This window comes from Globicephala melas, chromosome 1 (genome assembly GCF_963455315.2).
Source record: "Globicephala melas chromosome 1, mGloMel1.2, whole genome shotgun sequence".
NCBI lineage: Eukaryota > Metazoa > Chordata > Mammalia > Artiodactyla > Delphinidae > Globicephala > Globicephala melas.
The window spans coordinates 172,225,624-172,366,922 of NC_083314.1; the positions used below are offsets into that span (position 1 = coordinate 172,225,624).

Here is a 141,299-nt window from a genome sequence, read left to right on the forward strand (position 1 = left end):
AACACAAACAACCCCCGAAGTTTCCACTAATTGGAATGGAACCCAAAGCCTTCAGCGTGGCTAATGCAGCCCTGCCCACCTCTCTGGCCTCACGTCCTGTGAGTCTCCGTCACCCGCTAGCCACATTCAGCACACCAAGGACGTTCTCTTCATAGGATCTTTGCGCAGGTTGTTCTCTCTCCCGGATGTCTCTTCCCGAGGGGCCTTCAAATGGCATCTGCTTTGAGAGCCTTTCCTGACTGCATCTCCCCACCACTCTCTCCTGTTACCCCACTCACTTTCCTTCAGAGGGTGCCTCACTATCTGGTAACATTAGCTATGGGCTGACTGTCTGTCTAGAATGGCAGATGGATGTCTATCTTATCTCCTGGGCACCTATGGCCTGGCACACTGTAGAGGTTCAAAAACCATGTGAAAGGGAGGGAAGAAGCCCCCCAAAGTACAGTTCAGGGCAAACTCTGGGGTCCCAGAAGAGACCCAAGAGTCCACAGTAGATTTGTCCACCTTGGTTACTTAACCTTATATAACTGCCCATTGGGGCCACCTGGTCTCTGTCTGAAATTCCTTTCTCCCTGCATTCAAGAGTAGTCAGGTTAAAAAAAAAAAAAAAAGAGTAGTCAGGTTAAAAAAAAAAAAGAGGAGTCAGGTTAAAAAAAAAAAAGAGTAGTCAGGTTAAAAAAAAAAAGAGTAGTCAGGTTAAAAAAAAAAGAGTAGTCAGGTTAAAAAAAAAAAGAGTAGTCAGGTTAAAAAAAAAAAAAAAGAGTAGTCAGGTTAAAAAAAAAAAGAGTAGTCAGGTTAAAGTCCACCCAAGGCAGCCCTTAACCTCCTAATCTGCAGCCACCACAGGCAGATTTAAGGTGACCTCACAGAATTCTTCAATATCAATTCACCTTACACTGGGGTAACTAGAAAGGCCAACAGAGAGGGTCCCCAAAGCAAAGAAACTTGGCTTCATAATATGATAATAATAATGACTACACTTGACTGAGCTATTATTTCCTGCCAAACAAGATATAATGCTTTCCATACATTTTCTCATTTAATCCTCAGAGACACACCTTGAGGCTGTTGTATTCATTATCTACCGCTGTGTAACAAACCACCTTAATGTGGAGTGGTTTAAAGGAATGACCATTTTACTTGCTCACAATTCGGTAGGCCAGCAATTTGAACTGGACTCAGCTGGGCCGTTCTTTTGCTGGTCATGCCCGGGGTCACTCACGTGCAATCATCCAAGGGAACAAATGGGTTCAGGAGGTTTAACGTGGCTTTGCTCATATGTCTGGAGGTTGGTGCTGACTGTTGACCGGGTCAGGTGTCTCCAGCAGGCCAACTTGGGCTTCTTCCAGCGGATGGCAGAGTTCCAGGACAGCAAGCCCCAGTGTGCAGCATTTTTCAAGCCTTTGCCTGAGTCACGTTTGCTGATGTCCCATTGCCAGAGGAAGTCCCACAGCCAAGCCCAGAGTCAATGGGAGAGGGGACTTACACAAGGAGAGATAATTCATCAGAGGCCATTACTGAACAATCTATCATGGAAGTTAGTATGTTATTATCCATGTTTTATAAGTGAGGAAACGGGGAATCAGAAAACGTAAGAAACATGCTCCAGGTCACATGGCTACGAAGAGGCAGAGTGGAACGGAAATCCTTGGCCCACAAGCCTCAGGATCTCCACTGCTTTGCAAAGGCAATTAAGTCCCCACTGTGAGGAACCAAATTGCCACCAAGGGAAATGATATCAAGCTCATCTTCACCAGGCTCTCAGGTACACTCCTTTTATTACATCCAGTCAAAATCACATCAGCTGGGACTTTCCTGGTGGCGCAGTGGTTAAGAATCCGCCTGCCAATTCAGGGGACATGTGTTCAAGCCCTGGTTCGGGAAGATCCCACATGCCGTGGAGTAGCTAAGCCCGTGCGTCACAACTACTTAACCTGTGCTCTAGAGCTTGCGAGCCACAACTACTGAGCCCACGTGACACAACTACTGAAGCCGGCGTGCCTAGGGCCCATGCTCTGTCCACAATAAGAGAAGCCACCACAATGAGAAGCCCGCGGACTGCAACAAAGATTAGCCCCGGCTCACTGCAACTAGAGAAAGCCCATGAGCAGCAACGGAGACCCAACGCGGACAAAAAAATAAATAAATAAATAAGATAAATTTATAAGGACTTCCCTGGTTGTGCAGTGGTTAAGAATCTGCCTGCCAATGCAGAGGACCCAGGTTCGAGCCCTGGCCCAGGAAGATCCCACATGCAACGGAGCAACTAAGCCCGTGTGCCACAACTACTGAGCCTGTACTCTAGAGCCCACGAGCCACAACTACTGAGCCCACGTGCCACAACTACAGAAGCCCGTGTGCCTAGAGCCCGTGCTCCGCAACAAGAGAAGCCACAGCAATGAGAAGCCCGTGTGCTGTAATGAAGAGTAGACCCCGCTCACCGCAACTAGAGAAAGCCTGCGCACAACAATGAAGACCCAACACAGCCAAAAATAAATAAATAAAAATAAATGTAAAAAAATTTATAAAACAGAAATCGCATCAGCTTAAGTTACTTAACTTCTGCTTCTCAGGCTGCTCATCTGTAAAATGGGTCTAGTAACAGCTCTCTTTTCACTATTTTGTTTATTGTCTGTTCTCGCCCTGCTAGAATGGAAGCCCCTTGAGGGCTGGGATTTTTGTCTGTGCTGTTCACTGCTCTAACCCCAGTGCCTAGAACAGTGACTGGAATAGCGTAGCTTCTCAATAAATCTTTGTTGAGTGAATAAATGGATGGATGGATGAGTGGGGGATTAGTAGCAGGATAGGTGGGAGAAGATGAGGAAAGGATAGAGCCATGTCTTTGAGAAAGCTTAAAAAAAAAAATTGAAAAGCCGCTGGCTTCTCTTCTCTGCCTGGGATGGTTTGCAAACCACCTGCTTGGTCTTCAAGCCTGTGGTGAAGCCCCTCATCCCTCATGCAAAGTCTAATCACGTGGGGCAAGGGGGTCGCCTCTTTTCAAGGACGCCCACTGTTTTGGGCTCTGTCTCCCTTAGCGTTCAGTGTTCTCTCCATCCAGCTGGCAGATGAGGAAAGCAAAAACAAGGCTTGCTCGGGGCAGGAACGTGAAAGAGGCTCACATGCCATTGGCTGGAACGTAGTCACATGGCCACACCCGACAGCAAGGGAGGCTGGGAAATGTGTAATCACGCCTCTGCAGGGAGAGGTGACGGCTTTGGGGATCATCTCGCCAGTCTCTTCCACGACCATTTCTAGCCCAGAGATTTCGTAACCTTGGAATTTTCCATCTCGTAGCACCCGCTTTCCTTACGCCACTCTACTTTTTCTTTTCCATACATGTGACTCCTTCTAACAGAATGTATTCATTTACTGTGTTTCTTATTTATCATTGGCCTCTCCTCAATGCGGGCCCCACAAGGGTAAAGGTCTTTGGTGTTCTGTTCATCACCGTCTCCTCAGGACCCAGGACAGGGCCTGGCGTGCAGAAGGCACTCAGTATTTATCAAAAGAAAGTTGAATGGATGCGAGTGTGGCCCTCTGGCCTGCAGCCTGATCCTGAGAGCACAGTAAGCCCTAGAGAGATGGTAAGTCTCTCCTCTGCCTGCTGGGAAAGCCACAGTGGGGTCTGGAGAGTGTCCGGGCCTGGCTGAGAAAGGGCGCTGTGCCTGAGCCTTCCCAGGTGACTCGCCCTGTGCAGGTCAGCAACCCTCTTCTCGGGCACAGCTCCACACCCAGGATGCCCGGACCCCTGACTCCATTCAGGCCAAGAGGCTTACCTCTCTGGAGAAGCGGCCATTGCGGCCAAGTCACCTGTACTCCGTGCTGTCCTCATGCACAGGGCAGCCTATACCAGTCCATTTTCCCAGACAGAACCTGATTTTTTATGTTTGTTATTAAAAATATTTATTATTTTGTTTAAAATTTTTTATTGTTTTGGCCACACTGGGAGGCTTGTGGGATCTTAGTTCCTTGACCAGGGATTGAACCTGCACCCTCGGCAGTGAAAGTGTGTAGTTCCTGTGAATTCCCTGGAACCTGGTTTTTTAAATGTAAAACACAGAAGGGAGCTTGGTTCCTCTTTTCCAATTTTGGGGAACAAACACAATGGTCAGGTGGCAACTTCAGAGCATTTGAGCTATAGAGCCGTCCAGCTTCCATAGCCTTCCTGTGCCTCATTTTTGAGAGGAGGAGACAAAGCCCAGAGAGGTAAAGAGACTTGACCAAGGTTACCCAGGGTTCCGGTGACCAAGAACTCCCGGGCAGTGCCCACAGCATGCTCCCAGAGGACAGGTGTCTGCGTCCCCCTCTTGGCTGGTTTCCTTCTCTGGGCAAGTCACCAGTGATGGGAAGGGCACAAGGAGACAAGAAGAGATGGCTTGGGGCGGTGGTGGGGGGGGATGAGGAGAGACCACCCTGAGCTCCGCCTGGAAGCACACAGTGTGATCAGGGACCAAGCAGAGAGGAGGGTAGAGGCAGCAGAGAAGGGTGGTAGCCTGAGGGCTCCGAGAGAGGCTCTGGTCCTGGCTTTGAAGGTGAAGAAAGAACGTCATCCTGACTTGTTGCCTTTGAATCTTTGCAGGATCCCGACCCCCTCCCAACCTCTACGGAAGCTGGCAGCCAGCACTCTCTCCAGGAGCCAGGGCCACCAGCCTTCACAGCCCTGTTGTAGCACAGACACCTCTTGGTGCAGAGGAAGCACCACTGGACAAGCAATCAGGAGACTCGGGCTCTGTCAATTCAAATCATTACTAAGCACCTACGACTTGCCAGGCGCTGTCTTCAGCAGGCAAGGGCTCTGCCTCATGGGGCTTCTATTCTAATAGGGGAGACTGTTGATGAACAGACAAACACATGCCTGAGATCATTACAGATGATGACAGCAAGCAGGGTAATGGGACAGATGATGGCTGAACAGGTTAGTTTGAGTCGTGGGGAGGGTGGAACCAAGGAGGGCCTCTCTGAGGAGGTGACATTGGAGCTGTGATCTGTATGTGAGAAGGTGGCAGCCATGTAAAAATCTGAGAGAGGTGTGGTCCCTCCCTGGGAAGTGGCAAGTGCAAAGGTCCTGAGGCAGAAATGAGCTTGTGTTTGGAGCTTGTGTCCCGGTGAGAGGGACAAGAGGAAGAGTATAAAAAGAGGCTCCTTCCCTTTGTCATTATCTCTGTGGGATTTGAGTACATCTTATCTCCTTATTTGACCCCTAAATTTTGGGCATCTGTAAGTTTAAACAAACCTTTCTTGGTCCTATTGCCAAATTTTATTTTAACATCTTTTGTACAGAGGACAGGATATTATTAGTCTGAGAGTCAGAAGACCTAAATTATGGCCCCAGAGTTTCCAGTAGTGAGAAGTGTGACCTTGGACAAATCCCTTTTCTCATCTTTAAACCAGGAGATTGGACCACAAGCTCTAAAGGCCCTTCTGGCTGAGACACCCCAGCACCGGGAATTCATGTTAACTCTTCTTGATCCTGTTTATTTTCAGCCCACATGTGGAGCTGCTCAGCATACATCTGCTCCTTCTTCCAGGATCTGCACACATTTATCAGATGCTTTTAAAAACAAGAGACAACCTGTACAGACATTAGCAGGAGACGGTCGAATATATCATGCAGCTATTAAAAGAAGAATGAGTTACACTGAAATCCCCTGAGCTGGACGGAAGCGCATGATGTAAGTGATAAAACTAGCTGTGGGATGTTAGAGAAAGACTCCCGTTTTTGTGAAAACCAAACGACAAAATCTCTGTGTGTGTGTACGTGGGTTTGTTTATGCTCACAAGTCAGGAGAAAGGTGGGAGAGAATAAGCGGCAGTCTGCAACATTAGTTATCTAGGAGTGTGTGTGTGTGTGTGCGCGCGCGCGCGTGTGCACACACGTGCACGCTTCCTCTAAAGACAGCAGCACGCTTCCCAGAACCCATCCCACCCTCTGGGCCTGTTTATCAATGGGATTCTGGCAGAGGGTACGTGATGCCGGCCTCCGAGTTTGTGTCCTTTGGGGACTGAGGGAGGTAGAGAGGAATAGTTGTGGGCAGTGTCCACTTGGATCTTGGAATGTCCCTCTCACCTCCTGGCACCTGCGCCTCTACTTCAAAGGCTGCTGAATGATCACAATCTGAGGCTGGTTTTGGTGGCAGGAGATGCACCAGAGCTGTCCAGGGCCTGTGGGATCCAAGATCACAGGCACGATTACAACACGAGAGGCACACGCTCCAGCCTGCTGTTTCCGGCTCCTGCTTTAGGACTTCAGAGGCAGCTTGGGCTGCAAGGGTCTTCCGGGCCCTCCCTGGCCATCCCTCTGACTGCAGACGGATGAAACCAGCTATCCCTCCAGCCTACCCTGGGAGGCGGTGTGTGTGGGGAGCTTATTGTTTGAGCTGCTTCCTGGTCATGTAACTCTCCCCTCCAGGGAATCCCTGCAGATGTCTATTTTAAACCTCCCTTGCGGCGGTCCCTGTTCATTTCCTTTGCCTGGGCTCCTCCCCCCAAATAGGAACCCTTCAGCCTGGATGTTGTGGAGCGGCTTCGCTCCGGCTTTCTTGTCGTAAGGAAGTCGGTAAGGAAGCGCCCTGCCCCGCATACGGTGCTTGATGCTTTTCAAACCTCTCGTGTTGCATCCCACTTGAATGGCCCTTTACAAGAATCCTCTGAGGCAGAAATACCTAGGAGTATTGCCTCCATACTACAGAAGAAATGGGGATGCAGAGCGGTTAGGTGACTTGTCCATGTCCCAGAATGAATAACAGGCAGTTCTGGGTCTTTGACTCTTGAGAGCAGCCTGCTCAGATCCCGATCCCTCATCACAGGTGCCCCCTCCACATGGAAGGTGTCCTGGGAGATTGGCTTAGTGGCCACATTTACATCTGATGAGCCGACTCCCCAGCTGCGGGGGAGTGGACCAGGGTGGGTTCGTGATCTGGGGTGACCACCTAGAGCCTGGGCTGCACTGATCAGCCTTGTGCTCTAGCATTTGAACGAAGGCCAGAAACTGAGTGAAGAGGCACGTGGAGTCAGGGTCAGAGCCACGTGCTGATGGAAGGCATGGAGGGATGGGCACTGTGAGCTCCATCCATAGAGGGAAAACTGGGAAGGTGTGTGAGGGGCCGCCCGGGTGGAAGACCGGGTGACCTCGGAGAGGGACAGGACCTGGGGGCTTTTGGATCCCATGAGCTGCCTGGATGTCCCCAAATCAGGCAACCCTGGCAGACCCTGAAGCTTTTCAACAATCCCCCTTTTCCAGAGGTGGGGACCTGATGATAACAGAGACGGCAGGGCCAGGGCTCTCTTAGATGTAAGCGACAGAAGGCCCAACTCACACTGGCTTAAGCAAAAAGTACAGCTTATTGGCTCAAGGCGCTGAAAACTCCAGGGGCAGACCTGGGCAGGTCCAGTGAGATCCAGGGGCTCAAGTGATGCTTCGGGGCTTGTGGCCTGCTCTGCTTTTCCCTGCTGGCCTCTCTCCTCATGGTGGCAAGATAGCTGCCAGCAACACCAACACGACATACTCCCCACCTCTCAGCAACTCCAGCAGAAAGTGAGCATCTCTCTCCCCAAGAGTTTCAACAAAAGTCCCAGAACTAAGTTCCACTGGCTCTGACCATGTCACATGCCCGTTCCAGAACCAATCTCTGGGGCTAAGGATACAGGATATTCTGATTGGTCAGGCCTGGATCACACGTTCTCCTCTGGAGCCCACGTGTGTGAAGTCAGCTCTGCCCAAAGCCCAGGGACCAAGAGCAGAGAATGGTGGTTTTACCAGGAGCATCAGGGCAGTGGGTCTCAAGAAGAGTGCGTTAGTCAAGGTAAGCTACGTGCTGCAAAAAAACCCCCAACATGTCAGTGGCTAACACAGTACAATTTCATTTCTTGCTCCCATCGTTAGCAGGGCTGGGGCTCTACTTCCCATATCCATTCAGGGACCCAGGCTGGTGGAGGCTCTGTCATCTTCATCATATAGCTTCCAAGGACACCCTGGGTGATGACATCCAGCCGGCCAGCAGGAGAATAAAGCAAAGGTTACATTTTGTTTGGTCCAGGCCCTGGGAGTGACACTGAGCAATTGTATTGACCAGAACTCAGTCACATGACCACGTCTCAGTGCAGGGGAGAATGGGGAGGCAGTCTCTACCATAAAGGGGAGATGGATGAATGCTGGGCAGACAAAAACAAGATCCCCCTGAGCTTTCCAAGTCCTTTAGCCTTTGTCAAGGGTTCCCAGCATGCCACAGTACTGGCCCAATCTTCCCAGCTGAGGTCTCCTTTATGATGGCTTGAACTCCACCTTCCCCCTTAATGCCTCACCTGCCCATCCTCTTTCCCTCTCAAGTTGAGAGGTGAGGAGGCTCAGTTATTCTGGATCAGCTGACAAACCCATATGTGCTTTATGGACAGGAGGCAGTCGAGCAAAGGGAGAGAGAGGACAGCTTTGGCTCAGAGACTCGACAGATCTGCGTGTCAACCCCGCGATCCTTTTCGGCTGTCCTTTACTGGTCCTTAAGCCAGCAGCCCCTTCCTCTTCTCCAGAGCCTGTAGCTAAGGGCAGACAGGGACTGGAGGGAGGCTGACCCATCACTCACAAAGGACTGGCATCTCAGCTGGGAAGACTATGTGTCAACATTGCTGCCGGCAGCAGCTAAACATTCATTCATTCATTCATTCATTTACTTCTGAAGTGCTTACTGTTTGCCTGGCATTGCGCTGGGTGCTAAGGCGAAAAGGAGACACAAAAGCTTAAGATATTAGATCTAATCTAGTGTTAAGGCGATCAGGCTTATGTCGGTTGAACAACTGGAGATGAAAATAAGACAAGCTGAAGCTGAACCTTCTACCGTGATTTAGAGATGATGCCACCCCACGGCATGAACGAGCAGCATATTTAGTGTCTCAGGGACCAGGCACCTGATCCCCTCATCCCAGAGCTGTCAGTACGGGGAGCTCCAGGTAAAATGATAATAATCAACGTAATAGCAGCAGCTACAACTATTATGTACGTCGGGCGCTGTGCTAAATAAATTATCCAAGTGCAAAGCTTTCATTCTCCCAACAGCCATGTAAAATCTAGGCTCACCCACCCCTGTTTTCACAGATGGAAAATCAAGGCTCTAAAAGCCTTCAGAAACCTGCTCCAAGTTATAAAGGTGGCAGCCCATCAGGTGGCAGCCCTGGGAAGGGCAGTCGGGTCTATTTGCTGCTCAAGCCCAGGTCTGATCGCCTGTGTGTTAAATTAAAGATGGCATCTGCCTGGATGGTCCTCCCGCTGCCCAGACAGCGCACCTGGAGGTGGTTGGTCTCCGCCAGGAGCTGCTCTGTACTGTGAGCGGCAGCCCTTTTCTGGGGCTGGGCTAGACCAGAGAGTGTGAAGGCCCAGTCCTGGGGATTTGGAGCTCAGAGCAGACCCTGGGGACGGAGGCTTCAGTTTCTTCCACTGGCCTCATCTCTTGAGCTGCTGTTTTTCTCCCCGAGAATAGCCATCCATCTGAGCAGGGCGTCTGAGGATGGCTCTCCTTCAGCATCTCCAGGCAGAAGCCTGGCAGAAGGAACACTTCTCCACCCCCTTGGTTTCCTATCCCATGATGGCTCTTCCATCTGGCTCGTTCATTCATGTGTTCATTCAACAAGTTAATATTGAGCCTCAGGGTCTGCCCTGCCATGGTCAGGGTACTGAAGGGGGTGGGGAAATGAAGAAGGATCAGTATGAGAGACAAGACACTTCCATATAAACAGGAATCCCGGGGGTAACCTGAGGAGGACCACGAGAAAAGGATAGGCCACGTCCTGTGTGTTTGAGAGGAGAGATCACCCCCAGATTTGGCAGGAGTTGGGGACGGGTGTGCATTAAGGAAAGCTCTGAGGAGGTGGGATTTGTGCTGGGCCTTGAAGAGAGGGTAGGATTGGACACGTGCAGCGGAAGGAAAGGACATCTGCGGTAGTGAGAAGAGCAGGGACACGGCCTGGAGGTGGGAGCACCTGGCCATGCCTGGGGCCTGGGAGCATGTCCACGTGCAGAACAAGTGCACCAGGAATCAGGACGGCATCAGCGGGCCAGCTTTATCCTCTAAGCTGTGAGCCGTGGTGCAGTCACTGCAGTCACAAGCCAGCGCCTCCGGGGTGGGGTCAGGAGAGCAGGAAATAAGGCCCCAGAGGTCCCGGGAAGAGGCTGGCCCAGCTGAGACACACTGTCTGAGCTGTCCCCGGCTGTCTGTTGCTCTCGGAAAGCCCTCCATTGACACATTCACACTCCAGCGTTACTTCTCAGGCCTAGCTGACCCAGTGGACCTAAGACACACACAGCATGGGGGCTGGAAGGAAAGTTTAAAGGGTATCTCACCCAGTGTTTAAAATTCGAAAAAGAAAAACCTGTAGGGTCCCATTATTCAACTGGAATCCCATAAACCCCAAAGGGAAAACAGAGAAGATGCTCCAGTTAAAGCAGGTGGGGGGCGGCCTCCCCATTCTGTCTCCCCATCACTCCCCACAGCAGCTCCTGGGGCACCCCTGGGAAACCTAGGACTGGGAGAACTCGCCCATTTTTATTTTACAGGTGGGGAATCTGGTGCTGGAAAAGAGGCACAGGGACGCCAGATGGCTTCCCAATGCCTCAGGGATCTTCTTGAGCTTGTGTCGAAGATCGGGGGAGAAAGGCAGTCAGTGCATAGGTGGAGGGGGTCTGATTTTCCAGGATGCATCTTCCTCCTTTGGTAGCAACGATGCTTGGGGCCTGCTGGCTGGGGCTGCCCTCAACACCCAGTCTGTAGCCTGGTGGCAGTTGGCACTGTGCTGGCTCCCCTGTGGTTTACCTCATCCTCAACCCACTGTGGGAGGGAAGGTGGACCAGCTCCTTCCTCCATCACACACATCAAGAATAGAGATGTGGGAGTTAGGATTAGTGGTTAGGATTCCGGGCTTTCACTGCCATGGCCCTGGTCAGGGAGCTGAGATCCCGCAAGCTGCACAGCATGGCGAAGAGAGAGAGAGAGAGAGAGAGAGAGAGAGAGAGAAAACAACTTATAATCACCGTTGCCAGGGAGAGTGGAGTGGACGTGGGGGGAAGGCACACTAAAAATCCTAATGTAAAGAGAAGAATCCTATGGGTAAAATGGTTGTTCTTCACATGTGCTGGGCATTTTATTATCTGCCAAAGCTTTTTTACAGACATGATTCTATTTAATTCTTATAATCAGCCTGTCAGGTAGATATTAGCCCCCTCCCATTTTACCAGTGAGAAAGGTGAGGCTCAGAGAGGCTGAGCGAGTTGCCCAACATCATACAGCTGGTAAGGAGGCAGGGACAGTCCCTTCACTCTGGTCTTCTAACTCCAGGTCTGGCGAGCATACTGTGAGCAAGGAAAGGAAGGAGGCAGTTCTGTGTGTGTGTGTGTGTGTGTGTGTGTGTGTGTGTGTGTGTGTGTGTGTGTGTGTGTGTGTGTCTATGCTTTGCGAGGCTGCCAGAGAAGAGTGGAGGGGCAGAGGCTAAGGCTGGGAGCATGCTTGTGAATGATTATATTGCAAGTGTTCCTTTAATTATACGCATTTCACTTGAGAATATAAGAGCCACAGGGAAGGGACTCCTGGACCGCTAGGACCTAGCTTAGTGCCTGTCCCAAGGCAGGCATTTAGTAAATTTCTGCTGCAAGCATCTGATTAAAGAGGGTGTGCTTGTGACCTTGTTTCTGGGTGAGGTTGTCTCTAACCCCAGAGGCTGCCTTGCAGCCCATCCTCCTCTCCCGGGGCTGACATCTTCCCACTTCCTTCTCTCCTTCTGTATATGGGGAGAAACACCAACAAATCCCCTGGCAATGCATAAGAGGGAAGCAATGAACATGCAGGGCATCCCTGTCACCCCCAAAACATGTGAAGTCAAGCCCAGATTTCCCCTTCAGAGTCCCCCCCCCCCAATCCTGCCTGGGTTCCTCCAGGGTGAAGCGGCAGTGGTACCCTCTGTTCCAGCAGCTCCAGGAAACAGAACAATCCTGATTGCTGGCGATTGCAGAGGCCACTCGTCTGGGCTCTGGACAACTCTGGGATCAGTGCCCAGCTCAGCACAGAAATAAAGAAGATATCCAAGCTCAGGACTCCTGCTGTTATAATGGTCTGGACAGATCTCTTCAGCTTCTCTGAAAGCAAATTGGGTTGCCCACCCCTCTCCCTTACATCCTTGAGGAGACCCAGCAAATACCACCTGCTTTGACATACATACACATGAATCTTCTCAAAGATACATGGCTGATGAGAAGGCCCCAGCCCAGTGCCCCCTCCCTGCCAAATGTCCCAGAGACACTTGTGTTTGGTGCCCAGGCAGAGAGACATTCCGGGATGCTGAGAAAGACAGCTGACAACCCTTCCAGGCTTGGCACAGGTGACGTGCAGGCGAGGCACCTGCTACTGTCTCCTTTCCCGACATGAAGGGAACAGCTTCCTGGCAGCAGCCCCTTCGTCCCCCCCTATCCTGAGAGTTGGCTCCAGCTGCTAAAGGGGATACTTCCTGGGGTCTTCTCCTGCCCTTTAAGGTTCTGATGATAATCTTTTCACCCCCAGCAGGCCTGGCATCAAACACAACACAGGAGTGGTGTCAGGCTGAAAAAGCAGGAACACTTTATTTACAGTGATCATTTGGTGACACATAGATCTTTGGGCTTTTAGTGGCCTTGCTGAGAGACACGTGGGCAGGGGCCCGCTCTCTCTGTTGGGTTACCGCATCCTCCTGCCTCATCCTGCTATGAGAATCCAGCTGCTGTCAGGACCCTCGTGCTCTGACAAGCCTCAACTTGGGGGCATCCCTCCTGTGTCCATTTTCTGGGTAGTCAGTGCGCTCAAGCACTGCCAGAGGTCCTCCTTCCCTCCTCTGGAGGTCTCGTCTTGGTCCTGGTTGTGGGGCACCTAGGGGGGAACCACACACTTCGGTATGCAGAAAGATGGGGGGGTGAGGAGTCCTGTGGGGGGGTGGCAGGTGCCAGGGCACAGGCTTGGACAGCCGTCTGGTGCAGAGAGCTGTTACCTGGCCTAGCCTGTGGTTGGGGTTGGTGGGAACATCCCAGTCTTCTCCAGAGTCAGAGCAGTGAAGTCCCAGAAGTCCTCCAAGGGGTAGAGAGGCCAGGTATAGAGAACTCTTCCTTGTGTGTATGGCAGCAGACTCAGTTGCCACTTTGGGCCTGGCCTCAGTTCTCCAGGGCTACTTACTCTTCCCCCTACAAGAATGCCTCCCCAGGGTTGGTCTCATCCCAGGGAGGAAGGCTAGCTTGGTCAAGGGCAGGACCACTGCCTCCACCTGGCCAAGATCCAAGGCCACCCTCCTGGATTTCTGGAAACGTCTCCCCCCCTTCTCTTGAGAGGATGTTTGGGGAGGGAGGGCGTGGTCTATGGGTAAAGAGACTTGGTGGGAAGCGTAGGGGGCAAATCCACAGTGGAGGGCCCCGGGACACTCAGGTGGGGGGAGAGGTGAGCACTGAATTCTGCTGCTCCCCCATCTGGTTCCCCAACACAAGGGCGTGTCAGGGGTCACCGTGAGCCAGGATGAGGCTCGCGCCGACAACAGAGACCACGAGGGAGGCAAGGGCCGGGGTGCCAGGGGGAGCCGTAGCGGGCAGGGCCGGGGTTAGAGGCTGTAAGTCAGGCCGGCCGGGTCTGGGGCCGCAAGTCCTGTCCCTTCGGCTCTCAGCGCGCCTGGCCCGCCCGCTCCCGGTGGCCGGCCTTCCAGCGGCGAGGCTGCGAGGGCGGCGGAGGCGCCGGGGCGCCCCTCAGGCTGCACGTCCTCAGCTCCCGGGCCAGGCTGAGCACCTCCGGCCGCTCGCTCTGGGGTGCTCCTTCCTCGAGCTCCTCCGCCTCCTCGTCCTGGTCCTCGTCCTCCTCCTGGATGCTGCTGAGGCGCGGCGCCCCGCGGCCGCGCTCGGCGGCCGGCGGCCGGTAGGCGCACTTGGCGTTGAGCAGCCGGCGCAGCGGGGCGCGGGGCACCGAGGCGGCGGCGCCCCCAGCGAGGAGGTGCTGCTGGCGCACGTGGCGCGCGTCGCTCTGGCGCTGCAGGCGCTTGAAGTCGCTGAAAGCCGCCAGCGCGGTCTGGCGGAGCAGGCGGGCCAGGGCGCGCGCCTTGTGCGCCCGCGCCAGCAGCACGGCGTGGCAGCGCAGCACCACGGCCTTGTGGCGCGCCTGGTGGCGGTAGACCCAGGCGAAGACGCGCGGGTGGCGCCCGTCCGCCGTGCAGTAGGTGATGCGCGGCAGCAGGTAGGCGTGCGCCGGTCTGCGGCCCCCCGAGCCCGCTGAGCCGCTGCGCTCGCACGGCTGCATGCGGATGCCGTGCGGCCCTAGCGTCAGCTTCATCTTGGTGCCCCCGCCCGGCCCGCAGCGCGCCCAGATCTTGCCCACGGCGTCGTCGGTGCAGCCGTCGCCCTTGGCGTGCAGGGTGACGGCGTTGCCCAGGTACCACACGGTGTAGGTCGGGTCCTCCTTGTTGAGCTCCACTTTCTGGCGCCGGCTGCGGAACACGCGACCCAGGCGCTCCAGCGGCCAGTCGGGCAGCAGGTCCGGGCAGGAGCGCAGGAAGCTGGAGAGCAGCGACGTGTAGGCGAGCCCCGGGCTCAGGCTCTTCGCCTTGCACTTGGCCTCGCCCTCCACTAGCACGAATTTGTTACGTCTCCAGGGCAGCATCGCGGCGGCGGCCAGAGGGGCTGGGGACGCCGCGAGCTCACGGGCGTCCTGCCCGGCGGCCGGGGGGAAGGGAGGGCGCGCAGAAGCCCGCGGCCCCGGGCTTTCGAGAAGCTGGGCGGCGCCGGAGACAGTCGGTGCCCAGAGATGCCCAGTGCCAGGCAGGGCTAGCTAGCTTCGCAGATGCCCGGTGCCCAGCCGGGCTGGCAGCCGAGATGCCCGGGCGGCGGCCGAGCGTCCGGGAACAGCGTCCCCCGGGAGTCGCTCCAGCCGTCCGGGAAGCAAGGAGGGGCAGGGGCTGGGCGGGGAGGAGACGCCCCTCAGGCTCGAATAGGGGGAATCCCACGGCCCCCGCCGCCCAAATTGCGGCGGCAGGGAGGTCGCCGGAGCCGGGGCTGGCGGCTGGCTGCTCGGAGGGGTAGACCGAGAGAGCGCGACTGCGGTGGGGACTCCTTCACGCGTCGCGGCTCCACCTCCCCGGGCTGCCTACATCACCGGGCGGGACCGCTAGCTCTCTTGTCCCCTCCTCTCGCCCTCCTCTCTCTCCTCCCCCGCGCAGGCTAGCAGTGCTCTTCGCCCGAGACCCAGCACAGGCGCGGTGGATCGGGTTTAATCATTATCGTCGGAGGGGAAGGGGTGGAGGTAGGAATCTCCTGAAATCCACCGGAGGGCTTTGCCAACGCAAGTTTCTCAGGTCTCACTGGTGGTCTCTAAGCTCCTCCTGGAGCGTTCGGTATCCCCCTCCTCTTTCTAGGATTCCCATTGCCCCTCACATCCCTACCCGCATCTCTGAGGGTGAGTTCGGGTGGGTTCCTGATGGGCCGGCCTGGCTCACTTGGCCTCTTGTCTGCGCAGCAGAAAGCCAGATGAGGCGGCCGAGCAGTGCAATGGAAAAGTACTGTCGCTTGGTGAAGCGTTCTCCCAGATTCTTCCAAGGTCGTGGGCCAGGCTCCTGCGCCTGAGCTGGGAGACCAGTCACAGCTCCAGCAGCCGGTAGTGGCTCTCGCCTGGACTAAAGCCGGGAGGGTACTCTCGGAGGGTGGGGAACCTTCCAGAGTGGTCCTGGGTCTGTGGGAATTGCAGATCAAAAGCTCCTTTGGCCAAAGGGCAGCCTCTGACTCTCCCGGGATTAAATAGATCCCACTACTGTTTGTGATCACCTCTCCTCCTCCCGGCCGCCACCTCCGGGGGGTTTGCATTCATTATGTCATTATCGCAGGACTACCCAGGCTCTCAGTTAAGCAACTTGCCCAAGGTCACAAAGCTGACAGGAGGTGGAACTGGGGCGCCACTCAGGCTCGGGTGACCCACGACAGGACCCTCACTCTTCTGTGAGTCCACCGTATGCTGCATATGGATGGGGCGTTTTCCACCCTCCCCTGAGACCTTCCAGTGGGGCCTCTTACTAGGGAGCGGTCCTAGTGTACTGGCAAAGAGATACTTGTGCCTGGGTATGGGGACACATCTGCCCCTTTCAGGATCTGTTAAATCACAAGCTCCCTAGAATCTCAGGACTGCTCTGATTGGGGCCCAGGAGTCTCCTACAGAGCCAACACCCAAGCCCTTTCGGTGGCTTCAGAACAGGTCATTCGAGGAGGCTTCCAGGTCAGGAATGAGCCCAGAGGCTTGGGCTAGGCCAGGCCAAGCCAGGTGACCTCCCAGAGTGGGGACAGCCTGGCCACGTTCGCCCCAGGCCAGCCGGTTGGGCTCAGAATCCCTGGTGGGGGGATAAAAGCAACCCTCCCCCTCACAAGGCTGCCTCACTGAACGCTCCTAAAATGACATGCAAATAAAGACTAGGAAATGACTTGGAACTGCAGAATCTTAGCTTCAGTGGGGCCTCAGAGATTACCTGGTCCACTGCAGCCTCATTTTATTTTATTTTTAAGGTGGAAATGTCTTTATGGCTTGTTGCTGATTATAAAAGTAATACATGCTTGTGGTAAAAAAAAAATCACTCCAGAAGGACATGGAGGTCTCCTACTGTCCCCACGCCATAGCCATGGCCTTATTTCTCCATAAGAGGACAGGCCCTGAGAGGCACAAGGATCCACCCACTGGACCTCACTGCCTCGGGGTCCTCTTCCCCACAAGCATCAGGAGGCTGGTGGGAGCAGCCAGTAGCAAAGTTTCCGCTTGCAAGCCTGAGATATCTCCAAGCTTTTGGGAAGGCGTAGCCTCCTGGGGTTGCTAGAGTTAATGTATCAGGACACGGGAAGCCCAGTTAAGCTTGAATTTCAGCTAAATGACCATTTCTTTAGTATAAGCGTGTCCCAAGCATTGCCTGCATTCGACCCCGTAACTAAGCCTCCTGCCTCTCAGAGAACAGGAAGGGGTGGGGCGCTGCACTTGGGAGCCTAGTGTAGGCTCGCTCACCTAGTCCTGCTTCTGTTCTGTTCCCACTGCTTTGGGAATATCCTGGCGGGGGGTGGGTGTGGGGAGGGTTACCCGGGACTGCGTTGAGATCACAGTGTGCAAGGGTATGTTTTGTTTGTTTGTTTTTAATTTTTATTTTTGGCCACGCGGCATATGGGATCTTAGTTCCCTGACTAAGGGGTACCTGTACCCCTGCAGTGGAAGTGCAGAGTCTTAACCACCGGACCACCAGGGAAGTCCTGCAAGGGTGTGTTTATGTTAAGTCCTCTGGACCACAAAGCAGCATTTGACATTGTTAGCCATTTTGTTACCTTGTGGACAACTCACCTTGGCCTCCGTTGCAGGGACTTCCTCCCTCTGGCACCGGCTCTGGGCCACTCCTCCCTTCAGGGGCTCCTCCTGACACCCTCGGGCCTGGTGTCCTGCCTTCGGCTCCTCTTCCTCTAAACTTGTTCCTTGGAAGGGTTCAGCTGCCCTAGAGCTCCCACTGTCCTTTCTATTCAGAAGACTGGAGAGGCTGGCCTGGTCCCATTCATCCAGGCAGAGCTCAAGGCTGTCCCCTCCCTTAAGTCTTCCTTCCCTTCTCTCCCATCCATGGTAGGAGCTCCCGGCTTTGTACCAGAGCAGTATCATCACTGCTTCACAGACTGGCATGTAGTTGGACTTTTTATTTTCTTTTTTCAATTTAATTTTTAGCTCTAGCATATTTATACTGGTATTAGTTGAAAAAGTCATATAACTGCCTTATAGGAGACGTGTAATTAAAAAATCAGTCCCCTACTCCATCCTTTCCCCAGTCTCAAGTCTCACTTCCAAAGACAACCCCTCTTTCATGCATTTTAGATGGAACTTCTGTCATATGCCTCCTTATTTATTTATTTATTTTTCTGTACGCGGGCCTCTCACTGTTGTGGCCTCTCCCGTTGCAGAGCACAGGCTCCGGACGCGCAGGCTCAGCGGCCATGGCTCACGAGCACAGCCGCTCCGTGGCATGTGGGATCTTTCGAGACCGAGGCACGAACCCACTGCGCCACCAGGGAAGCCCCCTCCTTATTTTTAAATAACACACCTAATTCAGATTTCCCACTTTTTGAAACTTTATCTATTGCCTCTCTTCTATGGAAGGTGAAGATTTAATGCCCTTTCATCTACCCGCATCCCACACATTATTTTCTCTTCCTTCCTCTCAGTTTAGTTATATCATTTTGTTACTGTGGCATCAGTATTCAGTGTTCAAGTATTATGTCTATGTAACTATTGTTCATAGCTGAGCCTTGAAGTGTGTTATGATTTCATTTTTCCTTACTGGACAACATTTTTCTTTTCTAGAGGTATTTAATCACCTTATTAAAAAACAAAAACAAAACAAAACAAAAAAAACTTCCTTATGTACCCATCACTAATTCATCCCCCAACTGTCCAGCGGTACTGTAAAATGTCCCTCTACCTGGTTGAACACACCAGGTGGTCCTTAGAGACACCCCTCCTGAGGCGTCCTCCCTGGGCTCCAACCTGGACTGCTTACCCTACAGACCTGTAGAGCCATTGTCCTGGGACCTTGTTTTACTACCACCCTGGAAATTTCCTTTGATTCTTTCCTGTGTTGGATCCTGTTTTCTGGTTCCCTTGCTTTCTGCCTTCCCCCCCACCCCCGCTCCCAAACAGGGTTTATTTCCTTGCTTTGGTAGAGCATGTATTCCAGTAGCTTTGATTGCTGGTTCTCCTGGGTGTAGAGTTCTAGATTGGAAATAAATTTCCCTCAGCATTTTGAGGAGTTGACCCATGGTTGCTGTTGAAAAGTCAAGCGACATTCTGATACCCGATCCTGTGCGTGTGACTTGAGTTTTCTCTGAACGTTTTCAGGATCTCTCGGAGGTCTAAAGTTCCAAACGATGTGCATTCACTACGGGCACCTCTTGGTGAACCTTTCAATCTGGAAGTCAGTCTCCTAATCTGAAAATCAATTTTGGGGACACTTCTTTTTGCTGATTCCCTCCATTTCATTTCTGTTTTTGTTTTTTTCTAGTTTAGTTGGATGTTGGGCCTCTTGGATTGATTCTCTAATTTTTCAAAATGTTCTTTCCAATTTTCCATTTTAAAAAATGTTTGTTCTGTTTTCTGGGACATTACCTCAACTTTATCTTCCAACTTTTCTATTTGGATTTTTTTTGGTATGTCTCTTCTCATAATTTTTCACTTCTAAGAGTAATTTCTTGTTCTTTTTTATAGCATCCTATTCTTGTTCATGGACATATTATCTCCTGTTCCTCTCAAAATATTAATTATAGTTGCTTCAAATTTTTTTAAAATTTTAATTGTGGTGAAATACACATAACACTTAACGATCTTAACCATTCTTAAGCGTACAGTTCAGTATTGTTAAGTATATTCACATTGTTGGGCAACCGATCTTTAGAACTTTTCATCTTGCAAAATCAAAACTTTGTACTAACAAAACAACTCTCCATTTCTCCCCCGGTCCCCACCACCCCCACCCCCAGCCCCTGGCAACCATCATTCAACCCTCTGTCTCTATGAATCTGAGTACTCTAGGTACATTATATAAGTGGAATCTCACAGTATTTGTCTTTTTGTGACTGGTTTATTTCAGTTAGCGTAATGTCTTCAGTGTTCATCCATGTTGTAGCATGTGTCAGTATTTCCATCATTTTTAAGGCTGAACAATAATCCACTGTATGTATATAGCATATTTTGTTAGCCATTCAGCCACTGATGGACACTTGGGTTGCTTCCACCTTTTGGCTATTGTGAATAATGTTGCCATGGACATGGGTGTATAAGTATTTCTTGGAGACCCTGCTTTCAATTCTTTTGGGTGTATAACCAGAAGTGGAATTGCTGGATCATATGGTAATTCTACTTTTAAAAAAATAAATTTATTTATTTATTTATTTTGGGGTGGGTCTGCGTTGGGTCTTCGTTGCTGTGCGTGGGCTTTCTCCAGCTGTGGCAAGTGGGGGCTACTCTTCGTGGCGGTGTGGGGGGGGGCTTCTCATTGCAATGGCTTCTTATGTTGCGGAGCATGGGCTCTAGGCATGTGGGCTTCCGTAGTTGTGGCACGTGGGCTCAGTAGTTGTGGCTTGCAGGCTCTAGAGCACAGGCTCAGTAGTTGTGGCACGTGGGCTTAGTTGCTCTGCAGCATGTGGGATCTTCCCAGACCAGGGCTAGAACCCGTGTTCCCTGCATTGGCAGGCAGATTCTTAACCACTGTGCCACCAGGGAAGTCCCTCTCATTGTGGTTTTGATTTGCATTTCCCTAATTAGTGATGTTGAGTATTTCTTCATGTGCTTGTTGGCTATTTGTATATTTTCTTTAGAGAGATGGCTATCCAAATTTATTTTTTTGTTGTTGTATCGTAGGAGGTCTTTATAGATTCTGGATATTAACCCCTTATCAGATATATGATTTGCAGATATTTTGTCCTGTTCCTTAGGTTGCTTTTTAATTCTGTTGATCACGCTCTTTGATGCACAGAAATTTTAAATTCTGATGTAGTCCACTTTGTCTCTTTTTACTTTTGTTGCCCGTGTTGGTGTCATATCCAAGAAATCACTGCCAAATCCAATGTCATGCAGCTTTCCCTCATGTCTTCTTCTAAGAGTTTATAGTTTTAGGTCTTATTTTTAAGTCTTTGATCCATTTTTGAGTTAGTTTTGGTATATGATGTAAGGCAAGGGCCCAACATCATTCTTTTGCACGTTGATATCTAGTTTTCCTAACACCATTTGTTGAAACGACTGTTCTTTCCCCATTGATTGGTTTTGGCACCCTTGTTGAAAATCATTTGACCATATATGCAAGCATTTGCTTCCATCTCTATTCTAGTCCATTGGTCTATATGTCTGTCTTTATGCCAGTACCACACTGTTTTGATTACTATAGCTTTGTAATAAGTTTTGAAATCAGGAAGTGTGAGACCTCCAACTTTATTCTTTTTCAGGGTCCTCTGAGATTCCATATGAATTTTAGGATTGAGTTTTCTTTTTCTGAAAAAAAAATACCATTGGGATTTTGGTAGGGTTTGCATTAAATCTGTAAATTGCTTTGGGTAGCATTGGCATCTTAACAATATGAAGTCTTCCAATCCATGAACACGAATGTCTTGCCACTTATTTGTGTTGTCTTTAATTTTTGTCAGGAACATTTTGTAGTTTTCAGTGTTCAAGTCTTTCCCCTCCTTGGTGAAGTTTATTCCTAAGTATTTTATTCTTTTTGATGCTATTGTAAATGGAATTTTTTTCTTAATTTCCTTTTCAGAAATTGTTCATGCCTAGTCAATAAAATGCAACTGAGTTTTGTAGTTTTGTGCGTTGATTTTGTATCTGGTCATTTTGCTGAATTTACTTATTCTAAGGTTTTTGTGGAATCTTTAGGGTTTTCTAATGATAGTTGTTTTTATTTCTTTGGTGGTTTTTTTTTTTTTTTGCATTTGGTCTTGTTGCTGCGCGTGGGCTTTCGTTGTGGTGGGCGGGGGCTACCCTTCGCTGCAGTGTGTGGGCTTCTCACTGTGGTGGCCTCTCTTGTTGCAGAGCACGGGCTCTTGGCATGCGAGCTCAGTAGTTGTGGCTCACAGGCTCCAGAGCGCAGGCTCAGCAGCTGTGGCGCACGGGCCCATTTGCTCCATGGCATGTGGGATCTTCCAGGACCAGGGCTTGAACCCGTGTCCCCTGCATTGGCAGGCGGACTCTCAACCACTGCGCCACCAGAAAAGTCCATGACAGTTGTTTTTGAAAGTTTTTTTTTCAGTTTCATGCATTGCTCTTCTCCCTGAGTTCTTTCTCCCTGTTTAAAAACAAACAAAAAAAAAAAATTAAAAGATGTACATCTCTGACTGTCATGCTTACAGCTTTCCTCTAATGTCTGGTAATCACTATCGTCTAGCCCTATCTGAGAGGCACAAACACTGATTGGAAACTCTGTGTATGGGAGGTGCAGGGGGATGAACAGGACTTGTCATATATGGGCCTCCTTATCTGATGACACACACAGCCAGGTTACAAAGAAACCCTGGCAAAGACTCTCTCCTTGACCAAACTTGGCTCAGGCTCCTCTGAATCCTTTTCTCGACTAGGCTCCCTCCGGCATCACCCAGTTTTAGCAAGAATCTTGTTAAGTCAGTTTAGACAGAATCCCCCACCCTGGATATCTGATCACATTCCTCACCCTCCCATCATCCCCTCTGTTGATAGCTGGTCACCTGGGTCTGCCCTCAGCAAAGATCCTGTCAAGTGGGTTTAGGCAGAATCCCTTCTTAGCTCTGACTTTTCCTCTTAGTAATTTGCCCTCCACTGACCCTCCTCCCTGCTTCTTGGCTCTAAATACCGCCTTGTTCTTGTTGTATTTGGAATTGACCCCAGTTCCATCCTGAGGTTTCTCTATTGCAGTCGTTCCTGAATAAAATCTGTTTTTACCCACTTTTCTTCACCCCTCCCCCCCAAATCTGTTTTTACCACTTTAACCACCATCCAGCTCTGGTTTTTTTTTTTTTTTTTAACAGCCCTCCAATGTTGAGGTCTGTAGGTCTTTTCTTTTGGGCTGGCCAGGGTCCCCAGGGAGAACTCCTAGAGCCTCCTGGCCATGGGGGAGGGGATGTATAAACCCAGCTGCCAGCATTCTGGGGGTGGAGTAGAGACAGGGCCTCCTGGAGGTCTCACTGATCAGTAGGCGGGCTGCCACTTCATCCGTGTTCAGGATGGTGCCTCCCTGCCCTCGGCCACGCCTGGGGTCCTCAGTCCAGAGGCGCGTTGGGTCCGTCTCCCCAGAGAGGAAAGCCCCAGTCTTCTGGTGCAGGGGTGGGGTGGGATCTCCACGCTGCTCCGGAGAGGGGAAGGTACCTAGGGCTCTCACTGATCCTCGGTTGTTACATCTGACCTGCTGTCACCAGAGATGTCTGGTGCGTGGGGTTCCTGGGTTTCTGGGGCTCCTCAGCATGACACGACTTGATTCTTTCTGGGTTTCCATCCTTTGCGCTCCACTGAGCTTGCTATCCCTTGTCAACATCCTCCAACATGTTGTTAACGCCTCTCAGCGGCTGTCATCGCCTCCTTTTTCTTTGTCAGTTTATGCCACTTTTGTTCCTTTATTGTCATTTTAGTGAGGCTTGGGGAAGGAATGGGGACTTCATCTCAATGCTCCATGTCTAAGGAAAATCTCTCCTCAGTACTTTTCTGATGGTTCATTACTGTGCTCAAGATTCGTGTGTCGCATTCCCTTGGTCTCATTATCATTTGTCCCTGGCAATGTGAACGCACCTCAGTGCATACCAATCGATTAATTAATTCATATTTATTTATGCATTTATTCAGCAGCTTTGTTCTGACAAATGCGGAAGCTGGACTAATCGCCACAGTCCCTTCTGGTTTGGACATTCTGCCATCATAGGAGTCATTGTACTACGTGGGTGCTGAGTTCAAAACTGGACACCGTGGGGCACCTAGAGATAGGTGGAGATGTGTAAGACGTTCCTGTTGGAGCCAGCCTCCACGACGGCTCCCGGTGAGGCTCACCTCCTGGTATTCATGCCTGTGTGTGGCCCCCTCCACCCTGAATAGGGCTGACCTGAGTAATGAAAAAGATATTGTGGATATGACATTGGGTGATTTCTTTTTCTTCTTTTTTATTTTTTAAAAAAATATTTATTGGGCTTCCCTGGTGGCGCAGTGGTTGAGAGTCTGCCTGCCAATGCAGGGGACGCAGGTTCGTGCCCCAGTCCGGGAGGATCCCACATGCCGCGGAGCAGCTGGGCCCGTGAGCCATGGCCGCTGGGCCTGCGTGTCCGGAGCCTGTGCTCTGCAGCGGGAGAGGCCACAACAGTGAGAGGCCCGCGTACCAAAAAAAAAAAAAAAAAAAAAAAAAAAGGATTTATTTATTTATTTGGCTGTGCCGGGTCTTAGTTGTGGCGTGCGGGATCTTTTAGCTGCAGCATGCAGGCTCTAGCTCCCCAACCAGGGATGGAACCCGGTGGGACCCCGGTATTGGGAGTGTGGAGTCTTAGCCACTGGACCACCAGGGAAGTCCCCAGCACCCAGTGATTTCTGAGGCTAGAACTTGAAGGACATTGTGGCTACTGCCTTGTTCTCTCCTGGATCACTCTTGCTGGAAGGTACCAGCTGCCACGTCATGAGGACGCTCAAGCAGCCCTGCGGAGAAGTCCTCATGGCAAGGAACTAAGGCCTCCTGCCAGTTCACCACCCGTGTGAGGAAGCCATCTTGGAAGTGGACCCTCCACCCCAGTCAAGCCTTCAGATGACTGTAGCCCCAGCTGACATCTAGGCTGCGACCTCATGAGAGACCCTGAGCCAGAACCATGCAGCTCCCAAATTCCTGACCCACAGAAACTGTGAGATAATAAACAGTTATTCTTGTCTTAAATCACTAAGCTTTGGATTTGTTTTTTAGCAAAAGATAACGAACGTAATCCCCAGTCTGTCACACAGGCCCCCAAAGCTCTGATCGCATCCCCCTCTCCCTGCTGCCCAGCTTCCCTCTAAGACCCTCTTGCCTACATCTCTGTGTCTCAGCCATGCTTTACCAGCCTCCTCCCAGCGCCTCTAACCTCTGAGTACCATCTTGCCCCAGGTCCTTTACACATGCTGTTCCCTCTGGTCCTCAGCCTTCTTTCTCATCTCCTCTTCCAGCCTATCCATCTTTCAAGCCATTGCTTAAAAGTCACTGCTCTTAGGGAAGTAGTTCCCTGAACTGTCCTGACTTCCTTGGTTGTGTCCCTCAAAGTACCCTTCAAAGCATTTATCAGAATTGTTATCAATTCATTATTTGTTTTTTTTTTTGTTTTTTTTTTTGGCTGCGTTGAGTCTTTGTTTCTGCACACGGGCTTTCTCTAGTTGCGGCGAGCGGGGGCTACTCTTCATTGTGGTGCGTGGGCTTCTCATTGCGGTGGCTTCTCTTGTTGTGGAGCACGGGCTCTAGGTGTGCGGGCTTCAGTGACTGCAGCACGCGGGCTCAGTAGTTGTGGCACGTGGGCCCTAGAGTGCACGGGCTTCAGTAGTTGTGGCGCGTGGGCTCTGGGGCGCGCAGGCTTCAGTCGTTGTGGCTCACAGGCTCTAGAGTGCAGGCTCAGTAGTTGTGGCGCGCGGGCTTAGTTGCTCCGCGGCACGTGGGATCTTCCCAGACCAGGGCTCAAATCCGTGTCCCCTGCATTGGCAGGAGGATTCTTAACCACTGTGCCACCAGAAGTCCCTCAATTCATTATTTGTGTCATCATCTATTTAATGACTGCCTTCCTTTACTCCTAAGGCTGCAGGTACTCTGAGGGCAGGGAATGCATCTGTCTTTCCCACTGCTAACTTCACACTGCCCTGGATGGCATCAGGAACATAGTAGGTACTCAAAAGATAGTTGCTGAATAGCTGAGTGAGTTTGACTCAGTTTTCATTCTCTCCACTATGAGAAAAACAGCTTAGAGCAAATTCCTAGTTGATGGCAGGTCAGTACATTATTCTTTTTTTTTTTTTTGCGGTACACGGACCTCTCACTGCCGTGGCCTCTCCCGCTGCAGAGCCCAGGCTCTGTATACGCAGGCCCAGCAGCCATGGCTCACGGGCCCAGCCGCTCCGCGGCATGTGGGATCCTCCCGGACCAGGGCACGAACCCGTGTCCCCTGCATCGGCAGGCAGACTCTCAACCACTGTGCCACCAGGGAAGCCCAGTACATTATTCTTAAAGGACAGCACATACACTTTTATTTAAAAAAAAAAAAAGTCTCACTTCTGAAAATGACTCATTTTGTGACCTTGCGCTGCTTAACTTTCCTCCCTGAAAAAGGTAGATAGCAATTGGTAAAGTGCTTCTCTTGGAGGCCAGGAACTATTTCATTTAGAGAGATTTGGGCAAGGTTTTCAATGCTCTTAAAGTACAATTATCTTAATATCCAGGTGATTGTAAATGATTATATAAGTGATGAATATAAATGAACTATGATTTACCATGTGGATATATTTCAGTTATAAGGATGTATGTGTGTGTGTGTGTGTGTGTGTGTGTGTGTGTGTGTGTGTATGTGTGTGTATGCATGCCTTTTGGTGCTAAATTGGTAAACATCTGTGTGTGCATATTTCTTTTTAAAGAAGCGTTTGCTCTAGAATGCTCATGAACATCCAACTTCTGCTGCAGATTTATTGGAAGCTGTCACTGTTTGACTTTGCTCAAAGCTGTATTCATTTCTAACAGTAACAAACCAATATTTACTTATGTGTCCAGAATTACACAAAACCTTTTCCTTTATCAGAGCCAATCCTCATGATTACTTTTGCAAGATAGGAACTATTATAATTCCCATTTTACAGATGAGGGAACAGAGGCTCAGAGAGGTAAAATAACTTCCCTAAGGCCATACAGCTAGTAACTGACAGAGCAGTAACTAAAATCTGTTTGGCGTGTTCTTACCCTTTGGAAGGATCATGCATGTGTATTTGTTACTAAGAAATAAAGAAAAAGAGGAAGGTGACCAAAATTACTATTCGTTCTGAAGGATTTTAAGCATAAAGGAGCCTTCACAATAGCATTAGTCTGTAATCAGATGCCCCAGTACTGAGTGGTATGAATGTAGGAGGTGAGCAAAGGTGATGGATGAAAATGTTACCTTCAGCGCACCTGTATTCATGAGATAAGCTCGTGCATCCATCCAATTAGAGTCCAGTGCAAAGCAAAATCATGTTTGCATAACAAACAGAACAGCCTAAATAAAGGCTGGTATCTGAATACAGCTGGATCTCAGGAGTGCAGGCAAGAGGAGACTCCTGCAGCCCCACAGGCCCTGAGCTAGATGGGAGCAAAGACAGGGTCAGAGGAGGGGATTTAGAGGTCGGCTTCATTTTGTACTAATGCTGATCTCACTGTGAATCCCTCTACTTGACCCCCTCTTCTAACCACATATAGTCACTCTTTTTTAATTTTAAAATTTTTAAAAATTGAAGTATAGTTGATTTACAATGTTGTGTTAGTTTCAGGTGATTCAGATATATATATATATATATATATATATTTCAGATTCTTTTCCATTAGAGGTTGTTACAAGATACTGAATATAGTTTCCTGTGCTATACAGTAGGTCCTTGTTTATCTATGTTATATCTTCATTCACTCAATCAGCCATTCAACAAACGATTTCTGACCACTTGATATGTAGGCACAGGGTACAGAGGAGAGCAAGGAATACGTGGGCCCTCTCCTCTGGAGCTTACAGTCCTGCTTGGGAGAGGGCTGTGTGTCACAGGAATATACAGTATGAACTATTATGCAAATAATGATGTAGTTATGTGGCGAGAAGGATGGAGCGCTCTGAAAGGGGCTCCTAACTTAGTCAAGGGGATCAGAGGCCACTTACTTGAGGAAGTCATTTCTTCAGAAACAGAGGAGTTGTTGGGGGAGGGACTATTAAGTAATAAAGAATTAGTGTCTTCATTATCTATGGGTAATAAATCACCCCAAAAACATAGTGGCTTACAACAGTAAGAATCATTTCATTACCTCTCCCGGTTTCTGTGGCTCAGGAATTTGGGAGCAGCTCAGCAGGGCAGTTGTTGAGGTCTCTCATGAGGTTTCAGTCAGATGTTGGCTGGGGCTGTGGTCATCCAAAGGGTCGACCGGGGCTGGAGGGTCCTCTCAGACACGGCTCACCCGTGTGCCTGGCGAGATGCTGTTGGCCATTGGTTGAGGCCTCAGTTTCTCTTCATAGCTCTGCTTGTGTGCCCTCAAAGCCTGGTGGCTGATTTTCCCCGGAGTGAATGAGCCAGGAGGCCAAAATGGAAGCTGCAGAGTGTTTCTCTGCCATAGTCTATTGGTCACACAGGGCCAGCCCTGATCCAGTGGGGGAGGGGACTACATCAGGGCGAGTGCTGGGAAACTGGATCACTGGGAGGCATTTTGGAGGTGGGTTAAGAAGGACACATCAGTCGGGGTTAAATGATGGTGCTCCCATGCGATGCTTTCCTGCAGCCCCCTCCAGGAAGGGTGGCTTCTGTCCCACACCTCTAACCACTGGACCAGCAGTGGGACAGACGTCCTTGTTGCTCCCAAATCAAAATCCCCTTTTCCTCCCTAAAATCTCCCAGGTCACTAGACCATGCCCTCCAGTACTCCTCTTTGCTACAGTTATCTACCAGCCCGGGGGGCCTTCTTTCCTAACGTCTGAGCTCCTGGCTCAGTGTTCTCTGCTCTGCCGCTCCTGTTTAATCCTTAGTGACTTCAATATCCACAAAGTGATCCTCTAACATTCCCACCTCCCGGTCCCTCCTCTGAGGATCCTGTCTTCCCATCTTAGTACTCATCCCCACTGTCATACCCTTGACCTTTCCATTATCAAAAACTGCAACCCCTACATAATGTCAGTTTAAAGCATCCCACAGTGTAAGAACTTACCTTCTAGTGTCTCATCTCCAGCACTGCTTTGACCCCACCTGCGCCTCCAATCTTGCTACCTTTCCATCCTTCTCATAGCTCATTTCCCTCCTCCCTCAGCTTAAATCCCACAACTTCCTTGCCTATCCCTGTATTAGTTTCCTGTTGCTGCTGTAACAAGCTGTCACAAACTTAATGGCTTACAACAACAGAAATTTATTCTCTTATAGTTCTAGAGGTTAGAAGTCTGAAGTAGGTCTCAATGGGCTAACATCAGGGTGTCACTAGGGCCACGCTCCTTCTAGAGGCTCTAGGGAAGAATCTGCTTCCTTGCCTTTTCCAGCTCCTATAGGCCATGCGTATCCTTTGGTTCACTGCCCTTGCCTCAATTTTCAAAGCCAGCAACGTTGGGCTGAGTCCTTCTCATGCTGCCATTTCTCTGGTTCTCTCTTTCCTTCCTTCCTCTTCTGCTTATAAGGACCCCTGCGATTACTTTGGGCCTATCTGGACCACACAGGATAACCTCTGCATTTCATGGTCAACTGATCGGCAACCTTAGTTCTATCTGCAGCCTTATTTCTAATTCCCTTCTGCCATGTAGTCTGCTATATTCCGAGATTCCAAGGATGAGGATGTGGGCATTTGGGGGGGACCATTAATTTGCCTCCCACAAACCCCTCAAATGCTTTTCCCTTCCCCAGGGTTATTTTACTAACCTGAGCAAAATCCCAAATCTCGTTTCATCCAACTGTCTACTTATTCCATGTCTGTACCCATGCAGCTCAGCCTGGCTGGAGAAAGACAGAAACCACAGCTCGCTCCACATTCATGACCACTGGGCTTGGGTAGACTCTTAGACCACCAGGCAATTCTACTACATTTCCCTAGTCCATTCACTCTCCCTCTCCTGCATGATAATCTCATACCTCCTCCTCACTCTTCAAATCCCCACACTTCCTCCCTTGTCCCTACTCTCAGCTGAAGCTCTTGCTTCCCCGAGAAAATTGGGGCAATAAGAAGAAAACAGACTCAGCAGTGCATCCACCCGCCCACCTGCACCTGTACTCATATCCTGCCTCCCTCTCACCACTTTAGACCAACAGCCCAAAGCCAGCCCCTCCACTGGAGCTTGGAGGCTGTCCCTGCTCATGTCCTCAAGGTCGTCACTCCAGAGAGCCCCTGCACTTCCTTCTGTGGTATCAGTACCCACCCCCACTCTTTTGGATCATTTTCCCGTCAGCACACAAGCATGCTATCATTTCTCCCATCACACAAAACCAAACCGAAATAAAACCCTGTCTCGATCTGACATCCTCTCTCCAGCCAATGCCTATTTCTCTGCTTTTCTTTACAGCAAAACTAGAAAAAGTGCTCTCTTGCTTCTTGGGTCCAATTTCTTGCCTCTCACTTTCTTGGATCTGCTCACATCCAGCCTTGGCTGCCACTGAGCTTCTCAAGGTCACCAACAACTGCCAAGCTGCTAGATCCAGTGGTGGATTCTCCGTGCTGACCTTCCTGGGCTCTCAGCAGCGTTTGATACAGCTCACCCCTTCCTCCTGAACATACTGCCTTTGTGTCCTCACTTGGTGTCCTCTGCTCTCCATGGCCACTCGTCTCAGCCTCCTCTGCTGAGTTCTCCATATCTCCTTGACCTTGAGATGTTGGAGTGCCCCATGCTCCCTTGGTGATCTCATCCAGGCTCTTAGCTTGAAATACCATCTTACAAGCTAACCACCTCCAAATTCTATCTATAGCCTGGACCACTCCTGAATCCAGACTCTTTCCTTCCCTCCACTTGGAGGTCAAATAAACTTCTCAAAATTAAAATGACCAAAACCAGGGATGGCCATGCCAGCCTCTCAGTTAGTTACTCAGGCCAAGAATTTTAGCATCGATCTTGACTCTTTTCTTTCCCTCATACCCTCAACCAGTCTGAACCAGTTCATGTCAGGTCCACTCCCAGTACATCCAGGATGTGACCCCTTCCTGCCACCTCCACTCCTCCCAGCCGGGTCTACCCACTTTCACCTCCTGCCTGGAGAGAGATGCAGCAGCCTCGTCACGGCTGTCCTGCCTCTGCCCTGGGCCCTACTCAGTCTATGCTCAACGCAGGGACCCTTCTAGAAGGTAAATCCAATGAGGTCCCTCCCCTACTCAAAACCCTTCAGTGGCTCCCTGTCATAGTCTGTTTGGGCTGCTGTAACAAAATACCATAGATTGGGTGGCTTATGAATAACAGAAATTCCTTTCTCACAGTTCTGGAGGCTGGGAGGTCCAAGGTCGAGGCACGGGTAGATTTGACGCCTGGTGAGGGCCCACTTCCTCGTTCATAGACGTCATCTCGTTGTGTCCTCACGTGGTGGAAGGGGTGAGGGAGCTCTCTGGGGTCTCCTTCATAGGGGCACTGATCCCATCCATGAGGGCTCCACTCTCATGACCTAGCCACTTTCCAAAGGCTCCACCTCCTAATATCATCACATTGAAGAATACGTTTGAACGCATGAATTTTGGCGGGAGACAAATATTTGGTCTATAGCACTCCCCATGGGCTACCAGGCTTCAAATGAGCAGCCTAGCTGGACTTGTCCCCTGCTCTCCTTTTCCTTGATGTGATCACTCCCCACTGGCCTCCTTGCTGGTCCTCTAACAGGCCAGGCACACCTCCACCTGGGAGTTTTCAGACACCCACAGATCCCCTTATCTCTGCCTTCACATCTTTGCTCAAATGCCACCTTCTCAGACCAGCGTGCTGACCATTCCATTTAAAACTGTGACTCCCTGACCCTGACCCTTTGCCAGCACTCTCTGCCCTCATCCTCTGCTGTATTTTTCCCCACTGACCCTTGTCACCATCTGCGTTCGTTTCCTGTTGTCCCTGTAACAAATGACTGCAAGCTTAAAACAACACAAATTTACCCTCTTACACTTCTGGAGGTGAGAAGCCCAAGACAGGTCCACAGAGCTGTGTTCCTCTTGGAAGCTCTAGGGCAGAATCTATTTCTTTGCCTTTTCTACCTTCTAGAGCTGCCCACATTCCTAGGCTCGTGGCCCCCTCCTCCACCTTTAAAGCCAGCAGCATAGAATCTTCTCGCTCTGACCTCCTGCCTCCCTCCCACAAACACCCTTGTGATCACCTTGGGCCCACCTGGATACTCCAGGATAACACCCTCACCTCAGGATCCTTAGCTTGATCACATGCGCAAAATCCCTTTTGCCACGTAAGGTGACACATTCACAAATTCACAGAGATTAGGATGTGGGCATCTTTGGAGGGCAGTATTATTCCACCTACCCCACCTTCTGATAAACCATATGTTACTTCTTTGTTTATCATCTAGCTCCTCGAGGGTTTGGACTCCTCAAGGAGGATTTTGGTCTGTATCCCCAGTACCTAGGACTATCCATGGCTAGTAGTAAATGCTCAATAACTATATTTTGAATGAACATCTGTTGTTTTGGCCATGGCTGTGTTTGACTGTTCTTGAGATATGTACCACCAGCAACAGCGACTCTGTTTGAAAGCACGTACCCCCTATGTGCCAGGCGGCGTCAACAGTGCCTGGGGGAGCTTTGAGGAATGCGTTGGGCAGCCCCCCAATCCAGGCAGCCTGATGGGAGGCTGCATTTTCCTTCCCTCAGCCATTTTTTTTCAGGCTGCTTCAGTGCAATTTGATTGAATGCTTTGATGCTTATCAGAGTCCCGATGTGGAAGGCTTGGTCCCGCCCCACCACTCCAGGAGATGTCTAGAAAGAACCTCGTCTCTCTCAGATTTGAGCCAGAGATTCATCTTCAGTCTCGCAAATGGTATTTTGTTACCATGGCAACCAGACTTCTAAAAAAACGATGTCAAGGAACATGCGGATCCCAGTGCTCATGGCAACCACCATTCTGCATATTTTGGGGAGCAAATGTGTCTTGCCTTCTTCCTGCCTGAGTTGAGGAGGGGGAAGGTGAGCTTAGCAGCACAAGGTTTCCTTCCAGAATTGATGAGACGTTGAGGTTTGGGGCAATAGCAGGGTCAGAGGCTGGACACCTCCTCTAGTGTAAAAGCAGCTGTTTTCTACGAGGTCGCATAACCAGTGCCTTCCACCCCACCCCCCATGCTCGAAAGGAGATCTGTCTTCTGCCTCTCCTGTCTTTGATGTTCAAACCTCTGGAGGCTTGCTTGGGTTCTACCAGGGAGATACACGGTAACACACACACACACACGCACACACACACGCACAACCCTGTGGGCTGAGGATCTGAAAGGTGTAGGCATCACTCTTCCCTCATTCTCGCGTGTATTCGCTCATTGATTCATTCATGTGTTCCCTCAGTGAATATTCACTAAGAGCCCACTACGTGCCAGGCCCTGTGCTGGGGCCTCTGAGGCAAACAGGACGTGATTCAGGATGTGATCCTCATTCTCCAATCCAGAACCTTACAGAGGAGGTAAGTAAACACACAAATTACTCTGAAGCTTGAAAGAAAAAGGCGTACATAAGGCACAGAAAGGAAGGGAGCGATTAACTCTGGCGGAGATGTAGGTGGGAGTGGAAGACAAAGAACCCAGCCTTGTTTTAAGTTCTTTTACAGAAAAGATTGGCCAAACTATATACATTTGAGGAAGATGTAAGAAAAGATCTCTAACAGGTTTCTCAAAGGCATTTTTCACTACATACTCCATTGCCTCAACTGAAGACGCACGTTTTCCCCCATTATGTTTCTGAAATCAGCATGTGTTTTACGATCAAGTATATATTCAATGAAATGTTCCTTTCCCTCATCCCAATTAAATGGATGGTGTGCCTTAGAATCAAAGAAACATGAGATTTCCCTTTTCTTCATTCCCAATATTCATTAGTAACTGAGCCTGAGACCTCAGAGGATCTCCTTGGGCTTGGACTCTTCACGTTTCTTCTCTGAAGAAGTGCAGTCTTTCCCATTAGACACGGGGTGTGGTTCAAGTTAGGAGCATTTCGAGGGGTGTCTCTGCACTGGGCGGCACCTTAGCTAGTGTTTAAGAGGGTGGGTTCTGGAGCCACACGACCTGGGTTCACGTCACATCAAGGCTCCATCACTTTCTAGCTGTGTGGCCCCCTCGGAGCCTCGGCTCCCTCATCAGCAAGGCTGTCCTACTACACACTGTTAGGGCTGGTGACCCTTCGGTTTGTCCGTTCCGGACACACCAAACTCTGTACACTGAATACAACAAAGCAGAAAGATCAGTTTACTGCAAGGCTTTCAACCTGCGAGTTGGAAACTCAGGGCCACAGGAGCAGTGAGTTCCAAGTTGCTCACAGATTAAGGGATTTCTGGGGGGGCAAATGCTGAAGATACTTGGCTTTTTCAGCTGACTGGTTGCCTTAGTGGTCTGTTTTTCCTTGTCTCTCTCAGATTTGAGCCTGAAATTCATCTGCAGTCCTCTCTAGCACATGGGTTTGTTATCTCTCTTCCAGTCCTGACAGGTGATGGTCACACGGTTTGGGGACTTTTCAGCAGTTTCTTTTACTCTGACATGCCTCTGCTCAAAAGCTCCGTGCTGCTTACAGAAGAGAGTCCGGACTCCACAGTTCCTGGAACCTAAGTTTTTTGATACAAATTTATTGAAATATTGAAAGGACCGCCATGATCTTGCTCTAATGTGTCTTTTCAGCCTTTTTCCCCACTACCTCTCCCTGACCCTGGTGGAATCTATTTTTCTGTAACTCAACTGGTGCATTTTTTAGGAACCTCACGTTATCAAACTGTGTTGTTTAATAATAATTGTTTCAATAGAAAAATAATAAAGGCTAGAGTGTTTCAGTTTGGGGTTTTTTTTTTGTTAATTTATTAATTTATTGGCTGCTTTGGGTCTTCGTTGCTGTGCGCGGGCCTTCTCTAGTTGCAGCGAGTGAGGGCTACTCTTCATTGCGGTGTGCGGGCTTCTCATTGCAGTGGCTTCTCTTGTGGTGGATCACGGGCTCTAGGCGCGTGGGCTTCAGTAGTTGTGGTACGCGGGCTCAGTAGCTGTGGCTCACAGGCTGTAGAGCGCAGGCTCAGTAGTTGTGGTGCATGGGCTTAGTTGCTCCGCAGCATGTGGGATCTTCCTGGACCAGGGCTTGAACCAGTGTCCCCTGCATTGGCAGGTGGATTCTTAACCACTGTGCCACCAGGGAAGTCCCAAGAATGTTTCAGTTTTTAAACACTGAGAGTTGTCTTTGGCTGCTCATCAGACCCTCCTCTCTTCCAGTCCCAATCTCCAGCCTCTAGACCACAAGGGTGAGCACACGTCCCAGATTGGGCAACCATATTATCCTATCTCTTGGCCACAGTGATTGGTCCAGGCAAAGACATATGACCCAAGACAGCCAATGTGAGGTCTTCCCTGAGATTTTTCCCTTGTCGTCCACCTGCCTCCCCACCCTGCCCTAGTTCTTTTTGCACGATGAAGAGCTTAACCTGACTTCTTGCAACTATGATCTAATTGAAAGGAGAAAGACTAATGGTGCTAGGAGAGACTGAAGCAAACCGGCAGAGGAAAGCAAAGGAGGGGAGGAGGGAGAGGGGAAGGGGAGAAAAGAAGAGAATGAATAAATACTGATGAATTTGAGCCCTGGGTCCATGTGTCCTAGAGGCCAGCTTCACCACTATGCTTTTCCTACTTAGAATATTGGGTCTATAATTCTTCCATTTTGGCTTAAGCTAGTTTGCGTTGGGTCTGGCTAGGACTACAGCAAGGCAAGCTTGCTTGTATGCTCCAGAGAATGAGTGTCCTTAAATTTGTACCCTAGACGCCTCACTGCCTAGTCTTGGCCTGAGTTAAGTTTCAATGACTTGTAACTGAATGAATTCTTGGCTAATAAAAACTCTGCTTATATTTTGTAATTGCAAGTTAGAAACATATTAGTTTCTATTTGATCAACGTATGAGTTGATCAAATTAGCCAAATACATTTAAATATTAATGAGAATATCCTGAAGAACACAGACAACTGGGTCAAAGCCAGTGGATTTCTAGGCTAAGAAAGTAATCTGTAGCCCATTTCACAACTGCCAACCACTGGCTTGGTTATAACAGAAGCTGTGAATTAGAAAACATGATTGTATTGGTTATAACTCGGTCATATATCATTTGTAACCTTCTCAGAGCTCCTGTCACTCTGACTTGTCTTATGGCTGGTAGAATGGACGCTGAGAATTCATTCCTCATTCCTCGGGTAACAGTGCCTAGAACAGTGCTTGTTGCACGGAAGGCACTCAACTGGTATTTGTTGGATTGAACTGAACAGCACCTGATCTCTGGACACGTCTCTCCTCATACACGTCTAATAGCGGGTCACTTCTAGGCTAGTCAGTGTTTTTCCTCCCCTGGCTTCAGTGATTAGCTCAGGGATGGATACGTGACCCAAGGCAGTCCATGAGACTCAGATTCCTGGACTTTTCTTGAAACTAGTGGGAACGAAAAGTCCTCTTCCACTGGGGTTGCAAAGCTATGAGGATGTGGTTCTGGGGATCCCAGTGGCCATTTTATGACCTGGGGAATGACTGTCAAAGAATGGAACTAACAGAGGAATGAGACAGAGAAAGGTGAGTACTAATTACATTGATTTGAGTCCCTGTGGGATGGGGGGGGGCAGCTGTGGCTCACTCTGGGGACATAGACACTGGCAGCAGCCATATTTGAGAGCTTTGGTCACTGCTGCCCACATCTTAGGATCCTCCCTCTAGTTCTTTAGTGCCAAGACCTGACCCCACCCAACAGCCTGTGGGCACCAATGCTGAGGCTCCTCAGGCCAAACAACTAACTGGGCAGGGACACAGCCCCTCCCATCAGCAGACAGGCTGCCTAAAGACCTCCTGAGCCAACAGTCACCTCTAGACACCGCCCCCTAGACAGTCTGCCCGCCAGACACTCTGCCCCCCAGAGGGCCAAGACCCAGCTCCACCCACCAGTGGGCAGGCACAGGCCCTGCCCTCCAGGAAGCCTGCACTAGCCTCTAGACCAGCCTCACCCACCAGGGGGCAGACACTGGACAGTAGAAAACCATGATCCCACAGCCCGTGATACCTACCCTGGGACTAGTTGGGCCCCAGCCCTGCCCACCAGCAGGCCAACGCAAGCTTTGGGACAACCCGGAACCCATACTCAGTTGTGTCAGGAACTGGTCCCCCTCCCGCCAGTGATCTGACACAATCTCTGGGATCCCTGGGCCCTGCGGCCAGACTCCAGGACCCAGCTCTGCCTGCCAGTAGTTTAGCACTAACCCTGGGACCTGGCTTCACCCACCAGTGTGTGGGCAACAGCCCCGGAATCTTTGGAACCCTGACTCCACCCACCGGTGAGGCAGCACTAGCCCTGGGGTCCTCCAGGGTCCTGCAGCCAGGTTCCTCATGACCAGGCCCCACTAACCGGCAGCCAGCAGCATCTGTACAAGGCAGGGCTTGGCAACCAGCAGGGCTACGGGCCAACCAAGCCTACCAGACTGTCCACACAGTCAGCCCTCCACAAAAGAAGGACCCATGCAGCCCTCTCAGGGGGAACCCCTAGAGCATGTAGCTTGGGTGATGAGAGGGACACACAGGACATCTCCTACAAAGGGCCACTTCTCCAAAGTCGAGAGACATAACTAACCTACCACATACGTAAAAATACAAATAGCAACTTAGACAAAATGAGGTGACAGAGGAATATGTTCCAGACAAAGGAACAAGATAAAACCCCAGAAGAAGGACTAAGTGAAGTGGAGATAGGCAACCTACCTGAGAAAGAGTTCAGAGTAATGATCATAAAGATGGTCAAAGAACTTGGGAGGACAATGGATGCACAAAGCGAGAAGTTAGAAGTTTTAAACAAAGAGTTAGAAAATATACAGAACAACCAGAAATGAAGAATATAGTAACTGAAGATTACACTAGAAGGAATCGACAGACTAAATGATATAGAGGAACAGGTCAGTGAGCTGGAAGACAGAGTTGGGGAAATCACTGTCACTGAACAGAAAAAAGAAAAAAGAATGAAATGAGGACAGTTTAAGAGACCTCTGGGACATCAAATGCACTAATATTTGCATTATAGGGATCCCAGAAGGAGAAGAGAGAGAGAAAGGGCCTGAGAACATATTTGAAGATATAACAGTGGAAAACTTCCCTAACCTGGGAAAGGAAACAGTCACCCAAGTCCAGGAAGCACAGAGAGTTCCATACAGGATTAACCCCAAAAGGAGCACACACCAAGACACACTGTAATAAAAATGACAAAAGTTAAAGATAAAGAGAGACTATTAAAAGCAGCAAAGAAAAAGCAATGAATAACATACAAGGGAACTCCCATAAGACTATCAGCTGACTTTCAGAAATTCTGCAGGCCAGAGGGAGTGGGACAACATCTTTAAAGTGATTTGAGTCCCTGCATCCAGGCAACCCTGAGCTTTTCACTCATTTGAACAAACATATTCTATTTCTTCTTAACTGTATTAGATTTGGGTTTTTGCACTTGTCTCTGAAAGAGCCCTCATTAATGCAGTTAGTTTTTAAAATCTGTTCGTTTTTAAGATGCCCTTGGTGGTGGTACTTACCAATGCCAGTTCACTGGGATTACACAATGAGGTTTACTATCTCAGTGACAAGAAGTTCAGAGATGGAGTGCCTTCAGGCACAGTTTGATTAAAGCCCTGGCTTCACTTCTCTATGATTCTCTTAGCCTTGCCCTTCTCCACGTATTGGTCTTGGTGGCAGCAAGATGGCTTTGACAGTTGCATTACCTCCAGATGTATTTGTCAGAGGAAGAAAAGGGACCATGTCTTTGCTTCTTAAGAGAGGATTTCCCCGGGGGCTTCCCTGGTGGCGCAGTGGTTGAGAGTCCGCCTGCCAATGCAGGGCACACGGGTTCATGCCCCGGACCGGGAAGATCCCACATGCAGCGGAGCGGCTAGGCCCGTGAGCCATGGCCGCTGAGCCTGCGCATCCGGAGCCTGTGCTTCGCAACGGGAGAGGCCACAACAGTGAGAGGTCCGCGTACCGCAAAAAAAAAAAAGAAAAAAAAAAGAGAGGACTTCCCCGAAGTCCCTCAGCAGACCTTCCATCCAGCTCATTGGTCAGAACTGGATCACATGCTCATTCCCAAGCCAATCCCTGGCAAGGGCAATGGGACCACCATGATTGGCTGGGGCTGAGGCCAAAGGTTCGCCTCCCTGCAGCACAGGGTCCCACAGCAGGTCCTACATTTACCCCTTCCTCTCCAGCATCTACAGTCTGTTTTCTTTTCGAGTTCCACCCTATCTGTCCACACAGAGACAACTCCCTCCCATCTTAAGGAAAAGCTCTTCATTCGACCTTGCACCCTTTCTAGCCACCATGTTTCTCTCCTGACTTCCATGAAAATTAGGTGGGCTCATGGTTGACAGAACTCAAAGGAAGTTACTGAGGTGTACAGAAGGGCTCTATATTCAGCGTCTTCCTCAAAATGGACAGAGGCTCAAGAAGGTAGAACCAGGGCCGAGGAGGTGGAGTGTCAGAGATACAAGATGGCAGTAGACTCCCTGTGAGGTGATGACTTCTCCACCAGGGGAACTATTCAAGCAAAGGCTGGATGACCCTCTCTGGGTCAATGTAGAGAGCTTCTCCTATTGGGAGTGAGTTTGGATTGAGTCTGTTCATTCATTCATTTATTTATTTATTCAACAAATATTTATTGAGCACATACTGTATGCCAGGTACTGGGCTAAATACTGAGGATGCAGCAGTTAACAAGACAGAAACACTCCTGGGGTCACTGAGCTTAGGGGTTAGCAGGGGAGATGGACCTTAAGTGAATAATTATACACATAAAAATATAGTTACAGGTATTGTAGGATGACCCTCAAAGTCCCTTCGAATCAAAGATTTATGATTTTTACGTATAATGCTTAGCTCAGTGCCTGGCACATAGTAGGTGTTCAGTAAGTGTTAACTACTGTAGGTATTCCCTAACCTTGGAGCCTACGGCAATGTTTCCTCCTCTGAACCTCTGTATTATTTATGTCTGAGTGGTACTCATTTGCCATTCAGACATACTTTTATTATTAAACTTTGAATTTGTTTATCTGGTGACTACAGTAAACATTTTTTCCCCCAGAAACTATAATATTAACCTACTAAATGATGCTGAACAGATTCAACTGGTTAAAAAAGAATTGTTCACATTCATCCACTTCCTTGCCTATCTTTTGCAAGCCAAGAACACAAATAATAATTAAAAGGAGAAGAATTCCTAATATATCTACAGCACTTTCCGGCACATCAGCTTATCTGGGCCGACAGCAGTCCTGTGCAGAGCGCAGGAATATTATCCCCCCCTTCCAGCTGAGAAAACTAAGGCTTAGAATATCAGTTTTCCGGTACCTGGGGAGGAGAGTGCTGCTTCTTCCAGTTCTCAAGCAGCTTGAATAGAATCCCTGCTAAAAGACACCTGGGGAATCATCTACTTCTCTCTTCCCACTTTACAGATGAGAAACTGAGACTCAGGAAGGTGCTGGGACTTGACAGTAATCACGTGGCTAGTAAATGGCAGAGCTGATGTAGGACTCAGGACAGCTGACTGCCAAGCCTGTCCTAATTCACTCTTTCCTAATACACAGCGTGCTGGTCCTTCCCACTGACCAACAGGTGCTGTTAATAATTAAGGGTGGGGTGGGAGGGAGGGAGACGCAAGAGGGAACAGATATGGGAACATATGTGTATGTATAACTGATTCATTTTGTTATAAAGCAGAAACTAACACATCATTGTAAAGCAATTATACTCCAATAAAGATGTTAAAAAAATAATAATAATTAAGGGTGGGTGGGGGATGGGGGATGGGGGTGGGGAGAGGGGTGGGAGTGAGGGGAGGGGGAGGGAGGGGGTCCCGCATTTCCCAGGTGAGGCTGGAGGTAAAGGTAGTCACAGGGCTTGAGGCTTACCTGGGTCCCTGATACAGCTCAGTGTGGAGCCACAGTCAGCCTCAGGGCTCCGCTTACATCTCCAGCCCGCGCCGTTCCTTCATCTCCCTTTCCTAGGCCCTGGGCCCTTCTCCCTTGCTGTTTGCCTTCTACATCCTGTGCTCTTGGCGCCCCCTTGTGGCTAAAAGTATCCACTGCCGCCTTGACTGCACCTGTTCCCGGGAAAATCCGAGAGATCATGAAATGTGGAGATGAAGGGCCCTTAGAGATAATTTTACAAATTGTTTCCATTTTTCTTGGTGGAATCCTGCCTTCCAGACTAGTTTCCCAAATGTATTGTTATTGACTAACTCTCTGAATAGGAATAACGTGTGTGGTTCAGGGTAGGAAATGACTCCCATCAATCACCAAGTTGTTTGTAGCGCCAAACAACCTGAACGAGATAAAAGGCGGTAGTTTTAGTGCGTAAGCATGTAGCTCTGGAGAAAGATGAAGCTGGGTAAACTCTGCCACTTCACCTCACCGAACCTCAGTTTCCGCATCTGTAAAATGGGGATAAAAATAATACCTAACTACTTCGTAGGGAGATGGGAGAATGGCATGGAAAGCACAGTGCCTGGAACACCATATACAAAAATTAACTTGTGTGATATATAGGAAAGTGGTTAAGATACCAGATCCTAAGAGATCTCATCACATGGAGAATTTTTTTCTTCTATTTTTAGTATCTATATGAGATGATGGATGTTAACTAAACATATTGTGGTAATCATTTCACAATATATGTAAATAAAATCATCATGCTGTACATCTTAAACTTACACACTGATGGATGTCAATTATTTCTCAATAAAACTGAAAAAACTTAACTCAAAATGGACCACAGACCTAAATATAAAACATAAAACTATCAAACTTTTAGGAGAAAACATAGGTGAAAAATCATTGTGATTTTAGGTTAAGCAAAGATTTCTTAAATGCAACACCAAAAGCATGATCCATAAAAGAAAAACCCCGATAAACTGGACTTCATAAGAATCAATAACTTCTGCTATTCAAAAGACAATTAAAGAGAATGAGAAGTCAAGCCACGATATTGAAGAAAATATTTGCAAATCACATATTTTGTAAAGGACTTGTATCCAAAATATACAAAGAACCCTCAATAATTAGAAAACAACTCAATTAAAAAGTGGGGAGGGCTTCCCTGGTGGCGCAGTGGTTGAGAGTCCGCCTGCCGATGCAGGAGACACGGGTTCGTGCCCCGGTCCGGGAAGATCCCACGTGCCGCGGAGCGGCTGGGCCCGTGAGCCATGGCCGCTGAGCCTGCGCGTCCGGAGCCTGTACTCCGCGGTGGGAGAGGCCACAGTAGTGAGAGGCCCGTGTACGGCAAAAAAAAAAAAAAAAAAAAAAAAAAAAAAAATTCCTGGGAGATAAAAATAGAATCTGAGCAATGAAATAAAGTCTAACCTTTAAAAAAAAATAGTGGGAAAAAGATTTGAGCAGATACTTCACTCACAAAGATATGTGGGTGGCAAGTAAGCACATAAAAGATGTTTGACATCATTAGTCATTAGAGAAATGTTTAAAATCAAAAGAGTGATTATACCAAATGTTGCTGAGGATGTGAAGGGCTTGGGATTCTCATATACTGGTGGGAACGTAAAACAGTGCAACCATTTGGGGAACTTCTGGGCAGTTTCTTAAGAAGTTACACACCTGCCATATGGCCCAGCCATTCCTGTCCTAGGAATTTACCCAAGAGAAGTGAGAGCATTTGTCCATACAAAGACTTAAACATGCGTGTTCAAAGCAGCTTTATTTGTAATAGTTAAAACCTGGAAACAACCCAAATGTCCATTAACAGGTCAATGAATAAACAAATTGTGATGCATTCATATAATGGAAAATTACTCAGCAATAAAAAAGGAATGAACTATTAGTGATACACACAACTATATGGATAAATGTCAAAATAATTATTCTGAGTGAAAGAAGCCAGAGAAGAGAGAGTACATACCATGTGATTCTATTTATATGAACTTTTAGAAAATGAAAACTAACTTACAGTGATAGAAAGCAGATCTGTGGTCACCTGGGGATGAGGTGGAGTTTAAATCATTATAAAAAGAAAAAGGTCTCCCTGATACCCTGCATGATGTCAGGGGGCATGTCCAGCATAGTATCCCTGGGTCCTACCATATCTGGGAGAGTACATTGGATGGGTTAAATGCTCATTAAAAATATGCTGACATTCGATAATTCCTAATAATTATTATGTTAGGGGCTCTCCCAAGGGAAAGCTCTGTAAGGAAAGTGAGTGATAACCTGATGTGATTGTCAACACTTTTTCTATTTTTTATTTCCTTTGGCACACCTGTGTGACAACATCAGTGCAGGATGCCTGCTTTCATATTTATTCATTTTATTTATTTATTTTTGGCTGTGTTGAGTCTTAGTTGCGGCACGCGGGGTCTTCGTTGAGGCATGCGGGATCTTTCATTGCAGCTTGGGGGCTCTCTCGCGAGCTCAGTAGTTGCAGCGCACGGGCTTAGTTGCCCCCGGCATGTGGGATCTTAGTTCCGCGACCAGGGGTCGAACCCGCATCCCCTGCATTTGAAGGCGGATTCTTTACCACTGGACCACCAGGGAAGTCCCAGCCTGCTTTCAAATCTATCAGGTGCCTGGACCCTGCCAAGTGTCTCACTGGAATGGACAGCCTATGAGGGCATTTACCCAGTGACTCATAGGGAAACCAACAGCCTAAGTTTGGAACTCAGTGCTTCCAGTGGTGATGTCCTTAGTAACCCCATCTCTCCCAGGACTGCTCCCCCTAGATTCTCTGCCTGGTACCTTAGGAACTTACCTCACTTTCTCTAAGTCAGAGGCTTAACTTGTGATTAAGTGAGGAGAGCCATTCGGAGCTGAGAATGGTTCCCTAGGGATATCTGGCTGTGGCCGAAATTGCCCATCTTTCATCACTCCTACCAAGGTCCACGTGATGTAAATTTCAAAATATCCCAATAGGATCAAGCTCAGCCTGGCTGATGAAGGATTTCAGCCTTTGGCCAGGAAAAAAAAAAAAAAAAGGCAGGGTTATTTAAAACCAAACTGCTTTAAGAATGACAATCTTTTATGGAAAACAAACTTATGGTTAGCAAAGGGGAAAGGAGGGGGAGGGATAAATTAGGAATTTAGTATTAACAGATACACACTACTATATATAAAATAGATAAACAACGAGGACCTACTGCATAGCCCAGGGAACTACATTCAATATCTTGTAATAACCTATAATGGCAACGAATCTGAAAAAGTATCGATACATATGTAACTGAATAGATATAAGAATAGATATATATGTATAACTGAATCACTTTGCTGTACACCTGAAACATTGTAAACCAACTATAATTCAATTTAAAAAATCTGATGTTGGAAACCCCTCCCCCCAAAAAGAATGATGGTCTTTTTTTTTTGCGGTACGCGGGCCTCTCACTGCTGTGGCCTCTCCCACTGCGGAGCACAGGCTCCGGACGCGCAGGCTCAGCGGCCATGGCTCACGGGCCCAGCCGCTCTGTGGCATGTGGGATCTTCCCGGACCGGGGCACGAACCCATGTCCCCTGCATCGGCAGGCGGACTCTCAACCACTGCGCCACCAGGGAAGCCCGGTCTTTTTTTTTTTAAACATCTTTATTGGGGTGTAATTGCTTTATAATGTTGTGTTAGTTTTTGCTGTATAACAAAGTGAATCAGCTATACATATATATATATCCCCATATCAGAATGATGGTCTTTTAATGAGCTCCCAAGGAACTTGTAAAAGGGTCTGAAGAATAAAACAAGAAATACCACTGATACCACAGATATACAAAAAATCATAAGAGAATACTATGAACAGTTATATACCAACAAATTGGACAACCTAGAAGAAATGGAAAAATTTCTAGAAACATACAACCTGCCAAGACTGAGTCAAGAAGAAATAGACAACTGGACAGACTGATCACTAGAAGTGAAATTGAATTTGTAATTTTAATAACTCCCAGCAAACAAAAGTCCAGGACCAGATGGCTTCACAGGGGAATTCTACCAAACATATAAAGAACTAACATCTATCCTTTTTAAACTATTCCAAAAAACTGAAGAGAAGGGAACACTCTCAAATTCATTTTACAAGGCCACAATCACCCTGATACCAAAACCAGACAAAGACACCACCAAAAAAGAAAATTACAGGCCAATAACTTTGATGAATATAGATGCAGAAATCCTCAACAGAATCTTAGCAAAACAAATCCAACAATACTTAAAAAGGGTCATACACCATGATCAAGCTGGATTTATTCTAGGGTCACAAGGATGGTTCAACATTCGCAAATCAATCAATGTGATACACCACATTAACAAAAGGAAGGATAAAAATCACATGATCATCTCAATAGACGCAGAAAAAGCATCTGACAAAATTCAACGTTCATTCATGATAAAAACTCTCATCAAAGTGGGTACAGAGGGAACATATCTCAACATAATAAAAGCCATTTATGACAAACGCACAGCAACGCAATACTCAATGGGGAAAAGCTGAAAGCTTTCCTGCTAAATTCAGGAACAAGACAAGGATGCCTACTCTTGCCACTTCTATTTAACACAGTATTGGAAGTCCTAGCCACAGCAATCAGAGAAGGAAAAGAAATTAAAGGTATCCAAACTGGAGGGGAAGAGGTAAAACTGTCACTATTTGCAGATGACATGATACTTTATATAGATAAGTCTAAAGCCTTCACCCAAAAGCTATTAGAACTAATAAATGAAGCAAGGTTCAGGATACAAGATTAACGTACAGAAATATGTTTCATTTCTACACACTAATAAATAATGAAAATCAGAAGGAGAAAGTAAAAAAAAATTCTGTTTAAAATCACATGGAAAAGAATAAAATACCTAGGAATAAACTTAACAGAGGAGGTGAAAGACCTACACGCTGGAAACTATGAAACACTGATGAAGGAAATTGAAGATGATACAAAGACATGGAAAGATATCTGTGCTCTTGGATTGAAAGAATTAATATTGTTAAAATGGTCATACTGCTCGAAACAATCTATAGATTTAATGCAATCCCTATCAAAATACCCATGACATTTTTCACAGAACATATAATCCTAAAATTCATATAGAACCACAAAAGACCCCAAATTGCCAAAGCAATCTTTAGAAAAAAAAAAACAAAGTTGGAGTTATAGCCCTTACAGGCTTCAGACTATACTACAAAGCTACAGTAATCAAAACAGTGTGGCACTGGCACAAAAACAGACACATAGACCATTGGAACAGAATAGAGAGCCCAGAAATAAACCCATGCACCTATGGTCAATTAATCTACAACAAAGGAGGCAAGAATATACAATGAAGAATAGATGGTCTCTTTAACAAATGGGAAAACTGGACAGCCAAATATAAAACAATTACATTAGAACATTCCCCAATACCATATACAAAAATAAACTCAAAATGGTTTAAAGACCTAAATATAAGAACAAGAACCATAAAACCCTTAGAAGAGAACAAAGGCAGAACACTCTATGACATAAATTGTGGCAATATTTTCTTGGATCAGTCTCCTAAGGCAACAGAAATAAAAGCAAAAATTAACAGATGGGACCTAATTAAACTTAAAAGCTTTTGCACAACAAAGAAAATCACTGACAAAACGAAAAGACAAACTATGGAATAGGAAAAAATATTTTCAGATGATGTGACTGACAAGGGGCTAATATCCAAAATATACAAACAGCTCATACAACAATATCAAAATACAATATCAAAAAAACAAATAACCCAATCAAAAAAATGAGTAGAAGACCTGCATAGGCATTTTTCTGAAGAAGACATACAGATGGCTAACAGGCACAGGAAAAGATGCTTAACATCACTAATTATTAGAGAAATGCAACTCAAAACAACAATGAGATATCACCTCACACCTGTCAGAATGACTATCATTAAAAAGTCTACAAATAACAAATGTTGGAGAGGGTGTGGAGAAAAGGGAACTCTTGTACACTGTTGGTGGGAATGTAAACTGGTGCAGCCACTGTGGAAAACAATATGGAAATTCTTCAGAAAACTAAAAATAAACTTACCATATGATCCAGCAATTCCACTCCTGGGTATATATCCAGAAAAACAAAAACACTAATTTGAAAAGATACATGCACCTCAGTGTTCATAGCAGCACTATTTACAATGGCCAAGACATGGAAGCAACCCAAGTGCCTATCAACAGACAATTGGATTAAGAAGCTGAGATACATATATATATATATATATATATATATATATATATGAATATTATGCAGCCATAAAAAAGAATTAATACTGCCATTTGCAGCAAGGTGGATAGATCTAGAGAATATTACTCTTAGTGAAATAAGTCAGAGAAAGAAAAATACTGTATGATATCATTTATATGTGGAATCTAAAAAATAATACAAATTAATGTACATACAAAACAGAAACAGACTCACAGACATACAAAATAAACTTGTGGTTACCAAAGGGGAGAGGGAAGTCGGGAGGGACAAAATAGGGGTATGTGATTAACTGATACAAACCACTATGTATGAAATAGAAAAGCAACAAGGATATACTGTAAGCACAGGGAATTATAACCATTATCTTGCAATGGATATACTTAATCCCTAGCAATCCCTTGCAATAACCTATAATGGAGTAAAATCTGCAAAAATACTGAATCACTATACTGTACACCTGAAACTAACATAATATTGTAAATCAACCACACTTCAATTATTAAAAAAAAGAAACAATGTTTCATTTAAGAATGACTTTTAAAAAATGAGCTCCCAAGGAACCCCCTGGAGAATATAACAAAAGTCCCCAAATAGTCAGAAACCTGTAAACAAGGACCCCTAGCAGTGGAGACTCTCCATTGGTTTTCAATTTTACAGCCTTTTTTTGTGTGTGCGCTTTTCTTTGCTGTGATCTAAGAATACAAGAATTTCGAAGATTGGGACTGACATAGGTACACTAATATGTATAAAATGGATAACTAATAAGAACCTGTATATAAAAAAAAGAATTTCGATGATTAAAAAACAAACAAACAGGTTAGATCATGCCCTGCGGGTTCTCAAACAGCTTTACTAGATCCCATCCTCAAAATGATGAAGTTAAAATGGTTTGGCAATTAGCGACCTACAGGATGTGGTCCCAACTTCCTTTTCAATTACTTGCTCCATGCTCTCTGTCATATGCCCTTGGCTCAGACTGTATCAGCCAACTCTTGATAGCTTTGCACTTTGCTCATCTTGCTCCCTCTCCATGAAAAGTCTTTTCCACTCCCATCCTGTCACTCTACCCACCATTCTATTTACAGAACTCAAATTCCTTCCCTCATGAGGAGAGTAAGCTGCATCCCTCTACCGGAGGCCTTTGTTGCCCTAATTCCATTGGACCTGGGATAATAGATAACTCTGCCTGGGTCTGTTTCTCTACAGACCCTAAACAGCCAAGGGGCAGAGCCTGGCTGTATACGGTTGTGTCTCCTAGTGTCCAGCCCAGAGCCTTGGATGCAGGAGGTCGTTGATTATGGAGTGACTGGTGTGTTCATCTTCCTCTTTTTAAAATTCAAGTTTTATTAATTTGAAACATGCCATGCATTCACATTAAAAAAGTACAAAAGAGTGAAGAGTCACTCTGTTCTCTAGCCACCTAATTCCTTCTTATGGAAACAACCAATATTATTTTATTTGTACGTATATATTCTCCTTCCTTTCTGGAATCAATGAGATCACACTCAAACAGTTTACAGTTTGCTATTTCACTTTGCTATACTCATATACACATGTATTAAAATTTTGTTTAACCAACTGACTATTGAAAATATTTAGTTTGTTTTCATTCTGTTGTTATTAAGAACAGTGGCACAGTGGTTGAGAGTCCGCCTGCCGATGCAGGGGACACGGGTTCGTGCCCCGGTCCAGGAAGATCCCACATGCAGCAGAGCGGCTAGGCCCGTGAGCCATGGCCACTGAGCCTGCGCGTCCAGAGCCTGTGCTCCGTAAGGGAGAGGCCACAAGAGTGAGAGGCCCGCGTACCACAAAAAAAACAAAAACAAAAAAACCCACAACCCCCCCCCCCCAAACAATGCTGCAATTTATACTGTATATTTGTTATGTTCACATGTGTGAGTATTTACACAGGAAGAATTTCTAGAGTGGAAATGTTCAGTCAGTGGGTGTGGGCACTTTTAATCTTGATCAGCATTGCCTAATGGTTCTCCATAAAGGAGTCTCTGTCCCCACACCTTTGCCAACACAATGTGTTATCAAACTTTTGACAAATTTTATTAAAAAAAATAAAGTTAGATCTTATTGTAAGTGTGTGTGTGTGTAACAAATTCATGATCATCCCTTGGGTTGAAAATCATCAAAGGCATGTGGTGGTCTTGACAATCTGGAGATTCTAACCCTATGTTCATAGAGTGTAATTCTTATTTGACTCCTAGCATAATTAAGGAATGGGGTAGGAAAACGTCATGGATAGCCAGCTGCTTTAATAAAGAGATTTTACTTTTTTAGAGCAATTTACAGCTTTTAGACGCATTTTACATACATTGATTTTGGCCATTGGGTACATTCCTGTATTTTCAATTTAAAGCAGAACCTGGACACAGCTGAATGAACACATGCTTTGCAGGTTGATGTTTTGGATAAAATTTTGAAGTATCTCTTGATTATTTTATGAAGGAGATCAGAAAACAGTTTGAAATCTGCTCTATAGATGTGTTGTGAGGATTAAGTGGTATGATGTTCGTAAAACTTTTTGTCACAGTGCCTGACGCATAATAGGCACTCAAGAGCTGCCTCCCTCCCTCCCTGTTTTTTGGCTGCGCTGCGGCGCAGCATGCGGGACCAGAGATTGAACCCATGCCCCTTGCAATGGAAGCGAGGCGTCTTAACAACTGGACCGCCAGGGAAGTCCCTGTAGCTGTAATTATTAGTTAATAAAATATGTTGTTATGTTTTGACGGCAGATTAAGTAGTTGTCAATATCTTGGTGATATAACCTGCCTTCTTGGAGGTAATAAGCTCTGTTGTTTGGTAAATTCCTCTCCAGCACTCATTAGCAGTGTGACTTGGAGCACACCCCCTAACCTCTCCGGCCTCAGTTTTGTCACCTGTAAAAAGGAAGAATAAAAGCCAAGACTCAAGGTTTGCCCTGAAGCTTAAATGTGTAATACTCACAAGTGCTTACTAAACATTAATTCTCTTCTTTCCTCCCAATCCAATGGCGGAGTCATCAAACGACCCATCAAACAACGCGATAACCCCAGGAAACCTGAAGGACTGAGACCGTGGCGATGCGGGCGATACAGTTGCGGCCAATGCACCAAGTGTCGAAAGGGTCACGGAGCGCCTTCCGGTCTGCTCTGCCCTGCCCCACTTCTAGTTCCAGGTCTTGCGTCATCGCTGGGCGACCGGTTGCGCGTTTCCGGGAGAGACAGTGCTGGCGGTGCGATTCCGGGTGAAGGGAGGTGGCGCGAGGCGGAGGGCGGGGGTCGCGCGTCGTGGGGCCTGACCTCGGCGGCGTCCCAGTCCGCGCCCAGGGCTCGGCGCAGCCATGGAGAGCGGAGGGCGGCCCTCGCTGGGCCAGTTCATCCTCCTGGGCACCAGCTCTGTCGTCACCGCTGTCCTGTACTCTTTGTACCGGCAGAAGGCCCAGGTCGCCCAAGAGCTCAAGGTCAGTGCTGGCACCCGTCTGACCTCAGCCGGTCATCCTGCCCGGGGTAATGGTGAGCCCCCGATTCGCCGTGGGCCGTTCCACCCTCGGAAAAGATCCAAGAGAAGGAAACAGGTTCTGAGAGGGTGTCGCCCGGCCGGTAGACGAAGGAACTAGGATCAGAACTCCGGTCTTGTGATAACTGCTTTACCGCCCCCTTTCTCCTAAGTCCCTCTCATTATTCAGAATGAATCTTGACTTAATTATTTTATTCGACAAATATTTATTGAACACCTGCTATGCGCCAGGCGCTGAGGGTATCGCGTGGGTGGAACAGACAGAAGCCCCTGACCTCATAGAGATTCCATTCTAGTCCAACCAGACAGACAATAAACAAGTCAGTCAGATGGCGTGACACATGGGGATAAATACTACAGAGTAATGCAAGGAAGAGAGGAAATGGAGTGCTGGAGAAAGGGTGACATTTAAATAAAGTGACACTTAAATAGGGTGACATTTGAGCAGAGCCCAGGAAGACTTGAGGGGGGCAGTGCAGGTGCCTGGGGAAGAGTAATTCAGACAGAGGGAACTGCAAATACAGAAGCCCTAGATTTACCCACTACATAACCACTCAGCTCCTTGCTTCTAAAAGACTTCCTTTTTATATTAATAGCCCTTTAGAAAATGCCACTCCGTTTCCTGAGCTGCACTTTACAACTTACACAACACGTTTCCATCTTGGTTTTAGTTTCTCTTCACAGTAATTTCTTGGGGTAGTTAAAATGACCTCCGGATTGCAGATCAAGAAATCGAGACTCCGAGGAAAGGTCTATAGAGCTAGTCAGCTTGGAACTTAAACTTAGGTCTTTTGATTCCAAGTATAGGATTTTTTCTTGTTGACCACATTGCTCAGTTGTGAATGTGTGAGCAGCTCATGAGAGATGGACCTCATTAGGTCAGAGACAGGATCTTATTTACTCTTCTTTCCTTCTAGGTTCTAATCCAGTGCTTAACAAAGAGTAGATGCTCAGTAAATATTTGTGGATTTGTTTTAGCTGCAATTTCATAATACAACAGTTAGGGCTTAATTTGACATTTATTTGAAAGACGGATTCCTAGACCTAACTTCATTATCATCAGATTGTTTACATTAAGAGCTTAGAAACAAATGTGCGAAATCCCTGCCATGAAGGGAGTTTTGGAATCTGCCTGGAATGCACCTAGTTACCAAGGAATTGAATTTGTGGTGTGAATGACATCCTGGTGAGATGCCTTCTTGTTTGCTTAATTAAATAAGTCACTCCTGAAGTGATTGGCTGTGATTGTAACTGATACCTTACTTTCTGACTCCGAATCAGAAATCACATTGGTATCAAGTTGGTGGGAGGTGGGATGCTCTGAAGCAGTGACCCACCTTGGGTGACCTTAAAAGCTTTGCTGATTAGTTCCTAAATGAGGATGAAAGAAATAGCCCCTTCTTGGAAAAACAGTTGGGACTTCTTATATTTTAGGTTCTAATTTCTTGATCAGATCATAAAACTTATAGAGTAGGGCTTCTGTCTTATCCTTTTGCATCTCTCATAGTGACGGGAATGCATATTTATCGCATGCCTACTATGTGCCAGCCCCTGGTCTGGATTCTTTCACACTTAAGTTTCATTTAATCCACATGAAAATCCTGTGAGATTGTTTCCCCCACCTCTTACAGGTTTTGAAACTGAGACTCAGATGAATTAAGTTGCCCAAAGTCACAGTAGATGCATTGAAGCTTGATTCAATCCCAGGTCTTTCCGACTGAATTCCCCCTCCCTTTTTAAAAAAATTTAACCAACTATCCTATGGTGGATACTGTACTAGCTGTGTGACTTTGGGCAAATTATTTCACTTCTCTGAGCCTCAGTTTCCTTATCTGTAATTGGGGATAATAATGTCTGCCGTATAGGGATGGTATGAGCATTAAATGGGGTTATGCATTTAAAGTGCTTAGCAGAGTGCCTGGAATGTAGTATATCTAAGTGCTTATTTATTTGCTAATTTATTCATCAAATATGTATTTAGTGCCTGCTATGTGTCAGGCACTCTCTCAGCACTAGGGGGACAGCAGTGAACAAGACCAACAAGGTCCTAGCCCTCCTAAGTTCAATAGTCCAGTGGAGGGAGAGACAGATAATAAAGGAGTAAATAAACCGAGGGTTAGTTGTTGTTATTGCCATTGTTTTTGTTATCTTCCCAGTGTACATGGTTAATAAGTTTTTATTGACCTTGCTCCTGTGTTTTACTGCGTAGCAGCAGCTTAAACTTAGAGTGACCTTAGTATGTATCCAGTACCTCCTCACCTCTTTAGAGGTTACTCATCTGGCGTCCGTAAGATTTGTTGATGGAAATACCTGAAAGCAGGAACTGTCCTTCATTCATCCCTGAATCCCTAGCGCCCAGCACAGTGCCTGGCTCAGGAAATGTTCAGTGGTTTTATTAATTTTATCTTTCTTTTGGTGTAGCAGTAACAGGCTTGGTTGGTTCCCAAGCACGGCAGGTTGGAAACTGAATTGGAAGGGATGGAGGACTGGGGATTGTGAGAGGAGGGTAGCAGCAGAGGTAACTGTGCTTGCCTGATTATGAGGGAAGAGAGGCAAACGGAAAAGTAGAAGAATAGTGTTTGGCACCAGTTCTTGAAGCCTTGCCCTGTAATGCAAAGGCAGCCTTTTATTATAATGTCTCATGCAGAGCATGAACTGACAAGGGCCCGGTGATAATTGTACCTACCATGGCCCGAGCCCCGACCATGTACTGGTCACTACTTGAGGTGCTTTTACGCATAAGCCCTTTGGCTGCATGGTTCTGTGTTGTCAGGAAGAGATCAAATTACATTCAGATCTATGGGATGCAAATTGATTAGTATCTTTTATATTTTTGTCTTAAAAAGTTAAAATGAAAAGGAGTGAATGTTTGGTTAACTGGAGGAAGAGTGTAAGTGGCACCCCCATTCTGCAGATGGCAGAGATGAGGCGCTGCCCCAAGCCTGTTTATATGGTTCTGGGACACAGCTTCGGAATCAGATTCTCCGTAGTCTCCTTCCTGCCTGATGTCCTTAGTCTCTCAACGTGAAAAACGTAAATAGTCTTTTTTTCTTTTTTCACTTGTTTGAGCATATCAGTGTTCAGCAGTCAGTTCAATGTGTTGTTTCCATTTAGGGAGCTAAAAGAATCCACTTGGGTGAAGACTTAAAGAGCATTCTTTCAGAAGCTCCAGGAAAATGTGTGCCTTACGCTGTTATTGAAGGTATGTTTATTTATTGGTAAAATGAAGAATAACTCCCTCTTCTGAAAGTTTGGTAAAGATCTTCTTGGCTGACATTGAGGGCCTTTTGTAGCCTTGGGGCAGTGGTTCAGAACTTGGACTTTGGGGTCAGAAAGACCTGTGTTACTGCTGTGTGATCTTGGCAAAATTATGCAACCTTTTCAAACCATCATCGCTCCATCTCTAAAATATACGTTACAGGGTTGCTGTAAAACTGAAATGATGTGATCCGTGTAAACTGCTTAGCAGAGTGCCCCAAAGCATAACTTATGGTGATGATGTTTTCATCATGTTGATTAATTAAACTCACTCAAACGAAAGACAAAATTTAAATTACTTTAAAGGAAAGGGCGGAACAGTTCTTCAGAAATAAAATAATTTGTTTCCATTCAGGAGCCGTTCGGTCTGTTAAAGAAACGCTTAACAGCCAGTTTGTAGAAAATTGCAAGGGGGTGATCCAGCGGCTGACGCTTCAGGAGCACAAGATGGTGTGGAACCGGACAACTCGCCTCTGGTGCGTAGCCTTGCTCCACGGGCCCAAACCGCACAGGTGGTCGGTTCAGGTGTCGGTGTCCTGGCCCTGTTTCCATGTCTTCAAGCTTCTCCCGAGACAGGGCGGAGACCGGTCTCTCAGTGCTGCTTATATTCTTGTGCGTGGTCTGAGCACTTCTTCCACTGCCGTCACCTAGGCGTCCTGTCCAAATGCATATTCCTGGGCTCTGTTCCAGACCTACTGAGCCAGAATTTCCAGGATAGGGGACCTGGAGTCTGTGGATATGCATACTAAGGTTTGAGAAACACTGATTTATGGCATGGGTTAATGAAAGTACCTGTTAAGATAATTTCATGCTATTACATGGAGTTCCATTTTTCCAGCTGATCGTAGGAGGGTTTTGTTTTGGATTTCTATTTTATTTTAATTTTTATTGTGGTAAGAATACTTAACCTGAGATCTTCCCTTTTAACCAAATTTTAAGTACAACAGTACAGTCCTGTTAACTCCAGGCACAAGGTTGTACAGGGAATTTTGAACTACTCATCTTGTAGAAGTGAAACTTTACACCCGGTGAACAGCAACTCCCCATTTTCTTTTTCCCTCAGCCCCTGGCAACCACTGTTTTACTGTTTCCATGAGTTTGGCTACTTCAGATACCTCATGTAAATGGAATCGTGCAGTACCTGTTCTTCCTTCCGTCTGCCTCAGTTTGCTTTGCTTAATGTCCTCCAGGTTCATGCATGTTGTCACATGCGGCAGGATTTCTTTTTTTTTTTTAATTTTTATTTTTATAAAGGCTGAATAGTATTCCCTTGTTACGTATATACCACATTTTCTTTATTCATCTGTCGACAGACATTTAGGTTGTTTCCCTTTCTTGGCTGTTGTGAATAACCTTGCAGTGAACACGGGAGCACAGATGCCTCTTCTAGATCCTGATTTTAGTTCTTTTAGATATGTCCTCTGAAGTGGGATTGCTGGGTCGTGTGGTAGTTCTATTTTTAATTTTTTTGAGGCATTTATTTAAGATTAAAAAAATCAGTCTGTCTTACAGGGGCAAAGGGAAATAAAGATTAGCGGTGATCTGTGACAATATTTGTTGCCCACTGAGATCGCCTGAGAACCTAAAAAACCGAGCTTCCCTCTTCTGAGGCTCTGGACAATTGTGATTTCTGTTGTACTCTTCCACTTGCTTCAGACTTCAAACTGTCCTCCTGGCCTCGAGGTGCTCTCCACCCCTGCCCGGGTGCGAGGTATCTGCCATCCTTTGTTTTATCTTGAGTTCTCTTGTAGGAACGACTGTTCCAAGATCATTCACCAGAGGACCAACGTGGTGCCCTTTGACCTGGTGCCCCACGAGGATGGCATGGATGTGGCCGTGCGGGTGCTGAAGCCCCTGGACTCGCTGGATCTGGGCCTGGAGACGGTGTACGAGAAGTTCCACCCCTCCGTCCAGTCCTTCACGGACGTCATCGGCCACTACATCAGTGGGGAGCAGCCCAAGGGCGTCCAGGAGACCGAGGAGATGCTGAAGGTGGGGGCCGCCCTCACGGGGGTGGGCGAGCTGGTCCTGGACAGCAGCTCCATCCGTCTGCAGCCCCCCAAGCAGGGCATGCAGTACTACCTGAGCAGCCAGGACTTCGACAGCCTGCTGCAGAGGCAGGAGTCCAGCGTCAGGCTCTGGAAGGTCCTGACGCTGGTGTTCGGCTTTGCCACGTGCGCTACCCTCTTCTTCATCCTCCGGAAGCAGTATGTGCAGCGTCGAGAGCGACTGCGCCTCCAGCAGATGGAGGAGGCGTTCCGGGAGCACGAGGCCCAGCTGCTGAGCCGAGCCAACCCCGAGGACCGGGAGAGTCTGAAGAACGCCTGCGTCATGTGCCTGAGCAACTTCCGGTCTTGCGTCTTCCTGGAGTGCGGGCACGTGTGTTCCTGCGCCGAGTGCCACCAGGCCTTGCCGGAGCCCAAGAGGTGCCCCATCTGCAGGCAGGCGATCACCCGGGTGATTCCCTTGTACAACAGCTAATGGTCTCGAGGCCCCACAGTGAGACCCCCCGCCCCGCTTCAGGGCTGTTTATCTCCAGGCCTTTAGAAGAGCAGTGGTGGGCGGCTGTCATCTCACAGCCCCAGCAGCAGAGGGCGGCCTTTCCAACGTGCAGGGGACCTTTTCCGGCACTGAGCACAGACTCACAGCTGCATCCCGGGGCAGGCGCCGTGGCGCCGCGTCCCTTCCCTGGAGGCCCTGAGCGTGCGTGGCTGAGGACAGCTCACCGCTCAAGTGCCAAAGTCAGTGGCCTCCAGCTTTTCTGTTCTGGTGTCTTCTCGTCCTTTCTGGTGAGGTGTCGGTCCCTGTGGACTTGAGCCTTGAATGACTCGGCCAGAGGTGGGGCAAAGTTGCCTTGCGGAGCCGCTTCTGAAGAGACTGCGCAGTCTCCTTCCCCCTTGCTTACAGCCCGGAAAAAAGTTGTCAGGCTGGACGCGTCACTCGAGTCCCTTTCCCTCACGTGCTGGCCTCCTACACGTGCGCACACGTGTGTCAGGACAAAAGGAAGTGAAATCCTGCATCTGCCCCCTGCCTGACAGGGCGGGACTCTGGTCAGAGAATGCAGAGAGGTCATTTGCGGGGGCACTTGGACCGGTGCCCATTCAGTGATCCCCGTGGCAGTGAGGATGGGGCCGCTTAGCTGCAGCCCTGCTGGGGCCACTACGGACCTAACGAGAGGGCCACCGGAGCACGCGTCTGCCCTGGCTTGGAACTCCCGAGGCCTGAGCGGGCTGAGGGCTCTGCTTTTCCCAGAGGAAGCAGTAAGGGCACTGCTGCCCCAGCCTCGGGCTTTCCCAGCTCCACTCCAAGGCTGGCCCCACAGAAAAGAAGCAGCCGGCATCCTGAGCGCAGAGCCTCTCCCGGCCCCCCGGCCCATCCCTGGAAAGTTCACATCCCGTGGGTGTAATCACACCGCCCTTCTCACAGGCCTGCTCACCCCTCAGCTGTCCCGCTCGAGTTTGTGAGTGTGGAGAAGTGGGGAAGCCTCTCTCACCACCTCTGAGTGTCCAAGGCCACGTGCACGGCGCTTTCCTCTCTCGCTTCCCTGGCTTTGAATATCCATGCCTGATCCTCCTTTGTGCGGGGGAGATGGGGGTGCTCTCAGGGGGCTGACGTCGGTTCTCTGCGCGTCCAGCATGGACGGCACAAATAAAAGACGTTATAGCCACGTGTCAGCCTCTTGCTTGGAACGAGAGTTCAGCAGCTAGGCTGAAGCTGCCCCGGGATGGCATTGAATCCTGTTATGGTGGAATGAGCTGGGGACCTGGAGGCCTCTGTGCATCCTTCCTTGGCTGCAAGGTGGTGCAGCTCGGTGATGCTGAAGCGCGGGGGATGCTGGGGGGTGCTGGGGGGTCTCCGGTCAGCCTGAGAGAGGGCCACCCCGGAGACGTGCCCGCAGGTCACGCCTGGCCTCGCTGAGAGTCGTCTTTGAAGACATCTGTGCTGACGTCCTGAACACAGGCAGTGGGATTTCATCTGCTGGGAGAATGGGACGGGTGTTGGGGACAGCAGGGAGGACACTAACATATGTACCGGATGCTCTTTCAGACTTTAATTTCATTGTAAGTCGATGCTCACAAGACCCTGCAGGCTCTCATGGCATCTCATCCTACAGATGAGGAAGCAAGGTCCGAGGGGGGATGTTCACTGGCTCAAGGACACACAGCAAGTAAGGGTGGGGGTGGGGTGGGGTCCACATTTAAACTCCCAGCTGCTTCAGACCCCTGACCCTCCTCACGGCGGTGGGGCTAACGGGTCCCTCAGTGCTCACGGGAACGCCCCACAAGGTGCTGGTGCCCCACGTCAGTGGACGAGGCCACACTGGAGGAGGAGGCGGACGTGCGAACCCACTTGCCCATAGTGAGTCCTGTCCAGGGAGGCGGTAAGACCCTGGCTTTACACATAGGTGGCAGGGAGCAGGCAGGGAGAGGGGGGACTGATGGGGCTGACCTCTGAGCGTGTCAAAATGTCTGCCGTTTTCCTGTGTCCTTTCAGCAGACACTTTGAACGAGGGTCCAGGTTTTAGAGGATGAATGAGCTGCCTGTGTGTGGGGACGTGGGGGGCTTGTGTGCTAATCTGTCAGAGTTCAGCCCTTGGCATTAGATTCCATGAGTAGATCTGATCACGTGATGGAAAAGCAGCAAAGGCAGCCTGCCCTTACCCCGGTCTGACTCAAATCCTGGGCAGACCAATTCTGTGTGGAGTGTTCCTCCAAGTGGAGTTGAGTTACCCATCGTGGGAGACACAGGAGCAGCACACTGTCTCTGCCTCAGGAAGTGGCATCTGGTTGGGAACACGAACACACACGTACCCAGATTCCGGATCTGAGGTCCACACTCGGTCCTAGCCTGGCTGGACTGAGACTGCCCCATGCTCTCCATCACCCGTGCCAGTTCCCACCTTCCATTTAAGGAGCCTCATCACCAGCAGGGTTGAAGGGGCTTAAACCGATCCGTGGGACTGAGGCTGGGGGTTGGAGGTGACTTGGAGACAAGGAACTGACCGTGGGGTTGTTGTGAATTTTGACTCAACCCTTATGCTCAGCCTCTAATCGTAGGCAGACAGCATTAGGCAGGGATCGTCTTGAGTAATTGCTCCTGGTGTTTTGAAATTCTGTGCGAGGCACTTGATAAGCATGAATGCTTGCAGTCCTGCAAAGTGGGTATTGTTCCCCCTGTTTTACAAGTGAGAACAGCGAGGTCCAGCAGCGTTACGTTTTGCCTACAGCCATGCATAGTCATGAGCCTGGCAATGTTAGACTCTCCAGGTATCAAGTATGTTTCTAAGATTTAGGGCGAACCAGCAGGGGAGGCTATATCACCCCTTTTTACAGCTTATGTGATTTGCTCAAGGCTATCAAGGTCTGACTATAAAGCCCTTTGCCTTTAGTCACATTGAAGCTGAGAGGCTAAGAGGGGAAATTGTTCAAGCAACAACTGAAGCCAGTCAGCACCTTGACAGTCACGAGTCACATCCCCTGGTTCTGTAGACCGCAGGCTGAGGCTTATCCTGGTGGAGCAGAAGCCAGGAGGCAGCTCTCTGGAATCCTAAGTCATTCAGAACGGTGATGGGAAATTCAAACAGCAAACAACGTGACAAACCAGGCCAGTCTCTGACACCCTTTGCAGCCCTGGTCCTAGGCTGGGTGTGGACAGATCTGATGGGGATGGTCCCGCAGGGCCTCGTGAACGCTCAGAGGCAGCGGCTGTCAGGTTGGTATCCTTGCCGGGCATTTGTTCACCTCAGAGCCATTGGCTAACTGTGTGCTCTGTGCTTGGGGTGCGGAAACAAATGATGCAGTCCCTGCCCTCGCTCAGAATTTTTTTTTTTTTTTCGCGGTACGCGGGCCTCTCGCTGTTGTGGCCTCTCCCGTTGCGGAGCACAGGCTCTGGAAGCGCAGGCTCAGCGGCCATGGCTCAGGGGCCCAGCCACTCCGCGACATGTGGCATCTTCCCGGACCGGGGCACGAACCCGTGTCCCCTGCATCGGCAGGCGCACTCTCAACCACTGGGCCACCAGGGAAGCCCTGAGAATTGTCTTTTACTGTGTCCTTATTGTTTGAAAACGACTAAGCCCCACAGGTCGGATGGGTGCCTCTCGGCTGTTGGAGTGTTTGTGGTTCACAGAATGTCGCAGCTGGGATGGCCTTTGAGATTAGCCTGGTTAGAGCAGATTCCCTGACCATTCAAAATAAAGCAACCAAGGGCAGGGTATCCTTGCCGAAGGGGAGCCAAACAGAGAACACCTACCCCACAGAGCCTAGAATGATCTATTTAAAACACCAATGTGACCACGTCCCTCTTCTGCTTGAAGTCCTTCCCCTGGCTCCCTGTCACCTCCAGGGTCCAGCCCTGGTTCCTGCAAGGCGTATGAAGGCATGTGACCCAGCCCTTGGCCACCTCTCCAAGCCTCTCCACATCTGTCTCTCTCACACTTGTGGCTCCAGCCACACCGAGCCGATGAGCTTCCTTAAACACGTTGCTGTTCCTGCCTCCTAGCCTTTGCTATTGCCGAGTCCTGCCCCTGGCATTCTGGTCCTTTCTTGACCTTGCTAACATCTCCTCACCCTTCAAAACTCAGCTTTAGGTGTCCTCTCCAGAAAACCCTTCCCTGACTTTCCCCACGCAGGCGGGGTTAGGTGCCCCTCCCCTGAGATTCCATAATCCAGTCCTGTTCCTGCTCTGAACCCATGTCTCGGGCAGAAGCTGTATCTTATTTCTGCTCCAGCACAATTTTTTTTAGGTCATCACTCTATACTCGTTAGAGCTAACATTAGGGCTTGCTCTTTGCTAGGTACCGGCGAAAGACTGGACGCGATCAATGTCATTTAATCCTCACTGTGAGCTATGTGTTTGTATTATTCTTACTTTAAGGAAAAAGAAGTCAAGGCCCAGAGAGGTCAAGTTGCTCGAGCACCCAAGAAAGACAGGATTTAAGTCCAGGCAGTCTGACTCCAGAGCCCGAGCCCTTAACCACTGAAAGTACATGGAATGAATGAGAAAACCAACGAATGAGATAGTGGATGCGGGGCCAGCAATCCTGGGAGGCTGCCTGTGGGAGTTGGTTTTTGGACCGGAGATGAGGGCCATGGCTTGGTTGTAAGGAACAAGGGAAGGGCCTCTCTGAGGGCCCAGATCCAAGATGGATTGTGTAAGAGAAACATCACGTCCAATGACCTGCCCAGAGCTTTGAGGGCTCTACACAGGAAAGTCAGGACAACGTCATTGCGTGGTGGTAAATGGTCCGGACTGGGAGCCCAGAGGCTGCCTTTCTCTCGGGTCCTGGCTCTGTTGCTGTGTGATCTTAATGGAGTGATGTAACCACTCTAGGCTTCACTTCTGTTTGTGAAAGGAGCAGATTGGATTAGACGCTCCCCAAGGCTCCACTCAGCTCTGCCATTTTGCATGTCTGTGACACAGCGAGTGGATGAGGAAGGAGGGAGAGCAGTTTCGAAGCCCTGAGATGAAGACCCTCTTCAGGCGAGCTGCCTGCTGCAGACTCAGAGCCACGTTCCCGGAAAGCCCGGGAGATCAGCACATTTTCTCTCTAATTAGATAGTGTTAACTTATCAATTTTGAATGAGCTAAGTTTCCATGTACGATGTCCTGAATCGCTCCCCGGGGTGCTCATTAGTCATTTCTCTTGCAGCTGCTGCCTTATTGTTCTTCAGATGCCAGCCGAGGGACCTGGCATTTCCCTTCCCCTAGAATGGGGCACGTGAGGCCAAGCCAGGGACACTGGCACTGGTCAGAGGGGCTGCCCAGGCCTGGGGGAGGGCCCTCAGCTCTCGACCTTTACCCTGTGTCCCTGCCAGAGCCACTGCCTCACATTAGGTGCCTCAAATCCAGATTCCTCTAGGATTGGGCTGTGACCCTGGAGGGCCACAGCTGAACTCAACAAGCACTTATTAAGCACCTAGTGCACCAGGCACCTTGGGTCTTGAACCTGAGTGGTCTCTAGGCTGGGGAGAGCAGGGTACATATGAAGTCATACTAATATTAACGTCCAAATTGCCATAACTTCAGCCTCCCCCTTCCATGGTCTTCCCTGGTGTTTAAGGTGCTTCATAGGATGGGGCTTCATTCATGCTTGCAGTAAGTTGGCTCACAGTCTGCATTTCTTCCTGCCCTTCCCCACCCCAGGGCTTGTGATGGGAGCCCGCTCATGCTGCAATCTCTACCACGACCTCCAGGTGGCGCTGTACTCCTATGGTTGAGGCCGCTGGAGGCCTTGCGGGAGAAACTGAGGTGGCGCTTCCGAGGGCGGGTGCAATTTTCTCTCTCCTGAGGCATGGGGCACAGGCCTGAGAGAAGAGCCTGAGAAGGACCCTGGGCTGCTGATCCCAGGTTCCGCGCACAGGCTGGGAAGGGGAGAAGCAGGAACGTTCTCTCTGGTTCCTTCCTTTCTCTGCCCAACACACCAGGAAGCCAGGTGCAGATGTGAAAATTCTGAGAAACCCAGAAAACTCAGGGGAAAAGAATCCTGCATTTCTCTCCCTATAATTTTCCAGGCATTCACATCTTTAAATATACTAACCATGATTTCTTTCAACAAAAAATGAGACATGCATAATGCATCGCATGTTCTTAAAATACCCAGATGACTTCACACTGGTAAAGGAGGCTTAAAAAAATTGTACGGCATAGATTTTGATTTTCTCCCCAGAAGCTTTCTTAGTGGAGAAATCCTGCTTCTCCCAGCCCGGCCCGCTTCCCTTGCTGTCCTCTCCTCTGCCCTGTCTTTGCCTTCCTCCCTCCCTCCTATGTGTCAAGTTTCTCTGTCCCCTTCTCGGCAAGGAAAGAGAACCGGGAACTGCTTTGCTTGGCAGTTCTGCCTCTCATCTGCCGCTGTTTGCCTCTTGCCTTTGAGTGTGCGAAAGTTTCTTCCTCTGCGTGTGGATCTGTCTTCCTCTCTGAGGCTGTTTTAGCTTCTCTCCTTCTGTTGGATGCTGTCTGTGAGTCTGTCTCTCCTCACATCTGTCTCCCCTGCACCTGGCTCCTACCCTCCCAGACGGCTCTCTCCTCCTTCCGGATCCCCTGCTCAGCCCAGCTTCTGGCGGGGCAGGGCGCGGAGGGCCTCTGTGCCCTGCGGTGGCCGCTCCCCCAGCTTCTACCCTTCCTACTACATAGGAAGTTCCTCTTCTAGGAAGAGAAAGCCCTTCTCTCGGCCCCCGCAGGCCCTGGAGGGCTTTGGGCAGTGGGACTCACTGCATGAAGCTGTCCCTTCCTCTTATCCTAGTGACCCAATCAGCATCTCATCTGATCCTCCCAATCTCCCCTTGAGGCTGATCTGGTTACCCCCACTTTACAGCTGAGAGGAATTCTGGCTCAGACAGTGAAGTGACTGCCTGGAGGTCACACAGGTAAGAAGGGGTGGAGCTGGGATTGAACTTCTGCTTTACCCTCATCTCACTTGCTGTCACCAGGTGCAGCGCACAGAGCTCTGAGCTGGTCCTTGGGAGACCTGGGGTCTCGGTCCTGGCTCTGTTTCCGATCGGGCAGCTCATCTTTCTCGTTTGGGGTTGACTTCTCCCCACCATGCAGTGGGAAAATGCCCCTCTCTGCCCTGCCAACCTTACAGGTTATCACGGATATCAAATGATATTGCATCCGTGGTGGTGGTGGTGGGGGACGTGCTTGAATAACATCGTGTGGGAACCCAAGGGTCCAGAGCATGTCCAGTCCCCTCGCTGGGAACCTGAGCTCAGAGGTCAATGGCCACATCGTTCTGTCCAGGGTTGAGCCCACACAGGTCTGACCCCAGGTTTGGGGGAGAGTCAGGGTGAGGGCGCCTGGGTTTAAGGTGTAAAAATCTCTTCTGTTGTCACAGGATACTGGTGGGGAGTGTCGTTTACGGGATCCAGTCCTGCGTTCTTTATCTGAAGGGCCTTTGGGGTTCAGAGATCCGCTGGAAATTGCGCACACAATTTTCTGTATCTGGGAAAGAGAATCCATCTCTTCATTAGATTCCCAGAGAGGTCCTCAGCCTGCAAGAGGCTTGGGCAGTGATTTACATCTCCTCAGTTTGTGGGTAGGTGGAGGTGCAGAGACTAGAAGAGGCTTGTCTCTGCGCACCCGACTCCCAGGTATCCTCAGGAAAGTGGTGTCACCCAACAGTTGTGAGCTCGGCCTGGAGTCAGACCTGCTGCCTCTCCTGGGCTGTGCTGCTTTGGGCTCGTCACTCAACTTCTCTGGCCTCAGAGCCCCTAAGGAGGACATAGAGAGAGATGACAATCCCAGCCACCTTCTGCGGTTGTCAAGCGTGGAAATGTATTCCCGGGGCGTGGGAAGCGCTTCATAGAGATTGGGTGGGAGAGTGGCAGTCAGAGGGCTACCGTTTCTGAGCCTGATGGAGTCAGTTCCTCCTTAGTCCCCATTAGTGGTCGCGATTTGCTTAGCTCATTTTCTGGTGAGGTCAGGGGCTCTTCAGTCAGGGGACTTCAGGCCTCTCGGGAGCCTGGGTGGGAGAAACCTGGTATGCAGAGCCCAGGCTCTGGAGCCAGACCACGGTCCCCAGCCTCCTGAGCCTCCACCATTTGTCCATGAGGCTAGCATTGTACCTGCCCTCGTCTGCACCCCTGCCCCGCCGGAGTCGTGCCGACATGGCCATGGTGCCTGGCCTCTCGGCTCTCCTCTCCTCCTGGCCTGGGCCTGAGTGAGGCAACTGCTTCCCAGGGTGACACGGAGCCCCAGCACCTCCCACCTGCTCGTTCGGGGCTGGTCTCTCAGAGGTCCTAGGACCACACCCCACCGCCATCCTCTGTGTGAGGACATGCAGTGACTGGGGTGGGGGGAGGACAGTGCAGTTGGGACACTGGTGATCCCTTCTCACGTCCTGGTGAGATTAAGTTCCTCAGCTCCCCCCAGGTGTCCTCACTATTTCTGAAGTTTTCCTAAAGAGCTCATGGGACTCTCACTTTGTGGGTTATTGGTATAATAAAATCTTAAAAAAAATTACCCTCGGACCTCTTTAGTTTAAAGGAACCCAGCAGACTTCATCGTTGAAAAAAGCCATTTTATTTTGTGACTGACTGATTGTGTGTGCGTCTGGAGCTTCCCTCCAGATACAGTCCCGAGCTACAGTGAGAAGCAGGGGTGTGAGACCCTGAGCAGGAGACCTGGCTCCAGCCCGCCCCATGGGCACCCCTTTCCCCACCTGTGACGGGAGGAGGTGGGACTAGATGAACTCTAGGGCTGGTTTCATGCGGAGGCTTCTAGAACTCTGGGCGTTCTTTGGAGACCCTCTGGGGAGTATGAGGGGCCCGAAGGGGGGCGTCCTGAGCCCCTATCTCCCCAGCAGCTTGCCCTTTATCTACTTTTTATCTCTGGAGGTTCCTTGTAAGATTTTATTTGAAGAAAGGGTCTTGGTAATTAAATAAAAAAAGCAAACTTTTGGGGGGAAGGGCTCTGCCTGCCACAAAAGTCCTGCACAACTGTTTGCTGAATGTAGGGAAGGTGAGTGAACTATTCTTGGGTTGTTTCTTGATTCTAGGTCTGAGCTACCCCCAGTCGGCTAACATGCTTTTCTCTCACTGTGTGTGTTTGTGCATGTGTGTGTGCACGCACACAGGCGTGGTGCGGAGGTGGGCTGCAGAAGCCTTGCCTTTCAAGGCGGGTGGGGAACGGGCTGCACCCAGGTTCCAGTCCCCGAGGTGAGAGGCGTGGGGGTGATGTGGGTTTTTATCTGGCCTGGTTCAGAGTGGTAGTACCCTTCTGGAGGCCACTTAGACTCTCTGGAGGTGACCAGCTGGCCGTTGCCATGACACCGCATCCTGGCCTCCCCTGCTGGGCCATCGAGGGTCTGAGCCAGTCCTGGCAAGGCTCAGCATTCCCAGCACTCCGCCCCATGGGTTACTGGGCCTGAGCTGCCAGCAGATGCCCTGCACCCAGGGCTGAGACACCACCATCTTCTCTAAGTCTCGCCATTACCCTCTGATGCCATGGCCTGTGACTCAGTTTCCCCATCTGGGTAGGAGGGAGGGGAAGGGAATAAGGGGAGCAAATGCACGCAGAGCATCTGTTTTATGCGGAGACCCATCTGGGGCTGACTTTCCCTTTTTCCATCCCATCGACACTAGTGCAGGGTTCAGGGCACAGCAGGGCCTTGCAAATATGTATTTTTAACCCTGGAACATCTGTGCTGGAGTCCCAGGGTTTGGTAAAGGAGATTTCAGGTGAGGTTTGAAGGAGAAACCCCCCCACCTTTGCCTCAAACAGGTTTTATCTACTTTAGATTTGAGAGATCTGGTTGATTTTGTAGCTGAAAAAAATGTGATTTTTCTCCAAGTTTCCCATTTTGTGATGTAGAGTCAGAGGCCTAGAGGCGAGAATCAGCTCATTCAAGGTCACAAAGAGAGTCAACAGGTAATAATAAGAACTATGTTTACTGAGGACTTACTGTGTGCCAGGCATACGATACATGTATAATCTTCCCTAGAACGAACCACCGAGTAGAAATCATTATTACCCCCATTTGACAGATGAGGAAACTGAGGCACGATGAGGCGAAATAACCACAGAGTTGGGAAATGACAGAGTAGGAACTTGATCTTGGCTGCCCAGTGAAGGCCATCCCCGTCACCCTGGCCTACTTCACTAGACTGTGTACCGCCAGGTTTCCTTGATGTGTGGTGGGGAAAGTGGTCTCCACTCCTGCCTTACTTGGTCCGTTCCTCCATCTGGACCTGGCATCTTCAACACAGCCCTGGGCATCTGGCTCACAGCCAGCCTCTTGGCTTTGTGGGGCAAGGCAGGGATGGAGCCCCAGGGTACGTGAGTGCATCCAGGTCTAGGGCTCCAGAGTAAAGCATGGCCCACTGAAGGATGAACAAATGGAGGACCGAGTGAGGCATTTGAAATGGAGACAGTTGGGAGGGGTGGAGGTGGAGGAATACCATACTGATTCACACTTTCCCTCGCAGAGCTGCGTGCCCTTGGAGGCATCACTTACCCTTCAGGAACCTTGTCTGTAAAATGGGTCTGACTGTCCCAGTCCTGCCACTTCTGGAGGCTAAAGGGAGCCTCTAGGAAGGGAACAGTCATGGTAATGCCTTTCTGACAGTAAAATGCCATGTGCCTGAGAGGAATGTGTGGGTAAGGGGCTGGGTATTGAGTTAGGAAGGTGTGGTGCTGCCACCTTTAACCTTATTTGGAACAAGGAAAGGTAAACATGCAAACAGATGGGGTGTAAAACCCAGCTTCTCTTTTTGCTCTCAGTTGCTGTGTGTGCAGGGATTCGTCAGCCCTCTCTGTGCCTTTCTGCGGACCTTCAGTACAGGAGGACTGTGGTAGCTACTCAGCGTGAACACTGCTTTGTTACTCGGCAGTAAAGAAGGAGCCAGAGGAGTGTGAGATTAGTGGAGTGGTCTCAGCCCTGCAAGCTGTCACCACTGCGGGATGTCCCCTATAGGGGCCCGGAATCACAGCTGGGAAAAGTGGCTTCTCCTGGTTCCATCGGTAGCCTGTGACCTCGGCAAGTCACATACTCTTTCCGCTAACGGTTAAACAGGCATGCACTGTCTCCTCTTTCTACCTCAAAAGGTGTTTATTTTGAGAAGCAAGGTCGATAATGGATGTGAAGATGCTTTGGGGTGTGGTGGGGAGGAATAGAAAGACTGATACAAATGTAAGAGCTTCTTGTAACAATCATCCTGCTTGTTATGCTTTTGTTTTCTCTTCCAGCACTTGGCCTGGTGTTAACCTCAAAGCAAACACTTGGAAAAGCCTTAATGAATGGAGACAGGTTGCTTGTGGAGTGGAGCAAAGGAGGCCAGAGACCTGCTGCTTATGCCACTGACAAGCTGTGGGATTTGGAGAAAGCCCCTGACCCTCTCTGGGCTTCAGTTTCCCCATTTCTAAATGAAGGAGGCTGGACTGGGTCCTCCTTAAGGATCCTCCCAATTCTGACGGCTCTGAAATGGGAATGAATGAAGTGCTACTGTTCTTTCTCCCTCATTAAGTCATTTCGCAAATGTTTAGTGCACCTCCTTGCTCAGCCAGGCCCCGAGAGCCTGATGCTAGCTAGCCCCATGTCCCATTTTACAGCTGAGATCATGGAAGTTCAGAGAAGGGATGTGACTTGCCCAAAGTCACACAGCTAGCAAATGACAAGGCTGAGATTCAAACCCAGGCCTGAATCCAAAGGTCATGCCTAGTCCATCTGCATCCCGGTTTCTCAGCCCCTTCCTCGCCTCTCCCCAGGGTGCCTGGCCTCTGGAGGCCTGGGATCCCCTTTACACAGTTTGGGGGAGGGGCTGGGCTGGCTCCTCTCAGGCAGCCTCTCTACCATATGTTTTGTCACTAAAAAACACCTCCCCCCTTCCGTCCAGCCCACCACTCACCCAGAGTCCTAGATTTAAGGTGCGAGTGAACCTGAGGATGCTCTTTCGCTATTGGTGGGACCCCTTGCAGGGCAGCTGGTGGAGCCAGTTGAGACTCACCAGGGGACCAAGATGTGTTTCCTTGCCCTGCCTTCAGCAAACTGCATGACCTTGGGATGGCTGCCTCTTTCTGCGGTCAGGCTGGTCCTGCCGCGTGAAGGCGGTCTCCAGGGGGAGAGCAGGTGCTATCGGCGCTGGGCGGGGATAACGAGCCCTCCTCGCGCACCTTGCCCCCTCGGAGTTACCATCTGCTCGGCAGACGCGCCTCCCAGGACCCTGGGGTTGCCCCAGTCTCCCTCCCGGGATCCAGAGCCCGCTCCTCGGCTCAGAAGCCTCAGTCTCTCCCCAGGGCTCGTGGCAGTTGCTGGAAGGGAGGTCCCCAGGGGCAGAGAGCTGCAGGCCCGGGACGTCCCCGGCAGAGGCAGTGGACGCCAAGAGCCGGGCATCCCTGGTGAGGCCGGCGTAAGAAGGCGCTCCCCGCTCCTCGGGGAGGCTGGGCTGCCCTCCCCACCCCCCATCCGCCTCCACCCCGAGGCCCCGCGGGAGCCCGAGTCGAGAGACCTGGCTGGGAGCAGGGCCTTCCAGGGCGAACCGAGTGGGAGAGGGAGGGTGTGAGGCCCAAGGGGCCGGGCCCTGAGAGTCTAGAGTGGGGCGCAAATGTGATGGGGGCAAGGGGTTCCCCGGTTGGCGCCGGCGGGGGAGACCGTGTCCGAGGGTCGCCGAGTGCCCTCCGACCTCTACCCCAGCATCTGGCCTCCGGGGAGACCTGCATCCATCTGTCCTTCCCCACGTGTGCGTCGTAGGTTCCCCTTCCCGCTCCCGGAATCCCCACTCCCCCCAGCTCTCCGCGGGAGGCAGAGCCGGTGGCAGGTCCCGCGCGGAGCCGCCGCGCACCGGCTCGGGACCCGGTAAACACCCCGCGGGAGGAGGCGGCGCCCGGAGGCCGCCGGGCCGGGGCGGGGCTCACGGGGGGCCCCTCAGCGCGGGCGGGACGCGGGTGCTGGGGGCGGGGGCAGGAAGCTAGCCGAGGCCCGGGCCGGCCTGCGCTGCCCCGTGACGTCGCTCGGCTTCCAGGGATCTGTCCCCGCGGCCCGGGTCCCCTCCGCCCCGCCCTCCTCCTGCCCTCCCACCGCCCCCCGCGGCCTCGCCTCCGCGCCGCGGCCGGCATTTCTCGCTCGCAGCTCGCCCGCTGGCTGGCTCTCGGTCCCGGCCTCCTTCTCCTCGCTCTGACTCTCCTCCTTCCCTCTCCGACCCTCTTTCTCTTTCTCCCCTCTCCCTCTCCGATCCTGATCTAGTCGTTCCCTCCGCCCTTTCTTCTCCTCCCTCTTGCCTTCCTCTCTCTCTTTCGGTCGATTCCCCTGCCTCTCATTCTCTCTGTGTCTCTGCTTCTCTCCCCGTTTCCCTCTCGGTTTCTCTCTTCCCCCTCCCTCCCTCCGGGCTTCTCTCCCACCCCCCACCCGTGCCCTCCCTCCACCCTCGCTCCCCTCCCCCTCCACCCCTCGCAGCCCAGCCGCTCGCAGCTCCCCAGTCAGCCTCCCCGAACCAGCGCCGCCGCCGCCCGCACTCGCCGCAGGACCGGCCTGTCCGGCTTCCCGGGGTGCGCCCTCCTCGGCCCCGCGCCCTCGGGGCTCGCTGGCACAGCCTCCTCCCCCGGCTCACGGCCCCGCCCGGCCCGGCCCCAGCCCAGCGCCCGAGCGCGCCGAGGATGTGAGTCCTGCTAGCCTCTGCCGGAGCAGCAGCCACTCGCGCGCCGCCGAGCCGGAGCGCAGCGCAGCGCAGCCTCGGGCGCTCGCGGGGTCGCTCGGGCCGGCTGCGCGCTCCTGCCCCAGCGGCGCCCTCCGGCCTCTCGCCGGCGCCAGCGCCGCCGCAGCCCGCGGGCGGTCCTCGGCCGGCCGTCCCCGGCCCCAGCGCCGCTGACCCTGTCCGCCGCGGGCGGGGACGCGGGCGGAGGAGGTGCCGCCGCGGAGCCCCCGGACGCGACCATGTCGGAGGTGCTGCCCTACGGCGACGAGAAGCTGAGCCCCTACGGCGACGGCGGCGACGTGGGCCAGATCTTCTCCTGCCGCCTGCAGGACACCAACAACTTCTTCGGCACCGGGCAGAACAAGCGGCCGCCCAAGCTGGGCCAGATCGGCCGGAGCAAGCGGGGTGAGTTCGCGGCCACCTCCTCCGACACCCGTTTTCCGGGCACCCAGGCCTGGCGGAGGTTTGCGGGGTTTTCCCGCACCCGGGAGCCCGTTCCGACCCACTAACATCTCATCGCGCAGAATTGGACCGGGGGGGGGATCCCGCACTGCGGGTTCAGCTCCGGCTGGCCTCGGGAACCCCTCCCCCTCAGCTAGATCCTCGTTGGGGTCACCCAGGGGGCGTGGCTGCATCTCGCTGCAGCAGGGACTGAAAGGTTATATCCCGGTTCCCAAAGTTTGATTTTTTGATTTATACCCTGCCCCCGCCCCTTTTGCGCCCCTTTTGCGCAGTGTAGTAGCAGCTGAACTCGATCTACAACCCGGGGTGGGGGGAGTCCTAGGGCTCCCCGGGGACGGCGTGGGGAAGGGCTGGTTCCGGCGGGGAAGGCGAGGGGCTTTCGGATCACACCGGCTTTTCATTGTTCCTTGGCAGGGGGAGGGGGTTTGCCGAGCCTGGGCGCTCGGCGCAGGAGCTAGAAAAGCCCCGTAGAGACTGGGACGCGCGGGGGCTCTAAGAGGAGCTCCAGAGGCGCGGGGACAATGAGAAAGACCGATAGCTGCCGTGAGAGACTGAGACGCAGAGATAGGGAGGAAGGCGGAGGGGGGAAGTAGCGGGGAGGCCGAGATGGGCAGAGACCGAGACAAAGCTAAGGAGAGAGAGAGTCAGAGCCGGAAAGACAGCGAGCCAGGAACGCAAGTCTGGGGAGGACAGAAAAGCAGCTGAAACAATGAGGGCAACCGACACCCCGGACACAGAGAGAGGCCCAGAGACCTCGATAGGTGACCGTCGCGCCGGGAGACTGATGGAGGGACCGAGGAAGGCGAGGCTAGGTAGAGATAGTGAGAGAGGTGAAGGACGCAGAGAGGCAGATGCGGAGAGGCGGGCGAGCCGCCGGCGGGCAGCGAAGGGAGGCTCCGACCTCTGTAGCTGCGAGTGCGGAGAGGCCAAGTCAGCCCGCTGGCAGCGCGGAGGGGGGCTCCCGGCCCAAGCGAGGCCAGAATCCCCGACGGGCTGCGCGCTGTGCAACCGGCCCCTGGCGTCCCTCCTCGCTCAGCGCACCTCAGCACCCCGCCTCGGCTACCGGCGCTGCGCTCGGGGCACCCGGGAGGATCCCAGGCCCGGAGCCCGTGGCTCCTCCCTCCCCTCCCTCTCCCGCCCAGGAGCCTTTTTTCCAAATAAATGCGCCCTCCAGGGTGGGTGGGGGCCGGGGTGAGGACCAGGCCGGTGCGCGCCTAGGCTGCCACCAGGGCTGCGGGATTTGTGCTCTCTTCGCTTCCTCTTCTCAGGACCATGCTGGGACGCGGCCTGGGGGAGGGGGAGTGGTTGAGAGGAAAGCAGCAGAGGGACCCCTGGCCGAGCAGAAGAGGATGGGGGCTGTGTTAGCACGCGTGGAGACCCCTTCCCTCTCCTTTCCTCAGTCTACCCGCCCCTCCGACCCGGGCGTAAAGCGAAACTTAGGGACCCCTGGCTAGGCCCAAGAGCGCTCACCTCTCCTTTTCTCCCCCTTTTTTTGCAGTTGTTATTGAAGATGATAGGATTGATGACGTGCTGAAAAATATGACAGACAAGGCACCTCCTGGTGTCTAACTCCCCTAAAGACAATGAGTTAAGGGAGAGAATAAGAATGAGAACGGCGATATCAGTTATTGGCAAAAAGCATGAAAAGAGAAAGCACTTTGAAATTTATTACTAGCTTGCTACCCACGATGAAATCAGCAACCTGTATCTCGTGTCAGGCCGGGAGACAGATGAGGCGTGAGAAGAAGGCTCTGGGCTTCTTTGCAAAGATAAAAATTAAAAAGAAATTTTTAAAAATTAAAAAAATCACTATATATATATATACATAAAGAAATAAAAAGAGAAGTCTCAGTTGCAGCTATTTGTCAAAATTAATATCCATTTCTTTTTCTATACAGTGAATATTGCGCAATTATAGATCTGGTTTTTGAACCACTTAAATAATGAAGCAGCAACACCGGGTGTTTTGAGGTGTTGGCATTCTTCGCTGATTTGGCTGTTCCCAATGTTTACATTATTTAATCTTGCAAAAATGATTCTGTGCACTTGGATGTGAAATGCTGTCCAGTTTTATTTTTTTATGTTGTTATCCTTGGATGTACAAAAAAAAAATCAGAAAATGATCTCTATAGATATTGCATTCTATTTTGGTCATCTTTTGAAGTTATCAAGAATGTGTTTAAAACAAGACGAGAACTTTTCTAAGGAATCATACCTAGAAAATAATCATCGCTTTATTTTAAAATGAATTGTAAAGCTTGTGTTTCTTTGTTGCTGCGAGCTATTTGCCCAAGTTAATGCAAATGAACACATTTTATATGTCAGGAAAAAAAAACCACAAAAAAAACAAAGAAAAAAAAATGCTTGAGCTTTTTCTAACCTCTTCCTGCAGTCTGTTGTGTGAGCAGCCTGTTTTTTTCTCTAATATTGTGTCCGTTTATTCTCTTTAATGGACTGTAAAAAAATGTAATCACAAGAGTGCCAAATATCTTGAAATGCCAAAAGGCATTTTGGTTTCTTTTCTTTTCCCTGTGCTCTGAGTTCACGTAAAGGAATGCTTGGAGTGTCTTTTTCTGTTATTTATAGGGGTTCTCTTAGGGCACACCAGCTGCCTGTTTTGCATGGTATTTGCAAAAATGCCTCTTGCGTGAGGAATCTTTTCCCGTTTTTTTGTTTGCAACTTTGGACCTCAAGAGGTTTCTTCCTTTCCCTACCCTGTTGCCTCTTTTCTTAATTCAATATTCTGTATGTTGCACCTTTAACCAGCACACAGGGCTATTTCTTCAATGTACAATAAAAGAACTGTTCCTGTGTCTCACTCTCTTTTCTCGGCTTTGGTTCCAGGGAGCTTGCTTTTTGTCTGCTGGTTGCAGATGGGAAGGCGGGAACGGTAGCTTTGGTCTGTGAGGCGAAAAGGTGGTGTGGAGGCCACCGTGGGTTGGGCTCAGGTGATAGGAAAGAAGCTGGAGTGGCAAGGCCATCCCTGGAGGGCAAGTGCGTCCAGTTTGGATTTGCGTTGGGCTCTCCCAACTTCTGTTGGGTTTCTGCCATCCCTGGTGGGGTGTGGGGAGAAGGAGGCTGGTGTGCTGGTTGGCAGGGAGTCAGCCTCGTGAAAGGCAAAGTTTGGAGGCTGGCAGGCTTGGATTCAAATCCCAGCTCCTTCACTTCCTAGCTCTATGAATTTGAGCAAGTCCCTTCACTTCTTCAGGCCTCAGTTTCCAAATCTGTGAAGTGGGGTTAATGCAGCTCCTACCTCGAAGGTTGTTGGGAAGATTCACACAGCACCCAGCACATAGTAGCACTCAGCATCAGATGCCCAGGTAATCCTTCATCCTGGGCCACCCGTCCTCAAGGGCAGGGCTGAGGAGGACCTATACTCTTTGCCCTGCACCTTTGTCTTCCTGAGTTCACAGGTCCTTCCTGGAGGGATGAGCCTGGTCCTCTGGGGCCCACAGCCCGATTGGATTTGTCTCAGGCTTCCCCAATCACCGCTCAAAAAGTCTCGTTATGAAAAAAAATTTTCAGCCCCTTGTTGGGCTCAGGACAGTTAATGGCAGCGGAGCAGGCCCCTGGGGGAGGAGGGGTTGGGAGAAGGATTTTGGCTGAAGAAAGGCCGGGAGAGTTTTTTTTCTCCTGGGCCGCTTGGCATCCAGGAGTCCCGGTGCCGCCGGGAGCTTTTAATGTGTTTGTTGTAAAACTGTCAGTCGGGGAGTCACAACACAGCTCACAGTGACAGGAGCCTGAGTGTGACTCAGACATCAGGTAAGACAGGCCTGGGTGGGGAGAAGGAAGGGGGGCTCCAGAGGGCCTGTGGGGAGGGGGGTGATGTCTCAACCCCCTTCTCAGGGGTGGAGGCCCAGAGCCTCAGGGGGACCCAGTGGAGTCCCTATCAGGCATCATCGGGAAGGCAGGCAAGCTGGAGCTGGCGGTGTCTGCAGGACGATGGGGGTGGGGTGCCAGCTGGATTTTCCCAGGCGTGTGACCCTGTTCCCAAACCTGGCTCTCCTCCCCGCTGACCCCAGAGAGTCCCAGTGCTCGGAGCCGTTGGGCCTTTAGGTACCACGGAGCCCAGCTTTCCCCTGTGCTCTGTCCGCATGAAGGTTGAGGGGCCGCCTGGCAGAGCTAGGGGCCGGGCCCACCCTCTGTGCAGCGTCAATTTGCCAAGAGGAGAAGGAACCAAATGAAAAGATTCTTTCAGAAGACAGGTGTCTGTCCGCACCCAGGAGTCATTACCGCTTACCTGATCAAAGCGCCGTGCAATTACAAAGCGCTTTCCGTTCCAAGCCTCACATAATCAGCCCAGCAACCCTGGAAACCCACAGCCCCTACCTCTCTTTAGGAGGTGAGGAAATCGACACCCCAGAGGGGCTAAAAGGCCGGGCACAACAGCCATACTCACTGAGCTCTTACTGCAGGCCCGGCTCGAAACGGCTCTATGAAGCAGGTGTTACCTGTGTCCTGATGATACAGGAGAAACCAGGGCTTGGAGGCATTAGGTAACTTGTATGAGGTCACTCAGCTGGTAAGTCGGGAAGCACTCTTGAACCCAGAGTCCGGGCTCCAGGATGGGGCTGCAGAGTCACCTGTCCCCAGACCCAGGCTCAGTCCCAGCTGCAGCCATTGTCCTTCAGCTTTAAATATCCTTTTGTTGGTTTATTGTTCTGAGCCTGGGCTCTCCCGCTCTTCTGCCAACAGACAACTGACTGCATCAGGGGTCAGAGGGAGGCAGAGCATCTTAGCTGACCACTTGGATGTGGTCAGCTAAGACCTGGAGCTGCCCTCTGCTGGGAATGGGGGAGCACGGGAGCCCTTGGTGAGGCTCGGGTCCATTTTAATAAGTGATGTATTAAAAGGTTCCTGCTAAAAAAAAAAAAAAAAAAAGGTTCCTGCTGGAGGCCACCCCACCAGCCGAGGCAGGATTCTCTGGGAAGACAGAATCTGCCTTTCCCGCAGATTCCGATCAGCAACAGAAGAATATAAATCTTTTAAATATACTCGAACATCGGGATAAACATTTGTTGAGAAGGCACTTTAGGGACTGGGCAGATATCAAATTATACCAAGTACACGATATGTTTGAAGTATCTGGTTAGGTAGCAGTAAATACGGAAAAGGCCACTAGAAGTCCGATCTGGGGGAGGGTGTCTCGAAGCCTCCAGGCATCGATCGAGCATCCTGGGCTGCATTATTCAAACTTCATTAATCGAATGCTTGTAATAAGCATCCAGCTCCCCGGATTCTGCTTCCTTGGCCTTTCCAGGCTGACAGCCTGAAGGAATATCAAAAAGCACCTCTAAGGGGGAAATTGGCAAATTAAGTTTTAAAAGAAAGTGACTTGAAAATTACTGCTGTCTGGAGGCCACAGATGAAGGAGTGAGCACCGTTGCCTGTGCAGACAGCAGGCAGCTGGTTCTCGGCCCTCAGGGCCCAGCAGAGGGGGTGGATTTCAGGGTGGCTACTGAGCACATAGAAGGCATGAGTTTGGGACTTCGGTGACTTGGATTTGAAACCTCTCATATACTTTCTCGTTTGGACTTGGGGCCAGTTTCTCAAGCTCTTTGGGCCTCTGTTTCTTCTTCTGGAAAATGGGGATGGTGGCAATGCCAGTAGCACGAAGGATTAAACAGGAGCCCCCACTCCTCCCAGGTGCAGGGCCTGGTGCGTTATAAATGTCAGTCATCAAACATGAAGTGCCTACTGTGTGCCGGGTAATGGTCTTTCAAGACCTGGCAAACAGTTCGAGGTGTGTGAAGCTTCTTTGCAGATGGTTTTTGGCAGCCCAGAGCTGACACCCTGAGGGGACAGAGGGGCAGTGGAGGCATCCCCGCGGGGGTGGGGTGGGGTAGAGGAATCAGCTCACGTCTCATTATCCCCATCAGTTCCCCAAAGCACCCCAATCAATACAATCCTAAGTAAACCTGTGTGCTTGCTCTCCGAAGGCAGTTGAGAGGAGTTTCCTACCGGCTTCCAACCAGCCTGACGCAAGCCTTCCTCCTCTGGATGGAGACTAACAAATCCTGACTTCTTGCCCTGGGAAGGAAAGAGCTTGGCTTTCTGCTTGGATCCCCTCTGTCAACAGGTCCTCCATGATTTTCATTCATGTGACAAATATCAACTTAGCACCCACTTTGGGCCAGGTCCTGTGCTAGGCTAACTGAATATCCAATGATGAAGAAATGGGAGTTTTCCTTGGGCTTGAAAATGATAGTTGCCATGGCAATGAGGTTGGGAGCTAGGAGCTTGGAGACCCCCAAAGTCAGTAGCTCAGATCCTTCGTGCTGGTAAAAAGAGGAAACCAAAGAGAACTGGGTCTTGGGGACTGCCTGAAACGCAAACACATGACCCTCTTTTAAAAAATATAAACTTTTACTTTAGAATAGTTTTAGATTTACAGAGAGGTTGTGAAGGTATTACAGAGTTGCCACGTACCCCTGACCCAGTTTCTCCTATTGTTCACATCTGACATTTCCACAATATGCTTTTCACAACTAAGGAAACAACACAGGTACGGTACTATTAACTGAACTCCACCGGTTCCTTCAGTTTATACCTAATGTCCTTTGTCTGTTCCAGGATTCCATCCAGGATACCATGTTACATTTATTTATTTATTTTTAAAATTTATTTATTTATTTTAGGCTGCGCTGGGTCTTCGTTGCTGCACGTGGGTTTTCTCTAGTTGCGGGGCGAGCTTGCGGAGCACGGGCTCTAGTAGTTGTGGCACGCAGGCTCTAGAGCTCAGGCTCAGTAGTTGTGGCGCACGGGTGTAGTTGCTCCGCGGCAGGTGGGATCTTCCCGGACTAGGGCTTGAACCCATGTCCCCTGCATTGGTAGGCGGATTCTTAACCACTGTGCCACCAGGGAAGCCCCACATTACATTTAGTCATCCTGTCTCCTTAAGTTCCTCTTTGCTGTGATCATTTCTCAGATTCTTCCTGTTTTTGATGGAGTCCTGGTCAGGTATTTTGCAGGCTTTCCCTCCACTGGGGTTTGTCTGATGACTTTCTCATGCTTCAGCTGGGGTTATGGGTTTGGGAGGAAGACCATGGAGGTAAATAAAGTGTCATTCTCATCACATCCTATCAAGGGTACACACTTTCACCGTGACCGATCACTGTTGATGTTGACCTTGATCACTTGGTTGAGGTAGCATTTGTCAGGTTTCTCCAGGGCGAAGTTATGCGTTTCCTTCTGGTTTCCATACTGTCCTCCTTGGAAGGAACTCATTATAGCCCACTTAAGGGGTGGGAAGATATATTCCCCCTCCTCGAGGGGGGGAGTATCTCCATAAATTATTGGGGCTTTTCTGCCCAGGTGATGTGGGTGACCCACTTTTCAGCCGGTCAACTTTGCCCCTCTGTTGGGTAAGCCCACTGTGGTTTAGATGTAATCATGAGTTAGAGGCAAACCAGGGAAAAACAAAAATGCCCACAAGGCCCAGGGTGCTGCCTGATGACCGATAGATGGAGCCTTACAAAAAAAAAAAAAGATTAAACACAATTAATAAAAGCAACTTCCTGTGGAGGGGGAACTGTCACCCTGATTAGAAACTGTGCAGAATTTGCTCTTGGAAACCTTCAGGCAGCTGCTCTGGTTTATAAAATCTGCCTATTGGAGGGAAGGAGGAGGGGAAAAAAAAGGTTGTCATTATTCCAGAAACAGAGATTCTCCCAAACCATATGCAAAAATAAATCCTCCGCGACCGGGCTGTATCCAGGGAAACCTGGCAGCTGGGCTGGAGCTTGTGGGGTGGCCCCGGGGGGGATGGAGAGCCTGTGTCCACGGGCCCCACTCGCTTCTCCGGAGAAACCAAGAGTCCCAGAAAGACAGCCCCACCTTGCCGGCCCTGGGCCCCCATCCCCATCCCACCCTCCCCCTCTGAGATGAGGACTTGGTTGATCTTGTTACCTTTCACACTGGAAGTCTCGCCTTTAACCCGGGGCAGCACACACCCACTCGCTCGGAGGAAGGTCCTTGACCCAGAAACAGCTGTTTGAGGACAAAGGGTCACTAGAGGGGAAAGGAGGTTGGGGAGGCCAGGCTGGAGGGAGGAGGAGGACCTGGGAAATGGGCCATGGGAAATCCTAACAGAGTAGCGATGGGGGCTGGGCAGGCGGGGTCAGGCAGTGATGACACAAAGTTGTCAGGGAAAGGTATGTCTGGTAAGACAGAGGGCCAGTGGCTAAGGGCTTAAAACAGGGTGGGCTGGGAGGATGTTTGGGTAGAGGAAATTAACTGATTAAATCCCTATTCATTCAGGGATTCAACAGCCCCGTGTGGGGGTGGGCCGGGTATTATGCTTGGCACTGGGGAGACAGGGCTGGGGAAAGCAAGGCCTCCTCTGGCCTTCACAGGCCTCCCTGCCTGGTCAAAGACCATTCGATGACAGGGAAGAGGTTGAGAAGGCAGGGGTGGACCCACAGGAAGCTTAGGAAACACTTGGGGAACCCCAATAGCATGCTGCCAGCATCCACAGAGGGTGTCTTGGAAAAGATTGGTGACTGTTTTCCAATCCCCAGTGTGCCCGTAACACACTGTGGGGTGGTCGCTGTGCGCAGGTATTTTGCCTCTCTGGGGTTCCTTTTCCCAATTTGAAAAGTAATATTTACAAGGTGCTCGCTCGAGGCCAGTAACTGTTCTACACTCTCTGCATTTGATTCATTTAATTTTCACAGTAACTGGGAGGTAGTTACTGTTATTATTGTTCCCATTTTCCAGATGAGAGAAACCGAGGCACAGAGCAGTGAAGTCACCTGCCTAAGGTGGCACAGCTAGAAAGTCATGGAGCTGGGACTGACCCCAGGGAGGATGATCCCAAGAGTTCCTGGTTTCAACTGCGCCAATATAAGGAGAGGGTCGGGCAACGTGACTTCCTACCGCTTCTGGCAGCCCAAAGGGCGCAGGGTTCTGAGCCTAAACCGCCCATCCTCCTGTGGGGGAGGGGAGGCTGAGGATCCGGTTGGCCGGTAAACCCTGGACCAGGCCAGGCGGTTGCCATGGGGACGGCTGGGCGGAGGCGGCCAGCCGAGGCTGGTTGCCCCGAGGGGCAGTTCCGGGGGAGCTCCTCCACTGGCAGGGAGTGGCCCGAGCTAGCACCTGGGGCCGCGTTTTCCTGACAGATGGAGCCACAGTAATTCTCCCCTCTCGGGCAGGGGAGACCACAAGTCTCCTGCAGCCGTCTGAGCCTCCTCCGACCTGAACTCAATCCCCCACGAAGCCGCACTTATCTCCAGTTCATCTGCGTGAATTATTTACTGTGGCTGGCGGCCTCCCGCCTGCCTCCGCCCGCCCTGTCCGCGCGGCTTTTTCACATCCTGGTTTGCAGCAGCCCCTCTTCCTCCCGATCCAAGGAGCTCGACTGTCAGGCCTCAGGGGAACTTGGGGCAGGAGCTCCCCACCTCCTCAAGGCCTCACCTGGACATCCTTGTCTGTAAACCGGAGGGAGCACTGGATTGGGTCGGGAGTATTTGTTTAATTCTCCCAGCAATCCTACCAATCAGGGGCACCATATATTATCGCCATTCCACATATGAAGAGGCTGAGGCCAGTAGGATTTGAATAACCTGTCCACCATCAGGAAGGAGCCAGAAGTGGAAACAGCTCTCAACTCTTACCCACTCCTAAGCGGGATGCCGTGATGCCTCCTTAGCCTGAGGGCCAGTCTTGCGGGCCGGTCACATCTGTGACGTGCCCTACGCACAGGGCAATGAGCCAGCCTCGTGTGCCTGGCCCTGTGCTGGGGTTCTGGGGACACACAGATGAGTCAGGCACAGCCCCTGCCCTCCAGTTGCTTCTGTCTGGAGTCGGGTGGGGGTAGGGGACAGGTAGCAGGCAAGGACAGACACGTTCATGACTCCTTATGTGGGAGGAGTTGGAGGGCTGGGCACTGAACAGGGAGTTCTGGGGCGGTGAGAGACCCTTCAGTGAGCAGGTGGTTGGGGGTGGGGGGTGGGGGGTGGGGGGGGAGCTCTTGGTGTGGGGAAGACCATAGCAGCGGGACGGAGGCTGGCAGACTTGGGGTTTGCTTGAGAAAGGGCAGGTCCTCGGGGAGGGGGGTTGGAACAGGGCATTCGTGTTGGCGCCAGGGTTGGAGGAGGAGGGGGCTTTGGGCCAGATCCTGGGGGTTCTTGAAGTGCGAGCTCAAGGGTCTGTTTAGAGCAGTGCTTCTCACGGGGTAGGGGAGAAATTTGCCCCTCCAGGGGACATTTGGCAATGTCTGGAGACCTTTGTGATGGTGACAACATGGGGAGGAGGGTAGAGCTAGTGGCATCTCATCGGTAGGGGACGGGGATGCTGCTAAACGTCTTATGGTGCCCAGATTTATCCAGTCCCAAACGTGCCGGAGTTGAGACATCCTGGTTTAGAATGTGTTTAAGAGCCTTTACGACGAACCAAAGTAAGACTTTGGGCAGGACACCTATCTTCTCATGCCTCAGTTTCCTCCTCCCTAAAATGGGCTGAGTATATTGGGTAACGTTTGAGGTAATAGCTGTCATCTTTTTCACGCGTACTGTGTGCTGGTCACACCCTAAGCACGTTACAGATATAACAATAACATAATAACATCATCCAATCCTTATAACCCAGTGACGAGTAATACTACTACTAACAACGAGCTTTCCCAGGGCCGCTTGTTAAGTGCCAGGCCCTGTACTAAGGGCAGATATTCATTTATTTAATCCTCACAACACCTCCACGAGGTAGGCACTATTATAGCCTCCATTGAACAGCTGGGGAAACAGAGGCACCAGAGGATGGAAGGACATGTCTCTCTGAGGACAATGTCTGTCTTGTTTTCTGCTAGCTCTCCAGGATCTAGAACAGTGTCTGAATAAATGTTGAGCAGGAAATACATAAACCCTTCACGAACCTCCTGCAATTGTGAAGAAACTGGGGCACAGAAAGGTTGAGGGTCTTGTTTGGAGAAACACAGCAGGACCTTTACTCCCTTGCCTTCAGGCCGAGGCCTCGGGAAAGCCGCTGGGCAGCTTCTTCTCTGGGCCACTGGTGGCTGGCTCTTCCACTGGACCTTGGTTCTTCCGCTGGCAGGAAGGGAGCTTGTGTGGGGCACTTCTGAGATGCCCAGAGGGCGAGAGCATCGGGGTCTCCCTAGGGTCCCGGCTGAGCCGGAAAGGACTGGCATCTTGGATTTTGACCAGACCTGGAGCTCGGTCTGCATGAGAATGTGTCTAGTGCTTGGGATTGGATTTGTCCGCTCTCCTGGTGAATGTGGAGAGATTTCCAGTTTAATCTGACCCTAGTCCCGACCTCAGGAGGGTGAGTACCTGCAGGGCTCTGGGAGAGTCAGACACGGTGCTAGATGATCTCCGAGTGGCTGTGCCGTCTGCAGGCTCCTTGCTCAAGGTGCACATCTCGGCCGGGCCTCAGAGCAGCCCGCAGAGGTAGCTGCACTGTCCTCACCCGCGGACAGGTGCAGAGAAGTGGTAACTTACTTGTCCAGAGGCGACAGCAGAGAGGCTTTAAGCCCGCCTCTCTGATGCCTATATCAACTTGAACCCTAAACACACATTCATTCCACAAGGGGCCTCGGGCTTATTACTTTACTTTTCTGACCTTCATCTGTGAAACGGGACCATGAATCCAGGTCTCAGAGGATTGCTGGAAAGATGTAAAGGCGATAATAACAAGGAATACCCAGCACCTAGTAGGTTGTTTCCCTGAACTTCCTGGGGATCCATCGAGTTTGAGCTTTGGGGTAGACCTGGTGGGTGGAGTGGAGCCAGTAGTTGAGGAAGTGGGGGGCCAAGGGTGGGCAGAGTTTTGGGAGAAGGCCTCTAAACACTGCCCTGTACTGCTCCATGAAGAACGGTCCCTCCCAACTGTCTCCCTGGGTCCCATCCCCTGATTCTGTGCTGCCCTTAGGCTGTAAAGTGGGTGATGCTGCTTCCTGGGAGTGGGTTGTGCAGCCCCCTCCTCATTCCCTAAACAGTCAGTGGATCAATGGCTGTTAAAAGAGCAGATGGGGGTGTGGTCTACCCTGCAAGCCTCCTGTCCTTCCACTTCTTCATAAACCCGCTACGCCCTGGCCACGCTGTTCTTTCCAGAATGTCGTACTTTTTTGTCCCCGCGCTTTTGCATATGCTGTTCTCTCAGCCTCCCACCCCTTTTCATCTTGCCAAATCCTACTCATCCTCCAGGTTTCAGCTGAGTTGTGACCTCTTCCAGGAAGCCTTCCTGAGGCCCTCCCACCTGAATTAGTTCCCTGACTTAGGCTCCTGCAGCCCTGATGCTTTCTGTCTGTCCAAGCACTCACCCCACTGAGTGTCACAGCTGGTCAGTCCTCCTCCATCAGACTGTGTTTCCCTCTTGGGTGGCACTGGGGCTGTCTTGTTGGTCTCCATATCCCCAGGGCTTCACACAAATTCCTGGCACGTAGCAGCTCCTCAGGGAACATTGTCGAATTAATGCTGTAATAATAACCATCTCTTGCATATGTACAGCTCTTTTTCAGTTTCAAAAGGCTTTTTATGGCAATTATGTCATCTGATCTTCACAGAGAACTTGTCATTTACGGTAGGCAGGGTTAGCCCCGGAATTTCCGTTTTACAAGGGGGAAAACGAGGCTGGAAGAGATTAGGTGTGTTACACAGGTGGCTGGTGGGACAGGTACACTGCCCACACTGCCTTGCCCAAGGCAAGTGTGGAAATGTAATGTATTTGGTCCAGAGTTCTGATTCCAAGCTTTCCACCTCGGGAGGGGGTGGAGAGTTGGGGGCTAGAAGTTGTTGCTTTCAAGGGCTGGTGAGGAGCTGGGGCCAGCTTTGTGTGGTGGTGATGGGCTGGGTGGGTGTAAACTTATTCTCTGGAAGGGAAAGAGTAGGAGGCAGTGGCTTTCTTTTGCGAAAGATCGTTCACCACTGTGCTGGGGATGGTATAGAGCCCTGAAAATTCAGGAAAAAGGTATCCAAACTATGGGAATGACTGAGTAAACTGGAGTCCATCGACTTGGAATATTTAGCAACTATTAAAAATAATATTTCTGTGGTTCATGCCTTGACATGGGAAGGCACGTATGTCATAATGCTCAAGGCAAGAAGGAGAACATAAGTTGGACCTACGGTAGGAGAACAGTGTTGAGGAATGGTTTGAATCCCAGCTCTGCCCCTTTGTCCTGCAAACTCAGGCAACCTAACCTCTCTGTGCCTCAGTTTCCTCATCTGTAAAATAGGCATAATAATAGTCCTACCCCGTAGAGCTGTTGGGAGGATTAAATGAGTTAATAGATGTAAAGCACTTAAAACAATGCCTAGCATATATTGTGTTAAGATTTCGTTAGTCTCCTTTTAAATTTTTATTGGAGTATAGTCGATTTACAATGTTGTGTTAGTTTCAGGTGTACAGCAAAGTGAATCAGTTTTACATATACATATATCCACTCTTTGTTTTTTTTTTAGATTCTTTTCCCATATAGACCAAAACAGAGTATTGAGTAGAGTTCCCTATGAAGATTTAGTTATTCTTATTAATTATTATCATCTCAGCTATGGAAAATATATATAAGAAAAAATAAAAAGATGGAAGAAAAGGTCAATGGTGTTTTTTGCAGGGATGAGGTTACTGGATGATTTTTACTTTCTTTTTTGCCACTTCCCTAAGTATTCCCTTTATAAAATGTATTCTCTAAATATTTACAGTGGGGATGTATTACTTTTATTATCACGAGAGGATAAGCTATTTTCCCCCAAACCACAATAGTGGGGAGACAGACTCAGTAATACTTTCCTTTTGGAAAGGGGGGGCCACAGGGAGTCACCTCCATAACTAACACCCGGGGTGCCCTGAGAACACACACATGTCAACATTTTTCTTCTGCCTGGGTCAGCAGCTCCCAGGTAATCTTTCCCCAAACAGATTAGGCTGACCCTCTGTCTCTCATCTGCTTGTTTAATAATTTTATATGATGCCCATTGAAACAAAGAGCTGAGCTGTTTAAATACCCACAACCATAAGCTGTCACCACCTGATGACAATGAGAATTCCCCAGGCAGGGTGCATCAGAGATGAAATTAAATCACTCTGACCACCCCTGTCATCATCACACTCTCCCTCTATCCAGGGAGACAAGGGCATTCACAATGAAGGAAATGCCTACTGCTGTGTAAGCTGATCCCAGCTCTGTCAGTTGGCTGGCCAGGCCGGCAGCCTGCCGGGGGAAGGGCGGCCAGCTGGTCAGCATATGACTCTGCTGAGCACACAGTAGGTTTTCAATAATTACTCCTCATCAAATTCAACTGGAATTTTGTTAGGTCTGGCTGATGTGCGTGACTCTATCCTAGGCACTGCCGTGTGTCCTGGTGGGGAGAGGGGGTGCAAAAGGATGGTCTTCACCTTTGAGGAGTAAAGGCCCATAGGTCCTTTTAGTTTCTTCTACTAAGAATTGCATGAGTTCTAGGCTTTTGGGATGGTGGTCCCTGACCTAGGGGGTCTAGGCTAGACCTTGATTTAATTTTTCTCCTGAGCCTTCTTGGGATAAGTGTTTATGTGACCATGGTAAGCATCATTGCAACATCTTGCCAGCTCTCACATCCCCATCCCCCTATTTTTCACGCGTCCATCCATCCGTCTATCCAATATGCATCTATCCAACAGTCCATCTGTCCATCTATCTATCCATCCAACCATCCAACCATCCATACATCCATTGTGAAGCTATCTAACGGTGGATAAATAATTACATCCTAGTGTCAGGGTTTTAAATCTGCTTGTGGTCTGGGAGGCAGAGAGATGACCAGACCCTGAGGTGACAGGGCAAGTTCAAGGTTCTGTGAGTGCAGAGAGGAGAATTCTGACACCCAACTGGAGCCTTGGGGGGGGAGACTGTGCGTCGGGCACCATTGTTGCAGTTACCATCACCACTGGGATTCCTCTGACCGGTGGTGGAATCATTGGCGAAGGTGACCTGTAAACCTCGGCATGGTCCCTGGCATGCCTCCTCCTCCCTGGCACCCTGACCCTTGCCCCACCCCCTGGCCCCTATTACCTACTCTGCTGCCTTTCCTGGCCCTGTTCTCCACTCTCCCCTGACTCCTCTATCCCTACCCACTACCTGTCAAATGCACCTGTCCCCAGAGCCCTGAATCTTGCTGGATGACAACTAATTAGGTTGCTAAGCTTGTGTAAATGGGCCAATGGGTGTTACCATGTTCCAGCGACACCCTCCCTGGAACCATTTGTCATCACCACCGTGATCTAGTATGTGCATTTGCTGTGCACTATGAAACACCTATTGTAAACACTGTGCATTTTTCAGCACCAACTGTGTGTAATTATCATGTATTTTGAGCACTGAATGTGAGCATTGACTCCATGATTGAACATCTCATGTGGGCCTTTATTGTGAATTTCAACTGGGTTTAGATTTCAGCTTTCTCCAAAAAATAGCATGTTGGAGTAAGGAGGAGGAGATCCTAGTCAGACAGACCTGAGTTCAAATCTCATAAAACCTCTTGCTAGCTCTTGGGTAAGTCATCGGATATCTCTGAGCCTCAGTTTCCTTATCTGTTAAATGGAGACAGTAATACCTACCTGGACGATCGGGTGTTGCAAACCGTCAAGCACCTCGTAGTGTGAGAGTCATCCAGGAGCTTTTAGTGCCTTGCACGTGTCCGCCTGCAGAGGGGCTGGACGTGCAGGGAGCATTCCGAGTGGACCAGGATGTCGGGGGCTGCGTCCTGGGCTGACTGTGACGTGGTGTCCAGGGGGTGGTACCACCAGAGTGGAGTAAGACTGGTTGGTACCTTGTCATCCTCCCCTGGGTCTAATTACACAAGGTCTTGCAGGAAGTGTTACAAGCTGAGGGTGAAGATTTCACCCACTCAATATCCCCAGGGCCTCAGTCACCACTGCTGGGTGCCCTCCCTTACTTTCCCCCTTGGGGATTCATGTCATCCACCCCTGCATCTCTGTATTCCTTACTCTGGCCTCCCACAAAGTAGTCCAAGCCCATTCCTTATTTTTTTTTTAAAACAGAGGAAAACAAACAAGAGTTTAATAACATGTATACCTCCTGTATACATGGGAGATACCTAGGAAAACTGAGTGACTTCCTTTCCCTTGGGTTTTGTTTTTTTAAAAAAATAAATTTCTTTATTTATTTTTGTCTGCGCCGGGTCTTCACTGCTGCACGTGGGCTTTCTCTAGTTGAGGCAAGAGGGGGCTACTCTTCGTTGCAGTGCGGTGGGCTTCTCATTGCAGTGGCTTCTCTTGCTGCTGAGCACTGGCTCTTGGCGCGTGGGCTTCAGTAGTTGTGGCTCGCGGGCTCTAGAGCACAGGCTCAGTAGTTGTAGTGCACGGGCTTAGTTGCTCCGTGGCCTATGGGATCTTCCCGGACCAGGGCTCGAACCCGCATACCCTGCATTGGCAGGCAGATTCTTAACCACTGCGCCACCAGGGAAGTCCCCTTTCTTCGGCTTTTGCATCAGCAAAAAAGACAGTCCTCTTGGAGTGAGATCCCTTGTAGAGGCCTTGCCCCTCACGTGCTAATCCATCTGCACATTCGTTCAGTGCATGTCTATTAAGTCCTACTGTGTGCTGAGCCCCGCGCACGAGATAGGGTGTCATGGATGACAGGGATGGCAATGAGCTTGGATGCAACTGATGAGTGGTGCTAGACATTCCTCCCCCCTTCCTAAGGGTCTGTTCCCAAGACTCAGTAGGGTTAGGGTCAATGGTGTGGCTTGGGACTGATACTTGATAATACAATAAAAAGCATAAATTTGTACTTGGACACACCCACCTGATGCTTCTGGGTTCGAACACTGTGTCAATATGTCAGACCTTTGGCAGACCATTGGAAATGGGGTGATCGGAAGAGTCGTTGCAAATGGGAGATACTGCAGATGTGAGATTACGATCTTGGAGGCAATGGGTCAGATGACGGGGGTGGGTGTCACTGGGCTGGGTGCTGGGGGATGTATAGGGAGAAGGGTGGGGGAAGAAGAGAAGAGAGGAGGGAACAGAGGAGAGAGCCCTGGGAATAGTCCCTCGAAAAGACTGGGAGGCCAGAAGAGGCCTGTTCTGAGAGATGGGATGAGAGCTTGAGGAAAGGGCGGTGGTGATAGTGTCAGAGGAGATCCAGCGCCTGGTGGTACCTGGGCATTCATGACCTTGCGTATGGTCACCTGTGTGACCGCGAGGCAGGAAGCAGGATGTAGGAAGTCGGGAGCTAGAGGAGATGGGGCGGGGCCGTGGGGCACCTGGGCCATTCTTTGGAGGAGGTGGGCAGTGAGAGGGAGGGGGTGCTCTTGGGGTGGGGGACAGCTTTTGGTGGGATGCAGTTGGAGGCAGAGGGAGGGGTCTCCTTAGTGCTGTGCATATACTCGGTGTGGACACAGTGTTGGCCGGTCACCTTTTGATGTCAACGGTGCCTTTGTCTCATTCACCAAGTCCTGCCAGCTAATGGCAGCTACTCCATCCCTCAGGAACTACTAAGCACCTGTTATGGGCCAGATTCTGTTCCACAGAATGGAGGACAGCTGTGAGAAAGTGGACAGGCTCCTAGCCTTCAAGGCTCTTCCCCTCTGGGGTGGGTAACTCGACTAGCTTTCAGCGCTGATGAGATAAAATGGAGATAAGAGCCATCGGGCTTAAATCAGAGCAGCCGCATGTTACTAATGGTACAGAATAAGGCTTTATAAAAGGGGTGAGACCTCAGTCAAGTGGGAACGTGCGGGGCCATCTGTGTGGGCTGCTCCTCTGCTTCTGGGGTCCAGCCTGGGGGTCGGCCAGGCTGGCAGTCGGGAAGGAGAGCAAGGACAGACTGGAACCCACATCTGTCTCCCCCACCTCCCACCTTGATGCCGGGGACACCTCCCGGATGAGGCGGCCCCCTTCACCATGGAGCTGCACACATACTTGTTCCACGACTCGGAGAGGTTGAAGGCGGCGATCGGGGGAGCCAGAGGGGCTGCAGGATCAAGGGCGTCTCTTTGCCAACAAGGTGGGCTGTAGATGAGTGACAAGGGCGTACCGGGCCCCGACCTTCAGACCGTGATGGAAACATACAGCTGCTGGTGCTTCACTCTTGCCTTCCAAACCCCGTGCGGGATGCCTCTTGCTCCCCACATCACCCCAGCACCATCCAGGGGAGGGAATTTGGGGAGTTCCACGGACACAGCGCAAAGCTAGCCCAGAGATGAAGGGGGACGATGTGGTAGAGACGACAGGGGCGGGGTTTCTTCACTCCGGTGGGTGGGGAAAGCCCCTCTGAGGAGGTGGCATTTGTGACAGGACCTGGTGGAGAGAGCTTGGCACGTTCCAGGCGCAGGGAGAAGGACAGGGCAGCTGGGGCTGGAGATGAGGGAAGAGTCTGAGATGAGCCGAGAGGAGCCATAGCGGGCAGAGCCTTGCAGGCCATGGTGGATCCGATTCTGGTCTCTGTGGGAAGAGGTTTAAGCCGGGCAGTAATGTGGCATGGTTTCAGCCTTTGAACGCTCACTCATGCTGCTGGATGGAAGAGGGGCTTTGGGGGGTGGGGTGGGAAAGACTGGGAGTGGGGGGCAGTTGGGAGGTGATACTACAGTGCTCTAAAGAGGAGATGATGCATATATACACTACTATATATAAAATAGATAACTAATGAGAACCTGCTGTATAGCTCAGGGAACTCTACTCAAGGCTCTGTGGTGACCTAAATGGGAAGGAAATCCAAAAAAAGGGGATATATGTATATGTATAGCTGATTCACTTTGCTGTACAGTAGAAACTAACACAACATTGTAAAGCAACTATACTCCAATAAAAATTAATAAAAAGGAAATATTTAAGAAGAAAATATTTACACAAACTGTGAAAGAAAGAAAGAAAGGAAGGAAGGAAGGAAGGAGGGAGGGAGGGAGGGAGGGAGGGAAGGAAGGAAGGAAGAAGAAAGAAAGAAAAAGAAAGAAAGAAGGAAGGAAAAGAAAGAAAGAAGAAAGGAAGGAAGGAAGGAAGGAAGGAAGGAAGGAAGAAAGAAAGAAAAAGAAAGAAAGAAAGAAAGGAAGAAAGAAAGAAAGAGATGATGACAGCCGGAACCGGGGTGCTAGCTGTGAGAAGAGAGAGATGTAGTTAGATTTAGATTCTGGGTCTAATTTGGGGATGGAGGTAGGATGGAAGTGGGTTTTTGATGAAGGGTAGAGAGGCATTAACGTTCTCAAGAATAACAGAGTCATTATCCTGAGCTCCTTTGGTCTTTGCCTCTGAGAAAGGCTGTCCTTTCGCTAGTGGCTTCCTTGCTCGTGGCCCCTGCCCTCAGTGGCCATGAGAATCCATCCCCTGTTTCCCCTCCTCTCTCCTTCCCGCAACGTGCAGGGCTGCCCCCACCCCCATCTCATCCTCCCCCACCTTGGCGGGTCTCTGCCTTTGGGCTCCAGGCAGCTGTCAGCACCACAGCATCCTGTGCCTTTAAGATGGGGAGAGAAGGGCCAGATGAAATCTGTCTCATCAAAGTCCTGCCTTAATGAGAGGCAGAGAGAGAAGATAATAAAAGCAAGAACTAGCCTGGGGGGAAAAAGAAAAGATTTTTATCCTCCCAACCCTTCAAGTTCCCCTCTGGCTCTGAGAAGCCTCAAAAGATTTCTCCCCGAACATGAGTAATACCGGCAAAAACGCTGTCCTCGGAGCAGAGGGAGAAGATGGAATGATTCTGTGTTTGATTAGAATTTATTTCCAACCTGCAGCCTCCCTGGTGCCAACCTCCCACGCTTCCCTCCCCTGCAGAGCTTGGCGGCCAGAGAAACAAGGCAAGGAAGGAGAAGGGAGAGTGGGGAAGAATCTCTTGGCTCTGGAGAACTTCCCGGGATAGGGAGAAGAGAGGGGTCCTCCACTTGCTGCCTGTAGAGAGAGTGGCCAACGGGGCTGCTGGTCTAATAAGACTGAAAAAGAGCCACTTGGCCTTCCTGGGGTCCAGGGAGGGATGGTTGATTGGAGCAGCCAGTCAGGCTGGGCTACTAGCTTGCTGTGTGATCTTGGGGAGCTCATATACCCTCTCTGGTCTTTCCTAATCTGTCTTCAACAAGTTTTTAAGGACCTTAGTGGCTATGATTTTAGGACAATTGCAACATGCCTGTCTGGGAGCGAGTTTGGTTCTCACTGGGTTGGGTCCAGGGAGGTTCCCTAGATGACAGATTGGGGAGTGATATGGGGCAGGGAGGAGGGGCCAGGACAAGACTGGAGTATTGAGACTTTGGGACGAGGGCTCTCTCCTTTCTTGGGTCGTCTCTAGGGAACTAGGTAAATCTTACCGAGTGACTCTCTCTCCTTCCTCCATCATTCATTCATTCATCCATTCACCATTTATTCACCACAGGCTACATGCTCGATGTTGTGCTACATGCGGTTAACAAGACACAGTCCCCGACCTCACAAGGCTGTCAATGTGGTGGGGGAAGGGCAAGCACAAGGCGCTGGGGACACTGAGGAAAGTCCCCTGACCTGGGCTTTGGAGGTCACAGGCTTCCTGGGGAAGCTGACGTCTAAGCTGGGACCCAGAGAGGGAATGGGAGGAAGGCAGGAGAGGGAGCCTCAGGAAGAGGGAAGGGGTAGCAGAGGCACAGGGTGAGAACAAGCGATAGAAACAGGCTGGTGTGACGGGAAGGGGGACGGGGGTGGGGCAGCATGGGTTCGGATTTCACTCTGGGGGCCTTGGGGGCCGTGGGGGGCTCTCAGCAGCATGTCTCCAGGAAGGCATCCGGCCAAGCACATTTCATGTGCGCGTGAGAAGACACGGGGGTGGATTTATGACTCCCGGGTCTCTCAAAGCCCCACCCTCTGGGGCTCCCTTCTCTCACCCTGGAAGCGGACAGTTACGGTTGAAACACACGTGAGAGGGAACCAGGCTTCTTTAGCATGGGTCTAGCGCTTCAGTGGGTAAAGGCTCTGGAGAGACGGATTTTGGCTCCATCACGGAGTCTCAGTGCTGGATCTGGCAGCCCATGGCGCAGGTAGGTGGCTATCTGTCCAGCTCTGGAAGGAAGGGTGATTGGGATGGACAGACTTCATCTTGGAGTAGAGAGCCATGAGCCCTGGAATGAGCACAGGCAAATCTGGTTTCCCAATATTGGCTCTGCATGCACAAGCTGTGCATCCTTGAGTAAGTCACTATACTTCTCTGAGCCTCAGTTTCCTTATTTGTAAAATGATATTAATAGCATCCACTTCCCAGGGCGGTTTGGAGGGTTAAACAAGATGATGATGGTGGTGGCGGTCATAGTGACATTGATGGTGATGACAATGATATTAACGGATAATGTTTATTGAGTCCTAAAATCTTTTAGAGGATGTTGCAATGACAGTTGAGGTTTCCCCTTCAGGACCAAGATACTCATCTCCCAGTTTCCAGGAGTGTTGCCGGCCGAAAGCTCACTGCTGAGTGCCTCCTTGGAACTGCCCTCAGCCCAAGTCAAGGTCACACCTGTTCCCGGAGCACGGTGCCCTGGCCTCAGTGTGCGAGAACTCAAAGGGTGATCCCTGCCCCAGAGCTCCAGATTGCAGCAACTGCAGAGCGTGTCATCTTCTCCTTCTGCCCAGTCCTGCTTCCAGCACCCCCTCACAGGTGCTTTCCCTGACAAATCTCCTGCATCCGAATCTTCATCTTAGAGACAGTTTCTCAGGAGTCAGATGTGGGACAGCCCTTTGCCTGTACTGTCTCAGGTCATCCTGTCAATAGCGCTTTGCAGGAGATACCACGATTAAACTATTCGAACAAAGAAGGAAACTGGAGTAAAGAGATGAAATCTCTGCTTGCAGCCGCGTAGGTAGTGAGTGGCAGAATTTGCACTTGAACACAGGGTAGCTGACCCCTCAGCACAGCTTCTAACCGTCCTCTGGAGGCTTGCCCATCACAGGCGGCCAGCAAAGGGCAGTAAGTGGTTAACACCCGTTTCTGTGGGGTTGGCTCTGGACCTTTGGCACTTGCTTTAAGGACCGCCCCCAGCCCCTCCCCCCTCCCCATTTTGCCCACAGCCAAGATAGTAGCAGCAGCAGCCTTCATGAGCCGGCCTGCGTGCCTGTATCACGGTAGAAAACAGCACCTCTCTCGGCCACCCACTCCCTAGCTGCCGATATAACACCGTTGTTACCACCACCAGGGTGGGTGTCTTCACCTGCGCCGCCTCACATGAGGTTCATGCCTCTGGGGAAGCTGCTGGGAGGAGAGATGTGGAACCTGATCTTGCCTTACCCCGAGATCTGAGACCCCAGAGGACTGACCGCGCATGGACCTGTGAAGAGCAGTATACTGGTCGGGCGGAGACCTGGCTCTAGTCCCTGGACCCCCACTGACTCAGGAGGGGTCCTTGTGCTTTTTGGGCTTCGGGTCCCCACCCAAAGATGGGCAGTGGACTTCCAAGATGGGCAGTGGACCTCCAAGATGGGCAGTGGACCTCCAAGTGAACTGGTGTGACGCAACGGTCCTCCACGTGGATGCCTCACGACTTCTGCCTCTTCCTCCCTGCCTCCCTCTGAATGACCAGAAAGCCATCTCCTTATTCACCAGTGTAGAGCTTTACGGTTCAACACCTTCACAGAAACGGTCACACTGGAACCTCACAGCACCACCGAGAGGCTGGATGATGGCTTTCTCTTGTCAGATGATAAACAGGGGCTCAGAGAGGGGCAGCGACTTGCCTCAGGCCATTTGATCTTTTGAAATTTCTTGATATTCTCTCATTTTTAACCTACAAATAAAAGAAATATATGTTGCCTAATGTGAGACCTGAGAGCTTAGAAGTCATCCCGTCAGATCCTTTTGTTTGACAGATGGGGACCTGAGGTGCCCCTCCCCCCCCCCCCCCCCCCCCCGGGTTGCACAGTGACCAGTGGCAGAGCTTCAGCCAGGACCGAGTCTGGGGCTCGTTCCATAACCCTTAGTTGGGTATTTTTCAAATTTCCTGCCGTAAATTATTTCCCTTTTAAGCCTAAAACCTAAACCACTAATAGGAAAGCACACACCGCACAGACTTGTGGACTTTAGGCCCCTGTTTCTGATTGCCTGTTCGGGAGGGGTGGGTGCTGGGCAGCGCTCTCACTGCGATGACTGGGCCAGCTTCACCTTGTAACACGCAGCTGCGGGCGGGCACGGTGGAGGTGGCTTCGTGTGTTTACTTTCCTATCGTGGTGGCCCAGGTGGCCCCGGGAGGAGGTGAGGCCGAGCAGCAGGGACAAAGAAATGTGTGTGTTCGGGCAAATTTGGGGAATTAACTCTGAGGTTGCTCCCGGGAGAAGATGATGTTTTGAATTGGGAGTTATTATACATTTGAGCTCACTGCCTTTTAAGGAACACCTTTAACTGTCCTGTTTACAGATTTATTTATACCTCGCTCAGTTTGAAAAAGAATCTGAAGGGGCAAATTATTTAATAAGATTGTGAGTATCTTAAGGGCAGAAACTACCCCATTATCTCTCCTCTCCTGACAGGCTCAACTCCTGGTTTCCCCCACCCCTTGCCCTCCCCTGGCTGGATCTTCTGCCTCTCTCTGTTGTAATAATCTATTTCTGTGTCTTTGTTTTCCACTGAACTATGAGCTCAGTGAGGACAGAAAATATGTATTACACGTTTCAGTATCTCATCCAACTACCTATCCATCCATCCAATAAGCAAACAGGCATCCAACCATCCGTCCGTCACCCACCTGTCTATCCAACACCGATCCATCCATCCATCCACCCATCCAACAGGCAGACATCATCCATGCGTCCATGCATGTCTGTAATCACCCATTTGTGTAACGATCCATCTGTCCATCATCCATCCATTTATGTATCCATCCTTATATCCATGCAACTGTCCATCTATTCTTTCAAAACCCAAGAGAGTTGCACAAATGAAGCCAAACCGGATGAACTACAAACAATCATCCTCTACCCTATGCTCATTTGGTTCCAAGCACTGTGTTAAGCGTAGCACATATATTAACTAATTGAGTAAATGAAACTAAAATCTCCTCAAGACTCCATGAGGTAGTATTATTTTTTATAAAGTTATTTATTTATTTTTTGGCTGCGTTGGGTCTTCATGGCTGTGCGCTGGCTTTCTCTAGTTGAGGTGTATGGGCCTCTCATTGTGGTGGCTTCTTTTATCGCGGTGGCTTCTCTTGTTGCGGAGCACAGGCTCTAGTTGTACGGGCTTTGGTAGTTGTGGCTTGCAGGCTCAGTAGTTGTGGCTTGCGGGCTCTAGAGTGCAGGCTCAGTAGTTGTGGTGCATGGGTTTAGTTGCTCCGCGGCATGTGGGATCTTCCCGGACCAGGGCTCGAACCTGTATCCCCTACATTTGCAGGCGGATTCTTAACCACTGCACCACCAGGGAAGTCCTGAGGTAGTAGTATTATCACGGTATTTCAGATGAGGAAAGTAAGATGGAGAGAGTTTTAGTAACTTGCCCAAGGTCACATGGTTGGTCAGCGTCAGAGAGAGCCCATGATCTTTTTTTTTTTTTTTGCGGTACGCGGGCCTCTCACTGTTGTGGCCTCTCCCGTTGCAGAGCACAGGCTCCAGACGCGCAGGCCCAGCGGCCATGGCTCACGGGCCCAGCCGCTCTGCGGCATGTGGCATCTTCCCGGACCGGGGCACGAACCCGTGTCCCCTGCATCGGCAGGCGGACTCTCAACCACGGCGCCACCAGGGAAGCCCAGCCCATGAGCTTTTGCTTCACCATGGTGGGAAGTATTCCTGGGGGAATGATTTAAGCTGACTTGTACATCCTCCCCGAAACATCTTAACCTCTCTCGCCCCCAGTCTTCATCTTTACAAGCTCTGGCTATCTCCCCCTCCTTTCCCCCATTCCCTCCTAGTAAGGACAGAGGTTCCTGCTCTTAATCCCCGAGGAGAGAGAGAAAGAGTGAGAAAGGCCTGAGGGGCATTCTCTCTCTCAATCCGGAAATGACAGCGCCACCTAATCCTTTTGTCTGCCTGTTCCACTTTTCTTTCCCCATTTCCTTAGGTAACAGCGCCCCTTTCTTGGGATAATATTTCCTCTCCCATTTTAGTTCTAAGGGGGCCAGCCCATCAGCGTTCTACCCATTCTTGCTGTGGGGACAGGAAACATCCTGATTAGGCCAGTCATATTCGCCCAGACCTCAGGCCACAACACCAAGGGTAGAGATGGACATGTGACCAAGTCTGACCAATCAGAGCTCTTCCTCGGGATTTTTCTAAATGGAGCTGGTAGGGAACATGTCTTTTCCCAGATGGTGAAAAGTCTTTAAAGATAAGAGTCCTGAGCTCTTTGTAGTTGGACAGAGAGTGGCACCAAGACACTGAGAAGAAGAGGGCATCCTGGAAGCACCTGAGGCCCAGGTTCCAGCTGCTCCTGAAGTCAGCTCCACTTCTGACTTCCCTCAGTTGGTGTTCAGGGCAGGAGTGAAGGGGGTGGATAATACATTTGCCATTTTCCCTCGTGGTGTGATTCTGTTTCTGTCACTTGCCATCCAAGAATCCTGGTGATCACATTGCTCAAACTCAGCAACTCAAGTATCGTCCTTGGTTCAGCCCTTCCCTTTACCTCCTCATCCAATCAAAACCAAATTTCTTAAATTCTACCTTCTGATGAGTTCTCACCTCTGTTCACTTCTCTCCATCCCTACAGCCTCCTGGATTATTTGTGACTCCTCCTGGGTCTAGGCTTACCTCCTCCAGTCTCTCACTTTAGCCAGAGTAATCTTTATAGCACACTAGTCTGACCTGGTTCTTCCATAGTTATAAACCCTTCAACAGCTCCCCCATTACTCCCAAGATAAAGTCTTAGCTTAAAAAAAAAAAACTTTTTATTTTGAAATAATTTTCTATTTATAGGAGAGTTGTAAAGATATTACAGAGAGTTTCCGTGTATCCTTTACTCATTTTCTTCCAATGTTAATATCTCATATAACCACAGTATGTTTGTTAAATGCAAGAAATTAACATTGGGACAACTCTATTGACTAAATTACACCTTCGTTTGGATTTCACCAGTTTTTCCAGTATCATCCTTTTTCTGTTGCAGGCTCTGGTCCAGGATACCTGGAAGTCCTAGGTTTTAAACCGGGCCTTGGAAGCCTTTTGTGATCTTGGCCTCTGTTTACTTCCAAGCCCATCTCTAACCCCTCACCCCACCCCTTTCTGCTCAGGCCACCCTGAATTACCTGCATTTCATCCAAGGGGCCAGGCCTTTGCTGTTCCCTGTCTATCTGAGGAGCCCCATTTCCCTTTCTTGACCTCACACACTTATTCACCTTTTAAGCTTCTATTAGGTCAGCTCACCTAGGAAGCCTTCTTGACCAAACCCAGCTGACCCCTGGACTTCTCCAGCTGCTCTGTGCTCTTGCCATCCCTGTACTCTTTATCCCAGATTTTGATGATCTGTTTCCTTGTCCTCCCCATTGGGTTGAAGAACCCTGGGGCCAGTGCCCTGCTTTATTTTTCCCTGTAGGAACTCAATGAATGCTTGCAAAATGGATGAAGTTAGGAAAAAGTCAATACCCATACAAGTGTCAGTGATAGCTCAGAGAGAGAAATCTGCTGGCCAGGGTAGCCTCCTTAGCTTGACTCTTGCAAAATGAACTAGTAAAGTCACACTTATTGAGCACAGACTATGTGCCAGACACTACTCTGTGCCAGACACTAGCACTTTATGCGTGCTAATCGAATTCTCACGAAAACTCTGTGAGGTATGTACCATTTTTCTCCCCATTTGACAGATGAAGGAATAGAGGTGAAGCAACTCATCAAGATGTGTAGCTATTAGAGGCAGAGCTGGAATATACCCTGAACTGCTTCTTCTTTGCTAAACTTTGGTGTGTGTGTATAGCCTATGGAGAGAGGTAGGAGGTAGAATTCCAGGCCGGGGCAACTGGTAAACCAAAAGCATTTTGGAAGGTAAGCATGGAAGGTAAGCACGACCCAGGTTCTTGAAGAGTTTCCATTGTCGGGGGATGTGTTGTTGGTTACCCCTGAGGGTGACAGATTGGGGGACAGCTGTTTGGAGATGTGGACCTGGAGGAGGGGAGGGACTGCATGCTGGTGACAGAGGCCACTGATGCTCTCTGGAGTGTAAGTTGGCCAGAAGCTAATTCATGAGAATACTCTGAGGATTTGGAGCAACCCAAGAGGAGAATGTCTCAAGGAAGGAAGAACTCAGAGGTCCAGAGACAGCAGAGCCATCTGGGCCAGGGTAGGCGTGGAGTCAGGAAGAACCTGCTAAATTCCCACGAGGTGAATACTGTCATTCAGCTGGGCACCTGCAAACTACCACCATGTTTATCATTGATAGCCTGGGACTTCCTCCGGCTGAGTTGAATAGCTTTGTACCCTAAATGGAGGTGCACCTCCCCACATGAGTAATAGCTACTATTTGTGCAGTGTTTATGGAATAGACCTTTTCTACTCTGTTGTTTTCAATTCATCCTTTCAATGCCCAAACAAGGTGGGCATCATTTCCGTGTCCTGGTTATGGATTAAGAAATGGAGACTTAGGAGGAAGATGACTTACCTGAGGTGAGACAGATAGAAAGGGACATAAAAAACATTGAATGAATGAATAAATAAGAACTGAAACCAGGACTGTTTGAGTCTGGTTTCTGTTCCTTTTCTACAACTTTTGAGAAAGGGTATTTTGTGCCTAAAACTGGAGCGCCTGGCACATTGATGAGGGTTCAATAAAGAGTTGTTGAATGGAGGAATGAAAGTGGTATCAGAAAGAAATAGGAGAAAAAAAGACCCTAATCACATAAAAACCTATGATCAGTTTGTAACTGGCACAATGCGCCTAGTACCTCATTCAATCAATTCTCAACACAACTTAGCTGACGAGAGGATTACTCTCTCCATTTCGCAGGGGAAGGAAGGAGACTCAGGAATTAGGCAACTTGGTGAGGGATCTCACAGCCAGTGAGCTGTATAGACAGAACTAGAGCCCAGGGCTGATGTGGATTATTTGTGCCATTAGATGGTCACCTACCCACACAAACACACAGACACACACTAAGATACATATATACACGTACTCACCCACAAATATGCCCACAGACACACCCGGACACACAGAGACAGACACAGGTACGCACACAGATACACAGACACAGAAAGACAAAGATGCACAGAGATACAAAGACACACCTAGAGACACACACAGATACACACAGACACACACTCACAAGTTGTGGTCTTTGGAGAAGATTCCCTGATGCCTTGGCTAGTGTCTCTACCTGAGTAAATCTTGGGGAACCTTCTTTTTGGGTGTTCCCTGGCTGGTTGCTTATTTAATCTCTCCAAAGAGTACACAGAACTGAGCTTTCTGGAGAGGCAGAATCTCCCTTCTCCCACTCACTTCTAGCTTTTCTGAGTGGAGGATGGAAAATCCAACTGGGAAGGCGCCGGAGGAAGGCGAGAGTGATGAAATCACCAGGAACCGGGAAGCTGTTCCCCACTGGAGTCAACTGCTTTGCATAGGCTTTGATTCTTTCTAAAAATGGCAGGTGGTATCACTCTAGCTGGCTGGGCTGTGGGGCTCCTGGTGCTCAGGGGCAGTCAGTTCCCTTTCCTATGGAATATTACCACCTTCTAACCTCCACTGACACCGTAGGAAGACTTACATTCTCTGTGGAAGCAGAAAGAGCCCTGGGTTTGGAGTCAGTACAGTTTCAAATCAAGCCCCACCCCTTTCTGACTGTGTAACTTCGGACAACTCACTTGGAGCCTCACTTTTCCCTTCTGTAAAAGGGGGCAGTAGTACCTCCCTCCTAGGCTATGGGGAGGATTAACCAAGGTCATTTCTGTGAAATGCCCTGTATTGAGCCTGGCCCCGAACAGATGCTCAGTCAATGGTGAGCATTGACTTCTCCCACCAAGTACTCTTTCCCTTCTTCCTTCTCCCACCAAATACCCTTTCCTTCCCCTTTCAGTGTGGCTGGTTCCTTGACAGTCACATTGGGGTCATGGGCATCTCCCCATCTCCTGGTCGAGGCCCTGGCACATAGCAGATGATCCACAGATATGTGTTAAATGACTCCTTCCAAAGTCCAGGTCTGCTCTTGACTCTCCTGTGTCCCCAGACTCAACAATGGATGTTCATGTCCTTCAGAAGAGCAGGCTGAGCTCCTCCGCCTGGCATTTGAAACCTCTTGTGATCTGACCCCAGAGTCACCCCCCCCCCCCCAGCGCTGTTCTTAGCTCTTAGACCCGGGGCCACTATCCAGGACCTGTGCTTCCTGTATTTTTTTTCTTGGCTGTGCCACAGAGCTTGTGGGACCTTAGTTCCCTGACCAGGGTTCAAACCCGGGCCCCGGCAGTGAAAGCGACGAGTCCTAACCACTGGACTGCTAGGGAAGTCCCTCCAGGACCTGTGATTTAGAAGGTCTGAATCTGGCTTTCCTCTGGCCCAGCCCATCTCCACGGGGCAAGCAGTCTGCAAGCCAAGGGGGCGTGTCCACCCAGAAGCCACACCTCCCCCTCTGGACTATGCTTTGGGACCCAGGCCCCCCAATTCCCTGCACGAATGGCCCTGAGTTTGCTTCCAGGAGCTGCATGGGCTTCTTCCCCGGGTCATCCTCCTGTAGTTAGATGCACGTTTGGGGTGTGTGTCCCTAAGTCTAAGCGATAACCAGAGGGTGGCCCCTTGTCAGACCTGTGATGGTGTTTGGCCATGTTCACGTGAGGCTCCACCTGTGCATGGGAGGCCCTTGTGTCGCAAAGAGAAGGGGGAGAGCGATGCTCCTGCGCAGATCTCCATTGGGGCGGGTCTAGTGCTCCCACCCTTCCTACCTCCCTGCAGGAAACAGGGTGCTTAGGTGTGGAAGCAGGGAGGTGCGCGTGTGGGTTTGGAGGCCGCTGCGTCGGGCACTCTCCTGCTCTCCGGGCCTGGAGCCGTGCTACCTGTTGGCACCACCTCTGGGCAGGGCTGGGCTGTTCTGTACAGGGGGAGGGGGTGTCCACACTCAGGGGACAAGGTGGTCATGAGTGATGCCAGGAGGTCCTGAGGAGGTGCTCCCTGGCGCTGGCTTGGGACTACACTGCCACCTGTGTCTCTAGTCTAATTTTTGGCTGATGAAGTAGGGCCACTGCAGAAAGGGGACAAGGAGTGCAGGGACAGTGGGAACCCCAAACTCCATCCAGGGCCAGGGCCTGCTGAGTCGTTATCGGGTGTGTACCAGGAGCAGCCCTAGCGAGGGGCTGAGCCAGGTCACAACTGCCTCCAGCCGGGCTTTATTTGCCAGTTTAGAGAGAGCCTGGCCTCCAAGAGGTGCAGACTCAGTCCTCAAGTAGACTCAAGGCAAGGGAACGGCTGGAACAAGGGAAAGAATGGTGGAGCCGGCACTTAAACTCAGACTCCTCTTAGTCCCCTGCTTGGTCACTTCATAGAGGTGTAATTTATACACAAGAAAATGTGCCAATTTCAAGTGTACGATTTGATGAATTGTGACAAATATATACAGTTGTGCTACCGTGACCACAGTTGTGATATAGAACATTTTCATCACCCCCATGTCGCTTTGCAGTTGCCCCTTCCCCCATCCCCTGGGCCCAGGTAACCAACGATCTGTGTTCCGTCACTGTCCTTTTGCCCTTTGTAGAATTTCACATAGACGGAATCATACGGTGCATGTCTTCTGGGTCTGGCTTCTTTCATTCAGCACAATTATTTTAAGACTCACCCACGTTGTTGCTGTGGCGGTATTCCATTCCTTTTCACTGCTGAATAGTATTCCACTGCATCCCATTTTGTCCATTCACCAGTTGATGGACATTTGGGTTGTGGCCAGTTTTTGGCTGTTACGCATAAAGCCGCTGTGAACGGTCACCAGATCGTGTGGGTGTTTGTCTGCATTTCTCTGGAGTGAAATTGCTGGCTTACATGGTACGTGGATGTCAAGTGTTTTGCGAAGAGGGCCTGCTACTTTGCATTTTCACCAGCTGTGAAAGAGAGTTCCAGTTCTTCCTCATCCTTGTCAACAATCCAACCCAAGACTCCTGCCCCCGAAACCCAGCCAGTGGTGATATGTGGACTGAAGAATCTTGGTTGGGCTGCTCATCTCTGTGAGGATCTTAGGCTGAGAGACTAACAAGAACCTCCAGGGATGCTAAGCTCTGTGTTGCCATTTTACAGATGGGAAAACAGAGGCCCAGAAGAAGAAGGGACCTATACTTCTCTGACTGCTGGCAGAGCTGGGAGGAGGTTGTGGAGTGGAGTTAAAAGCAGGAATTTTGGAGTTGGGTTAGGAATTTTGGAGTTGGGTTAGATTCTAGTCTTCGTTTAACCAATTGCTAACCTCTCTGAGCCTCCACTCTTCCTTCTATAAAATGGGGACAAAAACAACCTCATAAGATAGATGGGGAGGATGAAGTGCCTGGAGCTTGAGAAGTTCAAGAAACTGAGCACTTACTACGTGCCGGGGACTGGTGCAGGGGACATAGCAGAGAATGAGATAGACACAGTCCCTGTGCTTTGGGGGCTTCCAGACAGTGACGGGGGGGGGGAACAGATTATAAATAAGAAAACAAATAAAATCAATCATCATAAATTGTGACAAGTGCTGTTTGAAGGAGCCAAACTGATCTATTTCAGAGTCTCCCCAGAGAAATGCTATTTAAGGTGGGATCTGAATGATGGGGGAGGAGCTGACCATGGGGGCAGGGGTAGTGGTGGCCTTCCGGGTGTGGAAACAGCATATGCAAAGGTGCAGAAGTTGGAAAGGGCGGATTGTATTTCAGGCACAGAAAGGGCAGTGAGACCCTCGTACAGAGGTTCAGGAGAGAGTACTGTGGAGACACCAGAGAGCTGGCCTGGGGCTTGGCTGTGCTGCGCTTTGCAGGAGTTTGGACTTTAGATGAAGAGCAGACTTATTTTAGACACTGTGAGTGTTGGTTGTTATTATTCTTCCTCTTATTTTCCACCACTCAGGGGTCTTCATTCCCAGTTCATGCCTCTTTCCAAAAGCCCAGTGTGGGCAGGTGCAAGGCTGTGGTCTGCAGCCAGCTGGGCCTGGGCCCCCACTCCGACCTCGCCGACACGCCTGGCAAACCGAAGAGCACCAGCTGGCGGGTGGGGGGTGGGGAGACCATCTGCTGGCCCCTATTGTCCATCAACCCATTGTCGGGTCCACGCCCTCTGCTCTGAGGACAGCGGGGGACAATGGGGGAATGTGATCCACCGGCTCCTGTTTCCCGGCCTGGGCCCTCGCCCCCGCGATGACACCAGGAGAACGCCCCCCAGGGCGGAGGCCGGGGCTCTACCAGGCGGGAGGCGGTGCCGCACGCATCCCTCATCATCTCCCTGGCAACCGCAGCTGCCGAATTGTTGGTTGGAGGGTTTTTTTTAGCATCCTGGGTGGGGGGTTTCTTCCTGTATCCGCCTGGAGGGTGAGGCGCTCTTGGGAAACGATCTGCTTCTTGCCTCCTGAGGGTCCCAGCACCTGGCTTGGCGTCTACGGACTCCTCAGGCCCCCTGGGAGCCCAGCGCAGGAACACGCCAAGTCAGACCCCACACACGCTTAAGATGCCAGCTCTTGGAGGCATCAAAATAAACTCAAATTATATTTGAGAAAAAGCGTCCACGTTGTCATCACCCAAGGAAACAGAACATTGTTAAACTTTGTGCTCAGTTTATGGTTGGGCATTGTGTTTATCTGGACTTAACATGGGGCAGTGGGGGGCACCGCCCTCTTCCCAGTCCTCAGGGGACATGAAGGTGGGGGAGCAGAGCCCTGGGCAGCTCCCCTCTCATCCCTCTGGTGCAGAGATTCACATCTTGCAGGGCAGCTTTGAGAGTGACTGGGTAGCAGCCGGTGAGGTCTGCTCTCTGGCCATCCAGAAGCCAAAAAGGTGGTAATATTAGAAGGGTGATCATAAAAGAAACCAGACAGTGATAATGATAGCCAATGTTTATTGAGGTTTTACTATGTGCCAGTAATTGCCTTATATATGTTAACTCATTTAATCATCACCATAAGTCCAGCAGGTGAGTACTATTATATCATCCCCATTTTATAGATTGCGACACTGAGACACGGAGAGGTTAAATGTATCGCCCAACATCACACAGCTACTGGGTGACGGAACCAGGATTTGAATCTGGCCAGCAAGCCTCCATGCAATGAGCTCTTACGCCCTTTCTCTCTGATTCCTGGTGGGCACAGGCATAGCTCTCCGTTCGGGAGATAAGTGCCAGCCCCAGCCCCACTCCAGGACAGAACTCTGGGGAGATTAGAAACAAAGAGCCCAGGCTCCGGCAGACTTGGCATAGGCTGGGGGTGGGAGCTGGACCGACCTAGGTTGGTGTCCCCACCCTGATACTGATTAGCTACGTGACCTTCACCTCTGTGAACTTCACTCTCCCCATCTGTACCTTGCTCATGGGGTTGGTGTGAGCATTAAATGAGTGAGTACATGTCAAGCGCCTAGAACACTCTGCTCAGAAGATGCTAAGGCTGACTGTTATCTTTGCTTTTGCTCCCCTTTAGGGCGATCGTGGGGCTTGAATAATGAGTGAAGACGCTTTGTATGTGGAAGATAATTGCACAAATGTCAGGGCTCAGTGTGACATATAAGTACGGAGTGTTCAGTCTGGAGAGCAGGAGGGGGTGGGGACTGAGAGGAGAGCCATCTTCCCGGGAACTGAGTGTCAAGTGTCAGCTCGGGGGTGGTAGTGAGGGCACCAGCAGCTACGAGGCAAGGAAAGGTGGCCTGTCTGCACTGCCCCCTGAGCCCCAGGAGAGAGTCTTAGGCTGGGACCCTGGGGCATGATCCTCTCCCTCTCTGGTTCCCCATGTGTAGAATGGGTGACTGGGGACTAGCTGCCTTCTAAGCCCCCTATCCCAGCCCTGATCTTCTGTGACTTGGAGAATAAAAGGATGTGTAAAAATGAAAGTGGAAATAGACACATGGTGTGGTAGATCGATTGCAAAAATTGTCCCAGTTCTTCCCTTTTCTCTGTCATCACATCATTTACAAAATGACTTCGCAGCTTCTGCCTGCAAGAAGTGGAATCTATTTCCCCGGCATGTGAGCCTGGCTGTCCTGGTGATTTGCCGTGGTTAATGCAGAGTGGAGGAGGTGGTACTGCGCTGGCTCTCAGCTGAAACCTCAAGAGGATTTGCAGCTTCCTCTCTTTCTCTCTCTCTTTCCCTTGCCTTCTCCCTCCCTCTCTCTCCCATTCTCTCTCTTTATCTCTGATTCTTGTGATGCCATATCAGCAATTCTGGGCTGGCCTGCCGGAGGAGACTTATGGCCCAGTCACTTCTGCCATCCCTGCTGACTACCAGCTAACTGTCAGACAGGTCAGCATGAGTCCATCCTAGACCTGCCAGCCCCCAGCCCACCTGCCCGCTGTCAGCAGACCCGTGAGCTGGACAAGCTGAGATCAGCTGAGCCTGGTCCAGAGCAGCTTATCCACCCAGCTGCTTGCAGACTGGTGGGAAAGTAAATGTTTATTGCTGTGTGCCATTGAGGTTTGTGGTTGTTACACAGCATTACTGAGTCAGTAGATGACTGATACACACGGTCAGCAGAAAAAAGTGTGGCTTTGACCCACGGTCTGACCCCTGCTGGGATTGTCTATTGCTCTCCTGGGGGTGGGGGGACAAGGCAGGGTGGGTTTAGTGTACTGGTTGAGAGCTTAAGTTCTGGACTGACACCGACTGCCCTGCTTCAGACCCCAGCTTGTCCACCTTCTAGCTGTGTGGCTTTGGGCAAGTTATTTAACAGAGAGGTCTCTGTGTTCTCTAAAATCTAGATAATCATAGAGCCCACTTTGGGGTTTTTATGTGGATTAAGTTAATACATGAAAAACTCTGCCCATGTGTAGTTTTCATGTGTTTAAGATCTAAGATAAATGTGAGATTGAATCTTGATTTTACCATTTACTGGGAGTGTGACCTTGGGTCCTTTCTAAATGGCTATGTCCTGAACTGTAAATTGGGAATCCTACTAGCATCTTGCTCATAAATGAGATTGTGTGTATAAAGGGCCTGACCCAGAAGATGCTCAGGGAATCTCAGTTTGGGGGAAGGGCTTCCCCTGCAGATCCTCCCCTTCTTTGCTCCAGCTCGGCCTGCCTGCTGCTCCTGGTGACATGGAATCTTTATTTTATTTTATTAAAATTTTTTATTTATTTATTTAGGCTGCTCTGGGTCTTAGTTGTGGCACGCGGGATCTTCCTTGATGTATGTGAGCTCTTAGTTGCGGCATGCATGCGGGACCTAGTTTCCCCGATCAAGGATTGAACCTGGGCCCCCTGCATTGGGAGTGCGGAGTCTTACCCACTGGACCACCAGGGAAGTCCCGTGACATGGAACCTTAGAACCGGATGTACGTTGGAGACCAGCTCTAGTTCAACTTTCTCGTTAGACACGGGGAAACTGAGGCCCAGTGTGGGACTTGCCCAAGGCCACACAGCGTCAGTGGCTAGAACCCACGCATTCTGACCTCCAGCCTGGTGAGTCTTCTGTGATGCTGGGGTGGTCGAGCCCCCAAGAGGTATGTGTGTTCTGGGCTTGGTGGCTCGAAAGAGCAGACCAAGCTAGACCCTGCACCTTGTTCTGCACAGGCCAGATGGGAGGACCAGGCTCTCCCTGGAGGCTGAAGCCTCTTACTGACCTTTCCTATGAGCCCATCCAGTGCTGGTGCTGGAGAGGTCCCAGAGGGGTGGGGCCAGGACCCTGACCTTGGAGCGTACATAGGCCGGATGTTTAGGTGACTAGTGACCCAGGTCTCCATAGAAGCACAGAGGGCAGCTGGCCAAAGTTATTCCCCTGGGTTCTCCTTGGGGAAACCAAAGCTCAGCTTGGTGGGTCCTGTCCCGGATGCCCATTTGGGCAGAGGCAGAGTCAAGCTTAGCACCCAGACCTCCTGACCCCCAACTTGTGGCTGTCTGCTCAGCTTCCTGTCCCACCAGCTTGGCTCCTGGCCCTGTGGGTGTAACAGAGAGAAGGCAGGAGTCAGGAGAGAGGAGCCGGCCCCGCCCAGGCCTCAGCTGGCTCTGGGAGCCTCCCTGGGGTTGGTCCCCAGTGATTACAGGGCTGCCAGGCTTGGCTGTGGCCCAGACACCCCCTCCTGGATCCTCCCAGGGGAATGGGTCACTGACCTCATCATCCGTAAGGGCTGAGTCAGGAATTCCCCAGGCGCCAGCCTGCCCCTGTGGTTGACCCTCCAGGTCTCAGCTTGTCTCCAGCGAAGAGGCAAGGGCTTCCCTGCCTCTTTCTGCCCCTTCCCAGGCCAGCCTGGCAGGGCTGAGGGTGCTGTGTGTGTGCGCCGTGGAGCGTGTGCACGGCTGTACGTGTGCAGTGTGGGCTTCCTCTCCTGGTGTGCTGCACGGACATGACTCCCACGCATGCCGTGCTCGTTGTGTGCTCACTGTGTATGTGGGTGTGTTTGCATAAGTTCTTGCTGGGCCCTTTTTCTGCCCAGTGTATGGGTGTCCTATGTGTGTGTTGTGTGCATAAGTTGTGTGCAGTGTGTGTACAGGCACTGGTGGATAAGGCAGCCCTTGGGGCAGGTACACATGCACTCACACCCTGAGCACTTAATGTGTACGCTGTATGCACTGCCCGTGACCTCTAAGCGTGTGCATGCGGTGCACGTGTGCACAGTGTGTGTCCACTTAGTGTGTGTGCATGTTGTGTGTGAGCATTGTGTGTACACAGTGTGTGCACACGTGTGCATATTGTGTGCATGTACACATTGTGTGTGCTCATTGTGTTGTGCGCACACATGTGTGTGTGCACACGTGTGTGTGTGCATGTTGGGTGTGGGCGCACACAGTGGTAGGTCCTCTGAGGGCCAGGGTTGGCTCTGTGGGTGGGCTGGGGAAGGGCTTCAAGGTTCAGCGTTGCGTGCGTGCCTGCCTGGTCCCGCAGCTCAGCTCACAGGCCCAGGGAGAGAGAATAGCCTGTAGGGACCTGGAGGCGCATGGATCGCCCTGGGCTGGAACTTGCACTGGATGCTGGTGCCACTCAGACACCTTGACACTGACATCTCCTCCTGGTAGAGACGAGGGAGGCAGGTCCTCGGGGCCTCTCTTGCCCTTTGATATTTGGTTCTCTTTTGCCTCTGGGACCCCTGCTGTCTTTGAGGGTCCTACACATAATAGGTCCTTGAACCGCTGTGCAGGGGCGTCAGGCTCCAGGAAGCTCCGCAGTTTTACCTGACCTCACAGTTGGCCTTGCTCGGTTGGCATCCAGGTCCTGGGTTAGAAGGAGGGAACGATAACATCTGAAACTTGCATCCATCCATCCATGTGTCCTGTAATCTAGGCATAAGACACAGCATTGTTTCTTCCCCCTGCACCCCTTCCAGGGCTGCCATGGCAACGCAGAAGTTGGCTCACCATCTGCTGCCTGTGGGACCTCAGCAGGCCTTTACCGTGCTAGGAATTAGTGTGGGGAGGCAGTTGACCTGCTCGGGGGACGCCATTGGCCACATCTGGCACCTCTCAGCCTTGGAGTGTTTGGAGATAATGCAGCCTGGAGTCCCTCGGGCTGCTGGAGAAGCGTGGACATGGAGAGAGCCCATGGTTCTCCCTGGCGCTAACCTCTCCTAGTAACATCCTCTCTCAGGGAAGGCTCTGAGACTTATTTACACTAGAGTGCAAATGACTAACCCCTTCTGGGAGGGCAGTGGGTTGGGGGTGTGTAGAAACCTGGACCTAATAGAACTTAGAAGCTTAAATGATCAGATTATCAACAGGGAAGATTTTAGGAATAATAGGGAAGTGTAGGGATATTAAAAACAATTTATAACTTAGTTGCTAAGGTGGTTCTGGATATGCATAGGAGCTACTGCAAATCTAACTCATCCTTGGGTGTCAATGGGAGTTGGGGAGGGACCCGTGCCTCATCTGGCCTGTATCTCTGAGGCCTTTGCCTGTGTTGGGAGCTGAGTTTTTCCTCCTGGGCTCAGAGGTTCCCTCTACCCCCACTGCTGGGTCCTCTACATTTGTTTTCTTTGGGAAAATGTTCTCCCTTGGATGCTCCGTGCTTAGTGTAAAAAGAGCAGTGGGGAGGAGGAGGGAGTCAGGATTCCAGTGGGGGAGTGAAGTGGGGGGTAAGGTGGGGTGACTGGGAGGGGTGGGTGGGAGAAGAGGAGAGAGAAGGAGAGAAGGGGGGTCTTAAGGAAAATGAGACCAGTTACAGGGTTGGCTTGAATCCTGATCTGCCACTAGAGGGTGCGTGAATGTGGATGAGTGACTTCCCCTCCCTGTGACTCAGTTTCTTTATCTGTGAAATGGGTACAATAACTTCCCAGGGCGGCTGTGAGGACTGGGGAAGATGCATGTGGAGGCCTGGCATGGTGAGAGCATGCAGCAGCTGCTTCTGCACCCCTTCTTCCCTTCTGCTGTCAATTCTGTGTCAGAGAGGGAAGTTTCTAGACTCTGCCTCAGGCCCTCACTCTTAGAAGGAAGATGCTCTGGCATCTGAGCACATCTGCTGCTGACCTGGGTCCCACAGTCTGCCTGAGCAAGGAAGCACCTCCCTCAGGCAGTGGGCAGGTCTCACCAGCCTCCTTGCCAGGCGACAGGTCCACAGGCTGGGAGTAACCCACATAAATTGAGGTCGGTGTACTGTGCGGAGCTGGGATGCCGGAGTCCTCCACCTCTGGGGCCCCCGGCCCAATCCCAGGCCCAGGAACTGGGACAACCCGGGAGATAAACAGAGGAGTCATCCTCATAGTGAAGCCCACCTCCTCGCCACCCCCAACATCCGGCCCAGCAAGGCCCCAACAGCACCCAGCTTGGCTTGGTAGGGAAGATAAAGGGTACAGATGGGAGGGGAAAGCGGGGGGGAGCAGGGCAGGATAGCAAACCCTCTCCACCAGCGAGCTCCTCTCTGTGAAATTCTAGCATCTGCAAATTTATTTCTGCCAGCAATTTACCTTTTCTGCAAGCAAGAGAAATCTGTTCTTGTTTATGAGTCACTGCTTTTTCAGAAAGATTAGAAAAAGAAGCATCTGCAGTTGGGAATAAGACAGTGGCAGGGCCAGTAAGAATGAGCCTGGCATCAAGTCTAAGGTGGTCTCAGTCCCATTCAGCCAGAGGTGATTATTTTGTTGGCTGGAAGTACATGGCTTTACTAATATCCACCCGGCATCCTTTTTGGATAAAGCAAACATTTTTTAAGTAAATAAACTTTGAAGCTTAAATCGAAAGCTTTACTTGACACGATGTAATAAACTGGAAAATATGCTCTCCATAGAAACCTGTTAGGAAATGTTAAAATAGTCTGGGTTGGGGTTTAGCGTTAGATTCACAGCTGGGGCTGCGGAAGGATGGTGGGACCCTGTTTCTGGGGAGTAAGGCTGGCTCCTTCCTGTCCTCTGTGGGGACACTGCCACTAGGCAACTCCCTGGGGGGTTGCCCTTCCAGGGGCTGCCCTCTTCCCTTAGGTGCTTCAGTCAGGCACCTCAGGCCACACCTGGTGGTGTAGAGCCTGCCAGTTGTCCCCAGTATATGTGGCCCTCCAGCTCAAGACCACATTTCCCAGTCTCCTTTGCAGTTAGTCTGACCATGTGACTGGAATCAGCCAATAGGATGTGAGTAAAAGTGACATAGGCAATTTCTGGGTTGGGCCCTTAAAAGGACAGGACTGAACTTTCCTTTCCCTTCCCCTTCTTCCAACAGCTGGAGCAGACCCCTTGGACCCCAGCATGGAGGCCCATGTGAAGGCTGGCAGAAGTGCCCAGTTATGTACTTTTGGACCGTCATGTGAGAGAGAAGTGAACTTGTATCTCATTTAAGCCAATGTATTTTGGGGTCTATTTGTTACAACAGCTTATTTTGTACCCTACCTTCTTCATGTGGCAAACACAGCTTGATAACTCACCCAAATCCTATAGTGATGTACTTGTGTGTAGTTCAGCCACAATCAGTATAGCATTGTGGTTCAAAGCCTGTTAGACCTGCGTTCAAATCCCTGCTTCCTCACCTAGCAGCTGCGTGACTTTTGGCAAATTACCTAATCTCATGACACGGGTAATTTCAGCAAGAAATGCCTTTTCACATGGTGACCCTGTGTCCACATGCATGTGTCACTGGAACAAAAGTTCATGCGACAAAACACCGTTATTACCACCAGTACACGCTGATATTTTCTATTGCAGTGGTTCTCAAAGTGTGGTCCCTTAACCACCCACATCAGCATTACCTGGGAACTTGTTAAAAATGCAATTTCTTGAGCCCCATCCCAGACCTGCTGAATCAGAGACTCTGGGGGTAATGCCTAGAAATCTGTTTTAACAGGTCTTCTGGGTGATTTTGATGAGACTAAAGTTTGAAAACCACTGTTTTACTCCATTAAGAAAATGGAGATTATTCACCTACTAAATTGATCTCATAACCCACAAATATGAATCATGAGTCATGTAGACTTAAGGGATATCTGTTTCCCTGCTAGCACTCATTTCTTCTTCTCCTTCTCCCCCTCCCCTCCCTCCTCCCCTCCTCCTCTTCCTCCCCCTCCTCCTTTTCCTCCCCCTCCCCTCCCCCTCCCCTCCCCTCCCCCTCCCCTCCCCTCCCCCTCCCCTCCCCTCCCCTCCCCTCCCTCCTCCCCTCCCTCCTCCCCCTCTTCCTCTTCCTCCCCCTCCTCCCCTTCCCCCTCCCTTCCCCTCCCCTCCCTCCTCCCCTCCCTCCTCCCCCTCCTCCTCTTCCTCCCCCTCCTCCTTTTCCTCCCCCTCCCCTCCCCTCCCCTCCCCTCCCCCCTCCCCCTCCCCTCCCCTCCCCTCCCCTCCCCTCCCCTCCCTCCTCCCCTCCCTCCTCCCCCTCTTCCTCTTCCTCCCCCTCCTCCCCTTCCCCCTCCCTTCCTCTCCCCTCCCTCCTCCCCCTCCTCCGCTTCCTCCCCCTCCTCCTTCTTCCCCTCCCCCTCCTCCTCCTCCTCCCTCCTCCCTCCTTCTTCTTCCTAAAATTTCAATACAGGAACTAACTCTGGTCCATGACTCCAGGGATAGGTCAAGACAGGTTTAGCCAACTGAAGCAGTGGTTGGTTCAGGGATGAGCATGTGATCTTTGTTGTCCAGTGAAATGCAATCCTGGGACCTTTGCTGGAACTACTGAGAAAGAGAAGCTTTTCTCCCAGGGGTCACTGAGCTGTAGGGCCGCCCAGAGCCGCCCATTCTGCTGGAGGAAGAGCTTGGAGGAGGCTGCCTGATGCTGCAGGCATCTCAGAGGAGAGGAGCTGAGGGATGGAGGAGACAGTGCGCAGATGCTTTCGGCATCCTGCATCATCTTATATTTGAATCCAGGCACAGCTGAGGGTCTACCTCGAGCATCTCCGGAGCTGAGGAGGTCACGGAGCTGGAGCACAGGTGCAGTTCTGATGTTCAGGGAGCTTGACTCCCTCGAGGTCTCCTTCAGTCGGTGTGGTGAGGAGCTGGAAGTAAATGCCCTGGCTCCTGTTCTTAGAAGGACAGTGCGCAGATGCTTTCGGCATCCTGCATCTCCCAGGTTGCTGCTTCTCAGAGGTTCCAGAGGAACCCAGCTCGTGTTGTTTATGGCAGCAAATTTGAAAACACAGCCTTTATACTCTTTGTTCCTTCCTTGCCTCAGTCTCCTCTCTCTCTCACTCCTGCTTCCCAAATAAACCACCTGCATCCAGGTCCTTGTCTCAAGCTCTGTTCTCACAGAAACCCAAGATGAGAGAGACAGAGTCCTGTTGACCTTTTTTTTTTTTTTTAATTGGGGTATAGTTGTTTTACAACGTTGTGTTAGTTTCTACTGTACAACGAACTGGAGTTCCCTGTGCTATACAGCAGGTTCTTATTAGTTATCTATTTTATACATATTAGTGTATATATGTCAGTCCCAATCTCCTATTGACCTTTGAGCATTTGGATCCAGCCAGACCTGAAACAAACTCTACTCCTGGACTTTTCAGTTAAGTGAGCCAAAAAAAATTCCCCTCTTTTTCGCTATGTGTATAGTGATCTACTACTGTGTAACAAATTACCCCCAAACTTTGTGGCTTTAAACAACAACATTTAGTATCAGTTTCTATGGGTGAGGAAGCTAGGGGTCCTCACGGGGTCCCCTGGCTCGGAGTCCCTCATGAGATTACATAAAGATGTCAGCTTAGGCTGCGTCAGCTCAAAGCTTGACTGAGAAAGGATCTCCTTCCAAGCTCACTTCTCGTGGCAGACTTCAGTTCCTTATGGGCTGTTGGATTGAGATCCTCAGTTCTTTGCTCTCTGTTGGTCAAAGGTGGCCCTCAGTTCCTTGCCATGTAGGCCTCTCCATAGGGTAGCTCACAAGGTGGCAGTTGGCTTCCACCAGAGCGAGCAACACAGAAGCCAGAGTCTTTTATCACCTAAATTTTAAAGTGACATCCCAACATGTTTTGTAGTATTCTGTATGTGAGAAGCAAGTCACTAGTGACCCTAATCTTAACCCTAACCCTAGCACACACTCAAGGGGAGGGGATTATGCACGGACACAAGTACCAGGAGGTGGGGATCATTGGAGCCATCTTAGAAGCTGTCTACCCCAAGCTACAAGGAGTAAGAGCCCCTAGGTCCAAGGCACAGAGCTGGAGAGGTCTTGAGCCTCAGAATGGAGCTTGAACCCCAAAACCCACCTTTGATTAGTCCCAAGGAAAGGAGAGGTTACAGGCATCTTGGGGACACTTGGAGAATGGAGAGTCTGCAAAGGTTCTGGTGGGCAGGAAATGGGAGAACGAAATGGAGTGTGGGCGTCCCCCCTATGACTCAGGGAAAACCTGCAGAAGATCATTGCTGTTCTCTTCATTAAGGGCTATGCTCTCTGTTGGATCTTCACCATGATATTATGGTACTAGCTAACCTTATTTAATATTTATTCTGTGTCCGACCCTGGATGAAGAACTTCACCTGCATGATCTCATTTAATCCTCCTCCTGTGAGGTCAGGCCTGAAAGGATTCTCATTTTACAAGATGAGGGAACTGAGGTGCAGAGAGGTTAAGTAACTTGCCTGAGGACACACAGCTATTAAAGTGGTGTCACTGGAATTCATCAGAGACCAAGCCTTTACCTGCCAGGTGATCAAAGCCATCTCAGCTCAGTGACATAAAAGCATTCATGGAGGCTTGAACACGTTCATTCACTCAGAGCCTTAATCTCACTACCCCTTCATGCAAGGTCTTAAGTTCCTTACGCTTAACTTTCCTGTTACTGAGTTTTCATTACTGTCAGGATTTATAAACCTCCTTTGGGTCATGGAGGCTTTAGAAAAAGTTTTGAAATCTATGGACCTTCTCTTCCACCCAAAATGCACTCATGCACTCAAAGCCACATTTGCCGTATGAATATAGGTGGCAATTGGCTTTCTGAAGGGTCCCCTCCCATTGGCTCAACTCAGGTCATGTGGCCACCCTGGAACCAATCACTGCAGTCTAGGGGGTCTGGTGCTCTGATTGGCCAGATTCTTAGGGACAATGGCATCCCATCCTCTCATTTTACAGATGCCTACAGGGGAAGAGTGACTGGCTTAAGGGCACACAGCATTGTTAGGCCCAGTCAGATTCAGGCAGTAAGGCATGACTATCCCTTGGCCTGCAGGTTCCTCCCAGGCTGGGGTGTGACAGACTCATTCAAGTATTCCCAGCCACCTGTTCTGGGCCTGGCACACAGTAGGCATTTGATAAATAGTAGAGAAATTGATCTGCAATGCCCCCTGAAGGGAACAAAGGGTGATTCAATGGAAGTTGAGGATAAAGTATGTTTACCCAGGGAGACCCTGGAACACTGTCCTGCAGGATGTTATCAGATATTCCATGAAAAAAGAAATTGCCCCATGAGGACGTAAATTTGTGAAACACTGGACTAAACAAAGTGGATTGGTTTCTTTACATTAGAACTTATCAGAAGTCTTAATAAGCTCATTGCAGGGAATCCCCTCAAAGAAGGCTATAGCATGCAGTGTTTCCCAAGCTTGTTTGACCATGCAATCCTTTTTATTAAGTGATTTTCTATTAAGTGAGATTTTTGAAGGATTAGTGTTTAGAGAACCATATTTTGGGAAATTCCAGGAACACCAGGATCAGCATGGACCAGGGTGGTCAGGGAAGGCTTCTTGGAGGAGGACAGGCCTCAGCTACATTCAAAGATAGGAGGATTAGGAGAATCAGAGGAGAGCAGGGAAGATATCCCAAATGAATCACAGGAAAAAGCACTAAATATTATATAGCACATATGAGTGAGAAGACATATTGGTCAAGACTCTATTGGACACAATCATCAGAAGTGCAATTCAGACTGGCTTAGGCAAAAAAGGGAATTTATTGGTCCATGTAACTGATTTCTAGCGTGGCTAGATCCGGGTACTTGAACCATGCCCTCAGGGATAAGTATTGACTTTGTTCACAGACAGGCTCTTTTCTGGGGGAAGGGGGCCTGGCATCTCCAGGCTCACGTACTGCAAGCTAGCAACCTCAACAGGAAGTGAGATGCTCTTGTACAATAGTTTCCATCAAAGTCCCAGCATGAACACTCATTGGCTCCGCTTGGGTCACGTGCTTACCCGGGTACCAATCACTGTAGCCCAGGAGAGTTGGTGCTCTGATTGCCAGATCCTCAGGAGTCATAGCAACCCATCCTCTCATTGACAGATGAAGAAATTGGAGCCCAGAGATGAAAAGTGATTTGCTCAAGGTTGCAGAGCAAGTGAGTGGCAGCATGAAGACAGAAACTTTCAGTTCAGGCCTCTTTCTGCTGCAGCTGATGCCTGGGGGCCGCTTAGATCCGTGTGGACCAAGCAGAGTGCCTGCTGGCATCTTCATATTGAGGGCTGTGGTGGGGTCCTGCCTAGAAAAGAGGCTAGAAGGGACGAGAGTTCCAAAGCCTTGAAGGACCACATAGGCTGCGGGAACAGCGGGTGACTGAGTTGTCTGCTGAACAGGTGTGGGGTGGGCTGTGGTCCGGGAAGTCAGAAAGAGCAGGTGAGGGGCAGGTAGAGGGAATGGCTCCCTGGTTTCTAGTGGGGATGAGCGGGGAGGGGTGTGTGTGGGGGGAGGACCTGTCAAAATGGGGTCTGTCGGAGGTTTAGGGCATCTAGCCAGCTCTCCCTTCTCCCTGAGTTTCTACATCCAAGCTCTTGCCTGGCGCTTAATTCTACCTTCTGAATATCTCTAAACAAGCCCCTTCTCTCTGGTTCTACTGACCCCACTCTAGCCTGGGTTAGCATCACCTTGCACCTGGCAGCTGACAACAGTCTTTTAAATGGTCTCACATTCCCATTCTTGCCCCACCCCCGCCTCGATCTGTTCTCTTCCTAGCACTCTGGGTGCCCTTTTAAAAACTCAAATAAGAGGTCGTCACTAAAATTTTCAGTGGCTCTCCATTGCCTTCAAGATAAAATCTAAACCGTGGCCCCTCAGCATCTCTCCTGCCTCTTCCTGGGGAATTGTCCCCATTGCACTCCAGACACACGGATTTCTCCTTTGAACAGGTTTCTCCTTGAATGTGCCACATCGTCTTACCTCTGAGCTTTTGCACATGCTGTTCTTTCTGCCTGAAACACTCCTTTGCCCTCTTCCCCTGGCTAAATCCTGGTCTTCCCTCAGATTTCGGCTGTGTCCCTTCCTTTCCTTTAAGAAATCTTCCCCAGTGTCTTCCTTAAGACTGAACTGGGTCCACCTGCTACAGGCCCCCATAGAACCATCTCCCTGAGAGGTGAGGAAACTGAGGTTCAGAGAAGGAAGGGACTCATCAGAGGTCACATGACTAGCAAATGGCAGAGCTGAATTAAGTTCAGTTCAATAAATATGGGTTGAGCCCTTACTCTGGGCCAGGCCCTGTGGTTATGATGACAAACCAGACCAGGTCTCCTGCCCTAGAGGAGCTCTCAGACCAGTGGGGGAGACAGACCTGTAAACCCGGGTGAGGACAGGGCTGAGGGAGCTGAGAGATGGGGCTGCAGACCTAATCTCAGGGAGACATGGAAAGCTCCAGGTTAGGGTGATGTCTGAGCTGAGGTTTGATGGAAAGATGCCCAAGCACATGTGCAATAATTCATTTACTCACTGAAAGAATGAATGAATGAATGGATATGCACACCTGCATATTTTGGGATGTAGATGTCAGGGGTGTGTGCATGTGTGTGAGGAGATGTTAGAATGAATTGACATCCCTACCTCTGTAACTCACATAATATTGTGCATTGTCTATACTTCAATAAAAAAAATTAAAAAAATAAGAATTAAAAAAGAATGAATTGACATCCATTAACGTGCAGGTGATTGTTAGTATGCACTCAAAAAACGCTGTGTCTATAGACATGTACCTAACAGATGCACTCATAAAAGTATATGTATATGAGTACAATTACGGATTTACACTGTGTATACAAGCACATCAAGGCATATCATGGTGGAACCAGGCTACCTGTTCAAATCTTGGCTCTGTCATTTATCTGTCCTGGGCAAGTTCACTCTCGGTCAGCTTCCTCATTAATCAAATGGGGAAAATAATAGTATCTCCTTGACTAGGTTGGGTTCTTTAGATGCAGAGCCTGAGGCAGGCATTCTTACACAGTGATTTATTTAGTGGGAAACTTGAAAGGGAGTTAGGAAAACAGGATGGAGCTGGAGGAGACACTGAGCTGAGATGGGGGTTCAGCTAAAGTCTAGTCTCAGCCTGATCCCACGGGGAGCTCTGGAGCATGAATGACACCAGAGTTAGCCCACCTTGAGGGAAGGAGGCCAGTCTTGGCCAGCCAGTCGTTGGCTGTGTCCCCCTGACACTCCACCTGGAGGAGGAAGTCATCTCCCAGGCATTTTCTGGTGAGGCATCTCGGGTGGCTGAGGGCAGTATTCCAGAGAGGGGGCAGATGTGAGCCAGTAGGAGCCCATGTCACAGCAGCTGGGGGACCCTCTGCACCAGTAGCCTTTACCACCCTCTTGCTTCTCCAAATGAGGTCCTGGGAGCCACTAGCATGGGCCTCTCCTGGGGACTTGCTAGAAATGCCTTATCCCAGACCTGCTGACTCAGATCCTGCAACAGGATCCCCAGCCCCAAGCACATGAAAGTTCAAGAAGAACTGTGTAAACCAGCCTCACTGGGTTGTGGCGAGGGTTAAATGAGGTTAAGGTATAGAAAGCACTTAAAAGAGCATCTGGTCCACAGTAGGTGTTGTTATTCTTATTTGCATCCAGGTATGCTGTGCTCGTTCGCTTATCCAGATTCTTAATATGTGTAAATATACGAGTGCAGGGAGGATAGGCTATATAATTTGCAGGATTCAGTGCAAAATGAGACGTGGGCCCTTTGTTCAAAAATCAGACAGTGGACAGAGCCTTGGACCAAGCATCAGGCCCTTGTGAGCTTAAGGGGCTGGGTGACCACACAGGTGGCAGGAAGAGGCAGCCTGAGTGCAGGCATGTGGATGCGGAGGTAGTTGTTTGAGGCCCTGATGATTCCAGAGTTTCCTTTCTACGGTGATTTGGCCCATGCTTCTAGTTTTACAGACGAGGAAGGCCTGCAGGGGGGGTACTGGACTGGGGATTAGACTCCAATCTCCCATTTCCCGGTTCCGCCCGTCACCCTCCACTAGCGCGCTTTTGAGTGTCTGAGCTTGACTTCGGGGAATGGTTGAGAGAACTTGCAGCGGAGAAATGTTCTCTCACGTTTGCGCTCTGTGAAGAGACTTTTGAGTATGTTCCTCCGTGAATCGTGGGTCTCCATTCCCAGCGAGCTCTCTCTTCTCAGGAAGGGGTGTGAAATTTAATTTGCACTAATTATCCCAAAGTGAGAGGAGCGGGAAATGAGTTGGCTCGGCACATCCGGCCTCTTCCAGCAGCTCCAGTTCCCCGGGTGGCAGTTTATTTATGTGCAAGGGGGGTAGGGTGGGGGTAGGCTGGGGGTGCTGTTACCAAGGCCACTGCAGCTGCTGGGATTTGGGGGTGGCTGGGTGGGGAGGCCAGATGGACGGAGGGGAGGCCGGATGGATGGTGGGGAGGCCGGATGGACGGAGGGGAGGCCGGATGGACTGTGGGGAGGCCGGATGGACGGTGGGGAGGCCAGCTGGAAGGTGGGGAGGCCAGATGGACGGAGGGGAGGGAGTGCGTGAGGGCTGGGGCGGATCTGAGGTGTGTGCCCTTGCGATTGTGTGGTGGCCTTCTTCTGCCAAGCCCCCCTGCCCCCCACCGTCTCTAATGGGGGAGGGTAGAGGACGGGGAAGGGGAAGGAGGTCCTTCTTAGCCCCAAGTTACCTGGGCGAGGCCTTTAGCAGCTCTACCCCAGGAAACAGACAGACTCTCCCAGTCTGGAGGGAGAGAAAGTTTCAGGGATTCTCTGGGGTAGGGGTATCCCTCTGAGGCCCCCAGGGCCTAGGCTGAGCTGGAGGGTAGAGACCCAGAGAGGCGGCTGGCAGAGGGAGCACCGGACAGGGAGAAAGCGGGACTCTGGAGCCAAGGACAAAATGCCCTGTCAGTCTCCTCTTGTTCCTGTCCAGCCCCTTCCTCTGCTCCAATTCTCTGCTTTCTCTTCTCTCTTCTCACTTCTCCCCTGCCCCTCCCCCTCTTCTTCCCCCTCCTTCCCTCCCTTCCCCCTTCCTCTCTCCCCAGAGACGCTCTTTCCTGCTACCACTAGAGGGCGCTGAGGCGCCACGGTCGCCCCTGGTTTATCAGCCTAGGACTGGCTGGGGGCGCTTTGATGGGGTAGGTGGGGCAGGGTGCGGAGGCCCTGCAGCAACTGGGTCCTCAGTAGAGCTGGGCCGATTCTAGCCTGTTTGGAGCCTGGGGCAGGTCTGGGCTGCCCTTCAGGGCAAAGGATGTTGCAGAAACCTCCGCCTAACAACAGGAGAGGGGGTTTTGGAGGGGAGAGAAGGCTCCCTTGGGCTCCCTTGGGACTTGGAAGGAAGGAGCCTGGGTTTCCATCCCAGCCCTCTCACCTCCTGGCGTGTGGTGTGAGCTGGTGCAAGTCACATCACCTCTCCAAGCTACTGATTCCTCTTCCGTAAAATGGAAGGATTCAGTTGTGAGGACTGGATAGAATACGTACAGGAACGGAGGCAGAGTAGTCAGTCAAATGGGAGCTCAGAAAAATTAAGTGACTTTCCCAAGATCACATAGTTGTCAAATGTTAGGTCCAGAATTAGATGCTAAATCTGTCTGAATCCAAACCTGTCCTCCTAACTGCTAATAATGCATGTGGACCTGCTACCACTTTTCCCAGTTGTCAATGAAGTAACAATTGGGCGGCAGCTGAGTATTATGTGGAGAGAGAGAGGGATTCCAAATCTCTTTTAAAATATAAAAATTGGGAGAAATGGGTGCTTATCAGTCACTCACTCTTTAGTGCAAATTATTTTTATTATTTAAAAAAATATTTATTTTTGGTTGTATCGGGTCTTAGCTGCGGCACACGGGACCTTTTGTTGCAGCGTGCAGGCTCCTCTCTAGTTGTGGCGTACGGGATCATAGTTGCCGCTCGTGGGCTCAGTAGTTGCGGCATGTGGGCTTAGCTGCCCAGCCGCATGTGGGATCTTAGTTCCCTGACCAGGGATTGAACCCACGTCCCCTGCATTGGAAGGCAGATTTTTAACCACTGGACCGCCAGGGAAGTCCCTCTTTAGTGCAAATTAGTAGCGTCTTTCCTGGCCCTGAGATTGGGTGTAAGAGGAGAAAGTAATAAGGCAGCATGTGTGACTAAGGGGCAAGGGTGTCTAGGCTGGGGGTGTTGCTGTGGGCAGCATGAGGGCACTGGCAACCAACAGCATTTAGGGGAGCAGACAGGTTAGAGAGCTGACCCTGCTACTAACCTGCTGTGTGAACTGAGCCAGTCCCTTTCTCTTTGAGGGTGTTGTCTCCCATTTGTACAATAAGGATGGTGAACAGAATGATACCAAGGTCTCTTCCAGATTAGAAAATTGATGCAGACTCCTGGGAGTTTCACGTGGGGCAGCTGTAACTGACATCAGAGGCCCAAGAGTAACCCTAGAGTCCTAGTCTACATCTGGGTGAACTCCCCATAGAAGTGAGCAGGGATGGCTGAGCTGAGCTGTCTGGTGACCGGGTTGCTGGGGGAACCGGGGGGCTGGACCAGCCTGTTTTGAGCCACCGCCCGCAGCTCCAGTGCCCAAGCTTGTTGAGTTATCACTCTTGAGTTAGAGCCTTCATCACCTCATGATTAACTTGGGCTTTTTACTGTGACCCACCCAGAAGCAGAAACAGAGATTCCGGTATTCTGAAGTAAGCTGGGCTCAAATATAGCTTCAATTGCCCTGTGAGGAAGGGGCTGCCCTTTCACAAACTCCTTCCCTGCTTCCTCCCCAGCCCTGGAAAGTGCCGTAGGCAAGGGGAACTAGAATTGGAGACAGTCGGACCTGAGATCTAAACCTGTCTCTTTTAGGCTTTGTGGCCTCAGTTAAGCCACAAAACCTCCCTGAGCCTCACTTTCCTCATCTGGAACATGGGGAGAAACCCACTTGCCTCCCAGGGCCCTTGAAAGGATTACAGGAGGACATCTGGGAGGTGCCTGGTACACAGTAGGTGTTCAATAAATGCCAGGGGATTCTGGGTCAGTGCCAGACCTGACAGACATTGATGGTTTCCCTAGCAATGGCCCTGTTTCCTTTAGATCATTGCACAGTCTCTGGAGGATCCTCCCTTGAGATCGAGGGTCAGATCTGCAAGGCGGTGAGCAGGGTTAGGCAACGTCTGCAACCTCAGAACAATGACACATCCCCTCTTGTTTCTTCACTTTGGGGCCAGACCCCAGCCCTTGGACAAATGCACAGCTTGCAATTCTGTAAGATCGAATCTCAGGTACCTGGTCAGCTTCCCTCCCCGGCCCACCCCAGCCTCTCTTTCTCCTCTAAGCTCTGCAATGGGATGGTTCAGGCCCCTAGACCAGAGGTTTTATTTTTAAGTCCAAAAGTTTTAAGTCTCATCAGAGTTCTATAAGCACACATTTTAAAGAATTAAACAGTTCTACGAGGCTTATTATAAAAATCAGAGGTCCCCTGATCTCACTGCATTTCCCCCAATCAGAGAGGCAAACACTCTGACTTCCTTTTGATGACTATTTTGGTTTTCCTTTTCATATTTCTAAATAATATGCTTGTATCGCTGCTTCTTAAATTTTCAATTTTTTGTCAGTCATTTGCCTTTCTTTTTGGCAACAGTTTTGAGGTATGACTCACATAGCAGATAATTTGCCCATTCAAAGTATACAATTCAGTGGTTGTTAGTATATTCACACAGTTTGCAACTATTACCACAATCAAGTTTAGAGTATTTTCATCAGCTCAAAAAGAAATCCCATACCCTTTAGCTATCACCAATTGACCCATTGTCCCCAGCCTTGAGGAACCAGTAATCTACTTTCTGTCTCTATATATTTGTCTGTTCTGGACATTTCACATGAATAGATCATACACTATGTGATCTTTTGTGACTGGCTTCTCTCCCTTAGCCTAATATTTTAAAAGTTCATCCATGTTGTATTATGTATCAGTCCTTCATTCCTTTTTTTATTAAATTTTTAAAAATTAATTTTTATTGCACTATGGTTGCTTTACAATGTTAGCCTCCACTGTACAAGAAAATGAATCAGCCATATACATACACGTATCCCCTCCCTTTTGGGCTTCCCTCCCATTTAGGTTACCGCAGTGCATTAGGTAGAGTTCCCTGTGCTATGCAGCAGCGGTCCCCAAACTTTCTGGCACCAGGGTCCGGTTTCCTGGGGTCGTGGAGGGGATGGTTCAGGTGGTAATGCTAACGAACGGGGAGCGACGGGAGCGGCCGAAGAAGCTTCGCCCCTCGCCCACCGCTCACCTCCCTGTGCAGCCTCGTTCCTAACAGGCCGCGGTGTCAATCCCAGTCTCTCAGTTCCTCCCACCCCACCCCTTTCCCCCTTGGTATCCATACTTTGTTCTCTATTTCTGCTTTGCAGATAAGGTCATCTGTACCATTTTTCTAGGTTCCACATATATGCGTTATTAAACAATATTTGCTTTTTTTTTCTGACTTACTTCACTCTGTATGACAGTCTCTAGGTCCATCTACGATTCTACAAATGACCCAATTTCGTTCCTTTTTATGGCTGAGTAATATTCCATTGTATATATGCACCACATCTTCTTTATCCATTCCTCTGTTGATGGACATTTAGGTTGCTTTCTTGTCCTGGCTATTGTAAATCGTGCTGTTATGAACATTGGGGTGCATGTGTTGTTTTTTTTTTTAACATCTTTATTGGAGTATATTTGCTTTACAACGGTGTGTTAGTTTCTGCTGTATAACAAAGTGAATCAGTTATACATATACATATGCCCCCATATCTTTTCCCTCTTGCGACTCCCTCCCTCCCACCCTCCCTATCCCACCCCTCTAGGTGGTCACAAAGCACTGAGCTGATCTCCCTGTGCTATGTGGCTGCTTCCCACTAGCTATCTATTTTATGTTTGGTAGTGTATATATGTCCATGCCACTCTCTTACTTTGTCCCAGCTTACCCTTCCCCCTCCCCGTATCCTCAAGTCCTTTCTCTAGTAGGTCTGTCTCTTTATTCCTGTCTTGCCCCTAGGTTCTTCATGACCTTTTTTTTTTTTTTTTTTAGATTCCATATATATGTGGTAGCATATGGCATTTGTTTTTCTCTTTCTGACTTATTTCACTGTATGACAGACTTTAGGTCCATCCACCTCACTACAAATAACTCAATTTCATTTCTTTTTATGGCTGAGTAATATTCCATTGTATATATGTGCCACATCTTCTTTATCCATTCATCTGTCGATGGACACTTAGGTTGCTTCCATGTCCTGGCTATTGTAAATAGAGCTGCAATGAACATTTTGGTACATGACTCTTTTTGAATTATGGTTTTCTCAGGGTATATGCCCAGTAGTGGGATTGCTGGGTCGTATGGTAGTTCTATTTTTAGTTTTTTAAGGAACCTCCATACTGTTCTTCAGAGTGGCTGTTTCAACTTACATTCCCACCAGTAGTGCAAGAGGGTTCCCTTTTCTCCACACCCTCTCCAGCATTTATTGTTTGTAGATTTTTTGATGATGGCCATTCTGACGGGTGTGAGATGAAACCTCATTGTAGTTCTGATTTGCATTTCTCTAATGATTAATGATCTTGAGCATTCTTTTATGTGTTTGTTGGCAATCTGTATATCTTCTTTGGAGAAATGTCTATTTAGGTTTTCCCCTTCATTCCTTCTTATAGCTGGATAATATTCCAGTGGATAGATATACCACATTTTGTTAATCCATTCATCCATTGTTTTCACCTTTCGGCTATTATGAATAATTGCTGTTATGAATATTTGTGTATAAGTTTTTGTGTGGACGTATATTTTCATTTCTCTTGGGTATATTATACCTAGGAGTGGAATTGCTGGGTTATAGGGTAACTTTATGTTTAGAGTTTTGTGGAACTTCAAGACTGTTTTCCATAGCAAGGTGCACCATTTTACATTCCCACTGACAATGTATGAGGTTTCCAATTTTTCCATATCCTTCTCAACACTTGTTATTATCTGACTCTTTGATTATAGCCATTCTTGTGGGTTTGAAATGGTCATTGTAGTTTCGATTTGTGTTTCCGTGATTGCTAATCAAGTTGATTATATTTTTATGTATTTTTGGACATTTGCATATCTTTTTTGGAGAAATTTCTATTCAGATCCTTTGCCCACTTTTAATTTGGATTATTTAGATTTCTATTACTCAGTTGTAAGAGTTCTTTATATATTCTAGATAAAAGTCCCTTATCAGACATATAGTTTACAAAGATTTTCTCCCATTCTGTGGGTTTTTTTTTTCCACTTTCTTAATAGTGTTCTTTGGGCACAAAACTTTTTAATTTAGATGAAGTTCAATTTACCTATTCTTTTTCTTTTGTTGCTTGTGCTTTTGGTGTCACATCTAAGAACTTATTACTAAATTCAAGGTCATGAAGATTTACCCCAATATTTTCTTCTAAGAATTTTGCCATTTTGGCTCTTACATTTAGATCTTTGATCCATTTTGAGTTAACATTTTTGTGTATGATATGAGGTATGAGTCAAACTTTATTCTTTTGCATGTGGCTATCCGGTTGTCCCAGCATCATTTGCTGATGAGACTGTTCTTTCCCCATTGAATGGTCATGGTACTCTTGTAAAAAATCAATTGACCATAGATGTATGAGTTTATTTCTGGACTCTCAATTCCATTCCATTGACATATATGCCTATCCTATGTCAATATCACACTGTTTTGATTTCTGTAGCTTTGTAATAAGTTTTGAAATTGAAAAGTGTAATACCTCCAACTTTTTTCTCCTTTTTCAAGATAGTTTACTGTCCCTGCTGGTCTAGTGGTTAGGATTTGGTGCTCTGGCTCAAGATAGTTTGACTATTTGAGGTCTCTTGCAATTCCACATGAATTTTAGGATTGGATTTTCCATTTCTGCCTGATACGTCATTGAGATTCTGACAGGCATTGCACTGAGTTTATAGATCAGTCTGGGGAGTAAAGCCATATTAACAATATTAAATTTTATGATCCATGAACATAGGTCATCTTGAGATTTATTTAGGTCTTCTCTATTTTTTTTCCAACAATGTTTTGTAGTTTTCAGATTATAAGTTTTGTACTTATTTGTTAAATTTATTCCTATTTTATTCTTTTTGATGCTAATGAAAATGTTATCTTAATTTTATTTTTGGATTTTTCACTGCAACTGTACAAAAATACAATTGAACTTTGTACAGTCATTTTGTATCCTGCAACCTTGCTGAACTTTTTAGTTCTAATAGTTTTTAGCAGATTCCTTAGGATTTTCTTTACTCATGATCATGTCATCTGTGCATAGAGGTATTTTACTCCTTCCTTCCTCACTCCCTTCCTCCCTGCCTCCCTCCCTCCCTCCTTTCCTTCCATTTTTCCTCCTCTTTCCTTCTTCGGGACTAATTACCCTGGCTAGACCCTCTAGTACAACGTTGAATATAAGTGGTGAGAGAGGATAGTCTTGTTTTGTTCCTTATCTTAGGGGAAAAGCATCCAGTATTTCACCATTAAATATGATGTTAACTGTGGATTTTTCATAGATGCCCTTCATCAGGTTGAAGAAGTTCCCTTCTATTCCTAATTTTTTGAGGTGTCTTTTTTTTTTTTGTCATGAAAGGGTGCTGGATTTTGTTAAATGCCTTTTCTGTGTTTATTGAGGTGATCACGTAATTTTTATTGCATCTTCAACATCATTTCTTTTTTAAATTGAAGTATAATCGATGTACAATATTATATAAGTTACAGGTGTACAATATAGTGATTCACAATATTTAAAATTTATACCACATTTTTAGTTATTATAAAATATTGACTATATTCCCTGTGTTGTACAATATATCCTTGTAGCTTATTTTATACATAATAGTTTGTACCTCTTAATCCCCTACCCCTCTATTGCCCCTTCACTCTTCCCTTTCCCCACTGGTAAGCACTAGTTTATTCTTTATATCTGTGAGTCAGTTTCTTTTTTGTTATATTCACTAGTTTGTTTTTTTTTTTTAGTTTCTACATGTAAGTTATATCATACAGTATTTGTCTTTCTCTGTTTGACTTATTTCACTTAGCACAATACCCCCCAAGTCGAGATGATCATGTGATTTTTAAAAATTTTATTGATATCATGCATTACATTAATTGATTTTCAGATGTTATACCAACCTTGCATTCCTGAGATAAATCCTACTTGGTCATGGTGTATACTTCTTTTTATACATTGCTGGATTTGGTTTGCTAGCATTTTGTTGAGGATTTTGAATCTATATGCGTAAGAGATATTGGTCTGTAATTTTCTTTTTTTGTGATGTCTTTGGTTTTGGAATCAGAGTAATACTGGGAATATCTTTATTTCTCCTTCCTTTTTTATTTTTATTGTTTTAATTTTTTAATTTTTAAATTTTTTGCGGTATGCGGACCTCTCACTGTTGTGGCCTCTCCCGTTGCAGAGCACAGGCTCCGGATGCACAGGCTCAGCAGCCATGGCTCATGGGCCCAGCCACTCTGCGGCATGTGGGATCTTCCCAGACCGGGGCATGAACTCATGTCCCCTGCATCGGCAGGCGGACTCTCAACTACTGTGCCACCAGGGAAGCCCTCTCCTTCTTTTTTTAAAGGTAGTTTTACTGGGTATGTGATTCTTGGTAGGCAGTTTTTGCTTTTGTTTTCTTCACATTGAATACATTATCCCATTGCCTTCTGATCCCCATGGTGTCTGATAAGAAGTCAGCTGTTAACCTTATTGGATTCCATTGTAAATGAGGTTCATTTTTCTCTTGCTGTTTTGGAGATTTTCTCTATATATTTGGCTTTCAATATTTTTGCTATTCTGCATTTGTCCTACTTAGAGTTTTTTGAGCTTCTTAAGTCTGTAAATTAAGGTTTCTCATCAAATTTAGGAAGTTTTCAGGCATTATTTCTTTCTGCTTATTTCTTCATCTCCTTTCCTTCAGATGCTCCCATTATGCATATATTGGTACATTTCATGCTGTTCCCAACATCTCTGAGGCTCTTCATTTTCTTTCATTCTTTTTTCCTGTCTGTTCTTCGGATTGCATAATCTCTATAAATCTGTCTTCAAGTTTGTTAATTATTTTTTTCTGCCAGTTCATATCTACTGTTGAGCCTGTCTAGTGAATTTTTCAGTTCAGTTATTGTACCCTTCAGTTCCAAAATTTTCATTAAAAAACCTTTCTATTTCTTTATCTTCTCTATTCAAGAAGACATTGCTATCAAACCTCTGTTTACTTCTTTAAGAATGGTTTTTAGCCTTTGATAATATTTATAATAGCTACTTTGAGTTCTTTGTTAAATCTGACATCTTGTCACTCTCACAGGCAGTTTCTGTTGCTTGCTTTTTTTCTCATGTGTGGATCAAACTTTCCTATCTCTATCCATGTCTTGTAATTTTTTTTTTTTTTTGGAAATTGGACTTTTAAAATAATGTAGCAATTTTGGTCTCCTTTGTGGGTATAGTTTTTGAGGTCATTGTCTGATATTTGTTCTGACCCCAGGAAGGCTCTTCTTATCTGTCTCCTTCCCTGATTCTTTATGGTAAACTAGTCAGTTTATGGTTTAGTTTGTGTCTCAAATGGACATACCAGTCTTCTCTTAGTTGTGTAAGATCTCCAAGCCAGGGCTCTGGAGCTGGGGGTGGGGACAATAGTACCCTTCTCTCCAGGTGTCATCCCTGCTTTAGGAGCTGGGCACTTGGTGGAGTGGGAGGGACTGTAGCCTTTGGTCTTCTCAATTTGCCTCTCCTTGCATGAACATCTGCTTTATGACTGAGCCAGAATGAGGGTGATTGGGGTGCCAGTATTTTTCAGCATGCCACTACCAAGGTAGCTCCTCCATTCCACTGGTGGGGGCTAGGGAAAAGAAGGGAGCCCCCATTCTCAGCTGCACTCACCCAGAGTGTAGCCTTTGCAACAGTAATCTGGGGTAGGAAGAGAAATACTATATCCAGCCCTTCTTGGGAAGATACTGCAGGCCTCCAACAGGGAGCAAGGGGGAGAGAGAGTCCTGTGCTAACTGTTGTACTCATCTGGAATGGAGTTTCCATAATACTGAGCTTGGAGAGGAGAGGGAGGAAGTAGATCAAAGTGCAAATGCCATAGACTCTTACTGTTCTTATGGAGTTATATTAGGTTTTCTTGAATAAATGTTTCTTCATTTGCTGTATGCCCTTAGGACAATTTCCAGAGACTTTAAATGGCTCCAGAGACTTTAAATAATTTTCAGCAGTTTCACTGGGGAACAAGTCTGCATAATTCCTCTCATTGCTATGTCAGAAGTAGAACTCTAGCTATTTGACTTTACATTAAGGAAGATGAGGATTAGCTCTCTTTGCTCTCTTCCTTCCCCATCCTTACCTTGCTCTTCCCATTCCCCTCTCCTCCCAATAATGTGATGAATCTTTCCTTTCCTGTGCAAGGTTTTGTTTTCCCTAATTGCCGTTTAAAAAGTACCTTTGTTTGCCTATACTTATAACAAGGAAAACCCCCAAACTCTTGGCTAATAGTGTGACTCTCCTCTCAAGACATTTGGATTCATTTCTTCTTCCTGAAGAAGTCTTCCAAGGCCTTCCACTCTGCTTCTGGTTGGATGGGTTGTTTTTGACCCCTGGGATGCACAGATATCACCCTGGGATCCATCACTATCAACCTAGAGGATATCTTTTTCTCTCTCAGCTCCCTGTATCTCATGTCTTCCTCTTTCTTGGTTTTCTCCTTTGTTTTGGTAGAGCACATCCTCTAGTCGTTCCTGAGAAAAGATATATGGGATGAATTTGTTGAGATTTTGCACGCCTGAAAATGCCTCATCCTTGATTGGCTGTTAGTTTAGGTATAGAATTCCAGGTTGGAAATTATTTTCCTCCAGAAAATTTAAAGGCTTTGTTCTATTGCCTTCTGGCTTCCAGTATTGCTGTGAAGAGAAGGAAGCTGTTCTCATATATTATCTTTTCAATCTGGAAGCTCAGAGAATCTTCTCTTAGTTCCCAGAGTAGTGACATTTCATGACAGTGTGCCCTGGCATGGGCCTGTTTTCATTTATTGTGCTGGACCCTCTGTGAGTCCTTGAAATCTAGAAAGCTCTTCTTCAGGTCTGTGAAATTTCCTTAAATTATCTTATTGAAGATCTCCACCCTCCCACTTTTTCTATTCTTTCTGGAACTATAATTATTTGAAAATGGAACTCTTGGACAAGTCCTCTGATTTTCTTTCTTTTCTCTCCTATTTTCCTTATCTGTCACTCTAGAAGATCTAAGCCTGGTCTTCCAAATTTTGCTTTTTAATTCCTGCCATTATATTTTTAGTTTTTAAAAGCTTTTTTATTTTGTGCTCTGCATCTCTTTTTTAAAAATGACAATCCTATTTTAATTTCACCTGTGCATGTCTTACATTATCTCTTTGATGATATTAAGACAGGTCTTTTTTTTTTTTTCTTGCTCTTCTCTGTTATCTTTGAGTTGGTCTTTTTTCTTTGGTTTATTTTTATATTTCAGGTTAGAGACATTCTTCTGATGTCTGGTAAACCTCAGTTATCTGTGCATATTTAAAAATAGGAAAATAGGAGCTGACTGGAAGCTCTGAATACACGCGTAGTTCTTGTGGGCTGTGTACTTTTTGCAGGGTGATCTAACCGGGCTGTTTAGTTGGAAAATCTCCAATGTTGGTACCTCCAGGGTTTCTCTAGGTTTTCTCCTTGGTCCATCATGTTCCCCAGAGAAAGCTCTTTTAATTATCTGCCTGGAGGGTGTAAGTCTGGCTGCCAGTGTCCTGAGAGCAGAGTGGTGGGAGATGAATGAGGTCTTCCCATCCAGCTTGCTCATGTTCCCTGAATCTCCCTGTCATCAGTAGAGTACCATCCCATGTACTATGCTGTATGCCCTTAGGACCATCTAGAGATGTCTGGTCTGTGATAAGAGCTTGTAAAAACAGCCTCTCAAGTAATCCTCTTTATTTGAACTGCCCTTTACCCCAACTTCCAGAGGTATCCAAAACAGCCAATTATGAGTCTTTGGGGATTTTTTTTTCCTGATTCATTTTCCTCAGTTGTCCATTTATTTTCCAGCTCCTGAAATTTTGTGGCTGCTTTTTCCTCTCCCATTCTCCCCATCCTTCTGTGCTCATACCTTCGAACATTTAAAGAAATCCCTCTACTGTTGTTTTAGCATTTAAGATGTGGGGAGAACCAACTCCTGGCTATGTGTGTCCAATCTCCCATCTTTACACGGATGTCTTCTCTTTGTGTTGCCTTCCCCATTGCGGTAAATGGAGACTCCATGCTTTCAGTTGCTGGCATCCAAACTTTGGAGCCATCCTTGACTCTTCTCTTTTTCCTATACCGCACATCTAATCTCTCAACAAATCTTTGAGCTTTACCTTTAAAATATATCCAGAATTCACCACCTGCACTGCTACCACCCAGGGCCAAGTCACACTGTCTTTCACCTGGACACTCCAGGAACCTCCATGCTGGCCTTCCTCTTTCTGTCTTTTCATGCTCTACAGTCTGCTCTCCACACAGCAGCCTTTTTATCTGTCATATCCCATCACTCCTCTTCCTAAAACATTCCTGTGACTCCCACTTCACTGTGAAATAAGAGTCCAGATCCCAGCAAGGCCAACAAGAGCCTATGTGATCAAGCCCCACACACCTTCCCAGTCACACTGGCCACCTGGCTATCTCACACTATGCAAGCCAGGTCCTTCCCTGGCTCTTGCCTTTGCCTGGAGCACTGTTCCTCCAGATACCTGCAGAGCTCATTCCTTCACTTCCTTCAGGTTACCTCTCTTCTTCCCTAGGCCCTCTCTATCTTTGTTATCCTACTTTATATTTCTCTATGGCAACTCTTGAGATTGGACATATTTCCTTGTTTAGTTATTTATAGCTTATCTCCCCTCTCTAGAATGGATAGTCTTGAAGGCAGAGATTTTGACTTATTTTGTTCAGTGGTATATCCCCAGCACCTAGAACAGTGCCTGGCATATAGTAGGTGCTCAACAAATATGTGTTGCATGCATGAATGAATGAATGTTTGACCCCAGCCCTGACTCTGGGACTGACCTTATTCTGGGCAGGAGATTTGAAGAGCTCTAGGTCTACAGCCCTTTACTCCATTCATTCGTTCATTAATCCACTTAACCATCTATGCATTATTGTTGCTGTTGTGAGTATTAATATTCAACAGCTAGAAAGTGGCAGAGGGGGATTTGGCCCCACCCTGTCTGACTTCAAAGCCCTGGCTCCCAGGCATGCTGCAAAGGCAGGCCCTCCACAAGGTTGGGAGAATAAGGTTAAGACCTGGTTCCTCGCCTTGGGCAGGAAGTTAGAAGAGAGCCTGGCCCCAGGCTGTCCATGCTTATAAACGTCTCACTGCTGGATAAGCAGTCTCTTGTGAGAGGCTGACAAGGTCCAGCTCCAATGATGCTGCCTCATGGAAGCCCCCCAGGACTGTCCAGGGCAGAACAGCTGCTCCTTGCCTGCTGTGTCTGGTCTGTGCCCCTCCTTCTATCAGGGTTAACATCTGATTTCTTATAATCGTCTGCCACACTCTGTCCACCCTCAGCTGTGAGCTCTTTTGAGATAGGGGCTGGGTCTTGTTCAACTCAGTGTCCCAAGAGCCCAGTGCAAGGCCTACAGCTGGGGAGGCACTAAAGAAGCAATTGAATGGGATGAATGATGCAGAGTAGGGGCGTGGTTGAAATGGGGTCCTGAGTTCAATGTCAAGCTCTACCACTCACTAGCTGTGAGTGTGACCTGGGGAACTTCATCAACTCCCTGAGCCTCAATTCCCTTATCTACAAAATGGGGAGAAAAAAAAATCCCCCATTCCATGAGGATTCAATGAGTTAATGAATGAAATCTTTTTGCGCAGTGCCTGGCACGGAATAGGCCTATAATTAGAAATTGCTGCTCTTCTGAGCCAGGCCTCTCTGGCCCTGGCCCACTGGCTCTGTACCCCCAACAGCAGGTGCCCCTGCCTGACTTCTTACTGGTGCCCAGGGCAGCTGGCTGAGTTCCTGGTCCAGCAGCTTGGCCCTCTGTCATTTAAGGATTGGCCTCTCTGCACTTGGAGGTTGGCCTCCAAACAGCCTGGCCCTGACACGTCATGTCCTTGCTTGCTGGCCAAACTGGAGATAGTCATCACTGGGGCAACTGAGCCACCCCTGGTGTAGCAACAGGGCAGAGGCATCGGATGAGGAGCAGTGCCTGGGATGCCCACAGGACAGGGGCTGCTGCGGGAGCAAAGGCAGGCAGGGGTGTCTGGCAGGGATGTAAGGGAGAGGGGGAGGACTGATCGGAAGTGGGGCTTGCCTTGAGGATATGGGGAAGTCTATATTTTGGTTGTGTTTATTAAAAAGTCAAAAAGAGGGGCTTCCCTGGTGGCGCAGTGGCTGAGAGTTCACCTGCCGATGCAGGGGACACTGGTTCATGCCCCAGTCCGGGAGGATCCTACATGCCACGGAGCGGCTGGGCCCGTGAGCCATGGCCACTGAGCCTGCGTGTCCGGAGCCTGTGCTCTGCAATGGGAGAGGCCACAGCAGTGAGAGGCCCGTGTACCGCAAAAAAAAAAAAAAAAGTCAAAAAGAGTTTAATCAAGGCATGTAGATTTCAAAAGCCAGTCTTCTTTGGCAGATCATAAGCTCCATCTAAAATCAGGGTCCTTAAAATTTTGGGGAGGAGATCCTATGATTCCTTCTTTGAAGCCTTGAGATATGGGGCTGGGGGCTTGGGGTGGACTTTCTGTGGCCTAATAGACATTCCCAATAGTACTCTTCTCCTGTATTGTTACTAATTGTTAAATTCCTGAATTCCCTCCAAGAACATACCATGGTCAGGTCTATTCTACTTTTGTGCCCCTTTTGTGTCCAGAGCAATGCTTTCCATATAAGCATAATTATTATAGTTGTCATTTTTTCTCAGTTTTTTTGAATTTTATTTTACTTTTAATACAGCAGGTTCTTATTAGTTATCTATTTTATACATACTAGTGTATACATGTCAATCCCAATCTCACAATTCATCCCATCACCACCACCCACCTGCCCCCACTTTCCCCCCTTGGTGTCCATACATTTGTTCTCTACATTTGTGTCTCTATTTCTGCCTTGCAAACTGGTTCATCTGTACCACTTTTCTAGATTCCACATATATGCATTAATATACGATATTTTGTTTTCTCTTCTGACTTACTTCACTCTGTATGACAGTCTCTAGGTCCATCCACGTCTCTACAAATGACCCAATTTCGTTCTTTTTATGGCTGAGTAAGATTCCACCATATATATGTACCACATCTTCTTTATCCATTTGTCTGTCGATGGGCATTTAGGTTGCTTTCATGACCTGGCTATTGTAAATAATGCTGCAATGAACACTGGGGTGCATGTGTCTTTTTGAATTATGGTTTTCTCTGGGTATGTGTCCAGTAGTGGGATTGCTGCGTCATATGGTAATTCTATTTTGAGTTTTTTAAGGAACCTCCATATTGTTCTCCATAGTGTCTGTATCAATTTACAGTCCAACCAACAGTGCAAGAGGGTTCCCTTTTCTCCACACCCTTTCCAGCATTTGTTGTTTGTAGATTTTCTGATGATGGCCACTCTCACTGGTGTGAGGTGGTACCCCATTGTAGTTTTGATTTGCATTTCTCTAATAATTAGTGATGTTGAGCATCTTTTCATGTGCTTCTTGGCCATCTGTACGTCTTCTTTGGAGAAATGTCTATTTAGGTCTTCTGCCTATTTTTTGACTGGGTTTTTTGTTTTTTTAATATTGAGCTGCATGAGCTGTTTATATATTTTGGAGATTAATCCTTTGTCCGTTGATTCATTTGCAACTATTTTCTCCCATTCTGAGGGTTGTCTTTTCATCTTGTTTATAGTTTCCTTTGCTGTGCAAAAGCTTTTAAGTTTCATTAGGTCCCATTTGTTCATTTTTGTTTTTATTTACTAAGTAAGTTTTTATTTACTTAGTAAGTCCCATTACTTTAGGAGGTGGGTCAAAAAAGATATTGCTGTGATTTATGTCAAAGAGTGTTCTTCCTATGTTTTCCTCTAAGAGTTTTATAGTGTCTGATCTTACATTTAGGTCTATAATCCATTTTGAGTTTATTTTTGTGTATAGTGTTAGGTAGTGTCCTAATTTCATTCTTTTACATGTAGCTGTCCAGTTTTCCCAGCACCACTTATTGAACAGTCTGTCTTTTCTCCATTGTATATCCTTGCCTCCTTTGTCATAGATTAGTTGACCATAGGCATGTGGGTTTATCTCTGGGTTTTCTATCCTGTTCCATCGATCTATATTTCTGTTTTTGTGCCAGTACCATATTGTCTTGATTACTGTAGCTTTGTAGAATAGTCTGAAGTCAGGAGACTGATTCCTCCAGCTTGTTTTTTTCCCTCAAGATTGCTTTGGTTATTTGGGGTCTTTTGTGCTTCAATTCAAATTTTAAGCCTTTTGTTCTAGTTCTGTAAAAAGTGCCATTGGTAATTTGATAGGGATTGCATTGAATCTGTAGATTGCTTTGGGTAGTATAGTCATTTTCACAATATAGATTCTTCCAATCCAAGAACATGGTATATCTCTCCATCTGTTTGTGTCATCTTTGAGTTCTTTCATCAGTGTCTTTTTAAAATTTTATTTATTATTTTTGGCTGCATTGGGTGTTTGTTGCTGCATGCGGGCTTTCTCTAGTTGTGGTGAGCAGGGGCTACTCTTCGTTGTGGCGCGCAGGCTTCTCATTGTGGTGGCTTCTCGTTGCGGGCTCTAGGTGCACAGGCTTCAGTAGTTGTGGCACACAGCCTCAGTAGTTGTTGTGCACGGGCTTAGTTGCTCCATGGCATGTGGGATTTTTGTTTGTTGGGAGATTTTAAATCACGGTTTCAATTTCATTAATTGTGACTCGTCTGTTCATATTTCTTATTTCTTCCTGGTTCAGTCTGGGAAGGTTATACCTTTCTAAGAATTTGTCCATTTTATTGGCATAGAGTTGCTTGTAGTTGTGGCTCAGTAGTTGTGGCGCACAAGCTTAGTTACTCTGCAGCATGTGGGATCTTCCCGGACCAGTGCTTGAACCTGTGTCCCCTGCATTGGAAGGCGGATTCTTTACCGCTGCACCACCAGGGAAACCCTCTAGGTATTTGTTGATTTCCTTTTTGATTTCTTCAGTGATCTCTTGGTTATTTAGTAACATATTGTTTAGCCTCCATGTGTTTGTGTTTTTTTATGTTTTTTTCCCTGAAATTTATTTCTAATCTCATAGTGTTGTAGTCAGAAAAGACGCTTGATATATTTCAATTTTCTTAAATTTACTGAGGCTTGATTTGTGACCCAAGATGTGACCTATCCTGACTGTCACACAGAGTGAAGTAAGTTAGAAAGAGAAAAACAAATATCGAATATTAACACATATATGTGGAACCTAGAAAAATGGTACAAGTGAACCGGTTTGCAGGGCAGAAATTGAGACACAGATGTAGAGAACAAACGTATGGACACCAAGGGGGGAAAGTGGTGGTGGGGGGCGGTGTGATGAATTGGGAGATTGGGATTGACATGTATACACTAATATGTATAGAATGGATAACTAATAAATAAATAAATAAATAAATGCATTAAAAAAAAAAGATGTGATCTATCCTGGAGAATATTCTGTGTGCACTTGAGGAGAAAGTGTAATCTGCTTTCAGATGGAATGTCCTATAAATATCAATGAAATCTCTCTGGTCTATTGCGTCATTTAAAGCTTGTGTTTCCTTATTAATTTTCTGTTTGGATGATCTGTCCATTTGTGTAAGTGAGGTGTTAAAATCTCCCACTGTTACTGTGTTACTATTTCCTCTTTTATAGCTGTTAGCATTTGCCTTATGTATTGAGGTGCTCCTATGTTGGGTGCATATATATTTATAATTGTTATATCTTCTTCTTGGATTGATCCCTTGATCATTATGTAGTGTCCTTCTTTGTCTCTTGTAACATTCTTTATTTTAAAGTCTATTTTATCTGATATGAGTATTGCTACTCCAGCTTTCTTTTGATTTCCATTTGCATGGAATATCTTTTTTCATCCCCTCACTTTCAGTCTGTATGTGTCCCTAGGTCTGAAGTGGGTCTCTCGTAGACAGCATATATATAGGTCTTGTTTTTGTATCCAGTCCGTGAGCCTGTGTCTTTTGGTTGGAGCATTTAATCCATTCACATTTAAGGTAATGATGGATATATATGTTCCTATTACCATTTTCTTAATTGTTTTTGTAGGTTTTTTTCTTCTCTTGTGTTTCCAACTTAGAGAAGTTCCTTTAGCATTTGTTGTAGAGCTGGTTTGGTGGTGCTGAATTCTCTTAGCTTTTGCTTGTCTGTAAAGCTTTTGATTACTTCGTTGAATCTGAATGAGTTCCTTGCTGGGTAGAGTAATCTTGGTTGTAGGTTCTTGCCTTTCATCACTTTAAATATATTGTGTCACTCTCTTTTGGCTTGTAGAGTTTCTGCTGAGAAATCAGCTGTTAACCTTATGGGAGTTCACTTTTATGTTATTTGTCATGTTTCCCTTGTGGCTTTTCATAATTTTTCTTTGTCTTTAATTTTTGTCAGTTTGATTACTATGTGTCTCAGTGTGTTTCTCCTGGGGTTTATCCTGCCTGGGACTCTCTGCTCTTCCTGGACTTGGGTGGCTATTTCCTTTCCTATGTTAGGGAAGTTTTCAACTATAATCTCTTCAAATATTTTCTCGTGTCTTTTCTCTCTCTCTTCTCCTTCTGGGACCTGTATAATGTGAATGTTGTTGCATTTAATGTTGTCCCAGAGGTCTCTTAAGCTGTCTTCATTTCTTTTCATTCTTTTTTCTTTATTCTGTTCTGTGGCAGTGAATTCTACCATCTGTCTTCTAGGTCACTTATCTGTTCTTCTGCCTCAGTTATTCTATTGATTCCTTCTAGTGTATTTTTCATTTCAGTTATTGTATTGTTCATCTCAGTTTGTTTGTTCTTTAATTCTTCTAGGTTTTTGTTAAACATTTTTTGCATCTTCTCAATCTTTGCCTCTATTCTTTTTCTGAGGTCCTGGATCATCTTCACTATCATTATTCTGAATTCTTTTTCTGGAAGGTTGCCTATCTCCACTCCATTGAGTTGTTTTTCTGGGCTTTTATCTTGTTCCTTCATCTGGCACAAAGTCCTCTGCCTTTTCATTTTGTCTATCTTTCAGTGAATGTGGTTTTCATTCCACAGGCTGCAGGATTGTAGTTCTTGCTTCTGCTGTCTGCCCTCTGGTGGATGAGGCTATCTAAGAGGCTTGTGCAAGCTTCCTGATGGGAGGGACTGGTGGTAGGTAGAGCTGGGTGTTGCTCTGGTGGGCAGCGCTCAGTAAAACTTTAATCCATTTGTCTGCTGATGGGTGGGGCTGAGTTCCTTCCCTGTTGGTTGTTTGGCCTGAGGCAACCCAGCACTGGAGGCTACAGGCTCTTTGGTGGAGCTAATGGCAGACTCTGGGAGAGCTCATGCCAAGGAGTACTTCCCAGAACTTCTGCTGCCAGTGTCCTTGTCCCCGCAGTGAGCCACAGCCATCCCCCGCCTCTGCAGGAGACCCTCTAACACTAACAGGTAGGTCTGGTTCAGTTTCCTATGGGGTCACTGCTCCTTCCCCCTGGGTCCTGATGTGCACACTACTTTGTGTGTGCCCTTCAAAGGTGGAGTCTCTGTTTCGCCCAGTCCTGTTGAAGTCCTGCAATCAAATCCTGCTAACCTTCAAAGTCTGATTCTCTGGGAATTCCTCTGCCCGTTGCCGGACCCCCAGGTTGGGGAGCCTGACATGGGGCTCAGAACCTTCACTTCGGTGAGTGGACTTGTGTGGTATAATTGTTCTCCAGTTTGTGAGTCACCCACCCAGTGGTTATGGGATTTGATTTTATTGTGATTGCGCCCCTCCTACCATCTCATTGAGGCTTCTCCTTTGTCTTTGGATGTGGGGTATATTTTTTGGTGAGTTCCAGTGTCTTCCTGTTGATGACTGTTCAGCAGTTAGCTGTGATTCCAGTGCTCTCGCGAGAGGGAGTGCACGTCCTTCTACTCCGCCATCTTGAACCAATCTCCCTTTTTCTCAGTTTTATTGAGAAATAATTGACATACATCACTGTATAAATTTAAGGCATGCAGCATGATGGTTTGATTTACATTTAGTTATCTTTTAATGAGCACTTACACCAATCCTGAAGTAGGTACTAATTTATTCCCCATTTGAGGATGAGGAAATGTGGTTCAGAGAGGTTAAGAGGCACAGCTATGGTCACATAGCTGGAGGTGGCACAGCTGGGATCTGACTCCTCTGAGGGCTGTCTTATGAACTGTGTCAGACTCCCTCCCTCTGTCATACTGAGCAAGAATTTGTTGAATGACTGACAGTGTTGACATGTGGTGATGGATGGATGGGTTTGAACAGCTGGCCTCTGCCAGCTGCAGCTGTTCATCAGGGACAGGAAGAAAGAAGGTGAGCTGGGGCCAACCCATCTGGGGGCTGGGGTCAGGCCTGGAGATCTACCAGAGATTCAGATGTTCTGGTGGGGACTAGAGCCACCCAGGGTCATTTGCAGACTCCAGATGAAAAGGTAGAATCTGGGCTCCAAGGCAGAGGATTCTCCAGACTCCATTTAAACCCTTCCCGTGCTGGGAACCGTCCTCTTCAGGGATGAATGGCAAGATTCTGTAGCTGATAAGTCTTGATCCCAGCAACCAGGTTCAAGAGCCTATGTCTTAACCACCATTCAATGTGTCTTCCCTGGTCTAAGCACTCTCATTGGCTACCTGGATTCCTGCAATGGCCTCTTCCTGTTTTCCCTTTGACTTCATCTACTACCCTACACCCCTTGGTCCATCCAGCCACACTGGCCTCCTTGCTGGTCCATGAACATGCCCAGCTCACTCCCACCCCAGGGCCTTTGCACATGCTTCTCTGTTGTTCAGAATGCTCTGTGTCATCCAGGTCGTTTGCTTGATTTGCCTCCCCTCCTCAGGCCTTTGCTGAAATGTCTTCTCAGTGAGGCCTTCCCTGATCAACTTTTTAAAAATTCAAACCCTACTTCTCAGCACTCTCTACCCTCCACTTTATTTTTACATAGCACTTATCAGCACCTGACATTCTTTTTATTTTACTTATCTATTGGTTGATTATCCATCTCCCTTGACTAGAATGTAAATCCCACGAGGACAAGGGATTTTGGTCTGTCTTGTTCATGGCTGTGTCTCTAGTGCCTAGAACAGTACCTGGCACAGAGTGGGTGCTTTGTAAATATCTGTGCATGAATTCCCTGAGCTTGCTTGAATCCAGGATCTCTTTATCACCATATCCTTGATGAAAATGTCCAGAGACAGATCCGTGGTACACCATCTGAGACATGCTGCAGGCTGACATTGATTCGTTTATCATCATCCCTCAAATCGGGTCATTTGACAGATTATGGACCTACTTAACCATCCAGTCCCTCAGCCCTGACATGTAAGCTCCGAGAGGAAAGGAGGTGGGTCTGTTTTGCTTGTTCTTTTTCTTTTTGAAAAATTTTATTTATTTATTTATGGCTGCATTGGGTCTTTGTTGCTGCGCGCGGGCTTTCTCTAGTTGTGGAGAGCGGGGGTTACTCTTCGTTGCAGTGCACGGGCTTCTCATTGCAGTGGCTTCTCTTGTGGCAGAGCGTGGGCTCTAGGCACATGGGCTTCAGTAGTTGTGGCGCACGAGCTCAGTAGTTGTGGTGCATGGGCTTAGTTGCTCCACGGCATGTGGGATCTTCCCCGACCAGGGTTCGAACCGGTGTCCCCTGCATTGGCAGGTGGATTCTTAACCACTGTGCCACCAGGGAAGTCCTGTTTGTTCTTATGAACAAAATATATTTAATACTTTGCTTTGCACACTCTAAGTGTTCAATACATGTTTGTAGGAAAAAAAAAACATCAAAAGAGCCGGCAGGGACAAGGTCTCAGCTAAAGTAATCTACAAACTATCTTGTTTTCTTATGATGATTGTCAATTCCCACAGACCCTTCCTGCCCCTACCCCTGACACCCCAGTCTTGGTGGGGGAACAGCACCTGTTTACATATAAATATCTTAGTGTCCTGACTGCTCTGAAAGGAATGAACTGAGAGAAATCAAGTGATACCCTTCAGGAGAAGCAGTGAAAATAATATGCAGTTTAATGTATTTATACACAAATAGTTTGCTCTGACTAGAGGCTCTGGGGAAACCGGAGAGAGTCTGGCTGTGTGAGTGGAGAGTGGAAAAACAGAGAGATTCCACCCCTCTCGCTTCATGGAGGTCACATGGGGAACTGGGTCTCCAGGCGCCTTTAAAAATTTCATTTGTTTGGTGCCTACTAAGCACAGGAACTTTATACCAAAATATCTCATTTCACCCTCATAATGGTCATTTCCTCTCTTTCACAGCAGGGGAAACAGAGGCACACAGGGGGCCAGTGCCTTGCCCAGGGCTGCAGAGGGGGTGTGGGAAGGGCAGGGAGGGGGCCCCAGTCTGTTTGGTTTCCATGGTCTCACCTTCACCTGAGCTGCCTGCTCTGGGTTAAGTGTTTGCCCCACCGTGGGGGAGGCAATCAAGCCCTGAGACAGTGGGATGGACTAAATGACCTCCCAGCCACCTCCCTTATGTCCTTCCTTCCCCAGGATCCCTGGTTCCTGGGCCAGGTGCTTCAAGATGGTGGCCCAGGTGGTCCTGCGTCACCGTATGAGCTGTGACCCCAGCCAGTGGGGCTGCACCACCGACCGAGGCTGGGGAAGTGGGAGGAGGGCGGGGAGGAAAGCAGGGAGAGACGCTTTCCCGATCTGCGGTGTCAGCCTCGGCTCTGGAAATGAAATGCCTTTTAATTTCAACGTCTGCTTTTCTTTTCCCCTCCGTGATGCTGTCTGGTGCCAGGAGGCCCTTGGCCACAGGATGCACATTTAACAAATCCAATAAAGCCTGTATTTGGCTGGCTGCTGGCTCCCTGGAGCTGGGCTGGCCTGGGACACATTACCTCATTCAGGCTCCTCACCTGTGCCTGGGGGGCGTGGGGGCAGAGAGCAGGGTCGGCCAAGGTGCTGGGAGAAGCAGAGGTTGGAGGTGCTGCACTGCTCACCGGGGGACAGGTGATGCCTGGGGCAGGGTCCCGAGACCTGAGTGCCGGTCCCAGCTCTGCCACCAGCTAATGGTTTGACCTTGGGCAATCCCTGGAAACATTGGTTCTTCTGTGAAGCGGCAGGATTAGACTAGGTCAGTGGGCTTTATATTTTTTAAGCAGCAAAACCCAATTTCCCCAAGTGGAATGCACTACGGAAGTCTCCTCTTGGAAGGCTCTGGCCCTTGGTTACTCCTCCCCTTTGTGGTTTTTTGTTTGTTTGTTTGTTTTCTTAAAGATGGCAAGCTTGTTCCTGCTTCAGGACCTTTGCACTGACTTTCCCTTTTGCATGACTACCTTCCCCTAGAATGCTCTGTGCGCAGCTGGTGCTTCTCTTGTCAGCTGGGAGTTAGCTCGGATGTTACTCCCTCAGAGCCTTCTCTAACCAGCTTGTCTAATGATGTCCTGCAGTCATTCTGTACCCAATCGCCATTTTACTGTGTCCTCAGCACTTATCACTGCCTGATATTTCCTTGTGTCTTTATTTGTTAACACGTTTATGGTCTCTTTTCCCCACTAGCTTACAAGTTGCATGAGGATAACTTCGTCTCTTTTACTGCTCTATTCATAGCAGCAAACACAGTGAAGGTACTCAATGTTTCCCTGATGAACGAATAAACGATTATCTAAAACAGTGAAGGTGACGCTGCTCTGGTGTGGAGGGCTGTGTACCCCACTGGCTGGACCACCCCCTCACGACCTCCAACCTCCCACCGTCTTTGAGGTCCCTCCCTGTCCCCCCATTGGGATGTCACAAAGCCCAGTTTGAAAACCACTTGGACT

The 141,299-nt window shown here is 49.1% G+C and overlaps 3 protein-coding genes and 3 long non-coding RNA genes across 8 annotated transcripts; 4 read left to right on the plus strand and 2 right to left on the minus strand.

Moving 5' to 3' along the window:
- Positions 1-10,890: 10,890 nt before the first annotated feature.
- FAM43B (family with sequence similarity 43 member B) lies at positions 10,891-15,129 on the minus strand. Of its 2 annotated transcripts, none has more exons than XM_060310128.1 (2): positions 12,994-15,129; positions 10,891-10,946 (listed from the first exon to the last, which is right to left on the minus strand). In XM_060310128.1, the coding sequence occupies exon 1, from the start codon at positions 14,634-14,636 to the stop codon at positions 13,650-13,652; it is 987 nt and encodes a 328-aa protein (XP_060166111.1). In that variant the 5' UTR covers positions 14,637-15,129; the 3' UTR covers positions 10,891-10,946; positions 12,994-13,649. The 2 variants fall into 2 exon arrangements, with proteins under 2 accessions (XP_060166111.1, XP_060166106.1); XM_060310123.1 differs by lacking the exon at positions 10,891-10,946 and adding an exon at positions 12,574-12,875.
- On the plus strand, positions 14,025-34,162 carry LOC132598319 (uncharacterized). The gene is made up of 3 exons (XR_009566341.1): positions 14,025-14,213; positions 32,707-32,821; positions 33,767-34,162. It is a non-coding gene; the product is annotated as an uncharacterized lncRNA (long non-coding RNA).
- Positions 19,517-49,743, minus strand: LOC132598311 (uncharacterized). Its single transcript, XR_009566340.1, has 4 exons — positions 49,545-49,743; positions 43,135-43,330; positions 40,290-40,480; positions 19,517-21,813 (listed from the first exon to the last, which is right to left on the minus strand). It is a non-coding gene; the product is annotated as an uncharacterized lncRNA (long non-coding RNA).
- Positions 49,744-49,780: 37 nt separating this feature from the next.
- Positions 49,781-57,003, plus strand: MUL1 (mitochondrial E3 ubiquitin protein ligase 1). Of its 2 annotated transcripts, none has more exons than XM_060310118.2 (4): positions 49,781-49,812; positions 53,211-53,298; positions 53,710-53,830; positions 55,106-57,003. In XM_060310118.2, exons 3-4 carry the CDS (start codon positions 53,802-53,804, stop codon positions 55,833-55,835), a joined length of 759 nt encoding a protein of 252 aa, XP_060166101.1. In that variant the 5' UTR covers positions 49,781-49,812; positions 53,211-53,298; positions 53,710-53,801; the 3' UTR covers positions 55,836-57,003. The 2 variants fall into 2 exon arrangements, with proteins under 2 accessions (XP_060166101.1, XP_030732126.1); XM_030876266.2 differs by lacking the exon at positions 49,781-49,812 and adding an exon at positions 49,820-50,040.
- A 4,979-nt stretch (positions 57,004-61,982) lies between these two features.
- Positions 61,983-69,548, plus strand: LOC132598322 (uncharacterized). Its single transcript, XR_009566342.1, has 3 exons — positions 61,983-62,716; positions 67,035-68,183; positions 68,536-69,548. It is a non-coding gene; the product is annotated as an uncharacterized lncRNA (long non-coding RNA).
- A 50-nt stretch (positions 69,549-69,598) lies between these two features.
- Positions 69,599-72,755, plus strand: CAMK2N1 (calcium/calmodulin dependent protein kinase II inhibitor 1). The gene is made up of 2 exons (XM_030876271.2): positions 69,599-69,880; positions 71,436-72,755. Exons 1-2 carry the CDS (start codon positions 69,715-69,717, stop codon positions 71,504-71,506), a joined length of 237 nt encoding a protein of 78 aa, XP_030732131.1. The 5' UTR covers positions 69,599-69,714; the 3' UTR covers positions 71,507-72,755.
- The last annotated feature ends 68,544 nt before the right edge of the window (positions 72,756-141,299 follow it).

Excerpts from the sequence above, each read along its gene's own strand:
- FAM43B (XM_060310128.1), bottom strand. The coding sequence starts at position 14,636 with ATGCTGCCCTGGAGACGTAACAAATTCGTGCTAGTGGAGGGCGAGGCC.
- MUL1 (XM_030876266.2), top strand. The coding sequence starts at position 49,921 with ATGGAGAGCGGAGGGCGGCCCTCGCTGGGCCAGTTCATCCTCCTGGGC. Across the intron at positions 53,299-53,709 it reads GCCTTACGCTGTTATTGAAG|GAGCCGTTCGGTCTGTTAAA; the intron begins GTATGTTTATTT and ends GTTTCCATTCAG. Across the intron at positions 53,831-55,105 it reads AACCGGACAACTCGCCTCTG|GAACGACTGTTCCAAGATCA; the intron begins GTGCGTAGCCTT and ends GTTCTCTTGTAG.
- CAMK2N1 (XM_030876271.2), top strand. The coding sequence starts at position 69,715 with ATGTCGGAGGTGCTGCCCTACGGCGACGAGAAGCTGAGCCCCTACGGC. Across the intron at positions 69,881-71,435 it reads GATCGGCCGGAGCAAGCGGG|TTGTTATTGAAGATGATAGG; the intron begins GTGAGTTCGCGG and ends CTTTTTTTGCAG.